The sequence below is a fragment of the Echiichthys vipera genome (genome assembly GCF_963691815.1).
Source record: "Echiichthys vipera genome assembly, chromosome: 22".
NCBI lineage: Eukaryota > Metazoa > Chordata > Actinopteri > Perciformes > Trachinidae > Echiichthys > Echiichthys vipera.
This window is the reverse complement of record NC_139847.1, coordinates 10,302,864-10,447,042: the sequence shown is the minus strand read 5'-3', so window position 1 is coordinate 10,447,042 and position 144,179 is coordinate 10,302,864. Positions and strand designations below refer to the sequence as shown.

The 144,179-nt window shown below is 43.9% G+C and overlaps 5 protein-coding genes, 1 long non-coding RNA gene and 1 pseudogene across 8 annotated transcripts; 5 read left to right on the top strand and 2 right to left on the bottom strand.

Annotated features, from left to right (window-relative positions):
- Positions 1 to 32,431: 32,431 nt before the first annotated feature.
- LOC310964104 lies at positions 32,432 to 34,426 on the top strand. The gene is made up of 3 exons (XR_014593718.1): positions 32,432 to 33,865; positions 34,034 to 34,098; positions 34,257 to 34,426. It is a non-coding gene; the product is annotated as an uncharacterized lncRNA (long non-coding RNA).
- Positions 34,427 to 77,541: 43,115 nt separating this feature from the next.
- On the top strand, positions 77,542 to 82,558 carry LOC310963860 (claudin domain-containing protein 1-like; the record flags this gene model as incomplete). Its single annotated transcript, XM_083936805.1, has 4 exons — positions 77,542 to 78,035; positions 79,455 to 79,562; positions 79,811 to 79,948; positions 82,338 to 82,558. The coding sequence occupies exons 1-4, from the start codon at positions 77,744 to 77,746 to the stop codon at positions 82,556 to 82,558; spliced, it is 759 nt and encodes a 252-aa protein (XP_083792931.1). The 5' UTR covers positions 77,542 to 77,743.
- A 2,014-nt stretch (positions 82,559 to 84,572) lies between these two features.
- LOC310963863 (N-acyl-aromatic-L-amino acid amidohydrolase (carboxylate-forming) B-like) lies at positions 84,573 to 88,278 on the bottom strand (annotated as a pseudogene). Its single transcript has 6 exons — positions 88,025 to 88,278; positions 87,745 to 87,940; positions 87,530 to 87,623; positions 87,326 to 87,433; positions 87,100 to 87,212; positions 84,573 to 84,818 (listed from the first exon to the last, which is right to left on the bottom strand). The product of its transcript is annotated as an N-acyl-aromatic-L-amino acid amidohydrolase (carboxylate-forming) B-like (transcript).
- A 2,004-nt stretch (positions 88,279 to 90,282) lies between these two features.
- Positions 90,283 to 107,425, bottom strand: LOC310964315 (oxysterol-binding protein 1-like). The gene is made up of 17 exons (XM_083937397.1): positions 107,127 to 107,425; positions 104,235 to 104,407; positions 103,722 to 103,930; positions 103,436 to 103,604; positions 103,110 to 103,221; positions 102,745 to 102,928; positions 100,924 to 101,041; positions 100,085 to 100,142; positions 99,683 to 99,847; positions 98,501 to 98,746; positions 95,232 to 95,352; positions 94,851 to 94,954; positions 93,475 to 93,570; positions 93,160 to 93,347; positions 92,368 to 92,603; positions 92,214 to 92,252; positions 90,283 to 92,024 (listed from the first exon to the last, which is right to left on the bottom strand). Exons 2-17 carry the CDS (start codon positions 104,369 to 104,371, stop codon positions 91,882 to 91,884), a joined length of 2,325 nt encoding a protein of 774 aa, XP_083793523.1. The 5' UTR covers positions 104,372 to 104,407; positions 107,127 to 107,425; the 3' UTR covers positions 90,283 to 91,881.
- A 4,329-nt stretch (positions 107,426 to 111,754) lies between these two features.
- Positions 111,755 to 122,948, top strand: coro1b (coronin, actin binding protein, 1B). The gene is made up of 12 exons (XM_083936631.1): positions 111,755 to 111,905; positions 112,016 to 112,166; positions 113,718 to 113,923; positions 114,185 to 114,307; positions 116,607 to 116,736; positions 118,507 to 118,688; positions 118,830 to 118,949; positions 120,169 to 120,273; positions 120,379 to 120,524; positions 120,775 to 120,832; positions 120,990 to 121,328; positions 121,403 to 122,948. Exons 3-12 carry the CDS (start codon positions 113,720 to 113,722, stop codon positions 121,523 to 121,525), a joined length of 1,530 nt encoding a protein of 509 aa, XP_083792757.1. The 5' UTR covers positions 111,755 to 111,905; positions 112,016 to 112,166; positions 113,718 to 113,719; the 3' UTR covers positions 121,526 to 122,948.
- A 1,469-nt stretch (positions 122,949 to 124,417) lies between these two features.
- Positions 124,418 to 127,824, top strand: LOC310964415 (uncharacterized protein). Of its 2 annotated transcripts, XM_083937536.1 has the most exons (4): positions 124,418 to 124,554; positions 124,977 to 125,046; positions 125,344 to 125,492; positions 126,579 to 127,824. In XM_083937536.1, exon 4 carries the CDS (start codon positions 126,581 to 126,583, stop codon positions 127,208 to 127,210), a length of 630 nt encoding a protein of 209 aa, XP_083793662.1. In that variant the 5' UTR covers positions 124,418 to 124,554; positions 124,977 to 125,046; positions 125,344 to 125,492; positions 126,579 to 126,580; the 3' UTR covers positions 127,211 to 127,824. The 2 variants fall into 2 exon arrangements, with proteins under 2 accessions (XP_083793662.1, XP_083793663.1); XM_083937537.1 differs by lacking the exons at positions 124,418 to 124,554; positions 124,977 to 125,046 and adding an exon at positions 125,073 to 125,134.
- Positions 127,825 to 129,784: 1,960 nt separating this feature from the next.
- dtx4a (deltex 4, E3 ubiquitin ligase a) lies at positions 129,785 to 143,907 on the top strand (the record flags this gene model as incomplete). Its single annotated transcript, XM_083937318.1, has 8 exons — positions 129,785 to 129,992; positions 131,523 to 132,729; positions 142,156 to 142,217; positions 142,555 to 142,716; positions 142,843 to 142,904; positions 143,054 to 143,374; positions 143,463 to 143,552; positions 143,651 to 143,907. The coding sequence occupies 8 exons, from the start codon at positions 129,785 to 129,787 to the stop codon at positions 143,879 to 143,881; spliced, it is 2,343 nt and encodes a 780-aa protein (XP_083793444.1). The 3' UTR covers positions 143,882 to 143,907.
- Positions 143,908 to 144,179: the final 272 nt, after the last annotated feature.

The window sequence follows — 144,179 nt, the reverse complement described above, 5'->3', positions numbered from 1 at the left end:
ACAGCATCACCTACAACTGAAAAACCTTCAACAGCTTCACCTACAACAGTGGCAACCACAACTGCTGCACATTCAACTGCAGCAACCACAACAGTTGTGACTGCAACTGCATCAGCCTCAACTGCAGCCCCTACAACAATTGCACCTACAACTGCTGGAGAACCAACAACTGCACACCCAACAGCTGTGTCTACAACAGCTACAAGTTTGTCACCCACGACATCTCCACTTCCATCTGCAATGCCAACAACAGCAGCAGCTCCAACTGCAGCTCACACGACAAATCCACATACAACTGCAAAACCCTCAACAGCTGCACCTACAACAGTGGCACCCACAAAAGCAGAAACTACAACAGGTTCACCTACAACAGTGGCACCTTCAACAGTGGCACCTACAACTGCGGCACATACAACAGTAGGACCCAAAACAGCATCACGTACAACTGCAGCACCAACAACAGCCATGACTACAACTGCTGCACCTACAACTGTTGTCCCTACGACAGCTTCACCTACGACAGCAGCACCCACAACAGAGGCAGCTACAACTGTAGGAGCTACAACTGTGGCCTTCACGACAGCTGTACCTCCATCTGCAACCCCAACAACAGCGGTTGCTACAACTGCAGCACCGACGACAGCGGCAGCAACAACTGAAGCACCCACAACAGCGGCACCTACAACTGAAAAACCTTCAAGAGCTGCACCTACAACAGTGGCACCCACAACTGTGGCACATTTAACTGCAGCAACCACAACAGGTTTGACTGCAACTGCATCAGCCTCAACTGCAGCCCCTACAACAGCTGTGACTACAACTGCTGCACCTACAACGGCAGCCCGTACGACAGCTTTACACACAACAGCAGCACCCACGACACGTTCAAATACAACTGCAAAACCTTCAACAGCTGCACCTACAACTGTGGAACCCACAAAAGCAGAAACTACAACAGGTGCACCTACAACAATGGCACCTACAACAATGGCATCTACAACGGCGGCACATACACCTGTAGGACCCAAAACAGCTGTGACTACAACTGCTGCACCTACAACTGCTGTACCTACGACAGCGTCACCTACAACAGCAGCACCCACAACAGAGCCAGCTAAAACTGTAGGAGCTACAACTGTGGCTGTCACGACCGCTTTACCTCCATCTGCAACCCCAACAACAGCGGCAGCTCCAATTGCAGCACTCACGAAAGCGGCAGCTACAACTGCAGCACCCACGACAGCAGCACCTACAACAGAAAGACCTTCAAGAGCTGCACCTACAACTGTGGCACATTCAACTGCAGCAACCACAACAGGTGTGACTGCAACTGCATCAGCCTCAACTGCAGCCCCTACAACAGATGTGACTACAACTTCTGCACCTACAACGGCAGCCCCTACGACAGCTTTACACACAACAGCAGCACCCACGACACATTCACATACAACTGCAAAACCTTTAACAGCTGCACCTACAGCTGTGGAACCCACAAAACCAGAAACTACAACAGGTGCACCTACAACAGTGGCATCTACAACAGTGGCACCTACAACAGTGGCACCTACAACAGCGGCACATACAACTGTAGGACCTAAAACAGCAGCACGTACAACTGCAGCACCCAAGACAGCGGCAGTAACAACTAAAGAACCCACAACAGCATCACCTACAACTGAAAAACCTTCAACAGCTTCACCTACAACAGTGGCAACCACAACTGCTGCACATTCAACTGCAGCAACCACAACAGTTGTGACTGCAACTGCATCAGCCTCAAATGCAGCCCTTACAACAATTGCACCTACAACTGCTGGAGAACAAACAACTGCACACCAAACAGCTGTGTCTACAACAGCTGCCACTACAACAGAAGCACACACAATAGTGGCAGCTACAAGTGTGTCACCCACGACATATCCACCTGCATCTGCAATGCCAACAACAGCAGCAGCTCCAATTGCAGCTCCCACGACAAATCCACATACAACTGCAAAACCTTCAACAGCTGCACCTACAACAGTGGCACCCACAAAAGCAGAAACTACAACAGGTGCACCTACAACAGTGGCACCTTCAACAGTGGCACCTACAACAGTGGCACCTACAACTGCGGGACATACAACTGTAGGACCCAAAACGCCAGCACGTACAACTGCAGCACCAACAATAGCTATGACTACAACTGCTGCACCTACAACTGCCGTCCCTACGACAGCTTCACCTACAATAGCAGCACCAACAACAGCAGCAGCTCCAACTGCAGCTCCCACGACAAATCCACATACAACTGCAAAACCTTCAACAGCTGCACCCACGACAGCGGCAGCAACAACTGAAGCACCCACAACAGCAGCACCTACAACTGAAAAACCTTCAAGAGCTGCACCTACAACAGTGGCACCCACAACTGTGGCACATTCAACTGCAGCAATCACAACAGATGTGACTGCAACTGCATCAGCCTCAACTGCAGCCCCTACAACAGCTGTGACTACAACTGCTGCACCTACAATGGCAGCCCCTACGACAGCTTTACACACAACAGCAGCACCCACGACACATTCACATACAACTGCAAAACCTTCAACAGCTGCACCTACAACAGTGGCACCCACAAAAGCAGAAACTACAACAGGTGCACCTACAACAGTGGCACCTACAACAGTGGCACCTACAACTGCGGCACATACAACAGTAGGACCCAAAACAGCATCACGTACAACTGCAGCACCAACAACAGCCATGACTACAACTGCTGCACCTACAGCTGATGTCCCTACGACAGCTTCACCTACGACAGCAGCACCCACAACAGAGGCAGCTAAAACTGTAGGAGCTACAACTGTGGCCTTCACGACAGCTGTACCTCCATCTGCAACACCAACAACAGCGGTTGCTACAACTGCAGCACCCACGACAGCGGCAGCAACAACTGAAGAACCCACAACAGCAGCACATACAACTGAAAAACCTTCAAGAGCTGCACCTACAACAGTGGCACACACAACTGTGGCACATTCAACTGCAGCAACCACAACAGATGTGACTGCAACTGCATCAGCCTCAACTGCAGCCCCTACAACAGCTGTGACTACAACTGCTGCACCTACAACGGCAGCCCCTACGACAGCTTTACACACAACAGCAGCACCCACGACACATTCACATACAACTGCAAAACCTTCAACAGCTGCACCTACAACAGTGGCACCCAAAAAAGCAGAAACTACAACAGGTGCACCTACAACAGTGGCACCTACAACAGTGGCACCTACAACTGCGGCACATACAACTGTAGGACCCAAAACAGCAGCACGTACGACTGCAGCAGCAACAACAGCCATGACCACAACTGCTTCACCTACAACTGCCGTCCCTACGACAGCTTCACCTACAACAGCAGCACCCACAAAGGAGGCAGCTACAACTGTAGGAGCTACAACTGTGGCCTTCACGACAGCTGTACCTCCATCTGCAACCCCAACAACAGCGGTTGCTACAACTGCAGCACCCACGACAGCGGCAGCTACAACTGAAGCACCCACAACAGCAGCACCTACAACTGAAAAACCTTCAAGAGCTGCACCTACAACAGTGGCACCCACAACTGTGGCACATTTAACTGCAGCAACCACAACAGATGTGACTGCAACTGCATCAGCCTCAACTGCAGCCCCTACAACAGCTGTGACTACAACTGCTGCACCTACAACGGCAGCCCCTACGACAGCTTTACACACAACAGCAGCACCCGCGACACATTCACATACAACTGCAAAACCTTCAACAGCTGCACCTACAACAGTTGCACCCACAAAAGCAGAAACTACAACAGGTGCACCTACAACAGTGGCACCGACAACAGTGGCACCTACAACAGTGGCACCGACAACAGTGGCACCTACAACAGTGGCACCTACAACTGCGGCACATACAACTGTAGGACCCAAAACAGCAGCACGTACAACTGCAGCACCAACAACTGCCGTCCCTACGACAGCTTCACCTACAACAGCAGCACCCACAACAGAGGAAGCGACAACTGTAGGAGCTACAACTGTGGCCTTCACGACAGCTGTACCTCCATCTGCAACCCCAACAACAGCGGTTGCTACAACTGCAGCACCCACGACAGCGGCAGCAACAACTGAAGCACCCACAACAGCAGCACTTACAACTAAAAAACCTTCAAGAGCTGCACCTACTACAGTGGCACCCACAACTGTGGCACATTTAACTGCAGCAACCACAACAGGTGTGACTGCAACTGCATCAGCCTCAACTGCAGCCCCTACAACAGCTGTGGCTACAACTGCTGCACCTACAACGGCAGCCCCTACGACAGCTTTACACACAACAGCAGCACCCACGACACATTCACATATAACTGCAAAACCTTCAACAGCTGCACCTACAACTGTGGAACCCACAAAAGCAGAAACTACAACAGGTGCACCTACAACAGTGGCATCTACAACGGCGGCACATACACCTGTAGGACCCAAAACAGCTGTGACTACAACTGCTGCACCTAAAACTGCTGTCCCTACGACAGCTTCACCTACAACAGCAGCACCCACAACAGAGCCAGCTACAACTGTAGGAGCTACAACTGAGGCTGTCACGACAGCTGTACCTGCATCTGCAACCCCAACAACAGCGGCAGCTCCAACTGCAGCACTCACGAAAGCGGCAGCTACAATTGCAGCAACCACAATAGCAGCAGCTACAACTGCAGCACCCGCGACAGCGGCAGCAACAACTGAAGCACCAACAAGAGCAGCACCTACAAATGAAAAACCTTCAAGAGCTGCACCTACAACAGTGGCACCCACAACTGTGGCACATTCAACTGCAGCAACCACAACAGTTGTGACTGCAACTGCATCAGCCTCAACTGCAGCCCCTACAACAGCTGTGACTACAACTGCTGCACCTACAATGGCAGCCCCTACGACAGCTTTACACACAACAGCAGCACCCACGACTAAATACATTACAACAGCTTCAACTGCAATAGCAGTACCCACAACAGCTGCACCTACAACTGCAAAACCTTCAACAACTGCACTTACAACGTCAGCCACTACCACAGCTGCCCCTACAACTGTGCCCGCGACAACTGTTGCACCTACAACTGCTGCAGGTACCACAACTTCACAACCAACAACTGTTTCTACAACTGCTGCATCTACAACTGAATCACCCTCAACTGGAGCCCGAACAACAGCTGCAACTACAACAGCAGCAACCATCACAGCTGCATTCACACCTGCCTCTACTGTAACAACAGCTGTCCCTTCAACTGCACCTACATCAGCACATACAACTGCAAAACCCACAACTGCTGTGCCTACCACTACTGCCTCTACAACTGTAGCGCACACAACAGTGGCCACTACCACAGCTTCCCCTTCAACTGTGCCCAAGACAACTGTTGCAGCTACAACTGCTGAAGGTACCACAACTGCACAACCAACAACTGTGTCTACAACTGCTGCATCTACAACTGAATCACCCTCAACTGGAGCCCGAACAACAGCTGCAACTACAACAGCAGCACCCACCACAGCTGCACCTACAATTGCTGCTACCGTATCAACAGCTGTCCCTTCAACTGCACCTTCATCACCGCATACAACTGCAAAACCCACAAATGCTGTGCCTACAACTACTGCCCCTACATCTTTAGCGCACACAACAGTGGCAACTACAACTGCATCACCCACGACAGCTGCACCTACAACTGCAGCACCCACGACAGTCTTGACTACAACTGCCGTCCCTACGACAGCTTCACCTACAACAGCAGCACCCACAACAGAGGCAGCTACAACTGTAGGAGCTACAACTGTGGCAGTCACAACAGCTCAACCTCCATCTGCAAACCCAACAACAGCGTCAGCTACAACTGCAGCACCCAAGACAGCGGCAGCAACAACTAAAGCACCCACAACAGCATCACCTACAACTGAAAAACCTTCAACAGCTTCACCTACAACAGTGGCAACCACAACTGCTGCACATTCAACTGCAGCAACCACAACAGTTGTTACTGCAACTGCATCAGCCTCAACTGCAGCCCCTACAACAATTGCACCTACAACTGCTGGAGAACCAACAACTGCACACCCAACAGCTGTGTCTACAACAGCTTCCACTACAACAGAAGCACACATAAGAGCGGCAGCTACAAGTGTGTCACCCACGACATCTCCAACTCCATCTGCAATGCCAACAACAGCAGCAGCTCCAACTGCAGCTCCCACGACAAATCCACATACAACTGCAAAACCTTCAACAGCTGCACCTACAACAGTGGCACCGACAAAAGCAGAAACTACAACAGGTGCACCTACAACAGTGGCACCTACAACTGTGGCACCTACAACAGTGGCACCTACAACTGCGGCACATACAACTGCAGCAACCATCACAGCTGCATTCACACCTGCCTCTACTGTAACAACAGCTGTCCCTTCAACTGCACCTACATCAGCACATACAACTGCAAAACCCACAACTGCTGTGCCTACCACTACTGCCTCTACAACTGTAGCGCACACAACAGTGGCCACTACCACAGCTTCCCCTTCAACTGTGCCCAAGACAACTGTTGCAGCTACAACTGCTGAAGGTACCACAACTGCACAACCAACTGTATCACCCACGACAGCTGCACCTACAACTGCAAAACCTTCAACAGCTGCACCTACAACTGTAGGACCCACAACAGTGGCACGTACAAATGCCGCACCCACAACTGCTGTGCCTACAACCACTGCCCCTACAACTGTATCGCAAACAAACGTGACAACTACAACTGCAGTACCCACGACAGCTGCACGTATAACTGCAGCACCAACAACAGCCTTGACTACAACTGCCGTCCCTACGATAGCTTCACCTACAACAGCAGCACCCACAACAGAGGCAGCTACAACTGTAGGAGCTACAACTGTGGCAGTCACAACAGCTCCACCTCCATCTGCAACCCCAACAACAGCGGCAGCTACAACTGCAGCACCCAATATAGCGGCAGCAACAATTGTAGGAGCTACAACTGTGGCTTTCACGTCAGCTGTACCTCCATCTGCAACCCCAACAACAGGGGTTGCTACAACTGCAGCACTCACGAAAGCGGCAGCTACAACTGCAGCACCCACAACAGCGGCAGCTACAACTGCAGCACCAACGACAGCGGCAGCAACAACTGAAGCACCCACAACAGCAGCACCTACAACTGAAAAACCTTCAAGAGCTGCACCTACAACAGTGGCACCCACAACTGTGGCACATTTAACTGCAGCAACCACAACAGGTTTGACTGCAACTGCATCAGCCTCAACTGCAGCCCCTACAACAGCTGTGACTACAACTGCTGCACCTACAACGGCAGCCCCTACGACAGCTTTACACACAACAGCAGCACCCACGACTGAATCCATTACAACAGCTTCAACAGCAACAGCAGTACCCAAAATAGCTGCACCTACAACTGCAAAACCTTCAACTGCTGCACTTACAACTGTGGCCCACCCAACAGCTGTGTCTACAACTGGTGCACCTACAACTGCAGCCCCTACAACAGTTACACTTACAACTTCAGCCACTACCACAGCTGCCCCTACAACTGTGCCCACGACAATTGTTGCACCTACAACTGCTGCAGGCACCACAACTGCACAACCAACAACTGTGTCTACAACTGCTGCATCTACAACTGAATCACCCTCAACTGGAGCCCGAACAACGGCTGCAACTACAACAGAAGTACCCACCACAGCTGCACCTACAACTGCTGCTACCGTAACAACAGCTGTCCCTTCAACTACAACTACATCAGCACATACAACTGCAAAACCCACAACTGCTGTGCCTACCACTACTGCCCCTACAACTGCAGCGCACACAACAGTGGCCACTACCACAGCTGCCCCTACAACTGTGCCCGCGACAACTGTTGCATCTACAACTGCTGCAGGTACCACAACTGCACAACCAACAACTGTGTCTACAACTGCAGCATCTAAAACTGAATCACCCTCAACTGGAGCCCGAACAACAGTTGCAACTACAACAGCAGCACCCACCACAGCTACACCTACAACTGCTGCTACCGTAACATCAGCTCTCCCTTCAACTGCACCTACATCAGCACATACAACTGCAAAACACACAACTGCAGTGCCTACAAGTACTGCCCCTACAACTGTGGCAACAACAACTGCATCACCCACGACAGCTGCACCTACAACTGCAAAACCTTCAACAGCTACAACTGCAGGCAATACAACTGGTGCCTTCAATACTGCCGCCTCAACAACAGTTGCACCTACAACTGCTGCAGGTACAAAAACTGCACACTCAACAGCTGCATCTACTACTGGTGCAGTTGTAACTGCAGGCCCTACAAACACTTTGTCTACAACAGCAGCACCCACAACAGCTGCAATTTCAACTGCAGCACCCATGACAGCTGCAACTACAACTGATGTACCTTTAACAGCTGCACCTACAACAGCAGCACCCAGAACAGTTGAAATTACAACTGCGGCACCCATGACAGCTCCATCGCCATCTGCAACTGCTACAAAAGTGGCAACTACAAAAGCAGCAACCACAAATGCTATGACTACAACCGCTGCACCTACAACTGAAGCACCCTCAACAGGTGCACATACAACAGCAGCACCAAAAACAGCCGCGACTACAACTGCTGCACCTAGAACTGCAGCTCCTACCACAGCTTCCCCTACAACAGCAGCACCCACGATCGCATCCCTTATAACAGCTGCAACTATAACAGCAGTACCCACAACAGCAGAAGCTACAACTGCGGAACCAACGACAGCTCCACCTCCATCTGTGACAACAGCGGAAACTACAAAAGAAGCAACCACAAAAGCTGTGGTTACATCTGCTGCACATACAACTGCAGCTAACTCAACTGCAGCCCCTACAACAGTTGCAACTACAACAGCCGGACCCACAAGTGCGGCACCAATGACAACTGCACCTGCAACTGCTGCTGCAGCAACAACAGCTGCCCCTTCAACTGCACCTACATCAACACCCACAACTGCAAATCCCACAACTGATGCGCCTACAACTACTGCCCCTACAAGTGTAGCGCCCACAACAGCGGAAGCTACAATTGCAGCCCTTACGACAGCTGCCCCTAAAACTGCCACCTTGACAACAGTTGCACCTACAACTGCTGCAGGTACAAAAACTGCACACTCAACAGCTGCGTCTACATCTGGTGCACCGACAACTGCAGGCTCTAAAGCAGCTTCACCTACAACAGCAGCACCCACAACTGCTGCAACTTACACTGCAGCACCCACAACAGCTGCACCTACAACAGTGTCAACCACAACTGCGGTACGTACAACTGCAGCACCCACAACAGTCGTGATTGCAACTGCTGCACCTACATCTGCATCACCCTCAAAAGCAACACCTACAACAGCTGCAACTACAACAGCAGTACACACATCAACTGCAGCCACAACTGCAAAACCTTCAACAGCAGCACCAAAAACAGCAGCACCCACAACAGCCTCACCACCATCTGCAACCCCAACAACAGCGGCAGCTACAACTGCAGCAGGCACGACAGCTCCACCTCCACCTGCAACCCCAACAACAGCAGCAGCTACAACTGCAGCAGCCACAGCAGAAGAAGCTACAACTGCCGCATCCATAACAGCTCCACCTCAATCTGCAACCCCTGCAACATCGGCAACTACAAAAGCAGCATCCACAAAAGCAGTGACTACAACTGATGCCCCTACAACTGCAGCTCGCACTACAGTTACAACTACAACTGCTCCACTGACTGCAACACCCATGACAGCTGCACCTACAACTGCAGCCCATACAACAACTTCTCCTTCAACTGCATCACCTACAACAACAGCAATAATTACACCAACCACTTTGGGTCCTGAACCTACCTACACTCTCTCAGCCAACTTGCCAGATGAACCTTATTCAGATGCCCTCAGTGATCCAAGCAGCAGTGAATATAAAAATGTTGAACAACACGTAATAGAGATAGTGAGTTTATTTTTTAATTATACTTTGAAATTGACCTCGTCAGTCTTGTCAATCAACGATTCAACATTATTTTTTAACTAAAAGACAATTGTTTGAAGTGTTTTTTTCAATTCAAGAAAAATGCCTGAAAGCCACTCAATGTCTTTCAATGTTGCTTTCTTTTTGCAGTGTTTTAAGATTTACAGCGAAAGATTTCCAGTGACGTTTGTCCGCTGCTATGTGATAAATTTCAGGTAAAAACATTTTTCTAACAGTTGTTTACTGATTACCCCTTTTCTGTGCGGGGTTTTGGTCTTCAAACTGGATTCTTACAATGTTGTTTTAAACAAACAACACAAGTTAACCTCTCATATCATAACGTAACACTTGTCCTATTCTCATGATACAGTGCTATAATCACAACACGAATGACCGGAACCAATGCAACTATGGGGATTGTGTTCAATCGGACTACTCCTTATGAAGATCTTCCAATGAACAGTGTTGTTGCTCAAACCTTAGTAGACGCTGTGAATAATCCCAACAATACCTTTAATGTGAGCATAGATTCTGCATCAGTCGAAATATTAGGTAAGTAAACGCAACACCATATTTTTTCTCTTATCGGCATCTAAATATTTGGAATGACCTCACTGCTCATGCTTTGTTTTTAACATCACTAGAAGCTGTAAAAAATTACTTTTACATTAGCCACTTCACAACTAGATAAGATGCTTAGCGTCTGCAAAGCCAACTCTTTCTAAACCAAGAAATCCTTTATGTTTAGGCACCAATAGTTATTTACATATTCTTTACAAAATTAATCTTTTTACAGCAAGTCCGGTTACAGATCCAACAACTGCATCACCTACAACTGCAGCACCTACAATTGCAGCACCTACCACTGAAGTCCCTACAACTGCAGCACCTACAACTAACGCACCTACAACTGCCGCACCTACCACTGCACCACCTACAACTGCAGCACCTACAACTAACGCACCTACCACTGCCGCTCCTACAAAAGCAGCAACTACTGCACCACCAACAACTGCCTGTAAGCAATATTGATCACCCTTTGATCAAAATGTCAAAAGTTGCACAGCTGTTTATTAAACTTATGTTTTGTTTCCTTTTCTTCTCATTTACAGCTTCAAGCAGAGTAAGCCACAACATCAGTCTCGTCACTGCATCCTCTCTGGTACTGTTGTCATGGCTACTGTCAAGCCAGCAATAGGGTCAGTGCTGATTTCTATTTGAATTGCCATCAGAACATGACTGCCATCACTGATATGAAAAAGTACTCTGTTATCAGTAAATCATCACAGATTCATGATTGTCTTAAGTCTTGTACAGCTTCTGATTAACCTTCTATCAAAATCAATGCAAGGCACCTGATTCAATAAATCATCACTAGAATAATAAGCACACAGCATAACATTAGGGCCTGGGCTTTCTAAAATCAACTTCAGTATTAATATACAAATAAATCTTGTTTCATTGAGCACTCACCAACTATAACTAAGTGACAGTTACTATATCTGTCTTATTTATGCCAAACAAGTCCAACCAGCTGCACTGGGAAGTAAACTGTAAAATCACTCTCACCATGGTCTGAATTAAGTTTTATCTAGGGTCTATGTATACATGATATATATGTCAAACAATGCACTGTCAATCTTCTTATTTATACAAAGTGTATTTATATAATTGTGTATAGCTGTATTCTGTGAGATTTCTTGTTGTTTGTACAATTTCTGCGAGAAACAATGATCAGAATACAAAATCTTTGAGTAATTTATATTGTCTCTCGTGTGATGTTTTGCTATTTTGGTGTGTAAATAAAAAGTGTTTCATCAAAACCAATATCAACCACTGTCAGATCATTTGCCACAAGGAATCTCACCAAAAAAAGTTGCAATTCAGACAGTGATGTTGTAAAAGAGGCTAGCACAGTAATAATGTTACCACAAATCTGCCTCGAAACCATTGACTTTTTAATTTGCAAATCTAAGTTTAATTTTTACAACAAAGAAATAGTTCAGGAAACCTTTACTGATTTATTATTATTAATAATAATAATACTAATAATGTGCATATAGTGCGTGAAGATAAGTGTGTGTGTGTGTGTGTGTGTGTGTGTGTGTGTGTGTGTGTGTGTGTGTGTGTGTGTGTGTGTGTGTGTGTGTGTAAATGTGCAAATGTGTGGTGTATATGCAGTATATGCACCTAGTGAATTATTTTAATTGATTTTGGTTTTTATTCTTTTTCACATTGTCTTTATACCATGTCCCTATATCCCTGGTGCACATATTGCTCTGTCAATGAAGAGGGAAAAAATATGTACCCAACTGTACCAATATATATCACTAGGAGGAGCCATCACATCAAATGTGTTTCATGGCGTACAGTAAACTGTTCCAGAATTAAAGTTGCTGTGATTTCTGACACAATGGGAAATAGACTAGTCATTTGCATAGACCATGTTAGGTCTTCCAAAAGTTAGGTCAGATTTTCAAAAATGAAAAGAAGGATCAGAAACATAGGTAAGAGAAAAGAATGGGCAACAATATTTCACAGAAAAGGTGGGTGCCCGTCAGGTAGTCTTTGCCCTTCTTTGACTTAAAGGTTTTTTTTGCAATTACGTAGTTTAGCAGACATCTAAAACTGCAGATATTCATATTGAATCAGTTGTCCGTGCCTCTGTCTGGTGCCAGGCCAAACTGATGCCGCTTCCAGCTCAAAAGCACTCTCTCCCGTTCCCCTTGCAATGTGCCAGCCCAAGTCCCACATGAAGATGATGAAAACGCACCTGCCGACGTTAGGTCACAATAAACAGATTGTGGCATTGGAATCAAGCAATTTAAAAAAAAAAAAACTAATTAGGAGATTATTAGAATAGATTATTTTTTGCAATTACTAATGTATGACTTGAAAGTTACATTTTCAGGAGTTTTCACTTTGGCTTTGACTTCAGTTTACGAATCAAAGCACATCGCATTTCACCTCTAGGGGGCGCCACAACTGTGAAAAGTTTATATCTCATAATTGGCTTTATACATTCATATTTATATGTATTCGATTAGATTGATTCAAGTGTGTGTGGCTTTTTTACAAATATATCTGAATTATAAATCTAAATACACCACCTGTCTGTCCTAGAGAGATTAATACTTTCAGCACATCCACTGAATTGTGGAAAAAGTTAGCCACAGTGCAACCTATGGTCATCTGAGAAGTCTGTCACTCTACACTTTTTAAATATGCAAAAGTAAATTACCATGATTTCCACAAACCTTCATTCAAATGCTACTGAAATCAACACAGACATTCCTTGGATACTAAGTAACATTCAAAATGGTGTAAAGATGGATAAGCAGGCAATTTTTTTATTTCAAAAATGTTTTTAGTAAAACTTAACATACACTCTGTGGTTTACATTCTCATTATCGGATTGTACTTTCAGCAAATACCTAGAACAGGGATGTCATATGTCACATAAAGCCCAATTTGATCTCTTACCTGTAAAACCACTCCAGCAAGATCTGAAATACTATCTGCCATAGGGTTTCTCATCAGCGGATGTTGGCAAATGCCTGTTGCTTGTCTGGGCACATGATTTTGACAGTCTTCCGAAAGTCTCCACAAACTCACCCTCAGAGTATGGCTTTGAAATGGATACTACTCTGCTCTATAATAGTGTGAAACGCATAGGGCCTGCTTCTCTTAAAAGTAGGGATAGCAGTGCATTTTATTGAAAAATTGTGGATGAAGATGAAGTTAAAGACGGATGAACTATATAACCCTTCCTTGACAGTTTGAGTGAGCAAAAAGCTCTGAAACTTCACAAACATATTAAGTGCAACTACAATCATGCGAATAGCATGGCACACCGTATTTTTGCTTAGATTTTCGGCATTACCAATTTGCACAAAGAATCGCAGAGAAACACAGACACACTGCGCAACACTAAGTGCACGGCTTCTTTGTGTAGCATTGCCAACATAATGAATACCCTCAGATGAGAACCTTTGTCTCTTATAAAGGATATTCTGGGGCAATTCCAAGAGATCAGAGAGACCCCTGCATGATACAGGCTGTGAGGTCCATGGGAATTCCCACAAGTTGCGCTTAACTTTAAGTAGCCGATCTAACCCAAGAGTCCAGGTCTTAGCTCTAAGTCTTAGCTGAAAACCTCCTTCTGACCAGGTTTGGTTGGCAGCATAAGTTACCATGGATATACAGCGACTCTAAAAGCGACTTTCGTGTCACAGCCAACCCAGGCCTTGAGCGCAACATACCCCGCTAACCCACGAATCGAGCATGGTAGTACACCCCTCAGGTCTGCACTGCCCAAGTGTGTATTTCTTAACATAATATTAGAAATCCTTACTTATCTTTTTGTCGTAACTTACTGTCACACTGGCCAGACTTCCTTCAACTTTCACATAGGTGGAATGCACCAGAACAAAAGAAGGGTGTATGCCATTGTACTGAGCCAAGAAACTGACAAATTGACAACTGGCACATTGTATCATTACATTTTGTTTTGTTTATAAGGTGTCACAACATTTCTAAAGATGTTATCACCTGTGAATCACATCACTAGCCTCTTTTCCATTTCACTATAAAGACCAGATTTGCACTGACATACAAGGTGAAAGGTTTGCAAAAACACGGATGTGAACTGGACTGAATTAAAAGACATTGAAAAGTTTAAAACATCGAAATCAGATAAAGAGGGGGAATTTATAACTTTTCATCTTGTATCTTTTAATTTTGGGTAAGTACATTTTAAGTCTATATGTAATGTTGTCGGCTCCAAATAAACAATTTATGTATTTTTTACATGAAGGCAACATTTTGATCTAGAAAAATAAATAAATAATTTACTTGAGCCCAACATTGTGCAGACCTCCTTTGTGCTCTGCATTTAATTTTTTTCCCCAGCTCATCCGAGTCCAGGTTGTGTTTATTTAAATAATCATATCATTAAGGATTATTCCTATATGACTCTTTTAACTCATTTTGCTATATGAGGAGCATATGCTATGAACCCTTCCCAGCTGATTTGATGCTTAGTGATCTCTCTCAGAATGTACTTGCTTTCTTGAGCTATGCTGATTTGACATTTGAGTAAGATGCAGTTAGTTTTTGTGGAGATGCGCTTTGAACTCCATATTTGTCCTATTATTAAGTAGGATGATCTTGCCTTCCTTATTATTTTCTGTATGTCTTTATCACTGCCTCTGTCCTTGCAAACAACACTTTCAGGTTATGTAATTATTTTCCACCTCTTCCAGTGCCTCTCCGTCCAGGTTCATGCAATTGTCTTTTTCATGGTTGGTCATAATTACCTTGTTTTTTTATTTATTGATGTGGAGTCCTGTAAAGGCTGCAACTGTCATTTTGGTTGGCATTTGGATTTGTCTGTGAGAAGAGGATTATATCATGCGCAAAGTCCAAGTTTTTCTTATATACTGCAGGGAAACAATGAAAAACACTGAATGTGATATAAACACAAATAATTTAAGGGCTGTGCCTTCCTGACCATACTTACAATACTTTTCCATTATAATTCCATATGGCCAGCATAGTCATGATACAGGTATTAAGGTACATTGTGTGTGGTATTAAAAAGGTATTTGAATGTCCCATATTTCACATGCTGAATCCTGAAAAAAACTAAAAGTAAAATTGCAGCTTCATTTTACTTGTGTTTATTAAAACTAATCAAATCAAATCAAAATTATATTTTTCCTTTTCACTTTGATGTTGGACATAAAATACATGTAGATAGTCAACATTTATTTTAAAAAAAGAATATATAAATGTATACTGGAATGAATTAATTGATTTTATGTTCATATTGACACTGAGAAGAATATTAGGAAATAGAGACACTCTTTGATTTGTTTTGTACTTCTACAGTACTGTCATCTATTTATATGAGCTTCAATCAGATAACTTCACTGGAAATCTTTCTTAATTTGTTTGTTCTTTCAACATTCAAGACGAATGCACCAGGACAAAAGAAAAGAATATGCTATGATACTGAGCCATGAAACTGACAGATTGACAGCTGATATATTTTGTTTCCTGGGATATGTTTTTCCTTGCTAAGGTGCAACAACATTTCTGAAGAAAACAGCCTCTGTGAGATACCAATACATTCTTTTATTTATCTAGGAGTCTAGGGGTTATCTATAACCTCTGTCAAAATTTTAGGTAGTGTTCATGCATGTCTTCATAGTTATTATGCGCTATTTAAATAATATACAGATATCTCTAAAAACTAAAGATGTGGCTTAATGTAGATTTTTGTAATCTTTTTTTTTTATATCATAAATCCTTTTCCAACAAATGAATGATAGCCATTTTATCTAATTTCTTACACTCACTCACTCACTCACTCACTCACTCACTCACTCTCTCACTCACTCACTCACTCACTCACTCACAGACATATCACTCATCATGTGAGTAACATGTCTTAGACTTGAAAAATTGCGGATAATCTTCAAAACATTGTGAGTAAACTATTGAAAAGTGCTGTGATCCTAATTTTTTCCAGTTGTCATCAAAATTCAATGTGTTTATTATGATTGCTATATTTTTTTTAGAAAGCCACATTAATGCAAATATTGATGGTACATTGAAAACAGATAACTTTTATAGAAGTGCATTGTGTCACAGTAGAGCATCTGCACTTTCAAGACAGAGATTATGATGAGGGAAACACATACTGTATAAATGTTAAGGCTTGATGGGAGTGATATACACGGAAAATATGCAGTTATTGTTTAAATATTTCAAAGTGGTGATTCAGGGTGTAACTCTCTGTGTTGTTTCATTTTATAGATTTAAAGGAAAACAGGATGGGTGTTGAAATGATCATATTCATTTTCCTGATTCTAACAGGTAAGCTGAGGGATGTTAAGCTGATTATCTGCACCCCATCCAATATTTATAATACAAGCACACATCAGACAGAAGTAGTAGTTAAAAAGGCAAAACTTAAGCTGTGTTTTGGTAATCTATTTCTGTGTCTACAACTGCAGCACCCACAACTGCAGCACCCACAACAGCTGCACCTACAATTTCTGTGTCTACAAGTGCTCCCCCTACAACTGCAGCACCCACAACAACTGCACCTACAACAGCAGCACCCACAACAGCTGCACCGTCAACTGCAGCCACTACAACAGCAGTTGCCACAACAGCTGCGCCTACAACTGCCACCCCTACAGCTGCTGCTCTTACAACTGCAGCACCCACAACAGCTGCACGTACAACAGCAGCACCCACAACTACTGCTCCCACAACTGCAGCCCCTACAACAGCAGCACCCACAACAGCAGCATCCACAACAGCTGACCCTACAACTGCAGCCCCTACAACAGGTGCAGCTACAACAAAAGAACCCAGAACAGCTGCGCCTACAACGTCTGTGCCTACAACTGCAGCACCTACGACTGCAGCACCCAAAACAGCTGCCCTTACAACTGCAGCCCCTACAACATCAGCACCCACAACAGCAGCATCACCAACAGCTGAACCAACAACTGCAGCCCCTACAACAGCAGCACCCACAACAGCTGTACCTACAACATCTGTGCCTACAACTGCATTATCAACGACTGCAGCACCCACAACAGCAGCACCCACAACTACTGCTCCCACAACTGCAGTCCCTACAACAGCAGCACCCACAACAGCTGTACCTACAACATCTGTGCCTACAACTGCATTATCAACGACTGCAGCACCCACATCAGCAGCACCTACAACTGCAGCCCCTACAACAGAGGCACCCACAACAGCTCTGCCTACAACTGCCGCCGCTACAACTGCAGCATCGACAACTGTAGCCCCAACAACAACTCCGCCTACGACAGCTGCACCTACAACATCAGCACCCACGACTATTGCTGCCACAACTGGTGCACCTACAACTGCCGCACCCACAATGGCTGCACTTACAACTGCTGTGCCCACAACACCATCTACTAGCACTGTAACCCCTACAACAGCAGCACCCACAACAGCTTTGCCTACAACTGCTGCCTCTACAACTGAAGCACCAATGACTGAAGCCCCTACAACAGCTGCTCAAACAACTGAAGACCTTACACATGCTGTACCTACAACATCAGCAACCACAACAGCGGCAGCTACAAATGCTGCTCCAACAACCGCTGCACCTACAACAGCAGCACCCACAACTACTGCTCCCACAACTGCAGCCCCTACAACAGCAGCACCCACAACAGCAGCATCCACAACAGCTGAACCTACAACTGCAGCCCCTACAACAGGTGCAGCTACAACAACAGCACCCACAACAGCTGACCCTACAACTGCTGTACCTACAACATCAGCACCCATAACAATTGCACCCACAACTACTGCTCCCAAAACTGTAGCACTCACAACTGCTGCAACCACAACAGCTGTGCCTTCAACAGCTGCGCCTACAACTGCATTATCAACGACTGCAGCACCCACATCAGCAGCACCTACAACTGCAGCCCCTACAACAGAGGCACCCACAACAGCTCTGCCTACAACTGCCGCCGCTACAACTGCAGCATCGACAACTGTAGCCCCAACAACAACTCCGCCTACGACAGCTGCACCTACAACATCAGCACCCACGACTATTGCTGCCACAACTGGTGCACCTACAACTGCCGCACCCACAATGGCTGCACTTACAACTGCTGTGCCCACAACACCAGCTACTAGCACTGTAACCCCTACAACAGCAGCACCCACAACAGCTTTGCCTACAACTGCTGCCTCTACAACTGAAGCACCAATGACTGAAGCCCCTACAACAGCTGCTCAAACAACTGAAGACCTTACACATGCTGTACCTACAACATCAGCAACCACAACAGCGGCAGCTACAAATGCTGCTCCAACAACCGCTGCACCTACAACAGCAGCACCCACAACTACTGCTCCCACAACTGCAGCCCCTACAACAGCAGCACCCACAACAGCAGCATCCACAACAGCTGAACCTACAACTGCAGCCCCTACAACAGGTGCAGCTACAACAACAGCACCCACAACAGCTGACCCTACAACTGCTGTACCTACAACATCAGCACCCATAACAATTGCACCCACAACTACTGCTCCCAAAACTGTAGCACTCACAACTGCTGCAACCACAACAGCTGTGCCTTCAACAGCTGCGCCTACAATTTCTGCACCTACAAATGCAGCCCCTACAACAGCAGTACCCACAACAGATGCGACTACAACTGCAGCACCCACCACTGTAGCCCCAACAATAGCTCTAACTACAACTTCTAGTCCAACAACTGCAGACCTTACAACAGCTGCACCTACAACATCAGCACCCACAACAACTGCTGCTACAATAGCTGCACCTACGACTGCAGCCCCAACAACAGCTGCAGCTACAACAGCAGCACCTACAACAGCTGTGTCTACAACTTCTGTGCCTTCAACTGCAGCACCCATGACTGCAGCCCCAACAACTGCAGCACCGACGACTGTAGCCCCAACAACAGCTCACCCTACAACAGCTGCACCCACAAGTGCTGCTGCTACAACAGCTGCACCTACAACATCAGCACCCACAACGGCTGCTGCTACAACAGCTCCACCTACGACTGCAGCCCCAACAACAGCTGCAGCTACAACAGCAGCACCTACAACAGCTGTGTCAACAACTTCTGTGACTACAACTGCAGCTCCCATGACTGCAGCCACTACAACTGCAGCACCGACGACTGTAGCCCCAACAACAGCTCACGCTACAACAGCTGCACCCACAAGTGCTGCTGCTACAACAGCTGCACCTACGACTGCAGCCCAAACGACAGCTGCAGCTACCACAGCAGCACCTACAACATCAGAACCCATGACAGCTGCTGCCACATTTGGTGCACCTACAACTGCAGCACCCATGACTGCAGCACCAACAACAGCTGCACCTACAACTGCAGCCACTACAACATCAGCAACCGCAACAACTGCAGCTACAACTTCTGCTCCCACCACACCTGCACCTACAACTAAAGCCCCTACAACAGCAGCACCAACAACAGCTTTGCCTACGACTGCTGACTCTACAACTGAAGCACCAATGACTGTAGCCCCTACAACAGCTGCTTCAACAACTGTAGACCTTACAACGGCTGTACCTACAACATCAGCACCCAAAACAGATGCAGCTACAACTGCTGCTCCCACAGCACCTGTGCCAACAACAACAGCACCCACAACTACTGCTCCCACAACTGCAGCACTCACGACTGCTGCAACCACAACAGCTGCGCCTACAACAGTTGTGCCTGCAACGTCTGCGCCTACAACTTCTGCATCTACAAATGCAGCCCCTACAACAGCAGTACCCACAACAGATGGGACTACAACTGCAGCACCCACTACTGTAGCCCCAACAACAGATCTACCTACAACTTCTAGTCCAACAACTGCAGACCTTACAACAGCATCACCTACAACATCAGCAACCACAAGGGCTGCTGCTACAACAGCTGCACCTACGACTGCAACCCAAACGACGACTGCAGCTACAACAGCAGCACCCACAACAGCTGCACCTACAACTTCTGTGCCTTCAACTGCAGCACCCACAACAGCTGAACCTACAACTGCAACTCTTACAACAGCAACACCCACAACAGCTCCATCTACAACTTTGGCCCCAACAACTGCAGCATCCATTACTGTAGCCCCAACAACAGCTCACCCTACAACAGCTGCACCCACAAGTGCTGCTGCTACAACAGCTGCACCTACAACATCAGCACCCACAACGGCTGCTGCTACAACAGCTGCACCTACGACTGCAGCCCCAACAACAGCTGCAGCTACAACAGCAGCACCTACAACAGCTGTGTCTACAACTTCTGTGACTACAACTGCAGCACCCATGACTGCAGCCACTACAAATGCAGCACCGACGACTGTAGCCCCAACAACAGCTCACCCTACAACAGCTGCACCCACAAGTGCTGCTGCTACAACAGCTGCACCTACGAATGCAGCCCAAACGACAGCTGCAGCTACCACAGCAGCACCTACAACATCAGAACCCACGACAGCAGCTGCCACATCTGGTGTACCTACAACTGCAGCACCCACGACTGCAGCACCAACAACAGCTGCACCTACAACGGCAGCCACTACAACATCAGCACCCACAACAACTGCAGCTACAACTTCTGCTTCCACAACACCTGCACCTACAACTAAAGCCCTTACAACAGCAGCACCCACAACAGCTTTGCCTACAACTGCTGACTCTACAACTGAAGCACCAATGACTGTAGCCCCTACAACAGCTGCTTCAACAACTGTAGACCTTACAACGGCTGTACCTACAACATCAGCACCCAAAACAGATGCAGCTACAACTGCTGCTCCCACAGCACCTGTGCCAACAACAACAGCACCCACAACTACTGCTCCCACAACTGCAGCACTCACGACTGCTGCAACCACAACAGCTGCGCCTACAACAGTTGTGCCTGCAACGTCTGCGCCTACAACTTCTGCATCTACAAATGCAGCCCCTACAACAGCAGTACCCACAACAGATGGGCCTACAACTGCAGCACCCACTACTGTAGCCCCAACAACAGATCTACCTACAACTTCTAGTCCAACAACTGCAGACCTTACAACAGCATCACCTACAACATCAGCAACCACAAGGGCTGCTGCTACAACAGCTGCACCTACGACTGCAACCCAAACGACAACTGCAGCTACAACAGCAGCACCCACAACAGCTGCACCTACAACTTCTGTGCCTTCAACTGCAGCACCCACAACAGCTGAACCTACAACTGCAACTCTTACAACAGCAACACCCACAACAGCTCCATCTACAACTTTGGCCCCAACAACTGCAGCATCCATTACTGTAGCCCCAACAACAGCTCACCCTACAACAGCTGCACCCACAAGTGCTGCTGCTACAACAGCTGCACCTACAACATCAGCACCCACAACGGCTGCTGCTACAACAGCTGCACCTACGACTGCAGCCCCAACAACAGCTGCAGCTACAACAGCAGCACCTACAACAGCTGTGTCTACAACTTCTGTGACTACAACTGCAGCACCCATGACTGCAGCCACTACAAATGCAGCACCGACGACTGTAGCCCCAACAACAGCTCACCCTACAACAGCTGCACCCACAAGTGCTGCTGCTACAACAGCTGCACCTACGAATGCAGCCCAAACGACAGCTGCAGCTACCACAGCAGCACCTACAACATCAGAACCCACGACAGCAGCTGCCACATCTGGTGTACCTACAACTGCAGCACCCACGACTGCAGCACCAACAACAGCTGCACCTACAACGGCAGCCACTACAATATCAGCACCCACAACAACTGCAGCTACAACTTCTGCTCCCACAACACCTGCACCTACAACTAAAGCCCCTACAACAGCAGCACCCACAACAGCTTTGCCTACAACTGCTGACTCTACAATTGAAGCACCAATGACTGTAGCCCCTACAACAGCTGCTTCAACAACTGTAGACCTTACAACGGCTGTACCTACAACATCAGCACCCAAAACAGATGCAGCTACAACTGCTGCTCCCACAGCACCTGTGCCGACATCAACAGCACCCACAGCTACTGCTCCCACAACTACAGCACTCACGACTGCTGCAACCACAACAGCTGCGCCTACAACAGTTGTGCCTACAACGTCTGTGCCTACAACTTCTGCATCTACAAATGCAGCCCCTACAACAGCAGTACCCACAACAGATGGGCCTACAACTGCAGCACCCACTACTGTAGCCCCAACAACAGATCTACCTACAACTTCTAGTCCAACAACTGCAGACCTTACAACAGCATCACCTACAACATCAGCAACCACAAGGGCTGCTGTTACAACAGCTGCACCTACGACTGCAACCCAAACGACAACTGCAGCTACAACAGCAGCACCCACAACAGCTGCACCTACAACTTCTGTGCCTTCAACTGCAGCACCCACAACAGCTGAACCTACAACTAGAACTCTTACAACAGCAACACCCACAACAGCTCCATCTACAACTTTGGCCCCAACAACTGCAGCATCCATTACTGTAGCCCCAACAACAGCTCACCCTACAACAGCTGCACCCACAAGTGCTGCTGCTACAACAGCTGCACCTACAACATCAGCACCCACAACGGCTGCTGCTACAACAGCTGCACCTACGACTGCAGCCCCAACAACAGCTGCAGCTACAACAGCTGTGTCTACAACTTCTGTTACTACAACTGCAGCACCCATGACTGCAGCCACTACAACTGCAGCACCGACGACTGTAGCCCCAACAACAGCTCACCCTACAACAGCTGCACCCACAAGTGCTGCTGCTACAACAGCTGCACCTACGACTGCAGCCCAAACGACAGCTGCAGCTACCACAGCAGCACCTACAACATCAGAACCCACGACAGCTGCTGCCACATCTGGTGCACCTACAACTGCAGCACCCACGACTGCAGCACCAACAACAGCTGCACCTACAACTGCAGCCACTACAACATCAGCACCCACAACAACTGCAGCTACAACTTCTGCTCCCACAACACCTGCACCTACAACTAAAGCCCCTACAACAGCAGCACCCACAACAGCTTTGCCTACAACTGCTGACTCTTCTACTGAAGCACCAATGACTGTAGCCCCTACAACAGCTGCTTCAACAACTGTAGACCTTACAACAGCTGTACCTACAACAGATGGGCCTACAACTGCAGCACCCACTACTGTAGCCCCAACAACATATCTACCTACAACTTCTAGTCCAACAACTGCAGACCTTACAACAGCATCACCTACAACATCAGCAACCACAAGGGCTGCTTCTACAACAGCTGCACCTACGACTGCAACCCAAACGACAACTGCAGCTACAACAGCAGCACCCACAACAGCTGCACCTACAACTTCTGTGCCTTCAACTGCAGCACCCACAACAGCTGAACCTACAACTGCAACTCTTACAACAGCAACACCCACAACAGCTCCATCTACAACTTTGGCCCCAACAACTGCAGCATCCATTACTGTAGTCCCAACAACAGCTCTCCCTCCAACTGCTGCATCTGTAGACCTTACACCAGCTGCACCAACAACCTCAGCACCCACAATGGCTGCTGCTACAACAGCTGCACCTACGACTGCAGCAACCACAACTGCACACCCTACAACTGCAGCACGGACGACTGTAGCCCCAACAACAGCTCCGCCTACAACAGCTGCACCTACAACATCAGCACCAACAACAACTGCAGCCCCAACGACAACTGGGATTACAACAGCAGCACCCACAACAGCTCCGCCTACAACTGCAGCCCCTACAACTGCAGCACAGACGACTGTTGCCCCAACAACAGCTCAGCCTCCAACAGCTGCTCCTACAACTGCAGCACCCACAACACCTGCACCCACAACAGCAGCACCTACAACATCATCACCCACAACAGCTGCTGCATCAACAGCTGCACCTACAACTGCAGCACCCACAACTATTGCTGCCACAACTGGTGCACCTACAACTGCAGCACCCACAACAGCTGCACTTACAACTGCTGTGCCCACAACACCAGCTACTAGCACTGCAACCCCTACAACAGCAGCACCCACAACAGCGTTGCCTACAACTGCTGCCTCTACAACTGAAGCACCAATGACTGAAGCCCTTACAACAGCTGCTCCAACAACTGAAGACCTTACACATGCTGTACCTACAACATCAGCAACCACAGCAGCGGCAGCTACAAATGCTGCTCCAACAACCGCTGCACCTACAACAGCAGCACCCACAACTACTGCTCCCACAACTGCAGCCCCTACAACAGCAGCACCCACAACAGCAGCATCCACAACAGCTGAACCTACAACTGCAGCCCCTACAACAGGTGCAGCTACAACAACAGCACCCACAACAGCTGACCCTACAACTGCTGTACCTACAACATCAGCACCCATAACAGTTGCACCCACAACTACTGCTCCCAAAACTGTAGCACTCACAACTGCTGCAACCACAACAGCTGTGCCTTCAACAGCTACGCCTACAATTTCTGCACCTACAAATGCAGCCCCTACAACAGCAGTACCCACAACAGATGGGCCTACAACTGCAGCACCCACTACTGTAGCCCCAACATCAGCTCTACCTACGACTTTTAGTCCAACAACTGCAGACCTTACAACAGCATCACCTACAACATCAGCAACCACAAGGGCTGCTGCTACAACAGCTGCACCTATGACTGTAGCCCAAACGACAACTGCAGGTACAACAGCAGCACCCAAAACAGCTGCACCTACAACTTCTGTGCCTTCAATTGCAGCACCCACAACAGCTGCACCTACAACTGCAACTCTTACAACAGCTGCAGCTGCAGCAGCATCACCTACAACGGTTGTGCCTACAACTTCTGTGCCTAGTACTGCAGCACCCACAACTGCAGCCCCTACAACTGCAGCACGGACAACTGTAGCCCCAACAAAAGCTCCGCCTACAACAGGTGCACCTACAACATCAGCACCAATGACAACTGCAGCCTCAACGACAACTGGGATTACAACAGCAGCACCCACAACAGCTCCGCCTACAACTGCAGCCCCTACAACTGCAGCACCGACGACTGTTGCCCAAACAACAGCTCAGCCTCCAACAGCTGCTCCTACAACTGCAGCACCTACAACAGCTGCACCCACAACACCTGCACCCAGAACAGCAGCACCGACAACATCATTACCCACAACGGCTGCTGCATCAACAGCTGCACCTACAACTTCTGTGCCTTCAACTGCAGCACCCATAAAAGCTGCACCTACAACTGCAACTCTTACAACAGCTGATGCTGCAACAGCAGCACCTACAACAGCTGTGCCTACAACTTCTGTGCCTACAACTGCAGCCCCTACAACTGCAGCACGGACGACTGTAGCCCCAACAAAAGCTCCGCCTACAACAGCTGCACCTACAACATCAGCACCAACGACAACTGCAGCCCCAACGACAACTGGGATTACAACAGCAATACCCACAACAGCTCCGCCTACAACTGCAGCCCCTACAACTGCAGCACCGATGACTGTTGCCCCAACAACAGCTCAGCCTCCAACAGCTGCTCCTACAACTGCAGCACCCACAACACCTGCACCCACAACAGCAGCACCGACAAGATCATCACCCACAACGGCTGTTGCATCAACAGCTGCATCTACAACTGCAGCCCCAACGACAGCTGCAGCTTACACTGCAGTACCCACAACAGCTGTGCCTACAACTTCTGTGCCAATAACTGCAGCACCTGCAACTGCAGCCCCTACAACAACAGCACCCACAACAGTTCCGCCTACAACTGCAGCTCCTACAACATCAGCACCCACAACAGCTGCAACTAGAACTACAGCTTCTACAACAGCAGCACCCACAACAGCAGTATCCACAATAGCTGAACCTACAACTGCAGCCCCTACAACAGCTGCACCTACAACTGCAGCCCCAACGACAGCTGCAGCTAACACAGCAGTACCCACAACAGCTGTGCCTACAACTTCTGTGCCAACAACTGAAGCACCCACGACTGCAGCACCTGCAACTGCAGCCCCTACAACAGCAGCACAAACAATAGCTCCGCCTACAACTGCAGCCCCTACAACATCAGCACTCACAACAGCTGCAACTAGAACTGGTGCTCCAACAACACCCGCACCTACAATTACGACTTCTACAACAGCAGCACCCACAACAGCAGCATCCACAATAGCTGAACCTACAACTGCAGCCCCTACAACAGCAGCACCCACAAGAGCTGTGCCCACAACTTCTGTGCTTACAACTGCAGCACCCACGACTGCAGCACCCACAACAACATCCCCTACAACTGCAACCCTTACAACTGCAGCATCCACGACTGTAGCCCCAACAAAAGCTCTACATACAACTGCTGCTCCAACATCTGTAGACCTTACAACAGCTGCACCTACAACATCATCATCCACGGCTGCTGCTACAATAGCTGCACCGTCAACTGCTGCGCCCACAACACCAGCACCTAGCACTGCAGCCCCTACAACAGCAGCACCCACAACAGCTGGTGCCTCTACAACTGAAGCACCACTGACTGAAACCCCTACAACAGCTGCTCCAACATCTGTAGACCTTACGACAGCTGTACCTGCAACATCAGCACCCAGAGCAGCTGCAGCTACAACTGCTGCTGCCACAACACCTGCACCTACAACAGCAGCACCCACAACTACTGCTCCCACAACAGCAGCATCCACAACAAATGAACCTACAACTGCAGCCCCTACAACAGCAACACCCACAACAGCAGCATCCACAACAGCTGAACCTACAACTGCAGCCCCTACAACAGCAGTACCCACAACAGCTGCGCTTACAACTTCAGCCCGTACAACAGCTGCACCTATAATTGCTGCACCTACGACAGCTGCAGCTACAACAGCACACACAACAGCTGCGCCTACAACTGCAGCACTTACAACAGCAACACCCACAACAGCTCCACCTACAACTGTGTCCTCTACAACTGCAGCCCCCATTACAGTAGCCCCAACAACAGCTCTACCTCCAACTGCTGCTCTAACATCTGTAGACCTTACAACAGCTGCACCTACAACATCAGCACCCACAACGGCTGCTGCTACAACAGCTGCACCTACGACTGCAGCCCCAACGACAGCTGCAGCTACAACAGCTGCACCTACGACTGCAGCCTCAACGACAACTGCGGCTACAACAGTAGCACCCACAAAAGCTGTGCCTACAACTGCAGCCCCTACAACTGCAGCACCGATGACTGTTGCCCCAACAACAGCTCAGCCTACAACAGCTAAAACTACAACATCAGCATCCACGACTGCAGTACCCACAACAGATGCGCCTACAACTGCAGCACCCACCACTGTAGCCCCAACAACCGCTCTTCCTACAACTGCTGCTCCAACATCTGTAGACCTTACAACAGCTGCACCTACAACAACAGCCGCAACTACAGCTGCAGCTACAACAGCAGCACCTACAACAGCTGTGTCTACAACTTCTGTGCCTACAACATCAGCACCCACAACAGCTGCAACTAGAACTGGTGCTCCCACAACACCTGCACCTACAACTACAGCTTCTACAACAGCAGCACCCACAACAGCCACATCCGCAATAGCTGAACCTACAACTGTAGGCCCTACAACAGCAGCACCCACAACAGCTGCGCCTACAACTTCTGTTTTTACAACTGCAGCACCCATGACTGCAGCACCCACAACAACATCCCCTACAACTCCAGCCTCTACAACAGCAGCACCAACAACAGTTCCACCTACAACTGCAGCCCCTACAACTGCAGCATCCACGACTGCAGCCCCAACAACAGCTCTACCTTCATCTGCTGCTCCAACATCTGTTTACGTTACAACAACTGCACCTACAACATCATCATCCACGGCTGCTGATACAACACCCGCACATACAACTACAACTTCTACAACAGCAGCACCCACAACAGCAGCATCCACAATAGCTGAACCTACAACTGCAGCCCCTACAACAGCAGCACCCACAAGAGCTGTGCCCACAACTTCTTTGCTTACAACTGCAGCACCCACGACTGCAGCACCCACAACAACATCCCCTACAACTGCAACCCCTACAACTGCAGCATCCACGACTGTAGCCCCAACAACAGCTCTACATACAACTGCTGCTCCAAAATCTGTAGACCTTACAACAGCTGCACCTACAACATCATCATCCACGGCTGCTGCTACAATAGCTGCACCGTCAACTGCTGCGCCCACAACACCAGCACCTAGCACTGCAGCCCCTACAACAGCAGCACCCACAACAGCTCTGCCTACAACTGGTGCCTCTACAACTGAAGCACCACTGACTGTAGCCCCTACAACAGCTGCTCCAACAACTGCAGACCTTACGACAGCTGTACCTGCAACATCAGCACCCACAGCAGCTGCAGCTACAAATGCTGCTTCCACAACACCTGCATCTACAACAGCAGCACCCACAACTACTGCTCCCACAACAGCAGCCTCCACAACAGCTGAACCTACAACTGCAGCCCCTACAACAGCACCAAGCACAACAGCAGCATCAACAACAGCTGAACCTACAACTGCAGCCCCTACAACAGAAGCACCCACAACAGCTGCGCTTATAACTTCAGACCGTACAACAGCTGCACCTATGACTGCTGCACCTAGGACAGCTGCAGCTACAACAACAGCACCCACAACAGCTGCACCTACAATGTCTCTGCCTACAACTTCAGCACCCACAACTGTAGAACCCACAACAGCTCTGCTTACCACTGCAGCCGCTACAACATCAGCACACACAACAGCTGCAGCTACGACTGCTGCTCCCACAACACCTGCACCTACAACTACAGCAGGTACAACAGCAGCACCCACAACAGCAGCATCGACAATAGCTGAACCTAAAACTACAGCCCCTACAACAGCAGCACCCACAACAGCTGCACCTACAACTTCTATGCCTACAACTGCAGCACGCAGGACTGCAGCACCCACAACAACAGCACCTACAACTGCAGCCCCAACAACAACTGCACCCACAACAGCTCCGCCTACAACTGCAGCCCCTTCAGCTGCAGCATCCACGACTGTCGCCCCAACAACAGCTCTATCTACAACTGCTGCTCCAACATCTGTACACCTTACAACAGCTGTACCTACAACATCAGCATCCACGACTGCTGCTACAACTGCTGCACCTACAACTGCTTCGCCCACAACAGCTGCGCCTACAACTTCAGTGCCTACAACTGCAGCATCCACGACTGCAGCACCCACAACAACAGCACCTGCACATGTAGCCCCTACAACTGGAGCTTCGACGACTGTAGCCCCAACAACAGCTCTACCTACAACTAATGCTCCAACATCTGTGGACCTTACAACAGCTGCACCTACAACATCAGCATTCACGACTGCTGTAACAACTGCTGCACCGACAACTTCTGCTCCCACAACAGCTGCGCCTACAACGGCAGCACCCACAATAGCTGTGCCTACAACATCAGCATCCACGACTGCTGTTACAACTGCTGCACCTACAACTGCTTCGCCCACAACAGCTGCGCCTACAACTTCTGTGTCTACACCTGCAGCCCCTACAACAGCTGCACCCACAACATCTCCGTCTACAACAGCTGCACCTACAACATCAGCATCCACGACTGCTGCTACAACTGCTTCACCCACAACACCAGCACCTAGCACTGCAGCCCCTACAACAGCAACAACCACAACAGCTTTGCCTACAACTGGTGCCTCTACAACGGAAGCACCAATGACTGTAGCCCGTACAACAGCTGCTTCAACAACTGCAGACCTTACAATGGCTGTAGCTACAACATCAGCACCCACAACAGTTGCACCTACAACTGCAGCCGATACAACAGTAGCATCCCCAACTGCTGCGCCTAAAACTGTTGCCAGTACAACTGCTGCTCCTACAACTGCAGCATCCACAACACCTGCACCTACAACCGTAGCACCCACAACAGCAGCACCTACAACATCAGCACACACAACGGCTTCTGCTACAACAGCTGCACCCACAACTGCAGCAACCACAACAACTCCACCTACAACTTCAGCCCCTAAAACGGCAGCATCCCCGACTGTAGCCCAAACAACAGGTCTACCTAAAACTGCTGCTCCAACGTCTGTAGATCTTACAACAGCTGCACGTACAACATCAGCACCCACAACAACTGCTGCTACAACTAATGCACCTACAACTGCTTCACCCACAACACCAGCACCTAGCACTGCAGCCCCTACAACAGCAGCAACCACAACAGCTTTGCCTACAACTGGTGCCTCTACAACGGAAGCACCAATAACTGTAGCCCGTACAACAGCTGCTCCAACAACTGCAGACCTTACAATGGCTGTAGCTACAACATCAGCACCCACAACAGCTGCACTTACAACTGCAGCCGCTTCAACAGCTTTACCCACAACAGCAGCATCCACAACAGCTGCACCTAAAATTGCTGCCACTACAACTGCTGCTCCTACAACTGCAGCACCCACAACACCTGCACATAGAACCGTAGCACCCTCAACAGCAGCACTTACAACATCAGCACCCAAAACGGCTGCTGCTAAAACAGCTGCACCTATGACTGCAGCCCCAACAACACCTGCAGCTACAACAACTGTGGCTACAACTTCTGTGTCTACAACTGCAGCACCCACGACTGCAGCACCCAAAACAGCTGCACCTACAACTGCAGCCCTTACAACAGCAGCACCCACAACAGCTCTGCCTACAACTGCAGCCTCAACAACATCAGCACCCACAAGAGCTGCAACTACAACTGGTGCTCCCACATCACCTGCACCTACAACTACAACAGCTACAACAACAGCACCCACAACAGCAGCATCCACAATAGCTGAACCTACAACTACAGAGCCTACAACAGCAGCACCCACAACAGCTGCACCTACATCTTCTGTGCCTACAACTGCAGCACCCACGATTTCAGCACCCACAAACACAGCACATACAACTGCAGCACCCACAACAGCTCCGCCTACAACTGCAGCACCTACAACAACAGCACCTACAACAACAGCATCCACAACAGCTGCGGCTACATCTTCTGTGCCTACCACTGCAGCACCTACGACTGCAGCACCTACGACTGCAGCACCCACAACAACAGCACCTACAACTGCAGCCCCTACAACAGCAGCATCCACAACAGCTGCGCCTACATCTTCTGTGCCAACAACTGCAGCACCCACAACAACAGCACATACAACTGCAGCTCCTACAACAGCAGCACCCACAACAGCTCCACCTACAACTGCAGCCCCTACAACAGCTGCTCCAACATCTGTAGACCTTACAAAAGCTGCACCTATAACATCAGCACCCACAACAGCTGCACCTACAACTGCAGCTACTACAACAGCTCTACCCACAACACCAGCATCCAAAACAGCTGCGCCTACAACTGCTGCTCCTACAACTGCAGCACCCACAACACCTGCAACCACAACAGCAGCACCTACAACATCAGCACCCACAACAACTGCTGCATCAACAGCTGCACCTACGAATGCAGCCCTAAAGACAGCTGCAGCTAACACAGCAGCAACCACGACAGCTGTGCCTACAACTTCTGTTCCTACAACAGCTCTGCCTATAACTGCAGCACCCATGACTGTAGCCCCAACAACATCTCTACCTACAACCACTGCTCCAACATCTGTAGACCTTACAACAGCTGCACTTACAACATCAGCACCCACGACTGGTGCTATAACTGCTGCGCCCACAACTACAGCCGCTACAACAACAGCACCCACAACAACTGCATTCACACCTGCAGCACTCACAACTGCTGCAACCTCAACAGCTGTGCCTACAACTGCTGCTGCTACAACAGCTGCACCTATGACTGCAGCCTCTACAACAGCAGTACCCACAACAGCTGCGCCTACAACTGCTGCCCCTACAACAGCAGCACCCACAACAGCAGAACCTACAACTGCAGCCCCATCAACAGCAACACCCACAACAGCTGTGTCTTCAACGTCAGCCCCTTCAACAGCAGCAACCACAACAACAGCACCCACAGCAGCAGCACCCACAGCAGCAGCAGCACCCACAACAGCTGAACCCACAACCGCTGAACCTACAACTGCAGCCCTTACAACAGCAGCACCCACAAAAGCTGAACCTACAACTGCAGCCCCTACAACAGCAGCACCCACAACAGTTGCGCCTACAACTAGTAAACGTACAACACCTGTTCCTAGAACTGCAGCACCCACAATACTTGTGCCTACAACTGCAGCCCCTACAACAGCAGCAACCACAACAACAGCACCCACAGCAGCAGCACCCACAGCAGCAGCAGCACCCACAACAGCTGGACCTACAACTGCTGCTCTTACAACTGCAGCACCCACAACTGTATCCCCAACAACAGCTCTACATACAATTGCTACTCCAACAACTGCACCTACAACTTCAGCACTAACAACAGTTGCAGATACAACTGCTGCACCCACAACACCGTCACCTAGCACTACAGCCCCTACAACAGCAGCACCCACAACTCTAGCCCCAAAAACCTTTGCACCTACCACTGCTGCTCCCACAACTGCATTCCCTACAACATCAGCACCCATGACTGCTGTACTCACAACTGCTGCTCTCACAACACCTACATCTACAACAGCAGCACCAACAACAGCTTCACTTACAACTGCAGTCCCCACGACAGCATCACTTACTACTGTTGCTGCCCCAACTGCCATCCCTACAACTGCAGCCCCCACAACTGTGACCCCTACAGCAGCTAGACTTACAACATCAGTATCCTCAACAGCTGCCACTACAACAGCTGCACCTACAACTGCAGCCCCTACAACAGCAGCACCCACAACAGTTGCGCCTACAACTGGTAAACGTACAACACCTGTTCCTAGAACTGCCGCACCCACAATACTTGTGCCTACAACTGCAGCCCCCACAACAGCTGCACAACTCACAACTGTTACACCCACGACTGCAGTTCCTACAACAGCTGCAATAATGACAACAACCTCTTTGGCTCCTGAACCTACCTATAGTCTCTCAGCAAACCTCGAGCAACCTTTTTCCGATGCCCTCACTGACCCGGACAGCAGTGAATATAAAAAAGTTGAACGACAAGTTATAGAAATAGTGAGTTAATTTTTAAATTACACTTTGTCATTGACTATGTCAGTCTTGTCAATCAAAGATTGGACATAACGTTTTAGGTAAAAGATCAAACTTTTAAGTGTTTTTTCAATACAAGAACACTGCCTGAAGGTTTCTTAATTTCTTTCAATGTTGCTTTCTTTTTTGCAGTTTTTTACAATATACATAAAAAGATTTCCACTGACGTTTGTCCGCTGCTATGTGATACGTTTCAGGTAAATCATTTTTTCAACAGCAGTTCACCTATTTCCCTTGTTCTGCGCAGGGTTTAGGTATTTAAATTGGTATCTTCCAATATTATTTCAAACACACAACACAAGTCAACATCTCATATCATAATGTAACACTTGTCCATTTCGGTTTCATGATACAGTGCCATAATCATAACACGAACGACCGGAACCAATGCAACTATGGGGATTGTGTTCAATCGGACTACTCCTGCTGAAGATCTCCCAATGAACAGTGTCATTGCTGAAACCTTAGTAGACGCTGTGAACAATCCCAACAATACCTTCAATGTGAGCATAGATCCCGCTTCAGTAGAGATATTAGGTAAGTAAACACAACACAATGTTTTTCTCTCATCAGTATCTAAATATTTTAGTTTATTTTCTGCTCATGTTTAAAAATTCTAAACAAAATTATATTGCAACACAAGAAGTGGAGGTATACACAAGATTAATAAAGTCAACTATTATATTTCAGTGTTATACAGTCCATTCCTTGCAGGATGAGCAGAATTAATCTCGGAACTATCTTGAATTCCGTCAGACATCTTGTTATGTAAAACAAAATGTTTTATTTACTGTAAGATTTTAGATATTAGGTCTATACAGTCAAGTTCTCTAAGGATGAAGAAATCCTTTTGGTTTGGGCACCAATACTTATTTACATACTATTTACAAAAAAAAATTTCACAGAAGGCCCAAATACAGGTCCAGCAACAACAGCCGCACCTACGACGGCTGCCGCTGCAACACCTGCACCTGCAACACCTGCACCTGCAACACCTGCACCTGCAACACCTGCACCTGCAACTGTATCACCCACAACAGCTGCACCTACAACTGCCTGTAAGCAATATTGCGCCCTGCTTGATAGAACATTTCAAAAGTTGCACAGCTGCTTATTAACTAATGCGTTGTTTCCTTTTCTTTTCATTTACAGCTTCAAGTAGAGTAAGCCAAAATATCAGTCTCGTCACTGCAACCTGTCTGGTACTGTTGTCATGGCTACTGTCAAGCCAGCAGTAGCATCTGTGCTGATTTCCATTTAAATTGCCATCAGAACATGACTGCCATCACTGGAATGGAAAAGAACTCGGTGTTCAGAAAAAATCGCAGATTCATGATTATCTTAAGTTACATATAGCTTCTGATTAACTTACTATTAAATTCAACTGGTTTAAAAGCATCACTGGAATGATAAGCCACACTATTTAACATTTAGCCCTAGGTTATCAGAAAACAATTGCACTATTAATATACAAATCAGAATCAGAATCAGAATCAGAAATACTTTAATAATCCCAGGAGGAAATGATTTGTTACAAAACTCAGAGATATACAACATATATTAGAAAAAACTCAAATTTAAATTTACAGAAATAAATATATTAGCAGTAGTGAAATACTGTATATACTATTGTGTTTGCCAAACAATTCAAACCAGTCATACTAGAAAGTAAAACTGTAAAATCACTCTCACTGTTGTTTGAATGAAGTTTTATCTAAGGTCATGGTATACATGAAATATGTGAAAACAATGCACTGTCAATCTTCTTATTTATACAAGGTGTATTTATTTAATAGCTGTATTTTGTGAGATTTCTTGAAGTTTTTACAATTTCTGTAAGAAACTATGATCAAAATACATAATCTTTGAGTAATTTAAATTGTTGTGTGATGTTTTGCTATTTCGGTGTCTGTCATGCAGGACATGTTTAATGTCAGGGGCTTTAATTAAACCACCAGTGATGTTTACAAACAATCATATCCTGCCTTGTAATTTCTTATTATTAAGTTTCACAATAGTGTCTCAGCCTTTGTTGTTGCATTGAATCAGGTTGGTTTAGAAAAAGAAAACTGGGAGTGGTGCATAAATTATTTTAGCTATGAGTTTCTAGTTCATAAACATACTGCCAGACAGTCAAAGAGACACATTTTTTCAATCAAACTCAGTATCACTACCACCAGTAATCAAAATCAGCATCAACCATCCTCAGAGATAATTTTTCAAAATGCCTCTTACAAAAGCTGCATTACAGAAAGTTATGTTGTAAAAGAGGCTAGCACAGTGACAATGTTACCATATATCTTCTCTGAAACCATCTTCCATTTACTTTTTATTTGCAAAGGTTAGATTTGGTGTGTGAATATTTACAATAGAGAACTAATCATGGATGATAATACATATTAGTTTATAGAATACTATGAAATACAATAGTAATAATAATGTGTATAGTGCGTGAAAATAAGTGTGTGCATGTGCGTGTGTGTGTGTGTGTTCGCACGTTCTCATGTATAATGTTGTTTGCATGTTAGTGTGTATTTGCGAGTCACAGACAGCATTGTTAACAGTATATGCACCTAGTGAATTATTTTAATTTATTTTGGTTTTATTCTTTTCACATTGTTTTTATACCATGGCCCTATATCCCTGCTGCATGTGTACACAAATGTACCAATATTCATCACCAGGGGGCGCCATCACATCAAATGTGTTTCATGGCGTACAGTAAACTTTTCCAGAATTAAAGTTTCTGTGATTTCTAACACAATTAGAAATGTTAATCTTTTTAAATACGTCCATAACTAGAATTCTTCATAAGATATTTGTGCAAATGTCCTTAACTCTACACAACAATGATTACTTGCAGGTGGTCAAGCAGGTAGGATATTAGAAACAGCAGCTCTTTCCTCATGGAGGAAAACATGTATTCCAGCAGGTCATCATGTTGCACCTTCCAAAAGTTAAGTTCGGTTTTCAATAATTTAAAGAAGGATCAGAAAAACAGGGAAGAGAAAAGAAAGGGCAACAGTATGTCAAAAGAGAGGTGGGCGCCCGTCAGTGAGTCTTTTGTCAACACTTCGCCCTTCTTTCACTTTAGGTTTTTTTGGAATTACTTGGGAGAGACTGAATATTTACCAGACACCTAAGAAGATAGGTAATCTGCACTTATTTATAGTGGATCAGATGTCCATGTCTGTGTCTGGTACCAGGCCAAACTGATGCAGCTTCCAGCTCAAAAGCATGCTCTCCAATTCCCCTTGCAATGTGCCAGCCCAAATCCCACATGAGATGATGAAAACACACCTGCCGATGTTAGGTCAATTTTTTTTTTTTTTTGTTGTTATTTTCTTATTTCTTCTAAGTTGTTCCCGTGTCACTGTGTTCAGCCTGCTGTTTTTGTTCGCAGCAGGACAGACGTCGTATTTCATCTGTGCTGTGCAGGTATTGGCATTACGCACAGCCTTAATGCTGAGTTCACCATCATTAAATCGCCTGAAAACGACACCAGGCCGCTACAAAATCGCTGTAACAGAAGGGTTATATTTATTCTTATCTCTCCATTAAAAAGAGTGTAGCGAGGTACAGCGGGATGAAGAGCAACGTTGAAAAACAAAAAGTAGCCATTGCCACTCAGTCAATTGCTGCAACTGCAGGCTCCCACGCATACATGTGCTCAACAATTACAAGAAGCATCATTGTCAATGCAAATCTTGGATCTCAGGCTCACATAAGTAAAAGCAAAATATGAATCTAAGACATAATAGGACAGTTGGATTTTAGGGCAGGAAGAGAATGTAGCGTTTGCAGAGAATTTTAAATTCATGAATGATTCTCCGTTGAAAGTAAAGCTCATCTGTTTATTGTGATACACTCAGGGGGGAAAGTAGTTTTTATTTCTTGCCGGTACTATCAAATTGACCAAAAGTGTGCATAGCGCGCGCCAGGCGCCAGGCGACATCCGCGGCTGTAGCCCAGAAGTAAGTCTCACCCACACGGGAGTTCGGGGGTTTCGCCCCCGTGAATATTTTGAAATTGGGCTGATGAACATGCAATTGTAACGTAGTTAGAGAAGGACATGAAAGACCAATGGTCATGTGTGTCTCCCGTCGGGGCAGGTCTACTGAGTAGGTTAATGTTTCTGTTAAGGATAGAAAAGGTCAGCACAGACACCAGCAGCCAGAATGAGACATTAGAAAAGCCTACAGTCTCAGAAACACTGACATGCACCAAGCTGGAACTCCTGTGGCTGAGCCACAGTTTACCGTGTTTAATTCTTAAATCACTCTGGAACACAGAAAGTATTTCCCAGGTATTGATAGATTTAACCTCATAAGTCAAAAGGTAAGAAAAACAAACGCACTAAGACAAAGCTTGTTCCACAATAGGCCAAATGATCTTTTAAGAGAAAACTGGCGGTTACAGTTATCAGATTTTACTTCCAATAAATATCTAGTGCACAGGTGTCAAACCCACTGCAGTTCACCTACACATAAAGCCCAATTTGATCTCATACCAGTAAAACCACTCCAGCAAGAAATCGTGAAATCAGCCACAGAGTTTCTTGGCAGGCTGTTGTTGGCAAAAGCCTGTTGCTTGTCAGGGCACATGATTTCTGCAGTCTTCACAACTGTCAAACTGTCAAAGCCAGAGTATGGCTTTGACACTGATGCTGCTCTGTTGTATAATAGCATGTCCAGCATAGGGCCTACGTACTACGCTTATTAGAGAAGGGTGAAACTCTTAAAGAGACTTTTAAAAAGCATTTGTTTTGTTTTTACAGGAGCGTGTAAACCCCATGGGGCAAATAGCAATAGCTGTGCATCACTTCTGTGCAATTTTCACACTTTGCAAAGTCCTCCACCGGGCTGGATTGGATCCTTTGGCAGTCCGGTTTTGGCCTGTGGGCCATATGTTTGACATCCCTGACACTATGTAAATTGTAAGGTCATCTTCAAATTTGCTGTATCATTGCTGTAGTTATATTTGAGTCATATGTTTAGTGCCTTAAACCCCCATTATATAACAGTTTTGAGCTTCATCTTTGTCTCGCTTTGTGTCTTTCTTTTCAGCTGGATTTTCATGGTTCAGGTTTGAAAGTACAACACAAAAAATGAATTATTACGTAAGTCATAGGATCATCAACACTTGGTGTTGTTGGAGGTGCGATGCAACAAAAACCCTACAGGGATTGACTATGTAGCAAAAGACGTCACAGATACCAAAAATTATGCATCCTGATAGAATGGCAGTTCACTGCACTTTGATTATGCAGAAGATTATGTAAAAAGCGAAACAGAACAGAAACATATAATTCAAATGGTTTAAGAAACTTTATTCTAAACTCATAAACCAAACAATGCCAGTTTAGAAAGGATATTCAAATTATTTTGCATGAAATCCAAATCACTGGATTTGTATAAAAGCTGTCACGTAGAAAAAACATCACTCAAAATGAAAGTTGTATATTGTGATATCATATTGATGTCATTGATTGACAGGTAGCAGGAAGGACACACAGTTGGCACATGAGAGGGTCAAGGCGCCAAACCAGTTATGCTTTTAGCAGGTCTAAACCACTCAACTGTGTCATTATACGTCATTAGAAACCTATCTTTATATGTGTCATAACTTACTGTCACATTGGTCAAACCTTTGACATTCACATAGGTGGAATGCACAAGGACAAAAGAAGGGTGTTTACCATGATACTGAGCCAAGAAGCAAACTGGCAGCTAAAGCACTGTATCCAAGTGTAACAATCATTCCAAATGAGCTATCACCTGTGAATCACGTCAGTGGCCTTTATTCCATTCCAATATAAAAGCCTAAATAGACGTGGACTGTCACACAAGGTAAAAGGGTTGGACTATATCACAGATGTGAACTGGGCTGAAGTAAGAGACACTGAAAAGTTTTAAAAATTCCAAAGCAGATAAAGAGGGGGAATTTATAACTCTTCAACTTCTATATTTTCATGTTGGGTAAGTACATTTCTAAGTCTATAAGTAATGTTTTCAGGATACTTTTAAAAGTATAACTTTTTTAAAAGTAGGATTGTTATGATTGCAGGCTCAGGAAGATGTTTGATGATTTTTTTGAAATGTCAGTTAGCACCATCAGACCTGGAGCAAACACTGGTGCAACATCTTGCTATGGTAGTTAGGAAGCTCGTCGCCTCCTAATGGGCATGTGACCATTTAAAGGAGGTCTGCACACTGTTCGGCTACAAATAAATAAATTATATCTAGTTTACATGAATGTAATTATTTACTTGGAGCCTAACAGTGTGCAGATCTCCTTTGTGCCCTGCAGTTACGCCTTTTCCACTTATATGAGTACAGGTTTTGTTCATTTAATTAACCGTATAATTAAGAATGATTCCTATTTCATTCATTAAACTTATTTTGCTATTTGAGGAACATAGGCTATGACCATTTTGCAGATGGTTCAATACTGGCCCTGATCTCTGCTTCCTTCCAGAATGTCCTTGCTTTTTTAAATTGTGTCGCCACCAACCTTCTTCAGCTGTTTCTTTCTTTAAACTTGTGGGTTCAGGTTGAGACCGATTACCTGCGTTTGATTTGTTTGTTTGGTTATTATTTTCTGATTCGCTCAGAGCTCTTCATTATTGTTTGGCCAGTTAGATGAAGTTCATTGCTTGGTTTTTGTGGTTCTCCATGTTTCTGTCCTGCAATATAATACTGATTTGACGTTTGAGTGAAGATGCAGAGTTGAGTTTTCATGTCTTTATTACTGCATCTGTCTTTGCCAACAACACTTCCCAGGTATGTAAATATGTCCTCCGCTTCCAGTGCCTGTTAGTCCAGGTATTATAATTTTGTTTGGCATTTGTATTTTTTCAACAATTAACTAGTTTCTCATCATACTTCCATACTGTGGTCAGCACAATCATGAAACAGGTAGTAGACTGCATTGTTTGTGGATTTAAAAAGGTCTTCGAAAGTCTTACATTTAACATGATGAGTACTGAAAAAAACACTGACACTGATGGAAGCTATTTCAAAATTCACATAATTGGAATGCACCAGGACAAAAGAAGGAAGTATGTCATGATACTGGGGATGACAGATAACAGATGACAGCTGATATTTTTTTCCTTGCTAAGATGCAACAATATTATCTCTTGTGAGTCACATACTAAAAGCTGTGGACTGTCAAAGAACATTAAAGGATTGCAATATCACATATATCAATACATTCTATTATTGATAGAGAGGCTATCAATAACCTCTGTTCTAATTTTAGGAAATGTCCATGCATTGCTTCACCAAAACTATGTTATTATCACATATTATATCTTATTTAAGCCGAGTGTCAAATTAAGTTAACATTTTTTTATAAGACATTGTAAAATCCTTCTTCAACTTTTTTGTTTAATTCAGGGGTGTCAAACTCCTACTCACAGTGGGCTAAATTTAAAAACTGGGACGAAGTTGCGGGCAAACAGATAACATTGTAAGCTGTGTTGAAAGCTCCTGTTTTCCATCTTTCTTTTGGCCATTTTTGGGGAGGGGTGGATTAGGTTTGTCCAAAGTGACTGGTAGCATGGATGCTCATGTTTGTTTACAGGAAAGTAGACGTGTATGTGCTATATACTCACGGGCCAGCTCTCATAGAACCTTGATATGATCTTGGGGGCCAAACATAATCACACTGCGGGCCAGATTTGGCCCACGGTCCTGAGTTTGACATCCCTGGTTTAGTTGATATTCTTTTTTCCCCCTAATTATAACTATTCGAAAACAATGTTTCCATCCCCATCATAGCATATGTGCTTAAAGATGTGACATAATATTGATTTTTGTAATATTTTGCTTGTAAAACAGTTGCACAGATTGAGTGTTTAGGACAGATAAAATGCAGTCTCTTTACATAGTGCACCTGCCTGTTAACGAATATTCTATCCACTCTAACCTGAATAAAATTCTGGATAAATTGAGTGGAAAGACACTTGAAAGTGAGGGTGGAATATGAGGAGAGAAAATGTATGTAAAAAAATGTGGTGAAATTTGTCAGACAGAGATTTAATTTTAGCACAAAATTCAGAAAACACATCAGTTTCTTTTTTGCTTTAAATATATCTGAGGAGAAATGGACCCTTTCCCACCAAAACATATGTATATATATATATACAGTATATAATTATTTAAGTACTTAGATTCGTAAAATTCAAGGTCATCTACAAAACATTGTAAGGAATCTATTGAAAAGTGCTGTTGCATATACAGTAGGTCAACGGGAAATAGCCATATTCTCAGTTGTGATCGACTTTAATATGGTTATTATGGTTGCTGTATTGCATCAGATAGCCTCATAAATGTAATACTGATGGTACTCTGAAAGACATATCTTGCACAGAAGTGCATTTTGTCACAGTTGAGTAGAAGTAGAGCATCTACACTGTCAGGAATATTATGAGGGGAACACATACTGTATAATTTTTATCGAGTAAGCACTTAACAAAAATATAATTTGTAGCAGTTAACATTTAATGGGACTGATGTACACGGAAAAATATTTTTGGTGCAGTTACTGATTTATTTATTTAAAATTTGCTGATTGAACTACTTAGCAATCACAATGCAAATGCTTTTGACGTGCTGCTTTTGGTTGTAACACTCAGTATTGATTCTGTTCATAGATTCAAAGGGAAAAAGGATGGGTGTTGGAAGGATCATATTCATTTTCGTGATTCTAACAGGTAAGCTGAGTGATGTTAAGCCAATTATATACACTCAACCAATATTTCTCATACAAGCACACAACAGACCCTGATTTGTTAAAAAGGTAAAAGTAAGGGTGTCTTTTGATAATCTGTTCTAATATTTGGTAACTTTGTAGTTAATTGTACGAGTGCAATGACAACAACTGCACCTACAACTGCTGCCCCCACAACTGCTGCTCCCACAACAGCTGCCCCTACAACTGCAGCCACTACAACAGCTGCGCCTACAACAGCTGCACCTACAACTGCAGCCCCGACAACAGCTGTGCCTACAACTTCTGCTCCCACAACAGCCGCCCCTACAACAGCAGCACCCACAACAGCTGTCGTTACAACAGCTGCCCCTACAACAGCTGCACCTACGACTGTAACGCCCACAACAGCTGCACCTACAACTGCAGCAACCACAACCGCAGCACCCACAACAGCTGTGCCTACAACAGCTTCCCCTACAACAGCTGCACCTATAACTACAGCACCTACAACAGCTGCCCCTACAACTGCAGCACCCACAACAGCTGTGCCGACAACTGCAGCACCCACAACAGCTGCGCCTACAACTGCAGCAACCACGACAGCTGCACCTACAACTGCAGCCCCTACAACAGCAGCACCCACTACTGCAGCACCTACAACAGCTGCACCTACAACAACTGCCCCAACAACTGCAGCACCCACAACAGCTGCCCCAACGACTGAAGCCCCTACAACAGCTGCACCTACAACTGCTGCTCCCACAACAGCTGCCCCTACAACTGCAGCCACTACAACAGCTGCGCCTACAACAGCTGCACCTACAACAGCAGCACCCACAACAGCTGCACCTACAACTGCAGCCCCTACAACAGTGGCGCCCACTACTGCTGCGCCTACAACAGCTGGTCCCACAACTGCAGCCCCTACAACAGCTGTGCCTACAACTTCTGCTCCCACAACAGCTGCCCCTACAACAGCAGCACCCACAACAGCTGTCACTACAACAGCTGCCCCTACAACAGCTGCACCCACGACTGCAACGCCCACAACAGCTGCACCTACAACTGCAGCACCCACAACCGCAGCACCCACAACAGCAGCACCCACAACAGCTGCCCCTACAACAGCTGCAACTACAACTGTAGCACCCACAACAGCCGCCCCTACAACTGCAGCCCCTACAACAACAGCGCCCACTACAGCTGCGTCTACAACTTCTGCTCCCACAACAGCCGCCCCTACAACAGCAGCACCCACAACAGCTGTCGCTACAACAGTTGCCCCTACAACAGCTGCCCCTACAACTGCAGCACCCACAACAGCTGTGCCTACAACTGCAGCACCCACAACAGCAGCACCCACAACAGCTGTGCCTACAACAGCTGCCCCTACAACTGCAACACCCACAACAGCTATGCCTACAACTGCAGCACCTACAACAGAAGCACCCACCACAGCTGCACCTACAACTGCAGCCCCAACAACAGCAGCGCCCACTACAGCTGCGCCTACAACTGCTGCTCCCACAACTGCAGCCCCTACAACAGCTGTGCCTACAACTTCTGCTACCACAACACCTGCCCCTACAACAGCAGCACCCACAACAGTTGTCGCTACAACAGCTGTGCCTACAACTGCAGCCCCTACAACAGCAGCACCTACAACAGCAGCACCCACAACAGCTGCACCTACAACTGCAGCCCCTACAACAGCAGCACCCACAACAGCTGCGCCTACAACTGCTGCTCCCACAACTGCAGCCCCTACAACGGCTGCGCCTACAACTCCAGCACCCACAACAGCTGCCCCAACAACAGCAGAACCCACAACAGCTGCCCAAACAACCGCAGCACCCACAACTGCAGAACCAACAACTGAAGCACCCACAACAGCTGCCCCAACAACTGCAGCACCCACAACAGCAGAACCAACAACTGAAGCACCCACAACAGCTGCCCCAACAACTGCAGCACCCACAACAGCTCTGCCTACAACTGCAGCACCAACGACAGCTGAACCTACAACAGTTGCCCCAACAACAGCTGCCCCAACAACTGAAGCACCCACAACAGCTTCCCCAACAACTGCAGCCCCTACAACAGCTGCGCGTACAACTGCAGCACCCACAACCGCTGTGCCTTCCACTGCAGCCCCTACAACAGCTGCACCTACAACAGCAGCACCCACAACAGTTGCTCCTACAACTGCAGCCCCTACAACAGCAGCGCCCACAACAGCTGTCGCTACAACAGCTGCCCCTACAACAGCTGCGCCTACAACTGCAGCACCCACAACCGCTGTGCCTACAACAGCAGCACCCACAACAGCAGCCCCCACAACAGCAGCGCCCACTACAGCTGCGCCCACAACTTCTGCTCCCACAACTGCAGCCCCTACAACAGCTGCGCCTACAACTGCAGCACCCACAACAGCTGCCCCAACAACAGCAGCACCCACAACAGCTGCCCAAACAACTGCAGCACCAACAACTGAAGAACCCACAACAGCTGCACCAACTACTGCAGCACCCACAACAGCTCTGCCTTCCACTGCAGCCCCTACAACAGCTGCACCTACAACTGCAGCCCCTACAACAGCAGCGCCCACTACAGCTGCGCCCACAACATCTGCTCCCACAACAGCCGCCCCTACAACAGCTGCCCCTACAACAGCTGCCCCTACAACAGCTGTGCCTACAACGGCAGCACCCACTACTGCAGCACCTACAACAGCTGCACCTACAACAACTGCCCCAACAACTGCAGCACCCACAACAGCTGCCCCAACAACTGAAGCCCCTACAACAGCTGCACCTACAACTGCTGCTCCCACAACAGCTGCCCCTACAACTGCAGCCACTACAACAGCTGCGCCTACAACAGCTGCACCTACAACAGCAGCACCCACAACAGCTGCACCTACAACTGCAGCCCCTACAACAGTGGCGCCCACTACTGCTGCCCCTACAACAGCTGGTCCCACAACTGCAGCCCCTACAACAGCTGTGCCTACAACTTCTGCTCCCACAACAGCTGCCCCTACAACAGCAGCACCCACAACAGCTGTCACTACAACAGCTGCACCTACAACTGCAGCACCCACAACCGCAGCACCCACAACAGCTGTGATTACAACAGCTGCCCCTACAACAGCTGCAACTACAACTGTAGCACCCACAACAGCTGCGCCTACAACTGCAGCAACCACAACAGCTGCACCTACAACTGCAGCACCCACAACAGCAGCACCCACAACAGCTGTGCCTACAACAGCTGCACCTACAACTGCAGCCCCTACAACAGCAGCGCCCACTACAGCTGCGTCTACAACTTCTGCTCCCACAACAGCCACCCCTACAACTGCAGCCCCTACAACAACAGCGCCCACTACAGCTGCGTCTACAACTTCTGCTCCCACAACAGCCGCCCCTACAACAGCAGCACCCACAACAGCTGTCGCTACAACAGTTGCCCCTACAACAGCTGCCCCTACAACTGCAGCACCCACAACAGCTGTGCCTACAACTGCAGCACCCACAACAGCAGCACCCACAACAGCTGTGCCTACAACAGCTGCCCCTACAACTGCAACACGCACAACAGCTATGCCTACAACTGCAGCACCTACAACAGCAGCACCCACCACAGCTGCACCTACAACTGCAGCCCCAACAACAGCAGCGCCCAATACAGCTGCGCCTACAACTGCTGCTCCCACAACTGCAGCCCCTACAACAGCTGTGCCTACAACTTCTGCTACCACAACACCTGCCCCTACAACAGCAGCACCTACAACAGAAGCACCCACAACAGCTGCACCTACAACTGCAGCCCCTACAACAGCAGCACCCACAACAGCTGCGCCTACAACTGCTGCACCTACAACTGCAGCCCCTACAACAGCAGCACCCACAACAGCTGCGCCTACAACTGCTGCTCCCACAACTGCAGCCCCTACAACGGCTGCGCCTACAACTGCAGCACCCACAACAGCTTCCCCAACAACAGCAGCACCCACAACAGCTGCCCAAACAACCGCAGCACCCACAACTGCAGGACCAACAACTGAAGCACCCACAACAGCTGCCCCAACAACTGCAGCACCCACAACAGCTCTGCCTACAACTGCAGCACCAACGACAGCTGAACCTACAACAGTTGCCCCAACAACAGCTGCCCCAACAACTGAAGCACCCACAACAGCTTCCCCAACAACTGCAGCCCCTACAACAGCTGCACCTACAACAGCAGCACCCACAACAGTTGCTCCTACAACTGCAGCCCCTACAACAGCAGCGCCCACAACAGCTGTCGCTACAACAGCTGCCCCTACAACAGCTGCGCCTACAACTGCAGCACCCACAACCGCTGTGCCTACAACAGCAGCACCCACAACAGCAGCCCCCACAACAGCAGCGCCCACTACAGCTGCGCCCACAACTTCTGCTCCCACAACTGCAGCCCATACAACAGCTGCGCCTACAACTGCAGCACCCACAACAGCTGCCCCAACAACAGCAGCACCCACAACAGCTGCCCAAACAACTGCAGCACCAACAACTGAAGAACCCACAACAGCTGCACCAACTACTGCAGCACCCACAACAGCTCTGCCTTCCACTGCAGCCCCTACAACAGCTGCACCTACAACTGCAGCCCCTACAACAGCAGCGCCCACTACAGCTGCGCCCACAACATCTGCTCCCACAACAGCCGCCCCTACAACAGCTGCCCCTACAACAGCTGCCCCTACAACAGCTGCGCCTACAACTGCAGCACCCACAACAGCAGCACCCACAACAGCTGTGCCTACAACATTTGCCCCTACAACTGCAACACCCACAACAGCTATGCCTACAACTGCAGCACCTACAACAGCAGCACCCACCACAGCTGCACCTACAACTGCAGCCCCAACAACAGCAGCGCCCACTACAGCTGCGCCTACAACTGCTGCTCCCACAACTGCAGCCCCTACAACAGCTGTGCCTACAACTTCTGCTACCACAACACCTGCCCCTACAACAGCAGCACCCACAACAGTTGTCGCTACAACAGCTGTGCCTACAACAGCAGCACCTACAACAGCAGCACCCACAACAGCTGCACCTACAACTGCAGCCCCTACAACAGCAGCACCCACAACAGCTGCGCCTACAACTGCTGCTCCCACAACTGCAGCCGCTACAACAGCTGAGCCTACAACTGCAGCACCCACAACAGCTGCCCCAACAACAGCAGCACCCACAACAGCTGCACCTACAACTGCTGCTCCCACAACTGCAGCCCCTACAACAGCTGAGCCTACAACTGCAGCACCCACAACAGCTGCCCCAACAACAGCAGCACCCACAACAGCTGCCCAAACAACTGCAGCACCCACAACTGCAGCACCAACAACTGAAGAACCCACAACAGCTGCACCAACTACTGCAGCACCCACAACAGCTCTGCCTTCCACTGCAGCCCCTACAACAGCTGCACCTACAACTGCAGCCCCTACAACAGCAGCGCCCACTACAGCTGCGCCCACAACATCTGCTCCCACAACAGCCGCCCCTACAACAGCTGCCCCTACAACAGCTGCCCCTACAACAGCTGCGCCTACAACTGCAGCACCCACAACAGCTCTTCCTACAACTGCAGGACCAACAACAGCTGCACCTACAACAGTTGACCCAACAACAGCTGCCCCAACAACTGCAGCACCCACAACAGCTTCCCCAACAACTGCAGCCCCTACAACAGCTGCGCGTACAACTGCAGCACCCACAACGGCTGTGCCTTCCACTGCAGCCCCTACAACAGCTGCACCTACAACAGCAGCACCCACAACAGTTGCTCCTACAACTGCAGCCCCTACAACTGCAGCACCCACAACCGCTGTGCCTACAACAGCAGCACCCACAACAGCAGCCCCCACAACAGCAGCGCCCACTACAGCTGCGCCCACAACTTCTGCTCCCACAACTGCAGCCCCTACAACAGCTGCGCCTACAACTGCAGCACCCACAACGGCTGCCCCAACAACAGCAGCACCCACAACAGCTGCCCAAACAACTGCAGCACCAACAACTGAAGAACCCACAACAGCTGCACCAACTACTGCAGCACCCACAACAGCTCTGCCTTCCACTGCAGCCCCTACAACAGCTGCACCTACAACTGCAGCCCCTACAACAGCAGCGCCCACTACAGCTGCGTCCACAACATCTGCTCCCACAACAGCCGCCCCTACAACAGCTGCCCCTACAACAGCTGCCCCTACAACAGCTGCGCCTACAACTGCAGCACCCACAACAGCAGCACCCACAACAGCTGTGCCTACAACATTTGCCCCTACAACTGCAACACCCACAACAGCTATGCCTACAACTGCAGCACCTACAACAGCAGCACCCACCACAGCTGCACCTACAACTGCAGCCCCAACAACAGCAGCGCCCACTACAGCTGCGCCTACAACTGCTGCTCCCACAACTGCAGCCCCTACAACAGCTGTGCCTACAACTTCTGCTACCACAACACCTGCCCCTACAACAGCAGCACCCACAACAGTTGTCGCTACAACAGCTGTGCCTACAACAGCAGCACCTACAACAGCAGCACCCACAACAGCTGCACCTACAACTGCAGCCCCTACAACAGCAGCACCCACAACAGCTGCGCCTACAACTGCTGCTCCCACAACTGCAGCCGCTACAACAGCTGAGCCTACAACTGCAGCACCCACAACAGCTGCCCCAACAACAGCAGCACCCACAACAGCTGCACCTACAACTGCTGCTCCCACAACTGCAGCCCCTACAACAGCTGAGCCTACAACTGCAGCACCCACAACAGCTGCCCCAACAACAGCAGCACCCACAACAGCTGCCCAAACAACTGCAGCACCCACAACTGCAGCACCAACAACTGAAGCACCCACAACAGCTGCCTCAACAACTGCAGCACCCACAACAGCTCTTCCTACAACTGCAGGACCAACGACAGCTGCACCTACAACAGTTGCCCCAACAACAGCTGCCCCAACAACTGCAGCCCCTACAACAGCTGCGCGTACAACTGCAGCACCCACAACGGCTGTGCCTTCCACTGCAGCCCCTACAACAGCTGCACCTACAACAGCAGCACCCACAACAGTTGCTCCTACAACTGCAGCCCCTACAACAGCAGCGCCCACAACAGCTGTCGCTACAACAGCTTCCCCTACAACAGCTGCGCCTACAACTGCAGCACCCACAACCGCTGTGCCTACAACAGCAGCACCCACAACAGCAGCCCCCACAACAGCAGCCCCCACAACAGCAGCGCCCACTACAGCTGCGCCCACAACTTCTGCTCCCACAACTGCAGCCCCTACAACAGCTGCGCCTACAACTGCAGCACCCACAACAGCTGCCCCAACAACAGCAGCACCCACAACAGCTGCCCAAACAACTGCAGCACCAACAACTGAAGAACCCACAACAGCTGCACCAACTACTGCAGCACCCACAACAGCTCTGCCTTCCACTGCAGCCCCTACAACAGCTGCACCTACAACTGTAGCCCCTACAACAGCAGCGCCCACTACAGCTGCGTCCACAACATCTGCTCCCACAACAGCCGCCCCTACAACAGCCGCCCCTACAACAGCTGCCCCTACAACAGCTGCCCCTACAACAGCTGCGCCTACAACTGCAGCACCCACAACAGCAGCACCCACAACAGCTGTGCCTACAACATTTGCCCCTACAACTGCAACACCCACAACAGCTATGCCTACAACTGCAGCACCTACAACAGCAGCACCCACCACAGCTGCACCTACAACTGCAGCCCCAACAACAGCAGCGCCCACTACAGCTGCGCCTACAACTGCTGCTCCCACAACTGCAGCCCCTACAACAGCTGTGCCTACAACTTCTGCTACCACAACACCTGCCCCTACAACAGCAGCACCCACAACAGTTGTCGCTACAACAGCTGTGCCTACAACAGCAGCACCTACAACAGCAGCACCCACAACAGCTGCACCTACAACTGCAGCCCCTACAACAGCAGCACCCACAACAGCTGCGCCTACAACTGCTGCTCCCACAACTGCAGCCGCTACAACAGCTGAGCCTACAACTGCAGCACCCACAACAGCTGCCCCAACAACAGCAGCACCCACAACAGCTGCACCTACAACTGCTGCTCCCACAACTGCAGCCCCTACAACAGCTGAGCCTACAACTGCAGCACCCACAACAGCTGCCCCAACAACAGCAGCACCCACAACAGCTGCCCAAACAACTGCAGCACCCACAACTGCAGCCGCTACAACAGCTGAGCCCACAACTGCAGCACCCACAACAGCTGCCCCAACAACAGCAGCACCCACAACAGCTGCACCTACAACTGCTGCTCCCACAACTGCAGCCCCTACAACAGCTGAGCCTACAACTGCAGCACCCACAACAGCTGCCCCAACAACAGCAGCACCCACAACAGCTGCCCAAACAACTGCAGCACCCACAACTGCAGCACCAACAACTGAAGCACCCACAACAGCTGCCTCAACAACTGCAACACCCACAACAGCTCTTCCTACAACTGCAGGACCAACGACAGCTGCACCTACAACAGTTGCCCCAACAACAGCTGCCCCAACAACTGCAGCACCCACAACAGCTTCCCCAACAACTGCAGCCCCTACAACAGCTGCACCTACAACTGCAGCCCCTACAACAGCAGCGCCCACTACAGCTGCGCCCACAACTTCTGCTTCCACAACAGCCGCCCCTACAACAGCTGCCCCTACAACAGCTGCGGCCACAACAGCTGTCGCTACAACTGCTGCGCCCACTACAGCTATGCCTACAACTTCTGCTCCCACAACAATGGCCCCTACGACAGCTGCGCCTACAACTGCGGCACCCACAACAACTGCCCCTACAACAGAAGCGCCCACTACAGCTGCGCCTACAACTGCAGCTCCCACAACTGCTGCCCTTACAACTACTACTCCCACAACTGTTGCGTCTACAACTGCAGTACCCACAACAGCTGTGCTTACAACTGCAGCCCCAACAACTTCAGCACCCACAACAGCTTCCCCAACAACTGCAGCCCCTACAACAGCTGCGCCTACAACTGCAGCACCCACAACAGCTGTGCCTTCCACTGCAGCCCCTACAACAGCTGCACCTACAACAGCAGCACCCACAACAGCTGCACCTACCACTGCAGCCCCTACAACAGCAGCGCCCACTACAGCTGCGCCTACAACTTCTGCCCCTACAACAACCGCCCCTACAACAGCAGCTCCCACAACAGCTGTCGCTACAACAGCTGAACCCACTACAGCTGCGCCTACAACTTCTGCTCCCACAACAGCTGCCCCTACAACAGCAGCACCCACAACAGCTGTCGCTACAACAGCTGCCCCTACAACAGCTGCGCCTACAACTGCAATACCCACAACAACTGCCCCTACAACAGCAGCGCCCACTACAGCTACGCCTACAACTGCAGCTCCCACAACTGCAGCCCCTACAACTTCTGCTCCCACAACAGCTGCGCCTACAACAGCAGCACCCACAACAGCTGTGCCTACAACTGCAGCCCCTACAACAGCTGCACCTACAACAAAAGCACCCACAACAGCTTCCCCAACAACTGCAGCCCCTACAACAGCTGCGCCTACAACTGCTGCTCCCACAACTGCAGCCCCTACAACAGCTGCCCAAACAACTGCAGCACCCACAACTGCAGCACCAACAACTGAAGAACCCACAACAGCTGCACCAACTACTGCAGCACCCACAACTGAAGCCCCTACAACAGCTGCACCTACAACAGCAGCTCCGACAACAGCTGCACCTACAACTTCAGCCCCAACAACAGCAGCGCCCACTACAGCTGCGCCTACAACAGCTGCCCTAACATCTGCAGCACCCACAACAGCTGTGCCTACAACTGCAGCACCCAGTACTGCATTACCTTCAACAGCTGCACCTACAACAGCTGCCTCTACAACAGCTGCCCCAACAACTGCAGCACCCACAACAGCTGCCCCAACAACTGCAGCCCCTACTACAGGTGCGCCTTCAACTGCAGCACCCACAACAGCTGCCCGAACAACAGCAACACCCACAACAGTTGCCCCAACAACTGTGGCACCCACAACAGCTGCCCCAACAACTGCAGCACCAACAACAGCTTTCCCTACAACTTCAGCACCAACGACTGCAGCAACCACAACAGCTGCCCCAACAACTGCAGCCCCTACAACTGCAGCACCAATAACAGCTGCCCCAACAACAGCAGCACCCACAACAGCTGCCCAAACAACTGCAGCACCCACAACAGCTGCCCCAACAACTGCAGCACCCACAACAGCTGCCCCTACAACTGCAGCACCAACGACTGCAGCAACCACAACAGCTGCGCCTACAACAGCTGCCCTTACAACTGCAGCACCCACAACAGCTGCCCCAACAACTGCAGCCCCTACAACAGCTGCGCCTACAACTGCTGCTCCCACAACTGCAGCCCCTACAACAGCTGCCCATACAACAGCAGCACCCACAACAGCTGCCCCAACAACTGCAGCACCCACGACTGCAGAAACCACAACAGATGCACCTACAACAGCAGAAACCACAACAGATGCACCTACAACAGCAGCCCCTACAACAGCTGCTCGAACAACTGCAGCACCCACAACTGCTGCGCCTACAACTGCAGCACCCACAACAGCTGCCCCAACAACTGCACTCCCTACCACAGCGGCGCCCACAACAGCTGCACCGACAACAGCTGCAGGTACAACAGCAACACCTACAACAGCAGTGCCCACAACAGCGGCATCTACAACAGCAGCGACCACTACAGCTGCGCCTACAACTGCTGCTCCCACAACTGCAGCGCCTACAACAGCTGTGCTTACAACCTCTCTTCCCACAACACCCGCCCCTACAACAGCAGCACCCACAACAGCTGTCGCTACAACAGCTGCCCCTACAACAGCTGGGCCTACAACTGCAGTACCCACAACTGCAGCACCCACAACAGCTGCCCCTACAACAGCAGCGCCCACTACAGCTGCACCTACAACTGCTGCTCCCACAACTGCTGCACCTACAACAGCTGCCCCTACAACAGCTTCCCCAACCACTGCAGCACCCACAACTGCAGCACCCACAACAGCTGTGCCTACAACTGCAGCACCCACTACTGCATTACCTTCAACCGCAGCACCCATAACAGCTGCCCTTACAACAGCTGCCCCAACAACTGCAGCATCCACAACAGCTGCCCCAACAACTGCAGCACCCACAACAGCAGCACCTACAACAACTGCCCCAACAACTGCAGCACCCACAACAGCTGCACCTACAACTGCAGCCCCAACAACTGCAGCGACCACAACAGCTGCACCTACAACTGCAGCCCAAACAACTGCATTACCGACAACCGCTGCACCTACAACTGCAGCAACCACAACAGCTGCCCCAACAACTGCAGCACTCACAACAGCTGCGCCTACAGCTGCAGCCCCTACAACAGCTGTGCCTACAACTGCGGCACCCTCAACATCTGTGCCTACAACTGCAGCCCCTACAACTGCTGCACCTACAACTGCTGCACCTACAACAGCTGCACCTACGACTGCAGCACAGACAACAGCTGCACCTACAACAGCTGCCCCAACAACAACAGCACCCACAACAGCTGTCCCAACAACAGCAGCACCCTCAACAGCTGCACCTACAACAACTGTGCCTCAAACTGCAGCACCCACGACTGCAGCACCCACAACAGCTGCACCTACAACAGCTGCCCCTATAACTGCAGCACCCACAACAGCTGCACCTACGACTGCAGCACCGACAACAGCTGCACCTACAACAGCTGCCCCTACAACAGCAGCACCTACAACAGCATCAGCTACAACAGCTGCGCCTACAACAGCAGCACACACAACAGCTGCACCTACAACTGCTGCACATACAACAGCTGCACCTATGACTGCAGCACCGACAACAGCTGCCCCAACAACTGCAGCACCCACAACAGCTGTGCCTACAACAAAAACACCCACAACAGCTGCCACAACAACTGCAGCACCTACAACATCTGAGCCTACAACCGCAGCACCCACAAAAGCTGCACCTACAACAGCTGCGCCTACAACCGCGGCTCCCACAACTGTGCCTACAACTTCAGCACGTACAACCACTGCGCCTACAACAGCTGAGCCTACAACAACAGCACCCACAACAGCTGCAGCTACGACAGCTGCGCCTACAACAGCTGCACCTACAATTGCAGCCCCTACAACAGCAGCACCCGCTACAGTAGTCCCCACAAGTGTAGCTTCTACAACAGCTGCCCCTGCAACTGCAGCACCCACAACAGCTTTACCTACAACTGCAGCCCCTACAACTGCTGCACCTGCAACAGCTGTGCCTACAATTGTAGCATCCACGACTGCAGCACCCACAACAGCTGCACCTACAACAGCTGCCCCTACAACTGCAGCACCCACAACAACTGCACCTACAACTGCAGCCTCTACAACAGCAGCATCCACAACAGCTGCACCTACAACCGCAGCCCCTACAACAGTTGCATCTACAACTGCGGCCCTTACAACTGCAGCAATAAAGACACCAACCCCTTTGGCTCCAGAACCTACCTATAGTCTCTCAGCAACCTTGGATGAACCTTTTTCAGATGCCCTCAATAACCCAAGCAGCAGTGAATATCAGAAAGTTGAAGAACAAGTTATAGTGACGGTGAGTTCATTTTCAAATTATTATTTGTAATTGACTCAGATCAATCAACGATTGGACATAACTTTTGCCCAAAAGACAAAATGTGTCATTTCAAGTCAAGAAAACTGCCTGAAGACCACTCAAACCTATTTTAATGCTGTTTTCTTTTCCCAGTGTTTTACAATATACAAAAAAAGATTTCCAAGGACGTTTGTCCGTTGCTTTGTGATACGTTTCAGGTAAAAACATGTTCCTTACCTTAGTTCACTGATTTCCCTTTTTCTGTGCAGGGTTTCGGTCTTTAAATTGGTATCTTCCAATATTATTTCAAACACACAACACAGGTCAACATCTCATATTATAATGTAACACTTGTCCTAAACGTTTTCATAATACAGTGCCATAATCATATCACGAACGACCGGAACCAATGCGACTATGGGGATTGTGTTCAATCGGACTACTCCTGCTGAAGATCTCCCAATGAACAGTGTTGTTGCTCAAACCTTAGTTGACGCTGTGACTAATCCCAACAATACCTTCAATGTGAGCATAGACCCTGCTTCAGTAGAGATATTAGGTAAGTAATCAAAACACAATGTTTTGCTCTAATCAGTATCTCATATTTGAACTGACTTTGCTGTTCATGCTCTGTTATTAAAATCAGCAAAAAAATCTTGACACAATAAATGGAGGTATACACAAGATTAATAAAGACAACTTTTAAATTGATCAGTTTTCGGTGTTGTACAGTGGAATCCTTGTAGGATGAGACATTCTCTAAGCAATCTTGTATTCAGTCAGATATCTTGCCATGTAAAAATGTAAACTGTTTTATTAACTGTAAGATATTTACATTAGCCACTTCAGAATTAGATAAGATTCTAAAAGTCTGCAAAGCCAACTCCTTTTGTTTGGGCACCAATACTTGCTATATTTACATATTCTTTACAATTTTTTCTTTTACAGCAAGTCCAGTTACAGATCCAACAACTGCAGCACCTACAACTGCTGCACCTACAACTGCAGCACCTATAACTGCAGCACCTACAACTGCTGCACCTACAACTGCAGCACCTACAACTGCTGCACCTACAACTGCAGCACCTACAACTGCTGCACCTACAACTGCTGCACCTACAACTGCTGCACCTACAACTGCTGCACCTACAACTGCTGCACCTACAACTGCTGCACCTACAACTGCTGCACCTACAACTGCAGCACCTACAACTGCAGCACCTCCTACAACTGCAGCACCTCCTACAACTGCAGCACCTAAAACTGCTGCACCTACAACTGCAGCACCTACAACTGCCTGTAAGTAATATTGAGCACTTGAGATCAAAAACATAAAAAGTTGCACAACTATTTATTAAACTAACATTTTGTTTCCTTTTCTTCTCATTTACAGCTTCAAGCAGAGTAAGCCACAATATCAGTCTTGTCACTGCATCCTCTCTGGTACTGCTGTCATGGCTACTGTCAAGCCAGCAATATGATCTGTGCTGATTTCCATTTGAATTGTCATAAGAACATGACTGCCATCACTGGTACGAAAACGTACTCAGCACAAACCACAAATTCAATATTGTCTTAAGTCTACTACAGCTTCTGGTTATTATACTTTCAAATTCAACTTGATGAACCTGGTTCATTGAATAATCACTAGAATAATAAGCCATACAATATACAATCAAGCCCTGGATTATCAGAAAACAATTGCAGTATTAATATGCAAATATATCTTGTTTCATCGAGCACTCACACATTATAACTTAGTGACGGTTACTATTGCTGTCTTGTTTAGTTGTCTTTGCCAAACAAGTCAAACCAGCTGCACTGGGAAGTAAACTGTAAAATCACTCTCACCATGGTCTGAATGAAGTTTTATCTAGGATCTATGTATACATGATATATATGTCAAACAATGCACTGTCAATCTTCTTATTTATACAAAGTGTATTTATATAATTGTGTATAGCTGTATTCTGTGAGATATCTTGCCTTTTGTACAATTTCTGTGAGAAACAATGATCAGAATACAAAATCTTTGAGTAATTTAAATTGTCTCTCGTGTGATATTTTGCTATTTTGCTGTGTAAATAGAAAGTGTTTTTTTCATGCAGGGCATGTTTAATGTCAGGGGCTTTAATTAAAGCACCAGTGATGTCTACAAACAATCAAATCCTGCTGCAAGATTTCTTATAATTAAATGTCACTATAGTGTCTCAGCCTTTGTTGAGTGGGTGAATCACGTTGGTTCACAAAAAGAATACTGGGATACTGGTGCATAGATTATTTTGGGTGAGTTGCATATTTATTGAAATACTACCAGACCCAACAGCAGACACATTTTTCTTCATCATTTGAATTAGCACCAGCATGAACCATTCTCAGGGATCATTTTTCATAATGCCTCTCACAAAAATGCAGCATTTTACAAGAAACATTTTCATAGACAGTTATGTTGTAAAATACTTAAGGCTACCATGGTAATAATGTTACCACAAATCTTCTTAGAAAGCATCTACTTATTATTTATTATAGAAATAGTTGTGGATAATTGACATTTTGTTAAATGAAAAGATCCACACTAAAAGTAACGTCCTCCATTTTTAAGTTGACAAAGAGGCCACTTCTGTGATCTTAGAGGCTAGCCAGACATTTTAGGAGCAAAGAATGTGTCAGTGGCCAATAAGGAAGAAATAAAAGGTGCTGATGACACAAAATAACAAAAAGAATCAAAATGTGAATTTGTAAAACAAATGCTTGTGAGCTTGTTTATAAGCTAAGTCTTGACAAGGCACACGTTTTTGGCTTTATTGTCAATAATAGAAGGCAAAATCTCTAAAATCTCTTTTTACAAATAATTCAGTATATCAGTAAACCGGAGGTTTGCACTGAAGCATCCAAGCCTCTTTCCGTCCTTATGTTCTCTTCTGATGACTATTCCAAATTCAAGGTAATTTCATCTTCGTGGGGCAAAGGTTGTTATGATCCAAGACTGATAGGCTAATGCTCCTTAATGTAATTAGTGGTAAGAACACTTGAAAGTAGTGATACATCTAGTTAAAAGACCAGGTGATGTTAAATTGTATATCAGCACCCATGAAAGGCTTCTTAGCCGATCACATTGCTTGATCCGAACTAACTGTTGTGTTTTTATATTTGAACCTCCTTATTTATTACTGTATTTATCACAGTACAACAACTAACGGGGCAACAATAATCGGTGGGGCAACAATGAGTAGTGGATTAACAATAGATGCAGTTTTGACCACAGCTCCGTGGCCAATGACAAGTGTACCTTCAATGACACTCATGTGAACAAGTACGAAGTTTGCCAATTGTTTCCCCATTTTATTTTATGCCGCCATCTTCACCTACGTTGGCCAAAGATTTTTTGGCTGGTGCACCTTCAAATATGACAGCCTTCAACATTAACACCACCTACATTACCGAGGACGGAACACGTAAGATCTATTGGGTGCTACCTCATGATTATTATAAATATTACAGATATTTTTGTAACATCTCACTTGCCTTTCACTAAATTTACAGACGTTTCAAGTGGAGTGAGCCACAAGATCAGTCTCACCAGCGCATCCTTCCTTGTGGTGCTGCAATGGCTACTGTCAAGCCCATGTGAAATACCATTGACTAGCACTGGTATGGAAAAGTACTTTTTGTCACTTGTGAGCTTTTCAATTGATAAAGATGCATTGGGAAGCCCCATTAGATGTTTCATTTTAACTTAGGTTTTCCTGATGCATAAACCAGTATGATTGACTGAACAGAATCTTCAACTTGATAGCATACAACAGAGACGCACCCCAATGTAGCCAGAGAGGTCCATTCATGATGAGGCCACTCTCAAGTTATTGCTATAATTAATGGCATAAATATCAGACTTAAAACAACTTAACATGTTATATTTATGAGTTAATCCCTAATGTTTTAGCATTTACATTTCAATTATTCAGTACCTTGTGTTATATTAATAACATGATGCAGCCATATTGAACAAGATTCTGAATGTGTAGCATTACCACCTCTATGAAGCTCAAAGAAAAGGATCTTATCAATGAGCCTTTACCTGAGGTCGTACAGCTCCAACTGCTTTTCCTCCAGTCTGCTGTCCTGATAAACTATATGAAGATGTTTCCTGCAGATAATACAAAGATAAGTTGTTGTTTGAAAAACTGACGAGCGCATTAGCCCACACCTGCAACTCAGAAATTAAAAAAAAAAAGAAGAAGAAAAAAAATGAGTGACGTTAATTATAGCCTACCCAGCAAAGATATTATTGTAATTCTGTCATGACTGAATGTTTAAACATTAAATACCAACTGCTTCTTTTAATTTTTCCACCGTTCATTCATCTGGCAGACGTTAGTGCTTTAGTTACTAAAGAAAGGTTTTTGGATTGCCAGATCAGCAGGTAAGGCATCTCGCGCCTTCATTCTTTATCAATATTGCTCGCTTTTTGCAAAAAAAACAAAAAAACACTCAGACCTGGAAACTTGACATACAGGCTAACCTACTTGTTACCTCACATGTTATGTGAAACACACCACACTGGTGAGTAACTATGCTGTAGATCCAGATATTCTGGATGCTCATCTCTGGTATTTGTCTTTTCAACAGAATTTGACATGTACATCAGGACTATTGAATGTCCAATTTTATTTATTACATACATATACTTTCCAGTAGTTGTAGTGAACTTTAATTTGTTATTTTTTGATATTTTTTATACCTTCTTTTGTGTTCACTTTAATTTCCAAATAAAGTGAAAACAAGTAATATCAATTACTTCAATTTTATCTTTCTTAAAAACATCAGCGCTTAACACCATTAGCAGGCCTGGGTTTGAAAGCAGTGAAGTTTTTTTATGTCCCACGTTTGTACAGAGTTAGAAAAAAGCCATGAAAGAAAGGAGCTACTGCATTTATTAAATATAGTGTTTTCATACTGGAACATATTGATGTCGTAATTTAACACTTCAGAAGAATATGAGGAAACAGGCTTCCTTGGCAGTGGCGTGGGTTCAAATCTGATCTATGGCCCTTTACTGATAGCCATACCACTATCTTTCCCCTTTTCCATCACTCTTCAGCAGCAAGGAAATAAAAGCCCAAAAATATAATCTCTAAAAAAATTTAAAAAAGAACATAATGAAATACAACCAGGATACTTTTTTTATGTGTTCATTTAAATATATTATTTTATACTTTAACTGTCTTGTGTACTCTATTTACACATTTCCTAGGATAACTCCAAATATCACATGATATTTCTGCTCTCTTTCTTTCGGCATTTCTTCTAGCTCCATTACCAAGCGACTATATTTCCAGATTTAAAGTTGGTATAGTTTGTGACATAATGGGAAATGGACCAGTCCTTCGCACAGGCCATGTTAACCTTTTTTTAAATATGCCCATACCTAGAATTTATTATAGTATGTTTTTGACTCAACATTGCTATGTTCACTTGCAAGCATGTAGGGGAAAAAAAAGAGGCTCTTTCGTCATGGAGGAAAACAGATATGTTATGTGAAACACACCACACTGGTGAGTAACTATGCTGTAGATCCAGATATTCTGGATGCTCATCTCTGGTATTTGTCTTTTCAACAGAATTTGAAATGTATATCCAATTGTATTTACTACATACATATACTCTCCAGTAATTGTGACCTTTAATTTGTTATTTTTTCATATTTTTATACCTTCTTTTGAATTCACTTCCAAATAAAGTGAAAAACAAGCAATATCAATTACTTCAATTTTATCTTTCCTAGAAATATCAGCACTTAACACCATCAGCAGGCCTGGGTTGGAAAGAAGTGAACAGCAAGTAATCTCAACAAAACCAAAGCTGAATGCATGATTTTTTTTATGTCCCATGTTTGATCCTGCCCTTAAATCTCTCTTTAAGTGTTTCCACAGTGCTGGAAAAAACACTCAGACCTGGCAACTTGGCACACGGGCTAACCCACTTTACTGTTTAATGATAAAATGATTAAACAGTTAAATTATTGGTTGGGACAATTTAGTGACACAATTGATTAAGGGGATTTATTGTTTGTATTCAAATAGACACCATTGAAGGGGCACTTACTAGTATTGTTGTTTTTTAAGGCTGTTCTATTTTAGAATTTTGCAACAGATATAAAAATATGTTTGAGAGACTTGACTGGATATTGAATAATCATGTGACTTGGATTATGGATTAGAAAAACACATTCATCATTTGTCCCTTTATTACATTTACACACAAAATATTCCAGATGGATCCTGAATATTTTCAGAGGAAAAAGAAAATCTAACTACATAAGAACATTTTACTTTTTAAAAGCAACAGCATGGACAAAGATCTAATTTTCTTTGTACGGTTTTTGTATTTATCAATGGAAAGTTTCCACAAACAAAACCGAAAAAATGGACTGTCAAACTTTTGTTATATGGCACCACAGTTATAATGACATATCTTCAAAATAAAATAACGTATTATTTTAATCTATTTAGTTTCAATATTTTTCACATTTAAATTTGTGTAATGCCTGTAATATGTCTCTGATGTACATATTGTTCTTTAAATGAGGAGGAGACCCCAGTGGACTTTCATGACAAACTGTAAATTGTTCCAGATTTAAAGTTTGCGTGGCTTGTGACATAATGGGAAATGGACCAGTCCTTTGCACAATGTTAACCTTTTCAAATATGCCCATAACTAGAATTCATTTTTAGGATGTTTTTGACTCAACATTGCTATGTTCACTTGCAAGCATGTAGGGAAAAAAACAGCAGCTCTTTCATCATGGAGGACAACAGGTATGTTATGTGAAACACACCACACTGGTGAGTAACTATGCTGTAGATCCAGATATTCTGGATGCTCATCTCTGGTATCTGTCTTTTCAACAGAATTTGACACGTACATCAGAACTGTTGAATGTTCAATTTTATTTATTACATACAGATACTTTCCAGTAATTGTAGTGAACTTTAATTTGTAATTTTTTCATATTTTTAAACCTTCTTTTGTATTGACTTTAATTTCCAAATAAAGTGAAAAACAAGCGATATCAATTACTTCAATTTTATCTTTCCTAGAAATATCAGCACTTAACACCATCAGCAGGCCTGGGTTGGAAAGAAGTGAACAGCAAGTAATTTCAACAAAACAAAAGCTGAATCCATGATTTTTTTTTATGTCCCACGTTTGATCCTGCCCTTAACTCTCTCTTTAAGTATTTCCACAGTGCTGCCAGCTCAGAAGTCGAAGGTAGGAGAAACATGGTAATGTAACACAAATGCATACACACACTGTGTCAAGTTTTATTTAAATACATTGTACATCTTATTTCCAGATTATACTCACAAATGTACTCCAACAAAGGCATCAGGTATATCTTGGTAGGAGTACAATATGCCTACTGTAAGGTCATGTTAAACTGCTGCATCATTGCTGTGGTTATATTTATGAGTCATATCATTATTTCCTTGTTTGAATTATGAAAACCCACAATGCTTTGATTCACAACGGCCTTACTGGAAGAAGAAGGAAACCCTCGTTATAAACGTTTTGAATTGGTTCATTGTCTCTTCTAAAACAAAACAAAACAAATTTACCATGAATTGATACCCAAGTCACAAGCTCATCAACAGTTTGATTCACAAGTATTCTCTGGGAGGAGGTGCGATGCAAAAACAACACAGGGAGAGACTACGCAGCCAAACACGTCACTGAAACTAAAAGCTGCATCTTAATAATACACTTTAAAATAGAACAGCATGATTGATGGTCACTGCATTTTAAGAAAGAACAAGTAAAACCGAACACAAACATAGTATTTCAATGACACTTGATAATAAACTATTCATAGACCAAACAAACCTGATGTTAAGTTTTAACCTAACATTAAAGTTCAGCTTTAACCTGCTCCACTACCGGAATAGAAAGGATATTCAAATCATTTTGCATGACAAGATCACTGGCTTCGTATGAAGGCTGTGGACTGGAAAACTCACTGTGAAAATTATGTTCAACAAAGTCTTACATTTAATTTATAAGAATATTTTCTCTAGCTTGTCATAGGCAGTTATGTCAGTCATAAGATCTTTTTGTATCCAAGTGTTTGTCAGGAAATGTCACACAATTACAAATAAACATTTATAAACAAAAATATATAATATAAACAAAATATATGTAAACAAAAATTGGATTGTTGCAGTAGTGGATTGTGTGTTAAGGAGGGAGTTTGATCCAAATTTTTAAAGTTAACAAACGCAGCATATTGTTGTGATCGAGAATAGTTTCAGTCAACACCATTAGACCTGGAGCAAACACTGTTGCTGCCAACTACAATTTTACATTGGTTAATCCATCCATCTATCCTGGAATCACCAGACTAATCGCACAAGTCTGGAGTGGACCCCCTCAGTTAATTTTCACTTTCCAAGGGGCGTTATCGGTGATGCAGAGTTAAATGCTCCTAGAAAAGACTGGAAACACCTACAACCGGCAACCGGGTAAGAAAGAACCGAATGGTATGCGCTTAAATGCTTCTCGGGAGTAATTTTACATTTGAAATAGGCAAAACAGAAACAGAATCTTGATCGTATCACCTGGACACGGCTACTGTAGTGAGAGCTACCACAAAAGTGGATTTGAGGACTTAGCCAGGTGTTTATGTCTGCAGGCATATTTTGTCAGCAGCAATAGTTATACTAGCATGCAAGACACAGTCGCAAAACTTTACAGGTGTGTGGTTTTTTCACTCCTATTTCAGGTGACATGCATGGTTCAGTTTAAACAAACCTAAAATGGCGATGGACTCTGGTTCGAGGGGCCCCCTGAATCAACCCTGGGTCCATGCAAGGGGCTGGAAGTACAGAGTTAGAAAAAAGCCAAGAAAGAAAGGAGCTACTGCATTTATTAAATATAGTGTTTTCATACTGGAACATATTGATGTCGTAATTTAACACTTCAGAAGAATATGAGGAAACAGGCTTCGTTGGCAGTGGCATGGGTTCAAATCTGATCTGTGGCCCTTTACTGATAGCCATACCACTATCTTCCCCCTTTTCCATCACTCTTCAGCAGCAAGGAAATAAAAGCCCAAAAATATAATCTCTAAAAAAAAATTAAAAAGAATATGATGAAATACAACCAGGATACTTTTTTTATGTGTTCTTTTAAATATATTATTTTATACTTTTACTGTCTTGTCTACTCTATTTACACATTTCCTAGGATAACTCCAAATATCACATAATATTTCTGCTCTCTTTCTTTCTGCATTTCTTCTAGCTCCATTACCAAGCGACTATATTTCCAGATTTAAAGTTGGTATAGTTTGTGACATAATGGGAAATGGACCAGTCCTTCGCACAGGCCATGTTAACCTTTTTTTAAATATGCCCATACCTAGAATTTATTATAGTATGTTTTTGACTCAACATTGCTATGTTCACTTGCAAGCATGTAGGGGAAAAAAAAAAGGCTCTTTCGTCATGGAGGAAAACAGATATGTTATGTGAAACACACCACACTGGTGAGTAACTATGCTGTAGATCCAGATATTCTGGATGCTCATCTCTGGTATTTGTCTTTTCAACAGAATTTGAAATGTATATCCAATTGTATTTACTACATACATATACTCTCCAGTAATTGTGACCTTTAATTTGTTATTTTTTCATATTTTTATACCTTCTTTTGAATCCACTTCCAAATAAAGTGAAAAACAAGCAATATCAATTACTTCAATTTTATCTTTCCTAGAAATATCAGCACTTAACACCATCAGCAGGCCTGGGTTGGAAAGAAGTGAACAGCAAGTAATCTCAACAAAACCAAAGCTGAATGCATGATTTTTTTTTATGTCCCATGTTTGATCCTGCCCTTAAATCTCTCTTTAAGTATTTCCACAGTGCTGTAAAAAAAAAAAACTCTCAGACCTGGCAACTTGGCACACAGGCTAACCAACTTTACTGTTTAATGATAAAATGATTAAACAGTCAAATTATTGGTTGGGACAATTTAGTTACACAATTGATTAAGGGGATTTATTGTTAGTACTCAAATAGACACCATTGCTTTGAAGGGGCATTTACTACAAATGTTGTTGTTTTTTACTTAACTGTTTGTCATAACTTACTGTCACACTAATAAAACTTCTTTCAACTCTCACAGGTGGAATGCACCAGAACAAAAGAAGGGTGTTTACCATGATCCTGAGCTAAGTAAAAAATTTAGAGTTGACAGTTTGGAACTTTAAGTATGGTTTTGTTCATTCCTAAGGTGTCATAACATTTCTGAAGATGTTATCACCTGTGAGTCACATCACTAGCCCCTTTCCATTCCACTATAAAGACCAGATGTGGACTGCCATACAAGGTAAAAGGTTTGCAATAACGTGATGTGTATTGGACTGAATTAACAGACGCCAAACAGTTTAAAACAACAAAAGCAGATAGAGAGAGGGAATTTATATTTTTATCTTATATCTTTTCCTTTTGGGTAAGTACATTTTTAAGTGTATGTGTACACTATTGTACATATATATATATGTGTGTGTGTGTGTGTGTGTGAGTGAGCGAGTGAGTGAGCATGCATGCATCTTTTTATTGTTTTCATGTTTGTTTAACCCATATATCATTCTTCTATCCCACTTTTGAGAAATGTTCATGCAGTTGTATTTCATTACAAATCATGTGCTATCATCTAGTTTAATACCATAATTAAAAGGTGCTATTTAATTATTTTTTCCATTTTCATTTACATTACACATGTAGGCTAACTTTTCTTTTTGCATTGTGGTAGAAATCCATTATTTAACAATCACACCAGTATCTAATCCAAACATTTTCTCACAGCTGTTTCGAAGTATATAATATATATTATATATGCTAACCTGATCAAATAAAAGGTTAAATTAAAGAACATATTAATCTGATACAGATAATTACGAGGGGAACACTATTATAGTTGTTTTCTCCATCAAACCCTGTCCTTTTGGGTGTTTTCTGTAACTGGAGTTATAACGGCAATCATTAGCCCACTGCTGTAATGAATACTGTCAATTGAAGATTGAATACTGTGTACTACTCAAAAAGTAATACTTCTAGAAGTAACTGTAGTGCAAAAACAACATGCTGCTTCTGTGAGTAAGTCTCTGTATTGCTTGATTTTATAGATTCGAAAGAAAACAGGATGGATGTCAGATGGATCATTTCTGTTTTCCTGATTCTAATAGGTAAGCTGAGTAATGTTCGAATGATTGGCTTTAAAGGTTCTTGAAAGAAATAATGGAAAAGCTATAGGAAACAATACCACATAACGGATTGTACAAGTTAAGGTGTAGTTCTTGACTGCACCTCATCCAATAGGTTTTATAGAAATGCATCAGAGTACATAGACAGACATTGTGCAAGACAGACAGAAAAGGAAGGACGGGGAGAGAAAGAAAAAGGACCGTGCATGATTCTAACCTTGAATGCTCCCAGGGGACACAGTCAAATACACAGAATGTAGAAGTAGTCACTGTAATGTCACCCATTGGTTGTGAACTACTGTTGCAAAGTCTTGAGTTTAGCATTTTGGCCAACTATCTTGGTTTTTTTGTGGCGCTGGGGAGGAACACTTAACTAAACAGTGCATCCGTAAATTTTTGTTAATATAGTAACTGGGATGCTAATTTCGGATAGTGAAAATAAGAAGACATCTTAGGTGGAGAAATTGTAATAAATGAATTGAATTAAATTACAACACACTGTGAAAGGATAACAGTGGGCGACCCAGTAAGCTCACCTGGTAAAGTGTACAATACAAGTAAGATCTAGATGTTATTTGATAGGATGAGGCTGAAAATAAAGGACATTGGGAATAAGAGAAATAATCTGAGATGAAAACACAGACAACATCTAAAACACAAGTGTACACTGTGCCATGCATTGCCAAATTTCTATCCTGTTTGACATATTGCCATAGAAGCAATTTCACAAAAGATCACAAGGTAGCCAAGCCCAAAAGCATACCCTGCTTTATCGTCTATTAAACGCTTAATTGATAATAATTTACAGAATGAACATCAAGTTGTATTGAAGAAGACTTAAAACTAACGATTGAGAGTCTTAATGTTGTGCGAACATTTAATGAGGTAATAATCAAGTCAGAAGTATGGCCATTTTGAAATGCTGTAAAATCTGGGGGGTATTATCAACTGATTAGTTTTGCGAGTCAAAAGAGAAACTGTAATTTGATATTCATTTTTTGATACTTTGTAGCAACAACACCCCATACTGTAATATCTACTAAAACTACTGCAGCTGCACCAACAACAGCAGCACCAACAACAGCAGCGGCAACAACAGCAGCACCTACCACAGCTGCACCTACAACAGCTGCCCCTACCACAGCTGCACCAACAACAGTAGCACCTACAACAGCAGCACCTACAACAGCAGCAGCAACAACAGCAGCACCTACCACAGCTGCACCTACAACAGCTGCCCCTACCACAGCTGCACCGACGACAGTAGCACCTACAACAGCAGCACCGACAACAGCTGCCCCCACAACAGTCGCACCTACCACTGCTGCACCTACAACAGTAGCAGCAACAACAGCTGCCCCCACAACAGCCGCACCTACAACAGCTGTACCAACAACTGCTGCCCCCACAACAGTCGCACCGACAACAGCTGCACCTACCACAGCTGCACCGACAACAGTAGCACCTACAACAGCAGTACCGACAACAGCAGCACCTACCACTGCTGCCCCCACAACAGCCGCACCTACAACAGCTGCCCCCACAACAGCAGCACCAACAACAGCTGCCCCCACAACAGCAGCACCGACAACAGCTGCCCCCACAACAGCTGCCCCCACAACAGCCGCACCTACAACAGCTGTACCAACAACTGCTGCACCTACAACAGCCGCTCCGACAACAGCTGCCCCAACAACAGCTGCCCCCACAACTGCCGCCCCGACAACAGCAGCACCTACAACAGCAGCACCAACAACAACTGCCCCCACAACAGTCGCACCTACAACAGCAGCACCGACAACAGCTGCACCTACCACAGCTGCACCGACAACAGTAGCACCTACAACAGCAGTACCGACAACAGCAGCACCTACCACTGCTGCCCCCACAACAGCAGCACCAACAACAGCTGCCCCCACAACAGCAGCACCGACAACAGCTGCCCCCACAACAGCTGCCCCCACAACAGCCGCACCTACAACAGCTGTACCTACCACTGCTGCCCCGACAACAGCGGCACCAACAACAGCTGCCCCCACAACAGCAGCACCGACAACAGCTGCCCCCACAACAGCAGCACCTACCACAGTCGCACCTACAACAGCTGCACCTACAACAGCTGCACCTACAACAGGCGCACCGACAACAGGCGCACCTACCACTGTTGCACCTACAACAGTAGCACCAACAACAGCTGCACCTACCACAGCTGCACCGACAACAGCTGCACCAACAACAGCTGCACCTACAACAGGCGCACCTACCACAGTCGCACCTACAACAGCTGCACCTACAACAGGCGCACCTACCACTGTTGCACCTACAACAGCAGCACCGACAACAGCTGCACCTACCACAGCTGCACCGACAACAGCAGCACCTACCACTGCTGCCCCCACAACAGCCGCACCTACAACAGCTGCCCCCACAACAGCAGCACCAACAACAGCTGCCCCCACAACAGCAGCACCGACAACAGCTGCCCCCACAACAGCTGCCCCCACAACAGCCGCACCTACAACAGCTGTACCAACAACTGCTGCACCTACAACAGCCGCTCCGACAACAGCTGCCCCAACAACAGCTGCCCCCACAACTGCCGCCCCGACAACAGCAGCACCTACAACAGCAGCACCAACAACAACTGCCCCCACAACAGTCGCACCTACAACAGCAGCACCGACAACAGCTGCACCTACCACAGCTGCACCGACAACAGTAGCACCTACAACAGCAGTACCGACAACAGCAGCACCTACCACTGCTGCCCCCACAACAGCAGCACCAACAACAGCTGCCCCCACAACAGCAGCACCGACAACAGCTGCCCCCACAACAGCTGCCCCCACAACAGCCGCACCTACAACAGCTGTACCTACCACTGCTGCCCCGACAACAGCGGCACCAACAACAGCTGCCCCCACAACAGCAGCACCGACAACAGCTGCCCCCACAACAGCAGCACCTACCACTGCTGCCCCGACAACAGCAGCACCAACAACAGCTGCCCCTACAACAGCAGCACCGACAACAGCTGCCCCCACAACAGCAGCACCTACCACAGCCGCACCTACAACAGCTGCACCAACAACAGCTGCACCTACAACAGGCGCACCTACCACTGTTGCACCTACAACAGTAGCACCTACAACAGCAGCACCGACAACAGCTGCACCTACCACAGCTGCACCGACAACAGTAGCACCTACAACAGCAGTACCGACAACAGCAGTTCCTACCACTGCTGCCCCCACAACAGCAGCACCAACAACAGCTGCCCCCACAACAGCAGCACCTACAACAGCAGCACCTACAACACCAGCACCAACAACAGCTGCCCCCACAACAGTCGCACCGACAACAGCTGTACCTACGACTGCTGCACCTACAACAGCCGCTCCGACAACAGCTGCTCCAACAACAGCTGCCCCCACGACTGCCGCCCCGACAACAGCAGCACCTACAACAGCAGCACCGACAACAGCTGCCCCCACAACAGTAGCACCTACAACAGCAGCACCGACAACAGCTGCACCTACGACAGCTGCACCGACAACAGTAGCACCTACAACAGTAGTACCGACAACAGCAGCACCTACCACTGCTGCCCCCACAACAGCAGCACCAACAACAGCTGCCCCCACAACAGCAGCACCGACAACAGCTGCCCCCACAACAGCAGCACCTACCACTGCTGCCCCGACAACAGCAGCACCAACAACAGCTGCCCCTACAACAGCAGCACCGACAACAGCTGCCCCCACAACAGCAGCACCTACCACAGCCGCACCTACAACAGCTGCACCAACAACAGCTGCACCTACAACAGGCGCACCTACCACTGTTGCACCTACAACAGTAGCACCTACAACAGCAGCACCGACAACAGCTGCACCTACCACAGCTGCACCGACAACAGTAGCACCTACAACAGCAGTACCGACAACAGCAGTTCCTACCACTGCTGCCCCCACAACAGCAGCACCAACAACAGCTGCCCCCACAACAGCAGCACCTACAACACCAGCACCAACAACAGCTGCCCCCACAACAGTCGCACCGACAACAGCTGTACCTACGACTGCTGCACCTACAACAGCCGCTCCGACAACAGCTGCTCCAACAACAGCTGCCCCCACGACTGCCGCCCCGACAACAGCAGCACCTACAACAGCAGCACCGACAACAGCTGCCCCCACAACAGTAGCACCTACAACAGCAGCACCGACAACAGCTGCACCTACGACAGCTGCACCGACAACAGTAGCACCTACAACAGCAGTACCGACAACAGCAGCACCTACCACTGCTGCCCCCACAACAGCAGCACCAACAACAGCTGCCCCCACAACAGCAGCACCGACAACAGCTGCCCCCACAACAGCCCCACCTACAACAGCTGTACCAACAACTGCTGCACCTACAACAGCCGCTCCTACAACAGCTGCCCCAACAACAGCTGCCCCCACAACTGCCGCCCCGACAACAGCAGCACCTACAACAGCAGCACCAACAACAACTGCCCCCACAACAGTCGCACCTACAACAGCTGCACCGACAACAACAGCACCTACCACTGCTGCCCCCACAACTGCCGCCCCGACAACAGCAGCACCTACAACAGCAGCACCAACAACAACTGCCCCCACAACAGTCGCACCTACAACAGCTGCACCTACAACAGGCGCACCTACCACTGTTGCACCTACAACAGCAGCACCGACAACAGCTGCACCTACCACAGCTGCACCGACAACAGTAGCACCTACAACAGCAGTACCGACAACAGCAGTTCCTACCACTGCTGCCCCCACAACAGCAGCACCAACAACAGCTGCCCCCACAACAGCAGCACCTACAACCGCAGCACCAACAACAACTGCCCCCACAACTGCAGCACCTACAACAGCAGCACCAACAACAGCTGCCCCCACAACAGTCGCACCGACAACAGCTGTACCTACGACTGCTGCACCTACAACAGCCGCTCCGACAACAGCTGCTCCAACAACAGCTGCCCCCACAACTGCCGCCCCGACAACAGCAGCAGCTACAACAGCAGCACCAACAACAACTGCCCCCACAACAGTAGCACCTACAACAGCAGTACCGACAACAGCAGCACCTACCACTGCTGCCCCAACAACAGCAGCACCAACAACAGCCACACCTACTACTGCGGCACCAACAACAGCTGCCCCCACAACAGTAGCACCGACAACAGCTGTACCTACGACTGCTGCACCTACAACAGGCGCACCTACCACTGTTGCACCTACAACAGTAGCGCCTACAAAAGCTGCCCCTACCACAGCTGCACCTACAACAGCTGCACCGACAACAATAGCACCTACCACTGCTGCCCCCACAACAGTCGCACCGACAACAGCTGCACCTACCACTGCTGCCCCCACAACAGTCGCACCGACAACAGCTGCACCTACCACTGCTGCACCTACAACAGCAGCAGCAACAACAGCAGCACCTACCACAGTCGCACCTACAACAGCTGCACCGACAACTGCTGCACCTACAACAGGCGCACCTACCACTGTTGGACCTACAACAGCAGTACCGACAACAGCAGCACCTACCACAGCTGCCCCCACAACAGCTGCACCTACAACAGCAGCAGCAACAACAGCAGCCCCTACCACAGCTGCACCTACAACAGCAGCACCTACCACAGCTGCCCCCACAACAGCTGCCCCCTCAACTGCCGCACCTACAACAGCAGCACCGACAACAGCAGCACCAACAACTGCCACGCCTACAACAGCTTCACCTACAACTGCAGCACCTACGACAGCTGTGCCTACAACTACAGCACCAGCTTCTGAACCTACTTATATTCTCTCAGCAAACTTACCAGACCAACCTTTTTCAAATGATCTCCTTAATACCAGCAGCAGTAAATACAAAAGCCTTTCACAAGACGTCCAAGAGACAGTGAGTGCATTTTCACATCATACATTTTTCGCCACCCTAGTTAGTGGGTGAATCAAGGATTGAGCAGATTTTCTCTCCTAAAAGAATAATCTGTTAAGATTTAATAAAAAATAATAATTCCTTTATTGTCCACAATGTGGAAATTTGTCTTTGGCTTCACCACAGCCCACCATTTGGGTTGTCATGATTCTCGAAATCCATAATTTGATAAGAACTGAGGGCTGTACCATTGTGAAACTATCAAGTCTTGATCCCTGATTATCATCAGATCATTGGTTTCATTCCCCAACATAAATAATAATGTTTATGTGGACCGCACAATTGTTGGGACATGTACCACACTGGCGACACTAATTAAAATGAATACGTTTATAAATTGGTTTGCAATTAATACTTGAATTTGTAGCACCACTAGTTAAAATACAAAATAATTTCACTCAAATTTTAATTTCTGTTGAACATCATTTTAAGGATTGTGCTTGACAGCTACTCAATTCAATTCAAGTGGCTTTAACACAGTACATATTGCCAAAGCATATTAAAATGTTGAAAACGTTAAAAGAAATTACAATGCATTGACAACAATACAATATAATCAATGTTGCTTTCTTTTTGCAGTGTGTTGCGATATACAACTCGGGTTATTCAAGCTTTCAAGGCTGCAATGTAAAAAGCTTCAGGTAAAAACATTTTTCTTACAATGGTTCCCTGATTTTTTCTGATGCAGGATTTTGGTCTTAAAATGATATCTTCTAATGTTGATAGTGAATGTTTAATTTTGATAGGCAACGGAATCATTTCATATGATTTTTTAACACGTCTTTCATTTGGTTTTGTGATACAGTTCCATAAATACAACACGAGCTGTCGGAACTACAGCAAATATGCAGGTTACGTTCAACGCAAATACTCCTACTGGAAGTCTCCCAAGTGATAAAGACATTGCTCAAACCTTAGTGACAGCTGTGAATAATCCCAGCAATAACTTCAGCGTGAGCATAGATCCCACCTCAATAAAAGTATTAGGTAAGTAAATATAACCCATTGCTCTATTCAGTATTAAAACATTTGGAATATCATGTGATGCTCATGCTCTGTTTTTTAAAAAGGTCAGCGACAAAATGATGCTACACAAAAAAAAATAATTTCAGGAATAGACAAGATTCCTAAAATTTGAACCATTTTCAGTGTTGTACAGTCCAATCCATCAATTAACGGTGCTGTCTAGGGCAGGATGAGTTATTTTCTAAGCTGCCTTCAGTCACAATTAGTTTGTTATATAAAATCTGTAACTGTAAGATTTTTGACATTAGCCACTTCAAGTTAGATAAAATGCTTAATGTCTGCAAAACACGAACTTGTATGATGGTAATTATACAACTGTGAAACTGGCACCAACTTTGACATCAAACAAGGATGAAGAAATCATTTTGGTTTGGGCATTGAAACTTATTTACATATTCTTTACAATGTTTTTATACAGAGAGCCCAAATGATGCTACAACAACAGCACCTACAACTGCAGCACCTGTGACAGCTGCACCTACAACTGCCTGTAAGCAGTATTGAGTTATACTTGATTAAAACTGTCAAAAGTTGTACATCTGTTCATAAAACTAATGTTTTGTTTCCTTCTCTCCTTATTTACAGCTTCAAGTAGATTAAGCCACAATATCAGTCTCATCACTGCATCCTGTCTGGTACTGTTGTCATGGCTACAGTCAAGCCAGCAATAGCATCCATGCTGATTTCTGTTTGTATTGCCATCAGAACATGACTGCCATCACTGGTATTAAAAAAAGGACTTAAAAATCACAGATTCATGATTGTCACGTACAGCTTCCTATGAAGTTTAACTCACCGGACACATTAATGACAGTGGATTAGGTCAGTCTGTTCGTACTGAACACGTTACTGTGTGGGAATGTAAAGGATCCTGGGATGAACAGAATGGACTTTAAGCTCCTGGTCCATGAATCATCACTGGAATCGGTGGTGTAGTTGACGAGGTCAGTTTACAGTTAGGTAGATAGGTGAATGAGTAGGTTACCGATGACGATGTGGGTATACTCACCCACAAAAAGAGGTGGCTTTACCTGTATACCTGCATATACCCACCCTGTGTGTGTGTGTGTGTGTGTGTGTGTGTGTGTGTGTGTGTGTGTGTGTGTGTGTGTGTGTGTGTGTGTGTGTGTGTGTGTGTGTGTGTGTGTGTGTGTGTGTGCATGTGTGTGTGTGTGTGTGTGAGGAATGATTGTTGTTTTACTTTGATTTTAAAATGATCTACATATCTATATTTATATATTTCTGTATCCTCCAAATATAATATAATATATAATATATAATATTCATGTTTACGTTCCACTTATAGCAGGGAAAAACACAACTTAGCAAAAACGGAGAGCATATTGTAAAGGAACAAGTGTCTTAAATGAGATGAAGGATTACAGCAGCTCATAATGTACTGTCAAAAGGTCATGGACATCAAATATATGTCAAACCAATGTTACTTCCTGATTTCTCAGATTTCTTGTAGTTGTACAATTTCTGTGAGAGACTTTACAATGACCAGAATAAAAAACCTTTGAAGAATTGAAATTGTCTCTCGTGATATGAAATTTTTGTGGGCAAACAGAAAGTGTATCAGGGCATGTTTAATGACAGGAACTTTAATTCAAGAACCGGTGATTTCCTTTTAATTAAATTGAAGCCAATGTCGACCGTTGTTGTGCCAGTGAATCAGGTTTGTCCAGAATGAGAGACTTAGGTGTGGTGCACTGCACAGCTTATGTTAGCTTTGAGATGCTTATGTATTCAAACACTGCCAGACATCAGGGAGAGAGTTATTCATTGTAAATAATAGCAGGCAAACTCATCTTTCTATGGCTAGAATTGCAGCGTAATACATCTTCAAGTAAACACTTAAATCACCATTTCCCCACTCTAATTTCTTTCCTGACACTAAATGCTATTTAATGAATTATTTGAATACATCAAATATGAACAATCTAAAGAATGCATTTAAGAGACTTTTATGTTGCTGTGAGATCAGAGGGTGAATGGGATGTATTGTGAAACTTTGGGACTTCTAAAATCTTGCTCCTTTAATGTAATGAAATGAATACGGGGGATGTTTTTTGCTTATGAATTCAGCTTTTTATTTGTGAGATAAAAAAAGCCTGTTGCTTTCTGTAGCCATCTTCAATCTAGGTGACATATTGTTTGAAGGTCTGGAATGAAATAGCAGTCTATATTTATCCTCAAATGCCTTTAAATGCTAAAAATAGCCCAAAACCTCACAAATGATTTAGGAAAGGCCTCCACAGCTAAAATAATTAATTAATTGAACGCTTTTTAGTATTGTTTAGTCCACAGGTCCAAACATTTTCTTAAATTTGAATAAATCTTTCTTCACTTTGTGGTAGTAAACTGAATAACGTTTTTTTTTTCATCACACCGGCAATGGGAATGGGCTTCCATACATTAATATGGTGACCACAGAGCATCTTTTCAACCTGTGGTGAAAAAGTCATTATAATGACTTAGCATCTCAAAATGACTAAGTATTATTTTCTCATTATTTTGAGATACTTTCTCATTATTTTGAGATACTCATTATTTTGAGATACTAACTCATTATTTTGAGATACTAACTCATTATTTTGAGATACTCATTATTTTGAGATACTAACTCATTATTTTGAGATACTAACTCATTATTTTGAGATACTAATCATTATTTTGAGATACTAACTCATTATTTTGAGATACTAACTCATTATTTTGAGATACTAATCATTATTTTGAGATACTAACTCATTATTTTGAGATACTAACTCATTATTTTGAGATACTAACTCATTATTTTGAGATACTAACTCATTATTTTGAGATACTTTCTCATTATTTTGAGATACTAACTCATTATTTTGAGATACTCATTATTTTGAGATACTAACTCATTATTTTGAGATACTAACTCATTATTTTGAGATATTAATCATTATTTTGAGAAACTAACTCATTCTTTTGAGATACTAACTCATTATTTTGAGATACTAACTCATTATTTTGAGATATTAATCATTATTTTGAGATACTTTCTCATTATTTTGAGTTACTAACTCATTATTTTGAGGTACTAACTCATTATTTTGAGGTACAAACTCATTATTTTGAGGTACAAACTCATTATTTTGAGATACTTTCTCATTATTTTGAGATACTAATTATTTTGAGTTACTAACTCATTATTTTGACATACTTTCTCATTATTTTGAGATACTAACTCATTATTTTGAGATACTAACTCATTATTTTGAGATACTAACTCATTATTTTGAGATACTAACTCATTATTTTGAGATACTAACTCATTATAATGACTTACAGGATCTTTTTTTCATCACACAGGCAATGGGAATGTGCTGCCATACCTTAATATGGTGATCACAGAGCAGCTTTTCAACCCAAATAATAAACACTTTGTTAATATTTTATTGTTATTATAAGGCTATTGTGTTGCTCACTGCTTTGTGCTTCACTTCATCTCTCAATCATTCACCGTCGATGGGATAAAGCGACACACTGAGAAAAGGTTATTTTTATATCTGATCATCAGCGGAACCGGAAGAGGAAAGCACATGGATTAGTGTGTTTCCAACTCATCCTGTGGGTGCACTTCAGCATCCCTCTCTCCTCCAAAATAGACCCATGTTTTGCATTTTCAGGCTGGTGCTGCCGTGAACATAACGTAAGCTATCTTAAAACACAGGCCTGCTTTTTACTTTCTTTGGTGAGGGGGGTTGTTATTGCGGACTAGCTGTGTGATAGGCTATCCGTCGCAGCGTCGGGACACGCACCATCTGTGGAAGTGGGACAAGGGAACAGATGGCGCAACCGAGCCGGCCTGCAGGGCTGCTGACGCTGACTGTTAGGACAGCACTGGAGAGGAGTATCAATCATTAAAAGAAAAAGCTTGGCTATTGCACAGTAGCCCTATATTTTGCAGACGTGACGATGTCAGGGGGACTTGGATGAGAGCGATTGACAGGGAGCATTTGACCAAATTGATGCGCGGAGATTCGACCACTGGCATCAACTTAATCCCCCTTTGACGTCTCTCTGGCTCGGTGAACAATGGTTGACAACCGCTACGCTACAGCTCTGGTCATCGCCTGTGTGCTGAGCATACTGGCCACCGTGTATTTGTCGGTGGCCATCGGGACGCAGCACTGGTACCAGTACAGCAGCCCCACGGTGCGCGGAGAGGCCAACGTGTCCGAGCTGCGCTCCCTGTATGAGGAGTTCATGGACGGGGAGTTCGATGAGAAAACCTACAGCGACACCCTGTTCCGCCTCAACGGGACCGTGGGCCTCTGGTGGCGATGCGTGCTCGTCCCTGCCAACGCGCACTGGTTCAAGGAGCCAGGTATGTGAACTGATGTGTCCCATTTACGCAGTGAGTCACGAGCTTACGTCTCACACCGTAGAGCTGATCTCTAACTGTGAGCCTCACCTTGTCACCAGGTGTGGCTCAACAGGCAGTCTGTATCGCCCTGGGAATGTATAAGGTATTAGCCTCATGTATCATCATTACTGTAAAGCCATTGAACTAAGCTGGTATGGTTGAGCTATTGTATAGGTTTCTATAGGCTTCTATAAGCCTCTAAAGCTCACCTGCACAACTTGCATCTTGTCTCTCATGTTGTTGTGTTTCTGCTGCTTTGCTTGTCAGAATAAACTCAAATAATTAAATGGATCATTGCTGAGTTTCTATTTAGTTGCTTTGATTTCAGGGTCCAAGTCCAAGTGTTGGATAGAACAGCATCCGTTAGTGTCATTAGAAACACCTGTGCTTTTTCCTACAGTGAGAGCGGCCCGTCAAGGCTGGGTCAATGTCTGGACAAAGTGGACGACTTTCTGTCCATGAATCAACCCATATAATCCCTTAAAAAAACATACTTTTTAAGCTGTAACTTTTTAATTAGAAATTCATTATGATTTAATGGCAAAATAATGGCAATTATATGATAAAAGAATGTGTTTTGGCTGCAGTGACATTAGCTTTTAGTACAGATGACACAACATGGTGCTATGGCAGTGACATCAGCCCAACGAAAAACATGAAATCATCTGGTATCATCATATACTGGTTAAACAATATCAATGTAGTAATTAGTAATTCCTCATGTTGCCCCCCTAAAAACAGAGAATTCAGGGGAGTTTCTTCATAGCCACTCAAAATATTAAATGGTAAATGGACTTGTACTTATATAGCGCCTTTCTAGTCATCTGACTACTCAAGGCGCTTCACAGTGTCTGTCACATTCACCCATTCACACAGACATTCACACTGATGGCAGTGGACATCTACATACCATCTAATCTGATCTAACCATTCACACCACATTTACACACCCATGCGCAGCACAGGGAGCAATTCGGGGTTCAGTGTCTTGCCCAAGGATACTTCGACATGTGGACCAGGGGGAGATGGGGATCGAACCACCAATCTCTCGAACAGAGGACGACCCACTCTGCCACCAAGCCACAGCCGCCCCATAATAATAACATAACTAATATTTAATAACATAACTAATATTAACTAATATTAGTTATGTAACTAATATTTTCAGTATAACACAATTTTGAAAAATCCTCCAGAACTACTAGGTCACTGCAAGTTGGCTTTATCTTCTGCATGTCCCCAAAAGGTAGAAAATACAGAAGAGAATAAGAAAAAAAAGGTTATTAATGTATATTCACAGGCTTAATGTATGTGTGACTTGCAGTAAATTGGTAAATACATGCTCAGACGCCGGCTTTTTGTGTAAATAATCTCTTTCAGATGCCAAGAATATGCTAGAGTGTTGGAGCTTCACTCTACCTCAGCAGTTCACTCCCAAGTATAAAGAACCAGGCAACCACAACAGCGGAGAGGACATGCTGCGCACCTGTAAGTTCAGTCACAACACGTTATCTAAATGTTATTGTTATGGTTGTTGCATTAAGCTGTGTGGACCAGATTTACCCTCTACTCTGCGTAGCACATTCATTCTGACCAATATGTGATGTTGAATGACACATTGCCCCAAATCAGGGCGGCTTCTTCTGCCATGCACAACGGTGAGTAAATGAAGACCTCAGAAATTGTGATGCCCAAAGAATAAAAACCTTTCTGTGTCTATGTGCATGTGTGTATAGACTTGTGGAGGTGCCAGTTTCTGCTGCCTCTGGTGTCCTTGGGTCTGGTAGTGTTGGCAGGCCTGACTGGGTTCTGTGCCTGCCTCTGCCGAAGCCTCACCCCCACCCTCGGCATAGGAGTACTTCACCTGCTGGCTGGTGAGACATGTTCAACTGTGCCAAAACACGTAGTAATTACTGTCAGATGTTACTATATTAGTCACCCAAGTGGTTAATTTTAATCTGTAATACATTTAGAAAGTGAGAGCTGTAATTATGTTGTTAATGTAATCTGCGCTTGAACTGATGCAGACACAAGTCTGCACTTTTAATCCAAGTCTCCGAAAATAATAAAAAAGCATGTTCAGAATTTAACTTCTGTTCAAAACAAAATTGATTTAATTTTATTCTAAATAATCCATTCAGCCACACCTGCTAAAACAGCAAACACGGTATATTCCAAAAGGTTGTTTTTAGACTCTACAACCATGCTAGCTTAACTATGAGTTAAAAGTCCCATATTATGATTTATTTCAGGTTCATACTTGTATTTTGGGTTTCTACCAGAACATGTTTACATGCTTTAATGTTCAAAAAACACATTCCTTTTCTCATATTCTCTGACTATATCTGTATTAACCCTCTGAAACACTTAGCGTCTGGCTCTTTAAGCCCTCTAACCTAAAAAGCCAAGTCTGCTCTGATAGTCTTGTGAGAAAAAAATATGGCGCTCCTATGCGAAGCTAATAGTCAAGCCATGGGTGAAGATAGTCAAATGGGGGAGCTGTATAATCTAATGAGCCTGCTTGCGACATGGGTGAGGGATCCAAATCTGAATGGGCTTGTAGAATTCCATGTTTTCTGATCTCATAATATGTCCCCTTTGAATGCTAAGGTCAGCATGCTAACATGCTCAAAACAACAATGCTAACACACACCATTATGCGGCTTTGTTGAATATTCGATTCTGATTGGTCAGTTGCCCTATTCTACGGTCTGTATAAAAGACCATTGCTATGGACAGAGTTCTTATCTGGAGGTCCATGTCCATCTAACCATAGTCCAGTAAAATTTAACATCAGCTGTGGTTAAAAAACAAAACATGTTAGCTTTGAGATGAAGTCAATATTTTGTGTCAAATTGCAATGAATGATAATCTTTACGTACTGTCGACCACAGCCTGAAGTTGAAGTATGAATTTAGGCATTAGAGCAGTCCTACGGTCAGTGATGTAAACAAGAGATTCAGTTTTGTCTTTTTCATTTAATTTAGACCTATCATTTAAAACGGTTTCACCGGAACTACTTGACATTTGACGTTTGAATGGACACCCAGCAGCCAATCAGAATCAAGTACTCCCCTATACCATGGTATAAACATTAAATAACTAACATTTACTCTTCAGCAATCAATACAAAATACAACTGAGGCTGTCATTAATTTTATAGGCATTTGGTCATAAACCAAAGTATGAAACAAATATGTTTGACCTGATAATGGCGCTAGATTAAAAGTCATGGAATCACCTAAAGCGGTGATCGCACCGCACATAATAGACACAATGAACTCACAAGAAAAGCGAGTTACACGCTGCTTTATCATATTTGGATCATATTTTGACCATCGCGCCAATCATGTGTTTGGAGCATCGAGGCAGTTAGGTAGCAGCCGGTGGCTAGCTTCCTGCAGCTGTACTCTGCTGTTGTGCCATATGGGAAGTTATGCTAGTGCTTACCAGGGATTTAAATGCTTAAAAGAACAGAAATGAGCTCTCAGATGAAGTGTGTTGTTGTGTTGCACTGAGATCAGGCCGTCAGTGATTTAACCTCCGGAGCTGTAGAGGGTGCTGCCCTGCCTCCTCGGCTCTCCTGTAGATCAGAACGGGATAAGCTCATGGGATAGGTTTCACTCTGCAGTGACAGCTTTCCTCTTCTTCTTCTGGATTTCCGACAGACTAGATGCCCACACATTGTCACGCGATTCGGCTAAAAAGTTCGATTTTCACATTTATTGCGTCACGGATAACGCAGGTAGAGCAAAGAACGCGATGCCTGCGTTCAAATCACGTCTGTAGATTGACTTTGTATGTAATCGTGCTGCTTATATCCAACCATCGCGGGCGTTGTGATCACAGCATTAGTCAGTAGGGTTCATCCTCTGGGGACCATGCATGTCCGTACAAACTTTCATGGCAACTCATCTGAAAATTGTTGAGATATTTCATTCAGGATCAAAGTGGTGGACCAACAGTGCCATCCCTCGAGCCATACAGCTAGTGTCTAAAAAAAACAAACACTGGGCGACATGATGTGAACCAGACAATGAAGGTGTTTGCACATTAGCATGTTGGTACATAAGCCCTTCTTTGTCACTTTGTCATTCCACAGTGCAAAGTCAGCAGGCTGCCACATGATCACACCCTAACTTTAATCTTATTAGTCATGGTGTACCTGTGGCAGATGTTTTTATAATAATCTTTAAAGAGTGTTTTAGTTTTGTTTAGCTCACTATTTTTGGAATAAAACACCCCCTCATTTGTGCCCTGCAGGCCTCTGTACCTTAGCAACAGTCTGCTGCTACCTGGCAGGGATGGACCTGCTCCACAGGGTGTCGATGCTGCCCGAGAAGGTGGATGGCTCTCTGGGCTGGTCTCTCTACTTGGCCCTGATATCATCGCCGCTCCACATGATGGCCGCCGCATTGCTTGTGTGGGCGGCACGCAGCCACAGTCAGAACTACTACCGCATGACCGCCTACCGGGTGGCATAGACTAAGATCGAGCTCTGGATCTCAGCCCTGTTTAAATTCATATCCCACTTTGTCACCAAGATTTTACATTTTATAATGATCTCAGAGGAATGGGATGTGGGTTAATCTGTGCGTTTTGCCCTCTGATGGATTAAAGTGCATGTACGCTATAGTAATGACCCTATCTGCTGCATTAGAAGATGAGATTTGTATCTCTCTACTGGTTACGGAATTGGTTAGGAAAAGATCAGAAAGAAAGATGCGTATAGTGCAACATATGTTTGCTTCAGAGGAATTAAACACCAAACTGAAAAGCATTAGCTGCGTCCCAGTTTCATATTACACATTCATTAATTCCAGGTTCTGAATACTATGTACGTATATGAGCAGTCAACATGATCAGCAAGTTTTTAATGGGCTCTCCTTGCAGCTGGTTTCTTTCCCTGTCCAATTTTAATTATAGGGATGTGGTCTCCATATAAAGTTATCATATTGAAGCCAAACCATACGCAATTCACAATTAAAACATGTTATGTCTGTAAAATTGGAATTCAAGTATATTTAAAAAAAAAAAGGTAGTATGTTAAATTAGATTGGTTCCTAAGAATGTTGTTGACTTCTTGTACGCTAAACAGCAAACATAGAAGATTTAATCAAACTGTGGATTTTTCTTAGTAAATAAAAATGTTATATTTTAAAGCACTACTCTTTAACCAGCAGGTATGTCCGGAAGTCACACATTCATTTGATACAATAGAGATTATTATGTACACTAGTGCATACTATATTAAGTTGGGATACTTTTTGTTTTAATAACCTTTTCTGGGTAAACTTTTGAAAGTCTCACACACCTTTGATCACACCCAGATCATAGTTGGGTGTGTTGACATTTCCCCCTTTGAAGACACTTGGGACTAGAATTACTGGACACACCCTGAGGATTGTTTTTCTCAATGCAATAAGACAAAAACCTTTACGCATCAGTAAGATATTTATGATTGACAGGTTCGCTGTTGTGCAATCAGTCTTTTACTTCAGCTGCTTCAAAACATAGTCCGGTAATGAGTAAGAGAGACAATGACTATCATGTATATAAAGTATATTTCTGTTACAAAAAGGATTTACGTCCTTTTTTTTTTTTAACTTAAGTGACATTTATTTATTTATTCATTCATGGCCATTATTTAGGTCAGACTTTGTTGATGTTTGAATTGGTTTACCCAATGAATTGTTTTCTATTTTTGTGCATTTTTGTAGCGTTTTTGACTGAATTTGTAGGCTTTTGTAGAAAAAGATCAAAAAGTTATAATTTTTTCAACATCATATTGGTTTTTTGACCATTTTGTGTATTGTTTTGTTGCCCTCACATGCTCCTATAAATTGGTTTCCTTTTGTGAATTCAGTTGTCTATTATTTATTTGATTTATGTGTGTTTTATTCATTTCTTCGCACTATTTCAATTCAACCGGATTTTAGGGAAACGGTTTATTCCCTGTTAGGCACTATGAATGTAATTCAAAGGCCATATTGTGACAAGCTACAGAATTTCTTTGCACTTAACTTATTTTTGAAAATATCCAGAATGTTGCTGTAGTGATCTGTAGTGAATTTCTATTTTTGAAGATGTGTCCCAGAATTTAAATACATTTAGAAAATAATATTACCCTGAAAACTATGCTATATGTTTGCAAAAAATATATATAAATTACCACCAGTCACACGGTTTCATAATACTTGCGGAAGTGTGTGGTCTGATGTTAATCAGATTGTATTTTGCATATTCAGCCTTTTAATTCAAGAAATTGTTCTATCCCTGAATCCACTGTAGCGTAACTATAACAGCAAATGTCCATGTATGACTGTGCTTTAGTGAAATTACAGTGAATGTGTTGTTCACTCTCCAGTTGTGAGCTGAAACGGTTAGTAATTCCTACACTTAAATATCGTGTGTGAGCGTAAGCGAGCGTACAACTGCCGTTGTATCAATAAAAGCTTTTCGTAAAATGTATTTCATAGTCACATCAGTGTCATCGTGTCACTCCTCTTCCTCTGATGCAAATTCCTGTTTGTTTTCTTGTTGCTCCTGCTCTGTCTGCACCCGGATTGCTGGCATCATCACACGTCTTTTCCTTGCCAGTGAGAGAGCGATGCCCTTTTCGTAATAAGCACATTCATTGATGAAGAAAGGATAAAGAGGCTCATTGCCTTTATACCTCAGCGTTTCACCTGAGAAAGTTTGGAAGAGTGGGTCTTCAGGGTGGAGCAGGCAGAAGTCTCGGTCCTGTGAGGGAAGACGGACAGTTAGGTTGATTAACTAGGAGCAACACCTGTGAGATTTGCAAGGCATCTCCAGTTACATGGTTTAAAGCCCCTGAACACCCACACAGGGGTTTTCAGTTACTCTGGCTGATTAGACCTCTGCTTGGGTAGAAGGTGGGCGGGGCTCTGATGAGAATTTGATGGGAATTTATGGGGTCATAAATATCCGTCTACCAATAAGAATGATAAAGTTGTACTTTTTCCCGCCTGAACCGGTGAAACAAGGCTGAGAGGAGACTCGGGAAGATGTTACTCAATCACAGTAGACACGCCCACACAGTCCTGAGAAGAGGTCCAATCAACCAGGTTAACTGAAAACACCTGTGTGGGTGTTCAGGGGCTTTAAAGCACACCGGCAGTCAACAATAGGCCCAAACAACTTGTGTATACTGTAGTTGTTGGAGCAGTGGTGACAAAATCTGCTTGGTGATTAAAGGAACAGTTATAAAAGTTCAACATTTTAGGGAAGTTGCTAGAATTAGATGAGCAGTTAGCCTATATATCAACCCTGTCTGACTCCTGAAAAGGACATTCCCATACAACTAAACTCCATTCTCAATAACGTTTTGAGGAAAAGTTATTCCCCAGCGACCAGTGCGTAGTCCTGTTCACAGTAGTTTGTTACCTGATGACCTGGTCTGACCTTAAACATTCGAGGTTGAGGTCTATCTTTTGCCAAGTAACCTTAATCATTCATGTTGTTAAAATGGTCGCAGTTTTAAACACATGGTTAACGTTGCAGTAAGTATGTTCGTTACCTAAGTTAAGTATGTGACATAGGCCTTTTGGTTTCACACGAGACACGAACAGAAATCTCCTGCGTGAAAGTTTATTCGACCCATCCATCCACGCTGGCCTCCTCCCTACTTCAAACTCCACCAGATGGATTAATTTCGCATGATTCACATTTGCTCTCGTTTGGAGATCTTTTGGGAAGGGGCAAAAATACTTGTGGTTGATTGGATAAACCATCTGTCTATCACCAACATACGGGCCAAATCAACCAATCAGATCAACAAAGCTTTTGACGTACTAACAGTAAAGTTAGTAAACAACATGTCAGTTAAGGATGACACAGATTTAGGGAAAAAAGACACAATTTTGTTAGAAGACGATTAGCTTTGTTGAGCATAAAGGCTTGGAGCAGGGGAAACAGCTAGCGTGGGTTTGCATTAGCGCTGGCAGCGTGCAGGAATTCATTTTGTCTTAAAAAGTTGGATCTACTTCAAATAGTCAACTTCATTGCAATTCCAGCGACTTCAATGCACTTCAATGAAGCCTGAAAAAAAACCTACTTGAGAACATGACATGAGGTTTTCTGTTTGATGTACTAGCAACCAGCTATTTTAAATCCATAGTTAGTTACTAATGGCCTGAAGGTCCTTCATGGTTGTGTGTCCTGATTCAAAATCATTCAACTGCAGTGACACTTCTAACCTCACTCACTCACAGGATTTCTGCCAAACACCACATACTGAACAACCCGAAAAACAACCGTGGATCTCAATCAGCCCTTGTGTTACAGTTTCAACCGAAACTACATTGTGAGGTTCACAATGCAATGTCAGATCACTATTATGAGGCACTATTATACTTTAAACTCAATCCACCTCTTCTGTTCCTGTTTTCTACTGATTGTTTCACAGTATCAGTTGCAGTGCGATCCATCTGTCACAGATATATTGTTTCATTTTCTTTCTGGAACCCTTCCAAGAAAAATGATTCAGAAATTAAAAGTAGAAAGTACATTTACTGGACTCCTCAACTCATCTTTCCAGCTGGTAATTAAAGCAGATACGTACTGGTATGAAAACCATGTTGTGGACGTGACATGGTTTCTCTTTGTCATGAAGCCATTTTACAGGAAGAGGCCCCACCCTGTGTTGGAAACACTAATGCGGTATATGTGTTTACATATTAAACAATAAAAATAACCCACACACGCACACTACTGTTTTTCTAAGCACAAAAGGCCTTGTCTCTTCTCTGTTCATGTGTTGTCTGTCTGCCATTTGTGTGTCTTGACAAACCCTTTGTAACTTTGTTTTGAAAAGTGTTATGTGAATACATTTTATTAGTATTATTTAGCTGTCCTTTAGTGTTAGGTAATTTAATGTCATATTATTGACTGGTTATTTTATCCACTCCCTTGTTTATTCACACTGATAATTAGGCATTTAAATCTGACAAAGGGCAAATTATTACTGGCATTAAACCTTGAAGCTGTTTATTTCTGACTGTACCTGGAGTTGCGGATGAATGGCTGCTGTAATGTTGCGAGTCTCGCTGTCTCTTGGGTAGTCAATGTGCTTAATCATAGTGAACACATCCACAAATCCTTCTTCAAAAATAGTACCTGAAAATAAAAGAAGGATTTTAAAACAAGACCAAAAGGATTTTTAAAGATGCACACAGTTTGTAAGGCTTAGGAGAGAAAAAACTAAATTGGTAACATGGGCTAAACTGCACCTGAGTTGAAGAAACGGACCCAGTCGAGCATGTGCTGCACTCCAACCTTCATTGCCGTATAGATGTTTGACCTCACCACACCGTGGGGCTGGGGGCCGATCTCCATGGCTGCAGAAAATGGATTTTAGGTGACATTTAAAACAGATTATCAAGCATTCAAATGTTTTTGATAAACTAGTTTTATGGCAAACTTGAAACACGTACCAAAGCCGTGTTTTCCCACTGAATCAAGGGAATATGATTCTTTATTGGAGATTTCAAAATGGATGTACCTCATTGGTATATCTGGCATCTGCCTCTGAAAATGACATGTCACTTCAATCTCAGTTTATTTCAAGTGCATTCACATCTGGAAAGTCTCTCAAACAATGCAACATGTATGGATTTTACTTGAGTGTGTAGGAGCTGTTTGTACTTACCTGCAGGTGTCTGAATATGTGCAGGCAGATCCAGTCGCAGTCAGAGTACGCAATGAGGCACAGGCCCATGTTGGCGGTGGTGTTGTGGAGGTCACAAACGAGATCCACCGCCTTGGAACTTCCTTTGGGACCCAGCTTGGTGTTCAGTTCTCGGGATCTGATGATCTCATAGGGAGCGACGTCTGATATGGGACCACTGGAAGACGGAGAGAAACAATCTGATCACAACTTATCATCCAAGCTTTTAACCACGGGCATCGTCACCACTCCTTGTCCTTACTTGAGGGTGGCATGGGTGAAGCAGCGGTTGAGGTCGGTGTCTACGTATCTGCGTCACTGCTGCATGGCCCGGGGGTTCGACAGCACCATCAGCACTGACAGAGGCTCTTCCTCCTCATCCTTCTCCATCACTTTCTTCTCTTCCTTCAGAAGCTCTCTCACCAAGTACACCCCAGACAGCTCGTTGCCATGGGTACCGCCACACACGGCGACCCGGGGCAACCTTGGCAAACACACAACCTCGTCTACCTCCATCTGAGTGAGAGCAGGCAGAGATACAGTGGGGAAAAAGCGAGAATTTAAGGATGTACGCAACAACAAAAATGTTTTAATCCTCCTATATCGTTGTATATTCTGCATCCAGTTTTGAACAGCACATGCACTAACTGCTTTGCATTTTCTCTGCTCATACATTATTTGCATCTCTTTTATTCCGAATGCATCAATGTCAAAATGATATCAAATTACACGTATTTTTGAGTTCCTACTTTCACTCAGTGGGAGGTATCAGTTACTCCAGTGTTGATGTCACTGGGCACACTGTAGACAACAACTGCAACACAAAGCAGAGATATTGATTTGTGAAACCTTACCTCACTGTTCTGGCTTGCTGTAAACTGTAAAGGGGCAGTTCCGGCTTTAAACCCTAGAAATGTACTGTACTGTACTCTAAAGCAGCACTGAGATTAAAAGTCTGTTTTAAGTCTCTTAACTGGAGATAAAACAGGGTAAACTGTCAGTTCCACATTCACGAATAAGAGATGAAATGGACGAGGCGTCGTACTATACATCTTACCCTGTCCCCACTCTCTCTTCCCTATCCCCCTGCCGTTTACCCTCTTCCACCCTCTCCCAGGCTTTCATGCAGTTTCACTGATTCAGCATTCCCATCCCTCCCTCTGTACAGGCTGTAGCTGCCTGTTATGTAAACTCTCACCGTCTCTCTACCACCTCTTGTCCACCGCACTGTACTACACTGTACCATGGGTGGGGTGTGTCCTGAGTGTGATGGTGCATCGGTTGCTTCCTTTGGTCCCAACCAGCTGTGAGGTCCGCCACACTGTAAGCCCCTCCCTAACTCCCCATCTCTCTCTGCCTCATGTATAGGATGGTAGGTTCCAGGCTGCCTTTCAGAAAATTGGCTAAAAATAAATCTGCTGGCATGACACAGCAAGAGAGGTGCCTGTGTGTGGACAGTGAAAGAAGCAGCTCTTCTCACAGGGAAAATAAATAGAGAACCAGCTGGTGATTTTAAGAGAACACAGATTTAATCTTAAACTGTAAATACAACAAGGCTGACTACTGAAGAAAAAGTGTCTTTATACCCATTTTTCAAAAATATCGTCAAATGACGAGAAGTTTTACATCTTTTTCTATGTCCTACGTTGTATATTTGTTTGCTACTTTTTATGATAGCCTGACCAGTACTATCATCAATACACGTCTACAAACCGATAAAGATTAAAATGTCTTATATATATATATTTTTTTTTTAACTGTAAGCAAGCTCTGTGAAGCTGCACTTTGAGCTAAATGCTAATATTAGAATGCAAACATGCTTAAATCGGCCTGCGATGTTGTTGCAACTGTGCCAGATACAGTCACGAAATGTTACAGGTGTGTAGTTGACATCCAAATGAAGGCCAAGGGCACACCCACGATAATTGGTGTGATCCGGGCAAGAACGCCAGAAGGTAAAAAGTAGGGAGAGGTTCGTTGTTACTTTAACTATCAGTTAACACGGATACCGATATCAGTGTAATAAACCAATATCAGTAAACTGGATTATATGACAAATTTTACTTTTTACTTTTATTTTCCTAACTTTGGAAAACACTGAGATTTTAGTTTAAAACATGCTTTTACAATCAACTCTTATGATAAGTAGGTAACATATTTATTGTAAATTTAGCAATTTAACAAGGTGTTCTGGCACAAATAAAATGGGATTTTTAAAATGGCATGTCATTTGTTTTAAAAAACACATTTTGTTCCTAGTATGTGAAAAAGCAAATTCAGTACATGTCAACTATTGTTCATATAAATAACACGATCAAGTGGAGCACAAACCTGTTTTCATTGGGTTTTATTATTTATTGACAACATATGTCGTCCCATATGGAGCTCCTACTGAACATAAGGAGAGACATTCCTCGTGTTACTAAATGATTTATGGGAATGTTGGAAGAAAAATGAAATTAAAAAAAGAATATGAAAATTCCATTTGTTGGACATCACAGCATTTGTTTATTACAGATTTAATTTCTTTGTTAATACAAAATACTGAACAATGTAATGTCTCCCCTCTCAATTAGGTATGGAAAGTCCCTTTTTTTTGAAAATGAAGACAGTCCTCTTCCAATAATATGAGGAACCAAAAATACAAGAAAAAAAAAAAGACCTTACAGGTATCAATACTACAGTATATGAATTTCTATACATTTATAAAATCATAGTTATTTGCAATGCTTTTAAATTCTTTGTTTCTTTATTCTTCATTTTTAAGTACACTTACAAACAAAAATATGAAATCCTCACACACACACAAACACACACACACACACACATTATATTTCATGTTTTTGGTGTCAAAATGTCCTTGCATATGTATGAACTCTTCAGCAGGTACACGTTTACTTTCATCGCTGCGTTTGCTTTTGTTTTGCTTCGTTTGCCTGTGTTTCTCTCAACACAAAAATCACGCAACATATCCCGTAGTTACCACTCACTTTATCTGAAAAATGGCTAAAACATTATTCCAATGTTGTGAAAGGGGTCATTTCATTAACAGTTACTGAATAAAACTGCACTAATGTGAGATTTTCTCAGCACTGGAACCAGCTTTTTGCCATTTTGCAGCTCTGCAGTCTGTCCCCCCCCTAAACTACTGTACTTGCACAAGAGACCAGCTACAAATGTCAGCGTCAAATCCACTCAGATGTGATGTAAATACAAGTGCGAGCAGGTTGCTCATCTCTAAGGTGAAGAGAAAGGGTGTTTAGGCCTTTTAGCCACGTCAAAATGTTCACCATCATATTTTCCATCAGGCCTTTGTGAAGGAAAGAAAAATTATGACAGTGTGGAGGTTGAGCCAGTATTTTGGACAATCATTTCTTTTTTTTTAAACACAGCACAGTGGCAGTGTTGTAAAGTAATGGAAGAGCAGATATACAGTCATACACACAAGCACACCAAAACTTTCACTTCATTACATTAAGACACTAAATCAGAGATAAACAAGAAATCCTCGCTAATGTCTTAAAGGCCACCAGTTGACAGTTTAATGAAATTATTTGAATCATATTTATATATAAATGTATATATTAACCAGGTCTTACCCCTTTTTTTAGAGTTATTACCAAAGCACACAATGCTGTGGACGACAATAGGAACACTACATTATCTCACAGGGTGTTATCAGCACAAAACCTTTTCTGCTCCTGATCCGAGAGACTGCACAGACTTGAGGCGAGAGACTAAAAGAATGATCTACTAATGATTTGGAAGCACTGCCCATTTCATTTCCTCCCACCTTCTGCTCAGCCTGACCAGAGTCAAAGCAGCACATTTTGTTCCAGTCCTCTCAGATGTGTGATGGCAACAAGGGGGCGATGCTAAGACTCAAAAGGACAGGGACCAAAATGGGATGAGGGAGGCTGGACAAAAAAAAGAAAAAACCCTGCTCCCTATCAGGATCAGACAGTAGTGACGGTCCTGGAGATCTCTTAAAACAGAGAGCCACTGGAGGGAGGCAGCCATCCAAGTGGGGGACAGGCCGGCCTTTGTGGTAGCCTTTCTGTCCGCTAGGCGGCTTCGATGGATCAGTCTCTTCAGGGCACTTTGCAGTCAATGCCGGGGTCAAAATATATCCGGACTACCCTCCCAGCTGCCACGGTCCTTAGCTTCCCAGTAGCCTCCCTTATAGATATGGACTTGCTCACCTGTGATCCGATCCTCACAGCGCTCGAACCAAAGTGCCTGGTAGCTGTCATGAGGTGCGGCTGAAAGAGAGAAAAACTGGGTTACCAAAAACAGAGGAAAGAAAACACTTGAGAGAGAGAGAGAGAGAGAGAGAGAGAGAGTGAGAGAGAGAGCGAGAGAGAGAGAGAGAGAGAGAGAGAGAGAGAGAGAGAGAGAGATTGGAACAGACATGAAAGCATGAGAAAGTGAAGAAGTAAAGAAATACTTGCTTTTTAAGGAGGGATCAGTAAGAGAGTCCTCATCGACAGCTTTTGGAAGAGAAAAGGGGGATCACAGAGATTTTTTTTACCCCTTCATTCCAAGATTTTCCCCATGCATGGCAGAGAGGAACACGGACAAAGAAAACACACACGAGACTCTCACCTTCTTCTGACTGGCTGGAGGTACGTTGGCTGGCAGCTTCCCTCTCTCTCTCCCGCCGGACGCTGCGCTGCTTCTCCTCCAACCGCTGCTTCTCAGAGTTGGCCTCGTCCCAGCGGCCGTCCTCCATCAGGCGCTGGTCAGGCCGGCGCCGGCTGTCAGTGGGCGCCACGCCCTCCTCGTGCTCGTTCAGGGTCAACGCCAAGTTGGTGAAGTAGTACATGGTCTCTGCTCCCTCACTGTGGTAGATGAAAGATGAAGAACAGCAGCACTGAAAGTCAAAGGGCTGAACAGACCAACAATCTACATGCAAGTCGTTACTGATGGGAACTTTACAGTAGCTTGTTGTTGCTTTTTTTTATTGCATGTTTTGCAGCCTTTAAATTTTAAGCTATTCTTACCTTTCTTGCATTTTTTCAGTTAGAGCACTCAGCGCTTCCCTCCAAAGTCCTACCCTCTTCCCCCTGCCTGACCTCTGACGCACAGTGGCACAGTTTGGGGGAGATCGACCTACCCCGAATTCGCTAGTAAGAGGTTCACTTTGACAGGCATTCCAGTGCACTTTCCCTATTTGGAAGTCCGAAAATTCAGACTTGTCTTAAATGATAAATTATATAAATTATGAAATATTTTGTGATTATTTGTGGTTAAAAGACAACAATAAATACAAATCTAAGTATTTTCTATAGTAAATTATTACATTTTGCTGGATCACTGCTGTCTTTTGAGCACTTTTCAGTCTGATATATTATAAAGACCATAATGTTAAGCACACTATGTAGTAATAGTACTTACGGTAGAGGGTTCCTCCTCCAAACCTCTCTGGCTTTGAGGGTTTGATAGACCGTCTTCTGTTTGCCCTCAGTGCCATTCTCTCCTCCTCGGCTGCTCTGCATCACCCGGGAAAACTCCATCTTCTCATCCCACGTGCCCGACAAAACGTAGTGGGCCTTGCCGTCTTTGTCCATCACCACACCCGTCACCTGAAGAAAAGAGAAAGAAAGGGTTAACAGAAGAGTAAAGCATTTTGGATAAATACAATAAATAAAAAAAACACAATAAGTGTAGAGAGAAAAGGGCAGAATTGAATCTTCTTTGCATTTTTCTCACCTTCCTGGCCACGTCTCTGGAGAAGTAGCTGTAAGGAGCAAACTTTAAGTGGCAGCGGTCTCCAGTGGTGTGGTTCACCACGTCTATCTCTCCTGACTGGCCGAGAGAAAGAAAAAGAACATTTTAAAGAAATCGCAGTATGACGATAAATGCACTGTTAACCCTGTGTAAGTCAGCCACCAGGATCATCTACACTGTGTTAGGGATCTTAATGATTAATCCTTTTTCATTAATCGCAGTTGGGAGTGTTGCAAATTTATATCATCAGTGATCAATTTGTGTTATTTAGGTCATCATTAAAGTAAATTGGTGGTTACTTGTTCCTTTTAACTCCTAGTGTAGTCTACTCTGAGTTGCATCGCACATGGGTCATGTCAGTGGTTTGACAAAGAAAACTGTTTTCTAATGGGAAATAATACATCAATTATTAATTATTAATGGATTAGTGGTTGTTATGGCAGCCAGCAATCGATTAAAGAGATCATTTAAAATTTGCATCCCTAGCATTTGTAGTGCAAGGCAATGTAGAATACTCGTAAGGCTGCAAAGACTAGTGTGATGTCAATGGGAAGTCAAAAAAATCGATAAAAATCAATAATTATGTCCTGCAACATTAGCGCACACATTCTGGTCTTGTCCGAGACTCTCAGGTTACTGGTTTTCTATAGTCGATGCCCTATCCAATATATTTAAAAGACCAATAAACCTCAACCCTCTCACAGACATATTTGGTATTCAATGTGAGGATGATCATCTTCCTGGGGCACAATCTGACTGCATTGCTTTTTTTACCCTCTTGGTGAGAGGAATAATCTTACTTAATTGGAAGCAAGCTACCCCACCGTCCTAAAAACAATGGGTTAGAGATACGCTACAACTCCTGAAGCTAGAAAAGCTTAGACTGGCTTTAAGACGTCCTGAAAAAAGTTTTTTCTTGCATTCCTGTATGTATGCGGTCACATTTTCAATTGTAAAAACCAATAAATAAAGTTTAAAAAAAAATAATTAGGAATGAATAATTAAATGTATGATAATTAAAATTATAAATACATGCTCAAATGTATCCTGGCGCAGTGTGTAGATGGGCTGTTTATTTTTTCAGTGTATAAAATGTAAAGTACCAGATGTCCACCACTCACTTTATGGTGTTTTTTTTTATCTCCAAATGCTCCTGTATAGTTTTCTATTTTTATCATTTCTTATTTTAGTTTATGTACTCTTTTATTTACTTCTGTTGTTTCTAAACTTACCTGTATGTATCTTGTTGTTTCTGTGGTACTGCTGCATCAATCACATTTCCCTGCTCATCTCACAATTGTATGTATAAATCTATGTATGATTTATGACTTTGTATGATCTAACTCCGTCCGTCTCACCTGATCAATCCATAGCTTTCCTACAATGATGTTGTGCACTGTGGTGGTAACTTTCTTCCATGTGTAGTGATTGTTGCCCTTTTCAAAGATTGCATGAATTGTGCCTGAGGAAAGAAAGGATGCAGACAGAACCAGATAAACTTCATGCAACAAACAAAACCATTGTTTGTTATTCAATAGTATCCTCATGTTAATCTTTGATTAAACAAAGGAGTGTCTGCTACATTTCTAAACCTGTATTCACTGATCTCTCAAAAGAACACTGCTCTGCACGCTTCTGTGTTCAGGAAATAACTCCAATGTCTGCATCACACCCTCAACCTACGTCACAATCAAACTAAAAGTCATGCTTACTATGTTATGAAGCAGAGCGCCTCTTACCTAAAGGCATAATGGAAAGGTATTTTCCCCTGAACTTGCTGGCAACAGTGATTTCCTGCCTCAGCGTCCAGCCGCGATCAGAGATGGCATGATGCGCTGCTGCAGGAGGGTGGTGGCTTACCTGAGAAAGAGGTAGAGACGTAAAGTGAACAAATGGTATAAAAAAAGAACACTTGAGGGGGAAAAATGAATGGTATGTTGTCGTCTATTTGTAACAAAGACACATGCTGACAGATCTGTGGAGGATGACAAAAACCCTGTTATTATACTTCAGAGCATGAAAACACCACTGTTGATGTTAATCTATTTATAGCACTCATCTGAATAGTTTGTCCCTACGCCCATTTTCAAAATCCAGTATGATTTTTCCGTGGCCTAAGCCTACGTTCAGAAAGTCTCTGACTTGATGTGATGTCATCAAGTATGAAGACTGAAATGTTTCCATATACGCAGAACATCCCCCTGGTGCTCTCAGTGACGTCTACAGCATCTTTCACAATTGTGCAGATATATCTATATCGATATATAGATATCTATATATAAATATCTATAGAGATAGATATGTAGATATAGATATCTATATCTATATATAGATATCTATAGAGATAGATATCTATATCTATATTAATATATATACTGTATATATATATATAGAGAGAGATATCTATATATATATATAGATATGTGTATATATGTGTGTGTGTGTGTAGATATATCTATATCTATATATAGATATATCTATATATAGAAATCTATATCTACATATCTATTTCTATAGATATCTATATATAAATAGATAAAGATAGATATGTAGATATAGATATCTATATCTATCTATAGATATCTATATATAGACATTTTATTACGTTACAGCCTTATTCCAAATTGTATTAAATTAATCTCTGTCCTCAAAATTCTACACATAATGCCCCATTATGACCACGTGAACAAAGTTTTCTTGAGTTTTGAAAATTTATTAAAATTAAAAAACAAAGAAATCACATTTATTTAAGTATTCAGCCTTTACCATGAAGCTCAAAATTGAGCTCAGGTGCATCCTGTTTCCACTGATCATCCTTGAGATGTTTCTACAGCTTAAATGGAGTCCACCTGTGGTAAATCCAGTTGATAGGACATGATTTGGAAAGGCACACGCCTGTCTATATAAGGTCCCACAGTGACTGCATGTCAGAGCACAAACACCAAGCGTGAAGTCAAAGGAATTGTTTGTAGACAAAATTGTCTCGAGGTACAAATCTGGGGAAGGATACAGAAAAATATCTGCTGCTTTGAATTTCCCAATGAGCACAGTGGCCTCCATCATTCATAAATGGAAGAAGTTTGGAACCACCAGGACTCTTCCTAGAGCTGGCCGGTCGTCTAAATTGAGCAATCGGGGTGAAGGGCGTTGGTCAGGGGAGTGACCAAGAACCCGATGGTCACTATGTCAGAGCTCCAGCGTTCCTCCGTGGAGAGAGGAGAACCTTGCAGAAGGACAACCATCACTGCAGCAATCCACCAGTCAGGCCTGTATGGTAGAGTGGCCAGGCGAAAGCCACTCCTTAGTAAAAGGCACAAGGCAGCCCGTCTGGAATTTGCCAAAAGGCACCTGAAGGACTCTCAGACCATGAGAAACAAAACTATCTGGTCTGATGAGACAAAGATTGAACTCTTTGGTGTGAATGCCAGGCGTCATGTTTGGAGGAAACCAGGCACTGCTCATCACAATACCAATACCAATCCCTACAGTCAAGCATGGTGGTGTCAGCATCATGCTATGGGGATGTTTTTCAGCAGCAGGAACTGGCAGACTAGTAAGGATAGAGGGAAAGATGAATGCAGCAATGTACAGAGACATCCTGGATGAAAACCTGCTCCAGAATGCTCTTGACCTCAGACTAGGGCGACGGTTCATTTTTCAGCAGGACAACGACCCCAAGCACACAGCCAAGATCTCAAAGGAGTGGCTTCAGGACCACTCTGTGAATGTCCTGGAGTGGCCCAGCCAGAGCCCAGACTTGAATTCGATTGAACATCTCTGGAGAGATCTGAAAATGGCTGTGCACAGATGTCTCCCATCCAACCTGATAGAGCTTGAGAGGTACTGCAAAGAAGAATGGGCAAAACTGCCTAAAGAGAGGTGTGCCAAGCTTGTGGCATCATATTCAAAAAGACTTGAGGCTGTAGAGGCTTCCAAAGGTGGTTCGACAAAGTATTAAGCAAAGGCTGTGAATACTTATGTAAATATGATTTCTTTGTTTTTTAATTTTAATACATTTTCAAAACTCTCAAGAAAACTTTTTTCACGTGGTCATAATGGGGCATTATGTGTAGAATTTTGAGGACAGAGATTAATTTAATACAATTTGGAATAAGGCTGTAACGTAATAAAATGTGGGAAAAGTGAAACGCTGTGAATACTTTCCGGATGCACTGTAGATATAGATATACATACATATGTATATAGATATATATATTGTAGACGAGAGTTACACTATGATACTAGCATCAGATAGCTGTTTTCAGTCTATGTATATTATATCTGTCCCTATCAAATAAACCATAAATAATATATACAGCATATAAAAGCTCTAAATCCAGCCGTCTCCGCAGCTGCCTGATCACCGGATTTGCTGCCTGAAAGCACAATTTATTGGATTAGTGGGACTGGATATATTTTCTTGGTCTTCAGGAATAGAAACCATTCTGCTTGTGTGATTTTCCAACATTAAGCCTCCAATCTGTGTCCTGCAATCTCCTCAACTAACCATTTCCTGTCTCTGCTTTAAACAATCCTTTTTCCCCCACATTGTGCTTCATAAAAAAAATAAAATGTAAGTAGCTTTTTCAACCGCTCATACCATTGTGCACCAATTTAAAATCATAACAAAAAATATACTTTCTTTAGCTTTTGTTATTTCACCTCAAAATGCCACAAACACAATTACTTGTAATAAGAAGTGTAAAATGTTACCAGATAAAAGAAGCAAACAATGATTTAATTACACGTTTAACTGCCGCCACTCCTCTGACTCTCAAATATCATAATCCTGCCCGTCTATTCCTCATTGCATTAGTTTACACACATGAATGCTACTTCTCTGTAACATGAACATCCCCAAACATATCAAAAAAGGGAAGCAAAATACTCTCAAAATGCTGAGTCAATGGTGGATTTCCAGTCATCCTTCTGGACATTCATTCTTTGTTCAGTTTCACTTCCTGTTAGTTGGAAACCCTCCATCTTTCTGTGTTTCTTTTTCTCTTACCTGCTCACAAAGGGAGCGGTAGCCACTTTCTCTCCGGCGGTCCAGCTCATACGTTTCTCCCAGGAGAGGGTTGAAGGGCTTGCCTGTGCGGTAGACGGTGGTCGAGTAGGAGGACACAGAGAAGGCGGCAACGTAGCACATTTGCTCCAGTGAACTTTGGCACTTGGAGGCCTTATCCAGCAGCTCGTGGTACTCAAGGTCCTCCGACAACCGCTGCAGCATGGAAATGGGCTCGTTGAAGTTTACCTAGAGAGCAGGATTCAAATGTGAATTCATGTTTCCATTCCTCATCATTTAAAGTGCCCATAACATTAAGTTTGAAATGTTAATTTCTACCATCACAATTCGTCTGAGCAACAACAGGCCCACTTACAGAATGTATGAACCTGTACTAAAAAGATATCTATCTATATATGGCCAATTTATCAGTTTAATATTTTAGAAAAATGTACGGTCTGTTTAATGAGTATGTTCTCTTCTGTTAATAACAATAACTCAATTAGCATTTCACAATGTTCTTATGTAATATAGCTAGTAGTTATCATTATTAGGGGTGGACCAGTACCATTATAATATCATGCTTTATTAACTTTTGTTATTATGCAGCATCAGGCTTCAATTTTATGCATAACTTGTTTGTATTATGTTGGATTCAAACTGTGAATTTTATTGTGGTTTTCTTCTTGTTTTCTGACAAGGCAAGTATGTTATTTGTGGTTTGTTTATCACAAATAAAGCCAAACCAAACACAATGTCTTGTCTGCCACAAACAAATTATTATCACAGATGATCTTCTACTGTGCGTACGTCAGAAAAAACACAACTTGTTTGTAACTGCTCCTTCTTTGAATCAGTCAATAGGGCTATTTCAACCTCAGACAGAATTTACAGAATGTTGTTCAGCCAGTATAGCCGGAATGAAGGGAATCAAACAGTCATCACAGGATGCTGGTGCCAGAAGTCTATTGTGCACTGCTGTGAACTCTCACTCTGTTATTACCTTGTTGAAATGTTGCAATTAATACATTTTTGTTGTAACCACACAAAGACATAAAAGGAACAGCGACTTGGGTTGCAGAAGAGGTGGTGAGACTGCCCGAGGCCTTTACGGGCTTCGCCAAAAAAAAAACATTTCCTCTTAGTCACATACGATGTTGAGAAACCTCTAAAGAAAATACTCACAGGCATCGGGATCTTGGAGAGCTCTTTGCCGATACAGTTCTTCATGATACTCCACAGGTTGAGAGAGTAGTTGGGTTTGTCTGAAATGCGTGTCCGCCTCTTCTTCAGGGGTACCAACTCCTGAGACGGAGATTCCTGGTTCATCGCTAGAGGCTCCTCATTAAGCTAAAGGGAAGAAAATGATGTCAATAAACGGCATTAAAGCTTCTGAAAATGATAAAGCTTTCAAAATCCCACCTTTGGTATTAAGAAATCTGCCACCCTGCAGCAGCTTTGCATTACAACTTTTCATTTATATTTAGAATAATAAATGATGATAAGTAACATTTTAATGAGGTTTTAGCTGAAAATCAGTGAACCCGTTTTTTTAAAAGTCATTCCAGAGGCTTAAATAACACCCACCGACTGATCATCAGGACACATTTCACTGTTGAAACCGCTGACATTACTGCTTGACCTTCTGCAAAGAGATTAAAAAACAAAGAGACCGTCAGTGTCTGGAAGGTTTCTGCCTACACAAAGCAGCCAGTTTAACTACACGGCAATAGAGTAAGAAGTAGTTTAACTGATACCAACTGACAACTTTATACATTATAGTAGCACAAATGTCTGTAGAGAGAAGTGTGTTTGAGAGACGGAAACGGAGAAAAGAGAGAAAGGAAGAGACGATGGACTATTGCCCGCAATGTTTAAGTTATTAATAACACTTCTATAACCATCCTGCAGGCTTTCCCATTCACACAGATGTGACCACCTCTGACGCCGACTCAGAGGTGAAACAGATCTGTCTCGCCATTCCGTCTTTGTGTCTTTCACACCGATCGCGGGGAGTAACAAATGCACAACACCCGTACAACAATAAGGGAGTGTGTTAATAGCTAGTCATTTCACAATTGAGGTGTGTGAAGACTTTAACCTGTCTGACTTAATAACATCTCATGACAGACAGTCATACAAAAGAACTTTGTTGAATAAATAAACCTTCCAAGGAATAATAAAGGCATGGGGAAAACAACACTGAAAGTATTTCCTTGCATGACTGCACTGCGCAGTAAACAAGTGTATGTGGGTTTAATGAGTACGAAACATCAAAAAGGGTCAATCTGAAACCATTGAAACCCAAGATCCAATTAATATAAACTATTTTGACCATTTAATTTGGCCTGCATAGAGTACAGGCTGCATGGAGTAAAGAGTCTGTGTTGAATGAGGATGTGTGTGTTGAATGAGTGTGCACTGACTTGTGGAACTGGGGGTCTGCAGGTACAGTGATAAACTCAGGAGCCTCTTCCATGGCATCAAAGAACTCGTTGTCATCGTCCTCGTCACTGGCCTCACCTTTTCCCAGTCCGGAAGCACCTTAACAAAAAAACAGTTCAGTAAGTGTTTCTAATACATAGACTGAAAAATAATTTACAGTCATAATTTACCCTTTTTTTAAAAAACTTGGATCCTTTCCATGCATTTTCTCTTTAGATTAATATCTTGGAAATGGGGATGTTAATGTTTAACTTCTATAAAAATGTTTTGTCATACTTGCTGAAACTGTCAATATTTCCTGACAGCACTACATGAGACAGACAATCTGAAAAAAAAAAATGAACCTCTGCCTCCACCTGGTGCACCTAATGGCATCTGCAAGATATCACCACGCCCAAAGGAAAACCATCACTCAGAGCCAAGCAGTCTCTAATAGTGTCAATGACTGCTTTTGGACTGTGATCAAACTGGAAAACTAGGCAGCGTTGATCAAATTTAAATCAATCTTGTGTTTGTGTTTTGCCTATTTCTTGCATAAAATGTTTTCACAAACTCATTTTAGTGTACTGTTAAGCTGTAAAATGAGAAATTAGCACACCGGCCAGAGCAAAGTCCCAACAGCTAATTAACCAACCCGTCAAGTTGAAAGGTAAAGGTATCAAGTGGATATTTTGGCAAAACACAGAAGCTTCACACACATCTTCAAACAGGCAGCACAGAAGATCTTTACAAACACCACTGTTTCAAGATTAGTGCCACTTTCGGTCCACGGATAATGGATAGAAACATTATGATGTTACACTGAAGTTGAGCTTTGGGATATAAAAATATCATCACTTCATTGTTTTATCCTATTAGACACTTGTGTGAAATGTGTAGGAATTCACGTCTTACGGCCAAAAACACATTTAGTGAGGTCTCTGCTCTGTGACCTCTGCTGCCAGCGCAGAGTGGGAGTAGGGCTAGCGATTTCACACTTAAGGTGTGTGAAGACATCGACCTCATGCATCAACACCGTCACAGTGACCTTGGCCATTGACCTCCAAAATCGAATCACTTCATCCTTAAGTCCAAGTGGACATTTGTACCACATTTGAAGAAAATCCCTCCATGGGAGATATTACGTTCACCAGAATCGGACAGACGAACGGACAACCCAAAAACATATATCGCTCCGGCCACGGCTGTCACCGACGTAGAGGCATAAAAATCTGTCAAATTAAGATAATGGAGTGAAAAGGGTAGGAGTGCGAAGTGAGGAGAAGGGAGTGTAAAGAAGAAAGAGTTGGGAAACAGCTGACCATATCCTCATCTCGGAACCCATCGGCTATCTGACAATAATTTAGCCTCTGGGGGCAACAGCTAATATTTGGGGGCTTTTTTGTGTAGCCAGCGCATATCTGGGACAAGGCCTTCTCTTCCGAGTGGCAGTCATTGTTTATGGTATAATTAGCGTGTCTCTATTAACAGATATCTGCATATGAATGTGAATGAATGTGAATAAATTATAAGAAAAGCTAATCAGATGCTAAATTGTCGTCAGATAATAGCGGATGGGCTCTGTGATTGCATGACATTCTGCCTCATTAGCTCTCCACACAGACTGTTCCCCTGCATGTAACCAGCGCATGCTCAAACGTTATTAGAAAATACTACGCAGACTACAAACTGAAACCAGACCGCTTCTGCTATCCAAAGCTTGTCACTTTGCCTTCAGATTCCACACCAGTATGCAGAATCTGTTTATAGAGATTACCCATATCCTATCTGTAACTTGCGAAGCGCTCAGAGTCACCTCTTACTTTTATTGTCTGCAGTAGCGTTGGACTGTGAAGCCCCTCTGAATGCTCGCTCCAGGTTGTTGTGCTGCTTGGCCAGCTGCTCTAATGTCTCCTCCAGCCTGACCCGCTGGTCCCGTTCTGCTTGGAGCGCCTTCTGCCATCGCTTGCTGTGACCCTGAGCCAGCGAAAGGAAGTCTCGGCATGCCTGAGGGGCGGAACATCAAACAGGGTCAAACTACAACCATTGAAACCCAAAATCCAAATTATAGAAAGTAATTTGGCCTGCACAGAGTACTGGCTGCGCGGAGTATAGTCACGAGGCCCACCATCATTAAAACATTATACAGGATAATACAAGATAAACTGAGAAAGGAGGCGACACCTACATTAATCATGGCGTTAGAGGTGATGCGGAACAGCGTGGCCCTCTCTGTCACCTGACGAATCTTGTCCCCGGCGTCCCCTGTCAGACGCAAACTGTCCAGTTCTGATAAAGACCTGAAATAAAGATCAAAATGGATAAACAGTTGGGACAATATATGATCATATTACAGTGTAAAAGGCATACATAGGTTTATTTTTATAACTCATGCTGTTTTTAGTCTCAACCGCAGTATTTCATTAACGGCTGTTCTGCAAACAGTTTAACACCCCATCGGAACTTAGCATGTAAACGCCAGAGTGAAGCCAAAAAAGAGTGTTAAAGCCTGACCTCTGGAGGGCAGAGCCGTGCTTTGAAATGAGGTCGTTGCACGTGCTGAGATCTTCCACCTTGCTGCCTAGTGTTCTGAGAGCAGACTGAACTTCTGAATTCTGTGACGCGCCACCTTGTCCCGGTGCGGCTGGCGGGGATGATGAGGGAAAATCATCTCCCGAGTCATCTGTTAAAAGGAAAGCAAAAGACGTTCAAAAATGCGTTCAAAAAAGCCATATCTGCCTCTGAATGCCTTTTCTGTTTTTTCCATCTGCCTGTTTGTTTGTTTGTTTGTTTGTTTTACCTGACTCAGCCTGCATGCGGGCCGCCTTAGCTTTGGCCAGTTCCAGCGCAGTGATCCAGCGCTGACGTTCCACTTCACAGCTGGCCTTCAGGTGATACGTCTGTGCCCCGCCATTGGAGATGACAAAGTTGCAGGCGTCATCCACAGTGATTGTTGCTGTGGCCAAGTTGATTGTGCCTCGACACGTGTGGCCCATCTCTGCCTGAGTCCTAATAACCACAGGTATAAATAACTAGAGGTGTTGGATTTGACATTTTGGGAACATTTTACTGAATAGAAAAAGCAACACATGTGCCGTTTGTGTACTTTAATTGCAATATTAAAGCTAGCCTTCAATCTATAAAGGAAGTTAACTAAAACAGAACAGAAATATCAATACGGTGAGGTTGAGTGCGTGCTGCTGAAGGCTAGTTTGGTGTAATTAAATAGTAGTTACAGCAGATCAAAGCTGACATATCTCTGGTGATGTGATCAAGGTTATCATTCCTTTGTCTGTTTCCTAAGAAAGCTTACCTGTAGTATGACAACAACCCATTGCTCAGGACGAACCACCTCCGCTGATAACCCTTGATGTAATTTGTCCACTTGAACACCCATCCTTTGTACATGTCGCCAGCAGGAGTGGGAGTGGGGGTCTTGGGCTCCGACATCACAGCCCCCAAAATCAACAGACAGATTTGAGGAACCTAAAAGGGCAAATTGAAAGTTAAGAATGTTAAAAAAAAAAGAAAAGATAACACGACAAGGTTTGTTCTCTCCTGTGGAGTGGGAATCGTTAAATAACAAGTAGATCATCACAAAATTAACCAAGATTCAAGATTCAAGAGGCTTTATTTATCCCGAGGGAAATTATTGTGCAACAGTTTCAATACAAAGATGGGAAAGGATCAGAGTGACAATAAGCATAAACATAAATCAAATCAAAATAAACCTAACGTAAAATAAATCAAACAATTAACTAAGTGTGACAGAGTGCAAAAGACATTATGGTTAAGCGTAGGTAAATACAATACACAACAATACGCACTGTGCAGTTTAGCAGCATACTGAATAAAATAAGTACAAACTAAATAAGTGAGAAGGAGCGATACATTATAACAGTGTTAAAAATGTAGCAGCATTTCTTACTGAAGTAAGTTACAGTTAAGTACAGTGAAGTACAGTTAAGTGTAGCAGCGTTTCTTATTGAAGAGGAACCAGGAACAATTTTGTTAATCGACTCGTCGTTTAAGTCATTCTCGAGGCAAAAATGACAGAAATCCACAGCTCCAAGCTTCTGGGGAGATTTGCTGGTTTTCTTGTTGACATTAAAGTGAATATTTCTGTATTGGGGACTGTTGGTCAGACAAGGCTTTATGACTCTGCAATAGGCATTCGCTCTTGTTTTCTGGCATTTTGACGCTGAAATGATTAAACGGGAGAATAATAAGCATATTTATTTATGATGAAAATTGAAAATCTTTGTTAGTTACAGCCTTACTTGAATACTAACCATCTCAACATCTTACACTACACGTTTAAGATACATCATTACTGGTGGTTGATATTGATCTTTCAGTGTGGAGTGACAGGTCAAAGATTAACCATGGAATCAATAAAGGTTCACTGATGACACACTTCACTAACAAAACTAGTGTTTAAGCCTGATTTAGATGTTCTGTCTTCTTAATCGTCTGTAAACTTAATATAACCAATTGACATATATCAATATTTATAAAACTCTGGAAAAGGTTTAGGAACCCTGATTATAATAAAGTCAAAATCAAGCACTTTTCAAGCATTTCAAGGTGCATTTTCATGCTTTTCCAGCACCTTACAGCTGTGGAAAACTACATATTTGTAGAGAGTACAATACTCAGTATTCAATATACTTAATAATGCACTTGCTCATCACATTCAATTAGATGGCATTGTCCTATAAACAACCGACATGATGTTTTGAGACAGCTTTCTACAAAGGACAAATGAAATGAGAACTAATAGATTGAGAAAAATACAATTACAAGCTATTTTGATCATCTGTTAATCATCATAAGTTATTTTCACAGAAAAAAATGCCAGAAAAATGTTGTTTTCAGTCTCTCAATATCATAAATGCCATACCACATAACACACACACACACAAGCACATATATAGAAAATAATGATTAACTGACGAGACATATACACTCTTGGGCCTTTTATTTAATTTTTCTATTTTCTATTTGAATTTGATGTATTATTATATTTTTCTGCTATTTATATTTGTCAATTCCTGAAAGCTGAAAACAAATTCTACTTCTTCTTATTCTTAATTCCCTTTCAACTTAATATAACCAACTAACACACATGTCAGTGTTTTAAAACTGTGTTTGCAGCTGGTGCAGTACTTCAGTGTGTGCAGATAGGCATTAAAGTAAGAAACGAAAACAATAAAATGTGGTTTCTGGTTTGCAAATTCGTATAGAATGTAGTTAATAATAAGAAAAGATTAACAACATACAACTTTTTGACAGGGGATTTATTTTCAAAAATACCCAAAAATTAATAAAATCCATTTTGAGTTTGACTTGTACACCTAACTTTCGTTTAAAAAGAGGGTCATTTCATGCCAGTGTTTGACTAAGAGAGCATCCCCAAACAACATGTCGTGTTGTAACATCTGTGTTGTGACAAAGGGAGCAGAGAGGATCAAAATCTAACAGAAATCTTACAATAACACATCTTAAAGTTATATATTATATTTATACTCTATTACTGCACTATAGTTATGTTTACGTCTGCTCGTTACATATATGTATCATGTCTGACCTCATCTGAATCCGATCACTGTCCACTTATATCTCTGTGACTGGATTCTAACCTGTACTAACACACTAACGTCCTGACACTTATTCTTCTTTTACACTTCATTTTGTTGATAGGTTAAAATGTTTTTGTATAATTGCACTGTCGTTATTTGCTGCTCTGTGTGCCCTGAATTGCCCCCCGGGGACAAATAAAGTTTTTTGAATTGAACTGAATTGAATTAACATCTGTGCAATCATCTCAGAGACACCACACCCCTCGCACCTTATTTGAGATATTTAAAAAAAAAAGACATTCTATATCAAAATACTAATTACTTCAGACTCATCTATATATATCTATTATTAGTTGTATACTCCTATATAAAGCTCTGGTAGAGGGTTTGCAGGATAGTATCTCTATTGCTGATGGAAGTAGAATTGTAATACCTGGAGGAACTGCGAAAGACAACTGTATACTCTCGAGGAAGCACAGGAATGCTATACTCTGATAAAAAAAATGCATTATATGTAAACAAATGACCCTCCTTGTTAAACAGTTGACGGGTGAGTTTTATACCATTATAAACCCAATTCTTTAGAGCTTAGCTTTCAAACTCGCCGACGGCTAAATGTTTACCTTGACGTGTCCGAAATGTGAGCTCAGGCAACCAGACACCCGGTGAAGTCACGGCTAACTTTGTCACCCATACGATACCGTACCCAGCTAGCTGAGAGGCTAACTAAGCTAACTAACAGCTAATGATGAAAACAAACCGAGCTAACCCGAAGACGACAGCAGCAATGTGGGTGTGAAATAAAGTGACACAGACGAGTTTCATTAGTATGCCTCAAAAACCGCATGTGTGTTACCTATCTAACAGCTGTTTACGTGGATAAAAATCTACAGCTAGCTTAGCTACATCTAACTAGCCTATGTTGGTTACACCCGGTGCCACATCTATTTGGTGTCGTCTAGAAACAAGAGAGCTAGGAACTATGGATTCGTCGATTGGCTGCCATCTCGACGTTTGGCCGGACAAAGGAAGCTTTTTTTCTTTCAAAGTAATAGTACAGTATGTTTGCCTCAGGCACAGGATAGAAAGTCTCGCATTGATACACTTTTATAAAAAGTGTACCAGTAGTATTAAACAGTAATATATTTACTTTTTTCTTTTCTTTTTATTGTCTTTTATCATCTTTATGATCTCTTTATCTTTCTTTGCAAGCACCTTTAGCCCTTCTTTCTATATAATGCTATGTAAATATGGTTATGTTGTACCCTACTGGATGTGACTATTATAATTATTATTATTTGTTTTGTTTACACTCTATATATGTGTATTTCGCTGTCAAAGCGCTTTGTAAACCGCTGTTTTTAAAGGTGATATACAAATACAGTTATTATTATTATTATATATGTTTTTTTTAATAAATAAAATAAATGATTAAATAAATGCACAACTAAATAAAAAAATAGTTAAGAAAATACATAAATAAATAAATGTATAAATAAATAAATAGACTCCCTCAAGGAAATTGAATTTCCAGCAGCTTACAAAAAACGTATGTAGAAAATAAGGAGGTATAAAGAAATAAAAGATAAACAATAAACTCTTAGCTAAATAAATACAGAAAGTAAAAAAATAAAAAGTAAAAATAAACTCTTAGCCAAACATAGAATGTAAACAATAGGCAGTAAACAATAAACTCTTAGTTAAACATATAAAGATGTAAGAATACAGGTCAAATAAAATTCACGGAAAATTAAAGCAGATGTGAAGTGTAGAGAAATGTATAAGATAAGATATGTATGATTGTATATGGCAGAAATGAGCAGTAAGCTTAAATTATTGCATTTAATTGGTGGATAAAGTTATTGCACAAAAAAAGAAGAAGTGTCCAGGTCTGTATGAGTGGATTATTGCACAGTGAGTGGCTCCCACTCATCCCTTCTGTCCTCTTTACTTCCTCCTATTCCTTCTGTAGCGTGTGATGAGGAACAATAACCCTTTAAGTAATATAGTTATAACAGGCCGCCTGGTCTCTTTTGCCTTTTTTTTATTCAATAAATGTGTCAGAAAATATCCTATGTGTAAATAATTTTGCTCCTTTTTTCAGAACAAATGCAACTCTCAAAATCTGGCAAGTATTTATCATTATTATATGTTATACAGATCAATACAATCACAAAAAAATACAAAAACATATTTAAAATTCCATCAGGGTTCATTTACAAACATCTTTAAATGTACATGAAGAAAACTTTTGAGATAACCAAAATCAAACTGAACCTCTTTTACATCTTCTCAAACAGTTGTGTTTGCCTTGATCTTTCACGGACCATGTTACAGGTTGTTATATTTGTCCATGTAGAGATGGTTTTTTTTAGCTGCTATGGAAGAACATTAGATTGCCTTTGCTACACATATCTCCACCGGACTGTTAAGTAAAGAACATCGAAATAGACATTATTTATTAACGGTTTAACGTTTACGTACGTATATGCATCCACTTAACTCATAGGTAACAGCTGCTTTAGTGCACCGTTATTTGTATCCTTAAAATGTGTTTTATTTTGAAGGAAACAATCGGAAACCAACTTGAAAGTATTCTTCTAACCTGACACATTCAGTTGATTCTTTAGTACTAAGTTAGCTAACGTTGGCTACATAAAATAGATTTACATAAAATTACATTTAAACTAAAGTAAAACATTTAGTAACATTGCGTATTCACTACATATGGTGGTGCATGTTGGGGATATGTTGATGTGGCTTGTAGGCTACTTTACAATGCAATTATTTTATTTTTTTTAAACTCAGTTTACAAACCGAAAAACTTTTTTTTTTTTCCATGTCTTTTCACCCCAGGTCTATTAAAATAGAGAATGGCTCCACTAGATGAGGAACAAGGTGCGCAAACAAAAATGCGACTCCGGTGGGACTCGAACCCACAACCTTTGAATGCCATCGCTTTAAAGCCTAGAAGTCCAATGCGCTATCCATTGCGCCACGGAGCCACCTGTTGCATAGGCTGAACCATGTCGTATTTGAAGTAGTCTACGGGTCAAACACAGTATGTCGGTGTTGTGGTGTTGTGTTTGTAGTAGTGTTTGACTTATATGTGTGACCGTATGTAAACACCGTCATTAGGGTCTGAATTCTGACTTAGGGACTTCACAACGCCGCTTCATTTCGACACAAATAATGAACCTGCTTTGTGGCACGTTGAACACTGGGTGGCGCCAAAGGGCCACGTACGGTTGACGGACGTGGCTCAGGAGCGTTTTAAGCCACAAGGTCGACGGATCGATCCCCAGTTCCATTGAAACCATAATATGCAAACGTAACTTTCCAATGCCAGTATTGCGATATGAATTACGATGGATCAATGGACACCATTTATCTCTAACAGCAACTCATCTCTCATCTCTTCTCATCTTCAACTGCTTATCCGGGGTCGGGTTGCGGGGGCAGCAGCTTTAGCAGCGGATCCCAAACTTTCCTTTCCCGGGCCACATTAACCAGCTGTAACTGGGGGATCCCGATGCGTTCCCAGGCCAGTGTGGAGATATAATCTCTCCACCTAGTCCTGGGTTTCCCCCGAGGCCACCTCCCAGCTGGACGTGCCTGGAACACCTGGAACGCCTAGGGGGCATCCTTACTAGATGCCCGAACCACCTCAACTGGCTCCTTTCAACGCAAAGGAGCAGCAGCTCTACTCCGAGTTCCTCACGGATGGCTGAACTTCTCACCCTATCTCTAAGGAAGACTCCAGCCACCCTCCTGAGAAAACCCATTTCGGCCGGTAGTACCCTATCAATGCATATAATTTACAGCTGGTCTCGAATCAGCATCCAAGAACAATTTGACCAGTTCACTCATAGCCGAGTCATGAAACGCGGTTTCGAGACCGGACTCATGCACTAACGCGGGTAAAAAAATGTCCTCATATTATCCCTATCCTGCTTTATCCCTGAGAGTCATCTGAAGCCTGAGGGTTTGCTTTTGCTCCAGCCTCTTTGTAAACGGGTCAAACGTTTACTTAAGTCGCTATTTGATATGTATTACTGTTACTTTAATCAATTAATAAAATTGAATTTGTACATTCAACCAGTCGATATTTCATCCCCCAGGACTGTTTTATATGGGCTAAACTTAAGTCTCATTAAACAAATAAATGTATACATAAATAGAGGAATACGTAAATGCATAAATAAACAGGAATAGGCCTGTGAATGTTTTCATTTGTCCAGGTCATCGTTATCTCCAAAGCGATTTCAGTCAAAAACAACTGGACTTTGTCTAGGAAGACGTTTCACCTCTCATCCAAGAGGCTTCATCAGTTCATGTACGCATCCGACCTGGCTGGGTCTGGTCCAAATGTCCGGTGTGGAGATCCAGGTATTTAACCTCTCACAAGGCCGATGATGTCACTGGAACCCTTTGGGCTCCAAGTGCCAACAACAGTCGTTGGTGGGAAGCAGTAAATGCAAAAATAAATACAGAAATGCAGAAATAACTAAATAAAATTATAAATAAACGCATGAATGAATTAATAAATGCATGAATACATTCATAAATATTTTAAAAATACATAGACTAATGAATAAATGCAGAAAGATTAACTGCCATAACATATAAGTCATATTCACATGACTATAGATATTATTATAGTTACTGTAAGTGTGTCTGTCTCTGTCTTTGTCTCTCTCTGTCCATCTGTGCGTCTTTTCTCTCTTTCTCTCTCCTTTTCTTCCTCCCCAACCGGTGCAGACAGATGTCCGTCCTCCACAGAGCTGGGTCTGGCTGACGTTCCTGTCTGTTAAAGGGAAGGTTTTCGTTGCCACCGTACTCTACGGGGGAATTGTTGGGTCTATGTTTATCATAGAGTGTGGTCTTTACCTAGTTTGTAAAGTGTCCTGAGATAACATCCGTTATGATTTGGCACTAAAAATAAAATTGAAATAAATTCTTCACATTTATTTCTACATTTTTGTCCACCTACATTTATTTCTTTCTTATTTTCTGTGTCCATGTTAATGAGGTAGGAGGTCCCATTTATTCACGCATTTATGTATTCATTCATTTCTGTATTTAAACATGCAACTCTGCCGTTACTTATCTGAAGTCATGTTTAGCCCTCCACAGTTCTCGCATGCGCGCACACATCCGGATCCTAGTGGACGGATGCTGTTCATCTTGACTCCCGTGTGTCTTTGATCCTGCCATGAGCGGAAGTGTCTGGGATCCTGCTCAATCCCAAACCAGGCGTTTGTACCGGGAGACGGGGCGAACACCGTCTGCCCTGTATTTCCTCCCCACCGCATCACCATCACCATCGGCTCGGCTCTACTCAGCGTCGCGGTGCGCGCATTTAATGTAGCTATCGATCGGTGCGGGACATGCGCCATCAGGTTAGATTCACTCCACCAGACGCGCGCAATTAGGCCGGCCAACATGAGAATAGCTGAACGTTTGCTAATAATACGATTGTGATCATTCTAATGGACGTATTTTGATATAGGTCTACGCAATCGACGTGAACGCCCGCCTGGACACAGGAGAGGATTAAGTTACTGCTGCGGGCGGCGGATTATTTTATTGGCCTCCTCCTCCTCACGCCCTGGTCCTTTTTTTGTGATCCTTTTTCCAATTAGGCAAAGGTCGAAAGCCAGGTATGCTATGATTGTGCTATAACCATGTCCTTTTCCTTGAAATGTCTCATTCAGGAATTACCCACGCATTGCTGCACGTCCTTTGTTGCCCATGCATGTAGTTACTCTTCGCCAAAAGCCACATTTCCTCGCATTGCGCGCAGACAACAATAGAACCACACATTGCTTTAATAATGGGACATACCGATCTGATATTTTGTAACAATATAGCTGGAATAAAACAACCTTCATAACACTATTAAGTCATCTGAATGCCGATGGAAGCGTTAGTGTTGGGCTGCATGGAGGTGGAGCAGTTTTATCCTCACAAGCTGCAGGGAAACAATAGAGAGGACGGCCTGTACCTTTTAAAAAAATACAATTTGCTTTGACAATAGTGAAACATTAGATAGACAGAGTTACTGATCCCCTGCCTCAGCAGCTCAGACTGCCCAGCCCCCTTCCCCCTCACTGCCACAGCATGTTTTGCTTTCAGGCGGATCATGCCCTTTTGTCCACTGAAGCCTGACTGTACTTTTCAGGACAGACTCCCAGTCTGAAAGAATTTGCCTGCTGTTTATACAACCACCCCCTTTTCTCCCTCTCTCGCTGACAGCCAAAGATGTTGGGGATTTTGCAGAATAAACCGTAGAATATCTGCATGTTCAATGATTTGAAGTAGCTGCACGCAAGTGAAGGAACCCATAACAAAGTTAATTGGTTCTACTTTTTATGAATGGTAATGACTGAAGCCTCATTTTGCATGTGTGTATAGTTAGTTTTTGTTTCCTTTTCAAACATTTAGCCCATCCAACATGGGAGCACAAAACACGGCTGTTTGTCACCAAAGGCATGTAGATCATAAAGTTACGCTTCTACAATATTTAAAGAAACATCAGTTTTAATGTGAGTAACGCTAAATACTTTCAAATAACACACGTTCATGTGTAAAATCCAAGCAGAAGTAAGAGAAAAAACGCTTGAATATAAAAGTTAAGGGCTTTTTTATGTGAATAGTCAACTTGGTCTTTGTGCATCACACATGTTTAGGCAATAATGTATTCTTTTGTCTTGTCTTTTGTTAGGTATGAAAGCTAACTAATGTACTGTTGTGGATGTGTGCGGCGGCTCAACATATTTTAGACACCTACAAAATGACATGTTAAAAAAATATCAAGTGTATGCTGTAATAGTAGTTCCCCTGCTTTACCTTGCCATCGGACAGCCCTGGTTAAGTTTCTGCGGGGGAACTGAAGTATTAAATTATCAAACCAATGTATTACGAAGTCATCCGTAGGTCATGCGTTTAATTTGGCAGCTAACTTCTCAGAGCCCTGGTTGACATCATGAAATTGCTTGTTTTGTTCAACCAGCAGTGTAAAGAATATATTGTCCAATAGTTTAATATAAAACATAGAGAAACAGTGTTTTTTTTCACAATTAAGAAGCTGGGAACAGAGAATGTCTTTCAAGCACTTGTGGTTGATAATTGACTACTTTGCTCTCTTGTTTTCTCTCTTAACTGTCATCGTCTGAATGTACCACTTGTCGTGTTTTGTTTCTTCTCCACAGACATGTCTTTCCGTCGAGGTGTTGTCAGGCAGAGCAAGTTCCGCCACGTCTTCGCCCAGGCGTGGAAAACTGAGCACTGCATTGACGACGTCAGAGTGTCCCGCGTGACGTGTGACACCCCCCTCTGTGCTGTCAACCCTAAATTCATCGCTGTTATCATCGAAGCCGGCGGAGGAGGGGCCTTCCTCGTTGTTCCGATCACTAAGGTCCAACCCCACCTCTGCATTACATTCGGCATCAAATAAACAGTGGATCGATATTTTTTAAAAGCCTCAAGACTGTTTCCCATCTTAGACTCTGCTACTAAAAGCAATATGTCAGCAAATCTTTCAGGCTTTGATCCTTGTCTGGCAAATGCATTTGCAGCACAAGACAAATAGTGGACAAAGGTTTTCCTGTAACATGTTAAAGTTTATTTTGCCAGCTGTCACAGTGTCATGATCTTAACTTATAGTTTTCACCCGCAGAGCGGCAGAATCGATCAGTCCTGTCCCACAGTCTGCGGCCATGCGGCACCGGTGCTGGACATCCAGTGGTCTCCTCATGACGACAACATCATTGCAAGTGCCTCAGAGGACTGCACAGTAAAGGTAGGTCAACGCCGTCAAGGCTTGTCACGCTTGTGCGGTGATGGGTTTGTGACCCTTTTACAGTTGGTGTCAGTAGGAGATTTGGGGGTGACGGTAGGCCGTGACTTGTGAGCAGCTCGATTCAGAAAACTGACAGATGGTCTGCGCTCAAAGAGAAAGTCGCAATTACAAATCAGCACCACGGAAACCACCGCAGATCTATCACTATAGTTAAGTTACTGATATTTCAGAGCCATGGTCGGGGCCATAGACTCTAACTTACATAAACCTCAGTCAATTAAAGGGTTAATGAGTCATGCAGACTCAACTAATGTTCAACTAAACAACCCCCTCTGCTGCTGTATTCTCTGCAACTAGAGGAGGAAGAGGAGAGGTGGTAGGTTAACAAGGCTCATGCATTTGAGTCATTTGAGGTGCTCGTGTTTTAGTGTCCTGTGATGTAAATGCAGGGACAAATGCAACTCTCAAAATCTGGCAAGTATTTATCATTATTATATGCTATACATGCTTAAAACAGTGTGAAATCACCAAAAAATACAAAAACATACTTGAAATTTCATCAGGGTTCATTTATAAACATCTTTAAATGTACATGAAATAAACTTTTGAGATAACAAAAATCAAACTGAACCTCTTTTACATCTTCTCAAACAGTTGTGTTTGCCTTGATCTTTCAGGGACCATGTTACTGGTTGTTATATTTGTCCATGTCGAGGTGGGTTTTTTTTAGCTGCTATGGAAGAATATTAAATTGCCTTTGCTACACATATCTCTTCCGGACTGTTAAGTAAAGAACATCGAAATAGACATTATTTACTAACGGTTTAACGTTTACGTACGTATATGCATCCACTTAACTCGTAGGTAACAGCTGCTTGAGTGCACCGTTATTTGTATCCTTAAAATGTGTTTTATTTTGAAGGAAACAATCAGAAACCAACTTGAAGGTATTCTTCTAACCTGACACATTCAGTTGATTCTTTAGTACTAAGTTAGCTAACGTTGGCTACATAAAATAGATTTAAACTAAAGTAAGATATTTAGTAACATCACGTATTCACTACATATGGTAGTGCATGTTGAGGATATGTTGATGTGATGTGTTTTTTTTTAAACTCAGTTTACAAACCGAAAACTGATTTGTTTTTTCCATGGCTCCTCACCCCAGGTCTATTAAAATAGAGAATGGCTCCACTAGATGAGGAACAAGGTGCGCGAACAAAAATGCGACTCCGGTGGGACTCGAACCCACAACCTTTGAATGCCATCGCTTTATAGCCTAGAAGTCCAATGCGCTATCCAACATAGATCATGTGTTTAATTTGGCAGCTAACTTCTCAGAGCCCTGGTTGACATCATGAAATTGCTTGTTTTGTTCAACCAGCAGTGTAAAGAATATATTGTCCAATAGTTTAATATCAAACATAGAGAAACAGCATTTTTCTCACATTTGAGAAGCTGGAAACAGAGAATGTCTTTCAAGCACTTGTGTTGATAATTGACTACTTTGCTCTCTTGTTTTCTCTCTTAACTGTCATCCTCTGAACTTACATAAACCTCAGTCAATTAAAGGGTTAATGAGTCATGCAGACTCCACTAATGTTCAACTAAACAACCCCCTCTGCTGCTGCGTTCTCTGCAACTAGAGGAGGAAGAGGAGGAGGAGTTGCTCGTGTTAGGAGCTCACCTGATAGAGCGTGTTCCCCATATACTGAGGCTGAGCCCTCGCCACAGCGGCCAGGGTTAGATGCTGACCTGCGGCCCTTTGCAACATGTGACCGCTCCCTTTTCCCCCCATTTCCTGTCGTACTAAAAACATAAAGACATTGAAGGGTGAAAAAATTATCTTAAAAAAGTCTGTTAGGGAAATATGAAGCTACAGCTCTGAGAAGGTTAGCTTAGCTTAGAATAGAAAACAGGAAGTGGGGGCGGGTAACTAGCCTGGCCCTGTCCACGCACCTGTAAAGCTCACTAATTAACATATTATACACATTATATCTTTGTTTAATTTCTACAGAAAATGAAGTGTAAAAATGAAAATTTGTGGTTTTACAAGGGGGTTATTTTTTTTCTTGACTAGTCAGGCTAACTGTTTCCCTCTGGCACCAGTCTTAATGCTAAGCTAAGCTAACTGTATGCCTTTTTATATTACTCAGAATCAGAATTATTCTCTATTTAATTAAGATTTGTATGTTCCTTGCTGTGCAAACTTGCTATGCATAGTAAACATAAGTAGCTCTTGTACACCTGAATGGATCACATTCACAAATAAACATGTGCTGTGTCTGGTGGATTGAAGGTGTGGCAGATCCCAGACGGGGGCCTGACGAGCCCAATGACTGAGGCCATTGTGACCCTCGAAGGACACAGTAAAAGAGTGGGAATCCTGGCTTGGCACCCAACGGCCTTCAATATCCTCTTGACTGCAGGTAAGGTCATTCATCACATTCTAGTGCCGCCTTAATTGGTTGCAAAAAACTGCTTGGATTGTCTGAAATATGACTAGATTAGACACTCGGCTCTTTTACCCGTGCACTCGAGCAGCTGTTTCATTGTGCAACAAGACCATTTTGAGAAGTGTGTACTGGCACTCCAATCCATTTCCATGTTCCCTTTTTTAACAAATATGTACAATAACAATGACAAACATGGCTGCCAGCTATACCTATGTTATGTGCTAAACACTTGGCATCATCAGGAGAAGAGTGACCCATCCGTTTGTAAGTAGTGAGAGTTGAAGAACAGCTCTTATCTTACTGTGTTGGTGTTCAGTGACGGACAGTTCAAATACTACTGCATTATACAAGCAAGGAATTGGATCCCCCCCACCCCCCCCGGAAATTCATAGCATGTAATGCAAGTCTAAAGGAGAAGGTGGTAAACCTGAGAAATAATTACACTGCTATAAAGCTGCTAGATGTTGTTTCTCTGCTAAAATACGTCCTACGTTTACGTTCACAAGCAGAGAAAGTAGACTTTGATGTGCGACACGTTGACCTCAACCCACGGCTGCTGTCTTCTGTTACTGCAAGCTCTGATCGCTCCCTATATTTTGAGTAGCCACAGAGACAGACTGTTCAGCCATTTAGATGTGTATTTAAAATTAGGCAAATAGTGGCGTCAGTGTGAGGGAGTCCATTCAAACTCAAATGTAAATGTCTGTCCTTGGATTTTCTCGACAACCTTTCATCCGATCGGCTTCACACTTGGCGGGTGTATTGCTCAGTACCCAAAGAAGTGCAGTGCCGAGTGCATTCTCTTGAGCTCTACGAAACGTGTTTATTAGTAGTGTGTTACGTGCACACTGTGTAGTGTATTGAGAGGGGGCCCCTGTTAACTGTTGCACCACCCAACGGCATGCTGCTCGCTCTGCGTTTCTCGCTACAGTACATTCAAGAACAGATGAAGAGAGAGGCAGCAGATGTTAAATTGTAGTAAATTCAAAAGTCTCAAGCATCAGCGAAGTAACTTTCGGGACGCTTTTGTTCTCGTAAAAAAGCCTGGTTCCAAATCCGTAGCTAGCTGTTAGCAAATGACAGGTATACGCCAGCATTGCTGGGGCAGCAGCTCTTGAGAAAGCTTTGATTGACCGTGTTGGAAACAAATGGAAATAACCCCGACATCACATTTTTATTCACATATTACAATTCTCAGATGCTCGAATGTACACGACATCACACTTTTCCAACTGAGCTCTGTCCCCTTCAAATCAGTGGCACAAACACAGAAATATCCCCATAAAAATATTTGTTTTGTCAGAAAACATCGCGTTAAGTGCTGATTTAGAAAATAGGTTTTTCAGGGCCTTTAACATTAGTCTCATCCTTACAGTTAAGCAGTCCCATCTTGCCCCCCTCCTAGATCTCTATACTCAGGATTCAAATCCCTGTGAATACTACTCCACATTTGTAAAGGTTGTACCTTCTGCCTCTGTCTGCTGCCTCTCAAATCAATCAGACAACTTCTCTTTTATTCTCAGAAACCTACATTGGCTTCCTGTTTTCCGAACTGTACTTGCTGCTCAATTTCAAACCCTCATACAAACCTCTTAATGGATTTGCTCCACAGATCAGACATGCTCTAAATGTATAAACTCATCGCATCTCTCAGATCACAAGGCACCAATCACCTTTTATGTTCCTGTGTTTAGCGTTCATGCACTTAATGAGCTGATGGGTGTCATGTCTTCTTCTCTCTAGGCTGCGATAATGTGATTTGTGTGTGGAACGTGGGCACAGGGGAGCTTGTGTACCAGCTGAGTGATGCCCACCCAGACCTTATCTACAGTGTCAGCTGGAACAAAGACGGCAGTGCTGTCTGTACCGTCTGCAAGGACAAGGCTTTGCGTGTCATCGACCCGAGACGGGGCACTGTCCTCAAGGTTATTTCACTTTTTTGAGAAGATGCAAACAAAAGAAGACACTACATCATGCATGTGCACCTCCTGACAGTAACGTAGTCCTATAGTTTCTTTCTTCATGGCTACGCCTCCACATTTACCAGTCTCTTACTGTTCTCCCAGGTGAAAGAGAAGGTTCATGATGGGACCAGACCAATGAGAGCCGTGTTCCTCTCAGATGGGAAGATCCTGACCACAGGCTTCAGCCGTATGAGTGAGAGACAGCTGGCTCTGTGGGATACAGTAAGTCTTACATTCACATTCAGTGATTAGGCATGACACAGTTGACGTGGTGGATGGACGTATAGTAAGTTCATCCTTGTTTATCCAAGTTAACATGAGGCTTCAGCAGTCTGAGTTAGTCAGGGTCGTGATGACACAACCGCAGTATGCTATGTACAGGTATAAAGTGCCGCTACAGTAATTCCCCAGCTTTTTGGAGGGGGGCTTAAAGAGACAAGCGCTAAACTGGAGTGTGAATACAGGTATATTCAGGCCAAGCCCCAACCACAGCGTTTTCCTGGTCGATCCAATACCAAAGTGTCAAGAATCGCAGTTTGTCGTGTGGCCACTAGGGGCAGGTTTCATAATAGAGCATTTTCTCATTGACCCCCATGTTTAATAGGCCGTTTTCACAGCATAATTAAACCTATTTAAGGCCTGGTACAAAAACAGTCTGTATGTTTAGGTTATATCTCTATGACAACCCTGAGGGGAGTGAATTTTTTTTGTACAAGGCTAGTTTTTATTTTATTGGAGGTTTAAGTTTGAATAATTAGGGGCGCGGCCACTTGAGTGACAGTTAGGCGCTGGCTCTCACTTCTCCTCGGAGGTATACGTCAGCCAGACGGATGGATCTCTTTATCGTGAGAGGAAATCATCGTGGCGACTCCCGTAGGCGAGGACGATTGGATCAAGTTGAGAGAACGGACCGCGACGTAGAGACTACATCCATTTTTTATACAGTCTATGATTCAGAAAGACAGTATGAGAAAAATAATGTTTTCTTTTTTGTTTTTTGTTTTTCATTGAAGCATGTAAACATGTTCTAGTAGAAACTCAAAATACAAGTATGAACCTGAAAATTAGCAAAATATCGGACCTTTAAAGGGATATTTCAGGTATTTTGAAGTGGGGTTATATGAAGAAATTATCAACAGTCAGTGTATTAAGTTCAGGCGATGATGGTCGGCACGCCCCCAGTTTGGAGAAGCAGCCACCTAAAAGAAGACTTGCCTCAAGTGCTCGCTATATTTAGAATACTGTATTTTCACCACTTTACATTTTGTCAACCGTAGAACTTCTGTATTCCTACATATAAGCACAGCAGTTGATTTTTGGTGGGGAAAGGACTGTCTGATAGCAAGGGTAAGTGGTTAAGTGGTGGAGAATATTCTAAATATAGCGTGCACTTACACGGATATAGAGTTCTTATGTGACCCTTTTCTTTTTCTTTTTACAGAAGGATCTCTCTGAGCCAATGGCAGTACAGGAGATGGATACAAGTAATGGGGTTCTCTTACCATTTTATGACCCTGACACGAACATGGTCTACCTGTGTGGAAAGGTATGACATCAGGTTTATGTAAAGAACACGTTTGTTCAGATGGTAAAATGAATGGCATTCATCAATGGTTCAGTCGTCTTACTTAGATTCTCTTCTGGCTTTCAGGGGGACTGCACCATCCGGTATTTTGAGGTGACGGACGAATCCCCTTATGTTCACTTCCTCAGCTTATACAGCAGCAAGGAGCCTCAAAAGGGTGCAGGCTTTCTTAGTAAAAGAGGTGTTGATGTCAACAAGTGTGAAATTGCAAGGTAAATATGTTTGCTCATGTTTCCTGCCATGCCAGATTTAATATAGAGTAGGTCTAGACCACACTCTGATTCACAGAGACCCAACATTTTACCACATGAGTTGAAGAAGTGAACATTGGCTACGAAACTGTTCGACAGACCTTAGAGACATGTTTTTTGTGTTGTTTTGTTCATGGGGTTTGTGTACATTCAGAAAAATGTAGACTTATCCTCCTTTAAACAAGATGACTAATTTCCTGCTCTTCTGTAGGTTCTACAAACTGCATGAAAGGAAAGTGGAACCCATTTCTATGACCGTGCCACGAAAGGTAAGCCATGCACAGCCTTTAAAAAAGTAAATCCAATTTCAAGATGACCAAATTATATTTGGAAGTATTTTAAAACAAAAGTTGAAAGTCTTCTGCATGCCCAGGAACTCTCCATAAGTTTATAATTAACTTTTCTGTTTCCATCTTGCCTCCCCAGTCAGATCTGTTTCAGGGAGACCTTTACCCGGACACAGCTGGCTCGGAGCCGGCTCTTCTCGCTGATGAATGGATCGCTGGGCAGGATGCACCGCCCCTGTTGGTTTCTCTAAGTGGTGGGTACTCGGCTCATCCATCCAAGCACAGGGACACCCTCAGAAGCAAACCGAAGCTCGTCTCGCAGGACTCTGGGGCCGGGGCCGCCCAGCCTTCAGCAGGCAACGCAGCAACTCCCACATCCATATCTAGCTCTGCCACCAAGGAGACGGAAGAAGAGGCACCACAGCCACGAGTAGCCGCAAGGGAGACGGATGGAAATACAGAGAGGCCGAAGAGAGAGGTGAGTGGACAGATTCACGTTTTTTTAATGCGCAAAGTTGTCGTCTGACTCGTTCCCTGTCCCTCTTCTTTCAGGACGAGTTGTTGAATGAGTTGTTAGCAGAAATGAAGGCCCTGCGTGCAGTCGTCCTTGCTCAGAGCCAGAGAATCGAGCTGCTGGAGAGGCAGCTGGCTCGGATTGAGGACGGGGATGTATGAGCAAAGCGGAGAAGCACTACATTCTGAAGGCATACTAAATCCACAGACCATAGCCTTACTAGAATCAACAGTACCTAAAGCCGTGCGTGTGGAAGAATGTAGTGTAGGCTAGCGACTGACTGTGACCTGCAGTGGCTTCCATCCAGGTCAACTATTATGATGAAAACAAGAGAAAGATTTGTTTCTGTGATTGTTTTTCACACTGTGACTGAGAACGGGGTGTCATCTGCGTAGAGTGATTTCTGGCAGTGAGATAACATTTTGTTTTTCATATGAAGGAGTATTGTAGCAGCTAATTGGTGGTGCGTATAGTGCAGGTTTGAGCTTTGCAAATGCCCCACGCTAAGTTTGAAGGGCTTTGAAGGTGTTACAATGGCACCATTGCCTCAAGTCAGTGCACAAAGTAGTGCTAAAAAGCATTATATTAATGAAGGTTGACATGCGATAACAAAGCAATTAAGTACCTCCAATATGATTTTCTTCTCTAAAGCACTCACAGATGTAACCATTAGGGCTATTTAATCAGGTAGTTAAAGCTGCTAAACTGTGATGTCATATCAGACCCCCCACTTGTTAATTCATTGTGTGACTTGTGCTTTGTTTTACTGCTTCATTATAGGACGCCTCGTGTAAGGTTAACGGTAGGATAATCTGGTACACAAATCATGACCTTGACAGTGAGAATTATGTGACTGATAGCCGATAAAGAGCGTAGTTGAATATTTATGTGTATCGTAATTCTGTGTAGTCTTTGCAGTCAATGAAAAAGGTAACACTTGTGATTTTGTACCTCATGTTATCAGGAGACGGCTGCGGCTTTCTGAAGTTTTCTTTAATAACACAAGGCAAGATATTTGTCCACGTTATCTTATAAGATATAGAAGGACGCTGAAATACTTGCCTCTTTTTCTTTCTTTTGATGTGTGGAAAGGCTGCAGTATCTGGGCCCCCTGAAAAACCAGGATTAGAGCTGTAAACTAAAATGAGAGGTGTTCAGTGGCCTGAGTTGTGCTACATATACAGTCCATAAAAAATAGAACCTAACACCAGTTAAGCAGTCTTACTAAAACAGACTGAATTTATTCAAAATAGCACTTCAGAAAAGTGTTTGCAGCCATGATAAAGAGGAGGTTACAGTGAAGTGGGAAACATTTCTTAAGTGTGCTATAGCATTCATTTTGATGTTTAAAGATGGGAAAATCTTTTTACTTTTTTTTATTTTCATTTTGTGTTTCTCGACCTTTACACTTTTCTGTTATCTCTCCATCAGTCCATCGTGTAACAATGGTACGTTCCACATTAACCGTATCCCTTTATTACTTAGGTGGCTTATATTTCTTTATGCACTGACCTCTGAACACTAACTGTAAATCCAGTAGCAGGTTAAATGAGACTACATTGTGAAAACTCAATAAACATTCATTCCTCCTTTGTATTAATGGTATGGCTTTTTATTTACCCTAAGACATATTTTTGGTATTTGCTATAATTAGTAGGTCAAGTTATGTTTGGATAGTTTACATATTGACTCTGATGACTATGGCCAGTTAAAGGTCCCATATGATGCTAATTTTCAGGTTCAGACTTGTAGGTTGGTTTCTGCTAGAACATGTTAACAGCTCTATTTAATGTTAAAGAAACACATTATTATTCTCATTATGTCTGTCTAAATATACCTGTATTCACCCTCTGTCTGAAACGCGCCTGTGTCTTTAAGACCCCCTCCTGAGAAAAGACCAGTCTGCTCTGATTGGTCAGCATTTCACCACATCTCTCGGTGTCATTGCAGCCGGGAAATTACTGTAACAGCTCTTTCTACACACAAATGCTTATATTTATAGTATGGTATAGTATAGTTGTGACATCACAACTGTACAGAAGTCCTGACGGCTTGTTTTAAAGCCACAGTTTCTCAATATGGGCTGTGTGCATTTCTCTGTGGATTGAGCATTTTCATACTTTCACAGTGTTTATATAGCACCTCAACCTGCTTTATAATCATAAAATACATGGACATCTCCCTTTTACCAACATTTTAAAGAGGATGAGGTGAAAAGTAAACGAGAAAGGGCACCCTTAACCTCTTTAAGGGAGGAAAAAAATCAGATAAATAAAGATGCTTTAACGATTTCTGTCATCAAAACTGTGAAATATTTCAAACTGTCATCATTGCACACCAGACACCCAAGTGTAAGATGACTGTAGGGGCTGTGGCTACCAGAGAGAAAACAGGATGTGGCCAACTTGTTTTACATTAAGAAGCTGTGAGCAGCTTTTAAACCTAATGTGTTCTTCTGCTATAGGTTGAAATCTGTAATGTATAATAATCTTATTATTTTTGCACAAATCAAATATTTATCTGGATCACGGTTTGCTTTTTGGCTCGTCTTGGGCTCATTTTGTCTCAGTTCAATGTCAAAAATACAACTCCCACTCTAAAAACTGAGTTAAATTTGGATGGTAAGATTTGATACAAACCCTGGCAACATGTTCACCTCAGCTGCCCTTTTTTGAGGTGAGGTGTTCTCGACAACCCACTCACATAATAGCTTATACAAGGTCAAAATGTGTCACAGGAAATGAATATACTGTATAGTGTACATTTCCTGTCAGTGAATTCTACTCAGTAAAGCGTATGAATGTTCTTAAAATGCACTTTATATACTGTATATTGCATTATCCGTCCTGCACATGTGCTGCAAAGTGAAAGTAGCACAAGTCAAGTTTGCAGGGAAAATAATCAAATGTGTACGTCTTCCTCTTTCCATAAATAATTGCACATTTTCCACCACGCCCTGCTTGATTTTGTGTTTAATCAGTGTTCTCGCCTCCTTCAGCCTCCACCTACCTCAGAGGGCTGCAGCGAGCTTTCTTCACCAAAGTTCACGCATCCCCCCCTGCCTCGTTTGTTCTCTGTCACCTCCTACACCTACATGCTGTCACACGGTTCAGAGGAACCCTAAAGTACACAAGTCAATCTCTTATCAGTGTTCTGCTTCAACAAACTTTATCTTCTGCTTACAACTTGGGTAAGTGTTTTACAGTTTATTATTTACCTCATTTTTAACAGAAAAAGCCTCTTCACTTGTTTTTGCTGTACATAATTGTCTCCATTCTTAATCAATCATAATATGCCTTGTGCTTTCTCTGCTCTTCTGTATTTAGTTCTTTATACAAGATTGGATAATTCTATCTTTAACCTAATGGACTCGAGCTTTAAATGGTTGTATAATTATTATGCAGGCATTCATCTACCACCATGTTTTCTCATGCATTTCCGCTTAAATTGCGTGTTAAGTGCACTTATTTCACATCCGTATTTTTTTATTTATTGTATTAAACATTAAGTTGCAACACTTTATGTCTGTTCTCTAGGAGTCTAATTAACCATGACTAAAAAGTTTCCTCCCATGGCAGGCTGACTGATGCTGTTCAATTATCATTTTGACAGGAAACCAGCAACGCTGCGAGCGGTCTGCTCGCTTCCTGTCACCGACAGCTTACAGTCAAACACGATAAAGGCAAAACACACTTCCTGTTACATCTCCAGCATATGTGTTTGTATATCGCAATTATGAACCTTTGGTTGCATTTCAGCCAGCGTGAATGGTAACTTCATAATTATTATTCTGTCAGGATTAGATTAGATATCAGTACTGGGGGGGGGAGATGTTACAATTGAGAGGCTTTCAAAATGAAATACAACATTGGAGTGATTCTTTAAAGCTGAATTAGTTGCATTTCTGCTTAATTTTGAGTTGATTAACCCTGAAATGCCACTGCAAATTGAACGGAATGAATAACTTTCTTATCTCTAGGTCCTGAATATAAATTCACCCATGGATTTCCTTCTGATGAAAACTTAACAACGACTTTAAGTACAAGGGGTTTGAGTTTGAAAATTCTGCCTGTAACTGTGACACTGAGCCAGTGGGACTTTTCACTCAACGGGGAATTTTCTAAGGAGGTAAAGTACATTTTTCTAAATCAAATCTGTCTCGGCTTTGAGGGAATTACAGCTCTGTTAACATTGAGAGGATTTCTGGTGCTTTTGGAAAGAAATAGCAGTGGATTAAGGCCTGGTTCAAACAGCCCACAATGTTCAGCATATGTTTTATTCTGCATTCAGAAAATGTGAATTTTCATTTGCTGGCATCACACAAGGAATTTTTTATACGACAAACCACATCCATGTGGCACCCAAGTATAGGCTAATGAGCTAAAACAGATCACACAATAAAAAGTATTTCCAAATCAAAAACGCCCTTCTCTATTATAGCAATCGTGGGAAATACACTTATTTGCTGTCTTGCTAAACGAGAAGCTTGATACCACACACGGCCCCCAGTGGCGCTCTGCCATTGGTCCGACCGCCCACTGTACTGAAACCAACAGTTTGAAAATCTTCCCATCAGGCCGAAAGCGTTTTTCTTTATTTAACTTAGCTCACAAAAGCGCTGTTAAAGTTAAATATTAGTTGGATTGAAAAGTCATACAAAGTCATACATTATGATTTAAAGGTATGTTATCTGTTAAACTCATCAATAACAGAGTCTGGAAAGTGGTAAGGCCGGCAGTCACTGAGCAATACACAATGGGCAGTGAGCTTTTGTTTTCAGGACAACAGGCCATTGAGCTATAGGGTCCAACAGGAAATGTTTTGGACTATTAACCCTCCAGATCAATGGGCAGTCTGACCCAGAAGCCATCTAGCTTAGCTTAGCATAAAGACTCCAAACGGGGAAAAAGCAAGCCTGGCTTCTGTAAAAAACTTGCTTAACATAGCTGGTTGTGTGCTGGAATATTCATTTGAACCTGGAGCCTTTGGACAGAGCGAGGCTAGTTGTTTCTCTGTGTTTCCAGTCTTTATGTTAAGCTAAGCTAACCAGCTGCTCCGGCTCCTTTTTAACCGCAGATGTAAGGGGGGCGTGAGCAGCAGGAAATCGAATAAACCGATTTCCCAGAACGTCAAATTATTTCTTTAAGTGCCACTGAATACAAATCAGCCAACCACGCGTGACCATGCTAACACTTTTCTTTCTCTTCCCTTCAGGCATGACTGACTCTCAGAACACCGTCAAATATGAATCGTCCCCTAAGACGGTGCTGATCCTTTTTTTCTGCCTAATAGGCTTAATTATATTGCTGATCTTCTTGTACAAGAAGTTGAACAAGGAGGCCAATGGAGAGTATACCGTACGGCGCATGGTGTATAAGGAAGGAGGGCTCAGGGACCGGGTGAGAGGTGCAGCGTTAGCTCTGGGGACGCGTCTGGGAGTCCAGCTGTGGCCTCAAAGTGATGCTGCTGAGGATGGAGAGGAAATGCAAGAGGTCAAAGATGAAGAGGGACAGGTGGAGGAGGGTGGTAGCAAGGGCAGTGACAGCGAGGGCGATGATGAGGAGGAGGAGGAGGAGGAAAGTGTAGAGCAGTGTGGGGAGGCAAAGGGAAAAGGAGGTGATACTTCAGGTGATAACTCAAGTTTGGAGGGTTCAGAGGCAGGGGAGCAAGCCAGGCTAACGGATCAGGCAGAGGCAAAGGAAGAGACAGAGGGAGAGGGGGATGGTAAAGGTGAAGCAAGTGGAGGGGCTGGATTGTTGATAGATCTAAAGCAATTCTCTGGAAGTGCCATCTGGTCTGGGAAAGAGGGAGGCGAGGGCAAGGAGAGTGATATGACTGCACTGTAAGAGCAATGAAAAGCAAAACATGAAATACACGGGAGGCTCAGGAAATAGTCTTAATCATAATCAGTATTGAGGCCATGGGTCTAAATTTAAATAGATTTTCTGTAACTTGTATAATGTGGCCCAGGAAAAGGGAAGTTTGGGGTCCCCTGCTAGAGCTGCTGCCCCCGCGACCCGACCCCGGAGTGAGTGTATTTCCCAACATGAATATCTTAATGCTGGTCCAAACTGCCATGAAAAAAACTCTTTGTGTGTGTTGTCTAGAAATACCATAAATACCATAAATACCATACCATACCATACCATAGAAAACACGTCTTTAATCGCAAAATGTAGACTTCCCCCAGGTTGCTAAAACCCCATAAATTCCCCCTAAAGAACACTGGAGGCATTGTCCCCCATGGTAACTGTGGCTCTGGTCGTCCTTACACTTCCTGTTAAAAGGTGACTGATGAATGAAGCTGTTATAAAAATGCACGTGGAGCTTACGTTGGATTGAATGTTTTTGTAAGAGTGTACCTTTTATGTCAAACTTTGTATTAACGTCTGTATATTGTGGACTGTGTTTTTTTTAAATTGCTTTAAATGTTTTTTTAAAAGATTAAAAGCAGAAAAACAATTTTGTTCTTAATGTCAGTGAATTGATTCCAGTTTCTCACACGTGAACTGATTTCTTTTGTTTATTTATTTTTAAATTCTGAATGAATTTTTTATTTTGGATACAAAAATAGATCAATACATTTCTCTTTTTTGATTAAATTAAATAATATGCATTAAATTATAATACATATTTGATAGGAATATATAAGAAATCCATTGTATTTCATAAAATACTTGTAAATTATAACTAAAAATTGGTTTAGTTCGGAAAAGTATTAAAGGAATAAAAATAAAAATAATAAATGTTTGATAGAGGAACCTGTTAACTAACAAATAATTATGGAGCAGGGGTCCTGTGAAAAAGAATTTTCGGTATAACCTTTTCTTTTTTCCTTTTTAGGCTAAATGTCTGAAATAAATTTAAATCAAATCAAATGTAAGTGGTAAAGTGAATATTTATGGGGGTTGAATTAGCGGAAAACTGGCAGAATATTAACATTTTTTAAAAATCATTAGTTGTAACCCAAGTCATATCATTGTAGGATAATCGACATTTGAGCTGCATTTTATACTGTGTTAGTTCGTAAAAGTAGATTCTTCAGTGTGTTGAATTAAGCCTACTGCAAAACTATAACATTACGCTCTGTGTATCTTTGCTGTTAAATGATATAAAACTGCAATAAGGTTACTATAAACTCGAATTAATTGACATACACTAAATACTTCATTTACTTCCCTGTTATTGAAGGGTAATCATCATATAAAAACAGTAATTTTATCAATGTTGACCAATGGGGATGTAGCTCAGTGGTAGAGCGCATGCTTCGCATGTATGAGGTCCCGGGTTCAATCCCCGGCATCTCCAGGGATACTTTTATTGTGTTGTGTATCTCTTGTCTGAAGATAACACACATCATAAGAAGAGTTAGATTTGTGGAGGTTACACCGAAGGATATAATATAAAAACATTTCAACAGCTCATTCCAGCGATACGGTGAACAATGAGCACGTGAGATGAGACACGCTCGTGATTGGCCAGACGGAGAGCTTGCTCAAATCGGATTGGATGTCGGGAGGTCTTCGAAGGCGCGTGAGTGTGGGAGTACGCACGCACGGGAATGTCAAACATCTATTAATCACTATAGTCTTCAGTGGTGGGTGAGAGCATGTGAATACATAGAAACGTGTCTGTATCTATGGGTGAGATCGCGACATAAGTTAGCCCGAGTCAAAGAAAAGTGTAACTTACACATTACTTACTTACAATGCAAATGTAACCAGAAATCCGGGAGTTTACCTGAAGACTGGAGATGAAGATTACATATGGATCATCATTACCAAAACACCTAAGTTGTTCTACAAAGCAGAGATTGACTGGAAACAGCGGAGTCGGTTTAACCTGGTAAATATTTCAGTTATCTGCCCTCAAAGACGTGATCCTCCCCTACACGCTGCGCAGATCACATACTTTCTAAATGCACGATCACAGTCAGCCTGTCACGGTAACCTAGGCTACTTAACGGGTGCCGCACCACCGTGAGCATCCAAGTTGCATTTTCTCCTCTCACCCTAACTTGATTGTGCCGGAGAAATGATTTCGGTAGACGTCACTCATCTGCATAGGGAGTAAAATGCAACCATCCTGCAAGGCTCCTTTGCGCCCTGATACTCTCTGTACCCTCGCCGTGTGATTAAAAGAGGACCTACTTATTGCTGCATAACCGAAACTACAAACATGGAAGGTACAGTTTGCATGTAGTGTCATGCCAATATAGATATATATATTTATATCCCCAGATAGGAAACACATCTGGGTTGCAAACTGTCCAAGATGGATGCAGCGCCGCTGTGCGCAGGGATGCACGGCGGAGCGGCAGTAGGGTGTCTTTAAATGCCCACCATCCCTAGCGGTTTCGCTTTCATTTGTGCCTCCGTATTGTCAGTTGTTGTTTTTTTTCCCACCTTTGCAGGAGTAGGATGTTACTAGCATCCGCCGTAGTGGTATGGGAATGGCTGAACGAGCACGGACGCTGGCGGCCCTACAGCCCGGCTGTCTGTCATCACATCGAGGCAGTCATCCGGAGCGACCCGCGGTGTGGTAGTGTTGTCCTCGGCCAGGTGGACTCTCGCCTCTCGCCCTACATCATCGATTTGCATTCCATGCACCAGTTCCGACAAGACACAGGTGAGAAGCAGAGAGGAGAGACACACAGGGGCGGAGGGTGGAGCGGTGGAGCCGGGCCTGAAGTGGAGGCCTATTTATTACTCATGTCATGTGTGTCTACCTATTTTTTTTTGCAAGCCCTTTATGTAGATTCTGCTCCAGAAGATGATAGTCCCGATGGGTGTGTTTTCTGCAAAGTGGCTTTTTAATTCTATAGCAATTCCATTTAAAAAAAAATGTACATACCTCCAAATATATTCTATACCATAGATTACACTGTTCCTGTATTCTGTTATATTTCAGGGACATGTGCTGTGTGATTTTGAACGTGTCAGTGATTGAGTCGTGTTTTTTGTAGGACCTGTGCATGTGGCACTTAGGCCACAGTAGCAGCTGAAGTGTCCAGTCATAGCCACAGTCAGATTTTTTTTTTTTACTGCAAACACCATCACTGATATCTTTTAAAGGGCAGAACATGGGCATGATACATCACTTTTCATGAGTCAAAGCTTCATCAAAGAGAAGCAAGCGGAGCAGTAAGACAAAGCAGGCGATTGTCAGTTGTCAGATGTCTAACTTTGGCAGAGAACCCAACATTTCACCCTTTTTCCCTCTCTCTCTCAACATTTGCTGACAAAAGCCTTTGTGAAGTTTGTTTTCCAAACCCAGCAGAAGCTGAACTGGGGTAGGCAGGGTCATGGATGTGGGCAGGGTGCCCCAGACAGTCTGAATAGGAGACAGGGAAGAGGAGGGGGAGGACGAGGAGGACGAGGAGAAGGGTGGGGAAGAATTTCAGGAGGTCTGAGGTCATTGATGAAATGGGGTCAATGGGAGTAGATCTCATGAATGAGCTCCCTTGTTGTCTTGTTAAGTGTCTACAGTGCCACACATACTGTATGGTCATAGATGTGTCATAGATAATTTGTGGCTTCGGAGAGATTTTGCTGTATGTGTGATGTATGTATTTGAAATTACAGCACTACAGTGTGCTGTGTAATGTTACAGTTCTGACGAAATTGCCTTGTGATCCCCAAAAAGGCTTAATTTCTCCCTTTTTAGATTCAAGTTCTCTCATCTCCCGAGAAATCTTTGCACAGGATTTGATATGTGAAGGCTTTAGGTTTATGAAGACTCTGTAGAGTTTCTCTGGATACCCTGGGAAAGCAAACACTGCCAGCTTTGGGTCGGATCAAGGCTGCCTGCCAATCAGAATTCGGAACACTGTGTGCTGTTACCAGGGGCAACCTGTTTGCCCAAATTCTTAGCAAGCAAACACAGACATGTTGAATTTGTTAGGGTTGCGATTTAATTGTTCAGAGTGAATAGTACTAGTCAGCCACTTACCTCCTAATGCAGCTACCTCTCATCATCAAGTATCGTCAAGTATGATGAAAGTAGTTCAGGTCCAGAGAGAAAGAACATCAACATAAAGAGGTAGAAATCTTCACTGACCAGTAAATCTATTTGTGGGAATAGTACAGTAGTTAGTCAAAATCTTAATAATGTGCATGAATCTTTCGCATTGTTCTGACCTCCTAATCCCTGCCTAAGGTACCCTTCGACCGGTACGCCGTAGCTTCTACGACCCCACCTCAGCGCCAGGCCAGGGCTGGTTGTGGGAGTGGGAGAACGACGCTGGCAGTTGGACAGCGTACGACACAGAGGTGGGCATCGCCATCCAGGCCGCGCGAGATCGTCAGCAGCCCTGGCTGGACCTAGCGCCGCTGGGTTTCTGTTACCTCATTGACTTCGAAAGCATGACCCAAATCAACGGGCAGACGCAGCGTTGCAGGCGCATCCAGCGCCGCTCCGACCTGGCTTACCCGCTGGTGTCTGGGCCCCTGCCCAAATCCCACCACGCCTGGGGGCCAATGTCCATGCCCAGCCACGGTGGGCTACTCGGTGTGGATGTATCTGGAGTAGGTATGGGGATCCGGATGAGCAACAGTGGAACTGGAAACGGGAGCGCGTACCCCAGTGGGGCGCTCCCGGCCTCTGCCATCACCTCCTTGGGACAGCCCTGCGCCTGTCAGCAGTGTATGTTGGTGCTAAGTGTCAAAGCGGGCACCATGTCCGCTCACACTCTGGGTAGGAGACCCCCACAGACCAAACCACCTAGTCCAAAAATCAGCAGTTACTCTGTCCCAGGAGGGTCGTACTCACTGACCCTCCCTCGACCTCCTACCCTGTCACGGTCATTCTCCCCCCACAGGACGTCTATTGTTGGGGCGACAGGTGGCTATAGTCTCGGTGGTATGGGTGGCATGGGTGGAATGGGTGGTATGGTTGGTGCAGGAGGTGTAGGAATGGTCGGTGGTAGTGGTGTCGGCGGTCCCAGCCTTGGTTATGGAGGAGGCTTCACCCACTCTCTGTCCCTCCTTGGCTCAGCTACCACCGCCCTCTCCATCTCCTCCACCCGCCCCCCTCCTCCACCTCTCCCTCCGCCCCCACCGCCTCCTCCTCCAACCTCCCACGCACTCTCACCTACTGCCACCTCTCCCCCTCACCCCTCCACCTCGTCCTCTCTCTCTGCTTCCTGTCCTGCCCCTACGTTGTCCCTTCCGGGCCCGCCCCTCATCTCCACGGCTGCCTCCACCTGCACGCCCTCGCCTTCCGCCCGCGTCCTGGGTCCAGTGTCTTCATCTGGGGCTGCAGCCTGCGCAGCCCCTCTGCCGCCCAGGTCAAGCCTAGCGGGGCTGAGCCGACCTGCACTGCAGCGTATCGCCATGGCTCAGTCACGTGCCCTTATTGCCTCTGGGTGAGTACCAAAGTGTAGTAGTACATCAGTTCAGTCTTTTCATTCACATTCACAAAGGATTTATCATCCAAGAAAAAGTAAGGGAACCTCTGGAAATAAAGTGTATGGATTTCTAATGGATTATATTAAAGCAAGCTTGACATTCTTACAAAAAACACCCTTCAGAAAATTTCCAAATTACTATTAGGAGTAGTTAATCTAGACCCAACATTAAAATCCTCTTCCACACAACTGAACAGACAGACATACATGCAGTACTTAAAGTGTAACTTGGTGCAAAATCCTCCCATGGTCTTTTTCGGACCTTACATACATCAAATAAGCCATCAAGACAGTTTTTCTGTGTATAAACTATTAACGGAGAAATACGGTAGAGTTGCTAACAGACAAACGTGGCTAACACTGATTAGCTCGGGCAGTACGGTGAAGGCATTAAAACGTCTTTTTTAACCACTAATACTGCTCAAAATAACACCAAACCTCTGCAGTAGCATGAGAAGAGTCCCTACACATAAAACAAAGCACCAATGGGCTCCTTTCTTTTGGATTGACTTTGGTAATTGACTTGAATGGACTTTACTATGAGAGGAGCTGGTACAGGGGCCAGTAGGTAAGTCTTTAAAACACTCTTTTAATAAACTTTGGGTTCACTAACTACGTTGTTGGTGCTTGGTTTTATGTGTTAGGACTCTTATCATGCTACTGCCGGGGTTTGCTGTTATTTTGATCAGTCCGGCTGTTAGCGACTCTCCCGTATTTCTCCGTTAATAGTTGTTGTGTGAAAAAACTGTCTCAATGGCTTATTTGATGTATGTAAATGCTGAAAAAGACCATTGGATGAGTTTACACCGGAATTACACTTTAGTTAGACACATGATTAGCTTAAAGCTGCAATTATCAATATTTTCATGTTGCCAGTGGATGATTTAAAAAGGGCTGCTCGTATTGATGAATCCACAGAGTATTATATATTACCCAGCAGCCAGCTGTTTCAGTGCAAAACCTCTAAAAAAATCTGCTGTAAACTACCTGTGCATCACCAAACAGGGACAAGTCGGAAAAATAGTAAAACAAATGATATTATATAAATTTTAAGCGTTCAATTTAAGACCTTCAAATGAATCTCAGCAGACACTACGCCCCTTATCAATTTACTGTATAAGAAGCTAAATGAGACCAACTAAACAGGATGTGTAAAACAATCAATTTAGACAGGACTCTCTAATGTGTTTGAAGCCCTCATTACATCAGCGCTCATTGGCATTCATGAGCCTTTAATCTTTGTGACAAAGTCCACCGGGCTTGTTCATTTCCACCGAAATACAATGAAGAGCATTCACGCTCGACGAGCCGGTGTCTCGCAAGTGTTTCGCATTCCAGACATTTGTCATGCAACCGCTTAATGATGGATTTACTCTACCAACACACACACGCACACTCAAACACATGTAAATGCATATTTTGTTTACCATTTTCATGCAAACAATCGTGCTTCTGGGCATAGAGAAATCTAAAACCCATAGAAATGCTTTGTGCTTATAATGCGCAAGTGAGCACTTGGGTTGGTAACCGTAGCAACCAGTATGGACCAGGCAAGGGTTTGTTTCCCAAAGCAGGTTTACTGACATATCTGAATAACTTTGGAAATATGGACATGCGCTAGGTTTGACTTAGCAAACCGCATCTGGAGGGGGTCTGTAACATCTGGGATGTCCCCATCGTTATGGAATGCTTGATATTCCTTTGGAGACTTTGGAGAGTTTGAGCATCTCGACCAAAAATCGGAGGTCTTTTTCTGTCGTCTTGTGGGCCTTTAATCTACTTCATTCTTCTTTCATATTGGCTCTCGATATATAGTGTAAACAGAAAGTAATCTTTCTAATATTACAGCCCCCCTCCTCTCAGAAAGGCCTTGTTTATTGTTACCTGACCTTTACTGGGCAGAATGATATATGTCTTTGCTTACCATAAAGGTCCCATATTGTTAAAGGTGAGATTTCCATGTTTTTGTATTCATAAAGCAAATTGAGGGGCTATCTTAATAATGTGAAAGCATCAAATCACTCAATCCCCAGAGAAATGCACACAGCCCATATTCCGAAAGTGTCAAGACTTCTGTATGGTTATGATGTCACACCTTGCCTACAGTATATATAGGTAGAAATCATGTTACAGTGCTTTTACTGTCATTCCCCGCTTGTAATGACGGTGCAGAGACACCAGATCACAGATGCAGGAGACCCAGATACACTGACCAATCGGAGCAGACTGTGTTTTTTCAGAAGGGGGTCTTAAAGAGACAGGCGCTAAAGCTGCGCTTTTCAGACAGGGTGAATACAGACGGACAGTATAAGAAAAATAATGTTTTTTGTGAACATTAAAGCTTATAAACATGTTCTAGTAGAAACACAACACATGAATATGAACCTGCAAATGAGCATAATATTGGACCTTACAGTATCAGAGTTATGAATTAAAGAACCCAGTGTCCATGTGTCGTAGCCAGAGGGCACTGGTTAGCAAGATATCTGTAGAGAGAGTTTCTGAGAAGACTTTCGGACCAAGAACACTGCTGTTCTTTCATCATTTTATCAATCCTTTGTGCTTTGCCGCTGGTTTTGTTTGTTGCCTTGTTGTGAGCATACAACACCTTTTGATTTTAGCATCTAGATTTTATCAGATTCCAATTATAGCCTTTCTTTTAATAATATCTCAAATATAACGGGAGACTTGCCCACATTACTCAAACCCATGCGGTGTGATTCAAAAAAACTTGTGATTAAACACTGACAAATGATCACATGCTGAGGAGAATTTCCATATGAGTGAACCCAACATCGCCCCAGCAGAATACCCCGACTTTCTGAGTCCTCACATTAGCAAATTGAGCTAAGCCTAGTGTTAATACCAAATACCACAGGCTTAATATTCTTGCTTCAGTAATCTGTGCATTTTGTGTCAGGTGAGCTGTGTGACTGACCCATTCTTCAGCATATCGGGCGAGGACACCTGCTGCTGCGGTAACTAAGCCAACGTCACAGATCAAGAGTCTTTCTGATCCCATCAGCCCGGGATTCTCGGCTCACCCCTCTGCTGCTCCCTCTCTCTCCTTCTGTTTGTTCTAAGCTCCACTTAGTGCTCCTGCTGGCATCGTCTTATGGCTTTATCCGCAAATTCATAACTGGCACCACACGTGAACTGGAGCAGTGGAGGGAACCACTTCCTTTCGAGTGGTCGAGTTAAATCATGAAAGCACATGTTCACATTTATCAATTAAATTCATTTAAAGAAGAAGACAGTTGAAAAAGTGGACCATTGACCGTTTGAAGCATTGCCTTCATTAGTCGACATATTGTTACAGCAGTTTGCTTATTTTGCTGCTTCTGCACTCATTTGGTGTGACTGATATTTAATTTACATTTAGTCAAAGGCAAAAGCAGTTTAATAGCGGTTTCACGTATTACTATAAACTTGACAAAATTGGACTTGTTTGTTTTAGTAAAGCCAAAACAAAAATCATATTCCTCCAAACCAATAGCTCCCAGCATTATTTTATAATATATAAAGCCTAAAATGCAGCCATCACTTAGCTGCTGGCTGGTAAATAATCCAAATGACCAAATTACGAGCCGGCTATATGTAGTATAGTGTATGTGTACGTGTCTATATGTGGTGTAATCTGCATTATGACCTGCCTACTGACGCTCTACCCAGGCGCTCCCCCCTCGCCTAATCCAAACTAAGTATTTCCGGTGAGTGAAAGCGTTCCTGCCAGGGGGAATCTCCCGTTTTGTGCTGCACGTGTGAAAGAGAAACGCCAGACTATCTCCAAGCTTGATTCTCCTGACATCGTGCAGGATTCATATGTGAAAACGACTTGAGACTGTGAGCAGGCAGTGTGCAGTGCGGTTTTCCAGGTTGTGTGTGGGTTGTTTTGTCGCAGGAAACAGCTGCCCGCTATGAATGGAAAAAGTACTAATGAAAGCACTGAGTGCGGACCAAGTATCGGACCAGAAAACCAAAACAATGAGCTGAAAGACATTTAAACACTCCATAGAGCTGAGGGGAACTGCAGTCAGGCGCTAATTCTCTGTAGGTTCATCACTATGGGCGACCCCTTTCACGTTACACACAACCATTTCATTCACCATATAATATTGAGATCCATACTACCACACTGGTTGTTTGTTTCTACCATCTATAAATACTATACCTAAACGTAATGGTTGCTGTTTTAAACGTGGTTAATGTTGGTTGCAGTTTGATCAGGTTTAGGTTACAAAACTACTTTGTTAAGTTGAGAAAGAGATCATGACTTGCATTAATGTACTGTATGTTTGTTACATAATTTAAGTTATGTACATAACATAGTTCAATTAAGTTAACACGGACTCTTGGTTTCGAACTTTGTTCCCGTTATAATAACTACGGCTGCTAGAGGTCGCATTAACATATTAACATTAATATGGGTCGTAATCACAGACTTTGATAAATATGCCCCGGAGATTGCTGCTTGGTCTTAATGAGCTGCTTGTACAAACGACATATGAGGTGGTTATATGGGGAGGACGCATACATATTTAAAGTTTTGGTCCATAAGATTTCAGATACCTTGTTTCTAGCGGCCTCTTTGGCGATAAGATGTAACTGCAGGTGAGCCTGTTATTTCAGAGAACTCATCTTGTCAGGTTCACGGTCACTATGTGTGTTGACAATTTATATTTTGTTTTTTATTTTTTGCTCTTTTGTAAACTTTATTGAAACACATTCACTTCTCTACTTCTGGTCCGACCCCTATATGTTGGCGTCTTAAATCCACACACCAAAAATGTTCCTTTTGCACTTCTGCCCTTACTACAAGCCTGACACAAGTTGGAAGTTCCTGATTTCTGATTACAAGTGAACACAGCATAACCGTTAGTGACGAGTTCGGCCCACAGACCAACCGTCACTAACATGGCGGCGTATTTACATCTAGCCCGGGAATGTTGCCACAGACACATATATTGAAATACTCAGGTAGAAACTCTTTTATTAGTATTGTTTAACTCACTCTTTGATAGATAATAACTTAAAAGACAATTAAAGAGATGAAAATCTCACAGAGTGCATCTTTTAACTATATTAAAACATAAAAATGCATTCCAGATAATTCAGGATGATTTACTGTATGAGTAATTCTAAAGCTTGTTTCTCATTTTGAACAGAACCTGTCCGAGGGTTTTTAAAATGTAATGCTTAGTACATGATCATTTATTCATCTTCAACCGCTTGTCCCCGTCGGGGTCGCGGGGGGCTGGTGCCGATCTAAGCTGACATCAGGCGTGAGGCGGGGTACACCCTGGACAGGACTGCAGTTTATCGCAGGGCACACAGAGACGAACAGAGACAGACAACCATTCACACCTACGGGCAACACCTAACATGTGCATGTATTTGGACTGTGGGAAGAAACCGGAGAACCCAGAGAAAACCCACACAGACACGGGGAGAATATGCAAACTCCACACAGAAGGGCCCCAGCCGGGGTTCAAACCAGGAACACTCTGGCTGTGAGGCGACAGTGCTAACCACCACACCGTGTCATCCTAGTACAAGATGCAGAGTGCAAATAAATAACCTTAAAAAAGCAAAAATTATATTATGAGCATCTACAATTTACAATATCACAAATACGCGACAAAATGAGGAAGTGAGATACATTTCCGATAAATAGATATACTGACTATCATAGTCACAGCGTATACTATATTATGGTTCTAAGTGTAGCTGATAACAAAATATATTTGAAAAGAATAACATTTGTTATTTGTTATTGTTGTGAGAGTTTCCTGCAGTGGAATGGAACAGATGGGTTCCAAGAAAAGTGTCAAAGTCTGAGGGGTCCCCAACGTCACAGATTATCAAAGTGACGCGAGTTTCCTTTGGTCCACACACCTGCATCCCTTCTCCTCTTGCTGCGCTGGTTTGATTTCCGCGAGTGTGTCACCCCCAGAAAACCTTCACTGCTAAGTGTGTGTAGAAAATGTGTGTGAGTATTGCCATATGCCGCAGCTCGTGTGTTTCCATCATCCAGCGGTCCAGATGGAGGCTGCTCTAATGCCACTAGATTAGCCGGGATTAAAGAAACGTGACTAATTGACACTCTTCTTGTTTCCCACCCTTGCTCTGCTTCACCTTCACATTTCTTTAATCTGTTTTTATCATATTGCTCACATTGTCCTGCCTGACACACAGATGTTAATCATGCTCAGGGTTGACCCAGTCAGAAGACACGTTTTTTTTTAATGACTTTGTGAATCACGTATGGCAGGCACACACGAAGGCGATACTACAGCTTGGACACAAACACCTATAGTGAAATAGTACAGTGTGAGCAGGTTGTCAGGTACAGGAACTGTACAGTTTGTACTGTACAGTAACTCTTGGCCGCTAGTTCTTATGTGTCATGGTAGCATCATTTAGGGACACATCTTCTAGGTGATGAAAACACTGTGCAGAAACGTGCTGTTGCTTCAACCTACAAGCCTATATTACTGTAGTTTACTTTAAGAACAAGGTCAATCAAATCACATTTGATTAGTCATTTTGAGATAAATTTCAGACTCGTGAAGTCATCAGGTATGGAGTCTGGAGCTGCTCCATAGCCAATGAATGGGGATCTGACTTTGAATGTTTTTCTTTTTTTTTATTCCTAAATCAACTTTATTCTACTATAGTGTTTTCTATTGTGGCCATTGTTGCCATTTTATATATATTTAATGTTTCCCCCTTTCCCACAAATCCTCAGGAAAGACTAAATGGCAACAATAAAGCAACAGTAATACACAGACAAAGAATCACCCAAAAAATGAATAAAGGTTCTCAACGTTATTCTATTGTAGGGTTTTCTATTGAGAAAGAGAAAATGGTCCCGTATTCTCAGGTCCCCTGTGCTCTCACGTCTAAAACATTTTTCACAAATCATCGTCTGTGAAGCAGCTTCACACTTGATGATGACATTACAAATTTTAGAGTTTTGGCACTCTTGTTTAGGATTTGGGAGAGAGTTGGTCAATATTTTCAGTCCGCCTTAGACCATAAAAAGGCCGTAGTTCCCCTTTAATTATTATTTTTTTATGTCAAAAAGGGCCCCTGCTAGTCATCATTACCTGCCGTAACTAGGACACTGGTATTGTTTTTACCTTGTGTGTGTGTGTGTGTGCGTGTGTGAGTGTGTGAGTGTGTGTTTGTGTGTGTGTGTGTGTGTGTGTGTGTGTTTGATTGTGTCATCTTGGCAAAATATAGTCCTAAAGACTTCAGTGTCTTTCAGTGGGAACTAACACAGAGACAATTTTACAATTTTAGTACTTAAGTAGGTATTTATATGTCTGCCTGTCTTTCTGTCTACATATTTTGTGCATTATTATATTATAAATGAAAAATACTCACAAAAAGAAAGCAGAAAATGGTTAAAAACAAATACTTTTTTCATTTTTTGTAGTTGCCATTTTTAAAAAATAACTCATAATATAGCAACAATAAAGCAATAGTATAACGCAAACAAAGAAGGAAAAACACTTAAAAGAAATATAATCACCCAAAAAATGAATAAAGGTCCTTGTGAAAAAACATGAATGAATTAAATAGATAAAAGACAAATAGATTGATACAAACACCACCACCAGGGTGTATGAAACATTAACATGTTTCTGTTGATGTGTTTTCAGTCTATTTTTGTTCGCGAGACTCTAGGCTGTAATGCAACCATTACAGTTACAGTCAGAGAGATCCCAGTGCAGTCAGGAGACATTATTAATGGTGCTTTTGATTGAGTCTTTCAATAATCCTGCCCAAATGTAAGGTTAGGACTCCATGATAGCAGGCGTAATATCTAGTGCCAGTATGTTAGTAGGCTACATCAACAAGTCGTATGTGCGCGTGTCTGTTGGCTTTATGGCAGCCGGGCAATGTGACGTGGTAACTGACAGGTACGCTAAATCCCTCCTGTGACGTATCTTTGGCCCGGAGTTTAGTCAACAGATTAAAACAGGTGGATTAGCCCTATAAAAGGTAGACGGAGACCCGACATTAACACACAAGCAGAGGAGAGAGAGAGAGAGAGAGACAGGGACAGACGAGAGCCGGAGCAAGTCAAATACTCCAGTTGGAAATTATTGCTGGAATATTTAGAGTTGTCTCTGTGGTCTTTGGTGCTTTCAAGCAGGAAAAATGACTATCATCAGAATTGGCAGACCGTAAGTACACACCTTTGACTGAATAGTGGCTGTTATAGATACAGTAAAGCAGTGGTCGGAGGTAGGTAGTTTGACATTTAAATAAAATAAGGACATGTTTGCTGCTGTCAGAATTATTTTCATTCAGCAGATTTAAGGAGTGTTTATAGTGCGTTAAAAATGGATGGTGCCACCCATTTTCTGTATAAAATCAAAGTCGCTTCATTGAGTTTTGACCTCCCTATAGACACACCACCCAAATGAATCATTTCAAGTAATTTCTATTTCCAATAATGCTGAGATATGTGTCCCTTAAAAAAAACAGAACATTATTTTGTATAATCATTTATTTATACTGCTTTGAAATTACAGGGGCACGCCACCTAAATTAAGAATTCCTATGTGTTATTTCTATGGCCTCGGAAAGTTCAGTAAATATTAGTGAACATGAGCTGCTCTCTCTCTCAAAGACAGAAAGTCTCAATGAATGGGAGATCGATCTTCCTTGTTGATCTTTTTTTAAGCTTAAAGGAGCTTTATTTTATTGTAGCCATGTCAGTGTCATCTATAACATCTTTACTAATTCATTGTCTATGGGGCGGCTCCGCACTTTATACATGTTGGCATTTGAAGTTTAGCTTTTAGCACTCTAGTTTTTGAATTTGTTTATTATTTGGTCACTAACATTTTTGGACTGTCTAACACAATAGGAATGACGTGTTTGAGTTTTATAAATGGACTTAGTTCCCCTTTAAGTCGACCTTAATTCTCTCTCTTAGAAAAATACTATCTTTTCATTGTGATTCAATTAAATGTGTTGCTCCTGAGTAGTTGATAAGTGCTTTATACCCAAAGATAGCAGACAGCAAAATAAATCATTTGCCAAGTGCCAGGTGTCTAATGCTGCCACACGCGTCCTAATCTTAAGCCTTACATAGCAGGTCCTACCTGGCAATTAGAACAGTGTGTCAATTTGTGATGAGCTACGGGTCTTTTTCCCTCTACGTGACTCGGCAAAAGCTCCTTAGCTCCTGCTGACATGGGGTGAACTTTAAGCTAGCATATGCTGTGTGCCGTTCCACCTGTTTACATGTGACTCATCAGATTCTGACGCCTTGAATCTGGGCTTAGGGTGACCGGGCCGGTTGCATGTCTGCTTTAAGTGTGTCAACAATCTGCTAATGAATGTGTTTGCTTTCTTGTGTTTCAGAGTGCCAACTGTTCCAGTGAAGAACCTGAATGGATCAAGTCCTGTACACCCCGCACTAGCAGGTGAATATATTGATACAACCATTTATCGTTATATTCAAATCAACCAGAAGTACTTTCTTTATAATAGATGTAAAATTCAGCTGTTAAGTCTCTGAACAGGCAGCTTACTTGTTAAAGTGTGCCCTACTTTAAATCTATTTCAATAACAATTTACCTGACACTGATATACTACCCTAAAGACACCACAGCTTATGACCGTAAGCCCCATATTTAACTAGGAAATCCACTAACCAGACCAGAGTATGGTTAAAAAATAATTCCCTGGATAAAGAGTTTATCACGCACAGTAAACCCCAAATGCAGTGTCTAACATCTGCTCTCTGCTGGCTTCATGCAGGCATTACAGGCATCCTGATGAGCGCAGCAGGACTTCCTGTCTGCCTGACCCGCCCTCCCAAGCTGGTGCTTCATCCTCCACCAGTCAGCAAGAGTGACATCAAGCCCGTCCCCGGTCTGGGCCACTGCTGTCGCAAGACCACGAAGAAACAGGCTCGTAAAGGTGGGTTTGACGTTAAAGTTTTGCTCGTGAGTTTCCTTTTTTCGCCCAAATATAGACAGTCATATCTGTTGGGCGCATTTTGGTAATAAATAGATCAACAAATCATTTTGTGTTTCCGTCTCATAGGAAAGACCCCTGAGGAGGTGGTGAAGCGGTACCTACAGAAAGTCCGCAATCCCCCAGAGGAGGTGAGTTCTGCTTTTTGCTGAGTTTTATTTAATTAATTTTAGATGAACTGGTAGCTAAACACAAAAAGACAAAATAAGGAAAAGACATGTTTAAGACTGTCTGTATCGGATCGGAAAAGTCATTAACCGTACTTGTCTTCCCATCTCAGGACTGCACCATCTGCATGGAGGCCCTGGCCGGACCATCAGGCTACAAAGGCCCCGGCGTGGGTGGCATCTCCAGGGCCGAGTCGGTGGGCCGCCTGGCACAGTGTGGTCACCAGTATCATCTCCAATGCCTAGTTGCTATGTACAACAATGGCAACAAGGACGGCAGCCTGCAGTGTCCCACCTGCAAGACCATCTACGGAGTCAAGACCGGCAACCAGCCCCCGGGTAAAATGGAGTACCACGTCATCCCCCACTCTCTACCCGGCCACCCGGACTGCAAAACCATCCGGATCATTTATAACATCCCTCCTGGCATCCAGGTAAAGTCTTACCCATGCTTACACTAGCTTCTAAATGATGATAACAGGAGGTGTTATTGATTTGACGAACCTTGAACTTCCTGTTTAGGGCCCAGAGCACCCAAATCCAGGCAAACCCTTCACTGCCCGTGGGTTCCCCAGGCACTGCTACCTCCCTGACAGCGAGAAGGGACGCAAGGTAAATGAGAACTCTTCTATGTCCAACTTTCTGGATGGTTTCAAGTAAATGTGACTGGATTGTGTGATCATCTTTTCTTTCTTCATCTCTTCGTCCAGGTTCTGAGGCTTCTTCTGGTAGCGTGGGACCGCCGCCTCATTTTCTCTGTGGGCACATCCAGCACCACCGGTGAGTCGGATACGGTCATATGGAACGAGGTGCACCACAAGACGGAGTTCGGCTCTAACCTGACGGGTCACGGCTACCCCGACCCCGGCCATTTGGACAACGTTCTGGAGGAGCTCAAGGCTCAGGGCATCACCGAGGAGGAGTGTCTACCCAGAGACTGAGCAGAGACATACAGAGACACAAGGGATTAAACACACGATCCTGGGGAAGGCATCCACAGCTACACAGACAAATAATTTCCAAAATGTGATCAAAGTGAACAGAGAGATCTTTGACCACCACAGAAGGAAACTTTAAAAAAAACACACAAAAAAAACAACTCTTCGTTACAGAAATTGTTTCAGCAGAATCTGCTGAGGATAAAATTTCTCTCATGACTGCATGAGTCAGTTTCGCTACGTGGGAAATAACTTTTTCTCCTGTGTCAAGATCGGAGATGTTGTTAAGTGAGATATTTGA

Bases quoted from the DNA above. Each gene is read 5' to 3' on its own strand.
- LOC310964315 (XM_083937397.1), bottom strand. From the start codon at position 104,371: ATGTCGGAGCCCAAGACCCCCACTCCCACTCCTGCTGGCGACATGTAC. The intron at 102,929-103,109 runs GTAGGTGTCGCC...TCCGCCCCTCAG, and splicing joins CCTCTAACGCCATGATTAAT to GCATGCCGAGACTTCCTTTC. The intron at 92,604-93,159 runs GTAAGTACTATT...CATCTACCACAG, and splicing joins TGGAGGAGGAACCCTCTACC to TGAGGGAGCAGAGACCATGT.
- coro1b (XM_083936631.1), top strand. From the start codon at position 113,720: ATGTCTTTCCGTCGAGGTGTTGTCAGGCAGAGCAAGTTCCGCCACGTC. The intron at 118,689-118,829 runs GTTATTTCACTT...CTGTTCTCCCAG, and splicing joins GACGGGGCACTGTCCTCAAG to GTGAAAGAGAAGGTTCATGA. The intron at 120,833-120,989 runs GTAAGCCATGCA...TTGCCTCCCCAG, and splicing joins CTATGACCGTGCCACGAAAG to TCAGATCTGTTTCAGGGAGA.
- LOC310964415 (XM_083937536.1), top strand. From the start codon at position 126,581: ATGACTGACTCTCAGAACACCGTCAAATATGAATCGTCCCCTAAGACG.